At 39.0% G+C, this 144179-nt stretch overlaps 3 protein-coding genes and 1 long non-coding RNA gene across 5 annotated transcripts; 1 reads left to right on the top strand and 3 right to left on the bottom strand.

The window, feature by feature from the left end:
* Window positions 1-45490: 45490 nt before the first annotated feature.
* LOC135462015 (uncharacterized) lies at window positions 45491-48000 on the bottom strand. The gene is made up of 4 exons (XR_010443422.1): window positions 47503-48000; window positions 47145-47221; window positions 46583-46683; window positions 45491-45937 (listed from the first exon to the last, which is right to left on the bottom strand). It is a non-coding gene; the product is annotated as an uncharacterized LOC135462015 (long non-coding RNA).
* Window positions 48001-62166: 14166 nt separating this feature from the next.
* LOC135464471 (myeloid differentiation primary response protein MyD88-like) lies at window positions 62167-82343 on the top strand (the record flags this gene model as incomplete). The annotated part of the gene is given in 11 exon segments (XM_064741899.1): window positions 62167-62223; window positions 62225-62365; window positions 62367-62448; window positions 63439-63579; window positions 64535-64721; window positions 65678-65769; window positions 66426-69849; window positions 76836-77114; window positions 78176-78363; window positions 80702-80793; window positions 81018-82343. Coding segments are annotated over 7 exon segments (1062 nt in total), but the record flags the coding sequence as incomplete, so codon positions are not given.
* Window positions 82344-84194: 1851 nt separating this feature from the next.
* LOC135474322 (contactin-like) lies at window positions 84195-115550 on the bottom strand. Of its 2 annotated transcripts, none has more exons than XM_064754170.1 (25): window positions 115388-115550; window positions 105453-105557; window positions 104895-104989; window positions 104431-104516; window positions 102723-102877; window positions 102322-102429; window positions 101485-101814; window positions 101133-101228; window positions 100584-100817; window positions 100285-100390; window positions 99438-99622; window positions 98380-98652; window positions 97012-97305; window positions 96062-96225; window positions 94668-94794; window positions 93426-93590; window positions 91733-91873; window positions 91188-91282; window positions 90586-90672; window positions 89123-89270; window positions 88181-88302; window positions 87064-87271; window positions 86241-86356; window positions 85748-85922; window positions 84195-85530 (listed from the first exon to the last, which is right to left on the bottom strand). In XM_064754170.1, the coding sequence occupies exons 1-25, from the start codon at window positions 115452-115454 to the stop codon at window positions 85397-85399; spliced, it is 3816 nt and encodes a 1271-aa protein (XP_064610240.1). In that variant the 5' UTR covers window positions 115455-115550; the 3' UTR covers window positions 84195-85396. The 2 variants fall into 2 exon arrangements, with proteins under 2 accessions (XP_064610240.1, XP_064610241.1); XM_064754171.1 differs by lacking the exon at window positions 115388-115550 and adding an exon at window positions 106220-106277.
* Window positions 115551-120535: 4985 nt separating this feature from the next.
* LOC135464461 (flavin-containing monooxygenase 1-like) lies at window positions 120536-128409 on the bottom strand. Its single transcript, XM_064741889.1, has 7 exons — window positions 128295-128409; window positions 126820-127281; window positions 126284-126339; window positions 125306-125407; window positions 125004-125121; window positions 123292-123536; window positions 120536-120790 (listed from the first exon to the last, which is right to left on the bottom strand). The coding sequence occupies exons 1-7, from the start codon at window positions 128407-128409 to the stop codon at window positions 120536-120538; spliced, it is 1353 nt and encodes a 450-aa protein (XP_064597959.1).
* Window positions 128410-144179: the final 15770 nt, after the last annotated feature.

The following is a 144179-nucleotide window of genomic DNA, read 5'->3' as shown; positions in this document are numbered from 1 at the left end:
GAAATAATTTCGCCGATGCATGATGGATTGCTTTACCAAGATGATTGAACTGACCATAGTAATTGACCTGACCTGACCCACTGGACAGATATTCGCCAGACAAACGCTGGCTTGGAGAGACCCATCGGCATAACGGACAGAGACCCATCGGCATAAATAAGGGTATTTGACTTTCTTCAGTCAAATGTGTCGTCGTATTTTTCAAATCAAATCAAGATTAAGGTTTGCGAACCTGCAGATAATCTAGCTTCAAATGAATTTATTGGCACAATTACTGTTTGCTAACACGGGGAAAATCAATATCGTTTGATTAAACATTTAAATCAGTTGCAATCCTATTGCCCTGCTATCTCTTATACAATGAAATGGAGGTGAAACAAACATACTCATCACAAAGATGTGGCTTCACGGACAATATTTCTTGTGCAAATATGATTGCGTTATATCAGAGTAATCCGACCAACATGTAATAAAGTGAGGTTCCCATAACTGCCAGGGCAAATTCCATAACACTTGAAAAAGGGGTTCTATTTTGAACAATCCGTTTTCACGTCCACAAAGCAATATCTCGTACGAATGCCGGATATTAAAAGATGACAAACACCTGCTTGTTAATTAATTTCTAAAAATAGAAATCTTCAAATAGTGTCTTTGAACTGTTGGGTCGCCTCGTTGTTGATGACGCCGTTCTTTTCCGAAAAGAAACGCGAAAGAACTTCAGCTAATGGCCCCTTAACAGATGCTTATAAAAAGAAAAGAGGCATATGTAATGAAGACTTACTTCATATTGATAGAAAATGAGAACACAATAATGATTTTGTAATAAAAATGCCACTGACTTTACCAAATATACAAAATATACACAGTACCTCATGCAATATCATAAAATATAATGGCAAGGGCTTTCCGGTGAAACTGTAGTAGTCCATTTTATTCAGCGTCTACTCGCTAATTTTTGTAACCACTATGTTTTAAATACTCAAAATAGTTTTCAATACGTCATTAATGACCACACTAGACAAATGCTTTGTTTATAAACATTCCATACGCAATGTTTTACGCGCACTTTCTTTATTAAAACTTTATAGTTTTACATCAGGCTCTAGAACACGAATGCTACTTTTTATGACCCCTAGGTCCAACCAATGTTTTTATATTTCAGCATTACTAGTCATTTGAAGCTGTCTGGGTGTCAAAAGTATTATTCATACTATGACACTACAGGGTAAATCGAAAAACTGACTGCGTGGTATCCATCTAGACAGGCAAGGTTGAGTGTCAGTTAGATTGGAATTGTCCAAAGACATTGGCGGGCTTTCTTGAAAGTCATATGGCGGTTATTTTCAATATCATCAACGATACTTGTGTTGTTGAAGGGTAATTTATAACTTATCAGTTCTTACTAGGGATCTCTTCGTTAAATGACAGACGAATAAAAAAGTTGCTAAAATAATCTGATTTTCTATTGTGTTTTGCCAGTATACATTTTATTAGTAGAAAGCTATCATTAATTACCTTATCGTAGACTGTACTTTGCAAAATTAGGAAATAATTGTAAGACCATAATTGGACATTTTACGACGAAACCAGGATGCAGGACATCAGATTTCACTGACCGTACCAATCAGTCGTTTTTCGATTAAATCAGAGAATGGTACCAATATTCCTTGGACGCTTCATTGATTCATATCATTTCTTCCTAACATCTGAAGATCCTCCTTTCTGGCAATCATTGCCCTCCATGTAAATCTTGGTGTTAGAAAGGTTCCTGTCAAAATGTCAGTTGGAGAGAAAGATGGTTTCCTCTCGAACATAAGACATATTTGTCGATGATAGAGAGTATTCATCCGTTTGGCAGTCGGGCTCTCATCATCTGCTAGACTGTGACAACTACTGTCATTTCTCATTGCTCAATCACCGGCAACTGTTATTCTTGGACTACATTGCTAAACCACTTGACTTACCCTCGGTTTAGCCCCAGCCGGATTGGTTGCCCGTTATTTACTACCATCGCTCGAAGCGTGAGACTTTCAACATGGTCTATGTAACTCTGTGGTTCAGTCATTTACAATTCAAGTGGAACGTTCCAAGCTATAGGTTAAACGTGAAGGTTCCAACGGCAATGTGGAACCTTTTCAGCCTAACGTAATTCGAGTATAAGCGGTGTAGTCTACATAGCTTAATCATGCCTTTGCGCTGATGATTTACGAGCAAAGTGGTCAAGCACTACTCATGCACTGCCATTGGATACTAGTCAAGGCAGCTGGAGTTCTAGTAGATGTCGGCACTATGGTGATTTCCTCATCGCACTTGCCTGTTATGATGCTCAACTGATCAGTGCGTGTAGCATTCATCTTTTCACTGGCAGCTTTTACGTGTTATATGAAGGAGGTCAGTGTAGGAGTGAATAAGCCATCAAGGAGCAAATCAGTGATTTAGTTAATCACCAAATGTCAATGATCAGTAGGAAATGTTATATATACATATACATGTATATTTTTCAAGAGAAGCCTAACTGTGTGTGTTATTAAACAGTTGTTCTGATCACTGGCATTCTGGTTATAAAACGGGGAACTGATCGGTATTGTGGAAACAGCTTAAGTTAGACTAGGTTATCTAACATGTGAAAAACATCGGACGCATCTCGATAAAACACAGTCAACAGACAGCTGATTGAGGCGGGGAGAGCTTGCGTGATGGCCGAGACTTTACTCTATTCCCCGGACACGTCGGAAGTTTGTGTCAAGAACGTGCTCTTCCACAAGCCACTTTGTTGCAATTACATAAAAACACTTTGCACGCGGCAATAGAACTAATCTTTATGTAGACCTGTTTACGTAATTGCCTGGGATTAACTTGATCTTCTGGTTCGTGCCTCACAGTGTGCATCAAAGCATCACGGTGTGCATCCCCCCACAAAGCATCACAGTGTGCATCCACCACAAAGCATCACAGTTTGCACCCCCAACAAAACATCACAGTGTGCATCCGCCACAAAGGATCACAGTGTGCATCCGCCACAAAACATCACAGTGTGCATCCGCCACAAAGCATCACAGTGTGCATCCGCCACAAAGCATCACAGTGTGCATCCCCCACAAAGCATCACAGTGTGCATCCACCAAAAGTATCACAGTGTGCACCCCCCTACAAAGCATCACAGTGTGCATCCCCCACAAAGCATCAGTGTGCATCCGCCACTAAGCATCACAGTGTGCATCCGCCACAAAGCATCACAGTGTGCATCCGCCACTAAGCATCACAGTGTGCATCCCCCAAAAAAACACCACAGTGTGCACCCCCCACAAAGCATCACAGTGCGCAACCCCCACAAAAACACCACAGTGTGCACCCCCCACAAAGCATCACAGTGTGCACCCCCCACAAAGCATCACAGTGTGCATCCCCCACAAAGCATCACAGTGTGCATCCCCCACAAAGCATCACAGTGTGCATACCCCACAAAGCATCACAGTCTGCATCCCCCACAAAGCATCACAGTCTGCATCCCCTACAAAGCATCACAGTGTGCATCCCCCACAAAGCATCACAGAGTGCTTAATTGATGCAAAGAAACAAAACCTTAGTCCGCACTTTTTTAAAGAAAGAATCAAGATCTAGTTTCATATAATTTACTCAAAAATAGGCTCTATTTGAAAAACCGATTTGAATGATTGGTTTTCAACTCCGGCACAGTGAAGCTGAACCGTTCCCTGCAAATAACTATCAAGTCTTCCCACATGTTTTTCAGCTGTGTATTGAGCTCAATGTGAATGCCTTTTTGATTGAAGGGGTTCTTGAAAAAAACTTATGTAAGACCATATAACCGGTTCTACAAGCTTTGTCGCCAGTTGTTTTCACCAAACATGCAATGGCTTTAGTAGTCGTAAAAATGGTGCAAAAATGGGCATCAGTCATCACGATGTTGGCAATATCGTCTGGTTACACATCGCAGGGCTGTAGTCACGTAACTAACAAATTAACTCTAGCTTTACATCAGTATACGCCACCGAAAAACGGAGTAAATTCCATAAATCTTCTATTCATCGCACGACAAGTCGAATATCGCCAGCGATCTGGATGCGGTGAGAGTGGTCACAAGTGTTGATTCCCCCTTTTTTTTGTACATGCACATAAGTCAGCTGAGATCACAAATTATCTTAATGAGTCGCAAACGATCCTCATGAATTCATATGGTTACATGATTCTGGTCAGATAGTGCCTTTGAATGTTCACAATGGAATGTGTGCATTGGATAAATATGATGTAAGAGTCGAAGCGTAAGTTTAGGTTTGTCTGCGTTTAAGTCTTTGAAAATCGGCTCCACCATCGGGACGAATCGCAAAGGTCGTGGTGTGACTGTGATTTTAGACAACAGCCAGTACATTTAAAGTTTTTTGTTTATATGAAATGTGAGAAGATTAAGCAGGCTACTCGCTTCACTTGGTATACACTAGGAAATCAAAACTTTACGTTCCTGATGCAGCTGGTGTTGTGATAAACACCCTGTACCCTACACAAAGGCGATGTCAACATGAAAGCGCAACGCCATCAAGTACTTCACATTTATGTACATAAATGTGAATATAACGAGCCTCTGTAAGACATTTATGCATTGTGGCTGCAAGTTGACTTTTTGAACCTCTCTCAGAGTTTGATCGGGACGAACAAATATCGATAACAAAACAAGCCCGTGAGCGTAAAGAGCTGCATGATTAAATTTCCGGACATCAAAACAGTGGATAACAAAGGGTTATGTGTACATAAGTAATAATACTAAATATTATCGGTAATCAATTTTAAAGCTGTGCGTGTGTGTATAGTAACGTTTTACCAAGCTTCTTAGCTTAACTTCTCTGCTTTCAGTAAAAGTATTATCGTTATTACGGATTACACTTCCCTAAAGTAGCACAGATTCTGATTCTGGAAATTAGATGAGACTACACATAGTTTCGATCCAAGGACCTTGGAGTCCTGCAGCATATCGATAGCAATACATGTCAACCGTCTAGACCACTCTACAAACAGACCTTCTACAAATGTGAAGATGTCTAACTTCACGGCAAACCTGCGTTACCCTCTGACGATCAGAAGTGACACAGCACACTTAAAGGCCAATGGCACTTACAACTAGTTATGACAAACAACTTGGGAGCAAAAACTCTGTCGTAAATCTTGGATGGGCCGTACGCTGAGTCGCGAGGGATCTTGGCGAAACGAAATGAATTTGAAGACTTTGCCAGCTATGGAGAGGCTGGCACGGTTGTCATGGGCGACTTTCGTGCTGGTACAGAGCCTATCTACATGTGAACAGTTTCGATCTTTATAGCTCGGACTAAATTTAAACGGTCGGGCGATGTCGTGCGAGCTACGTACGAGCATCACAGATGATCTTTAATAATCGTATGCATCATATGATTCCATGCAGTCAAATGACTGTCGTGGATATAGGATTCCTGCAAGAGTCGATGGATTCGTTTAAGTGTGACTGCAAACAATTTCTTGAGATGCAGCCGCAAACGTCGTAGGTAGTTATATAGTTCTGGTGTAAGCAGGAGATTAACTGCACACCTCAGATTGGTCAAGTTGTCTAGACGGGTGACACGTATTGCATTTGGTACCTAACAGCCAATATTCAGTAGTAGACTTTTTACTGCACCCGAATAGTGTAATACTTAGTATATTTTGTCTTAATACCGGTGATACACGCATCGTAACTTATTAATTGCAAATTGAATTTAATTTCACTGAGAGTGAACAAAATACTTTTAAAAACTCTGGTCTGTGGTGGGCTGCTTTTCATATAGCTCCTTGTGCTGATGCCGTTTTCAGAAAAGTTACATTCTTTGATGTTTCCATTGTAGTTCTCAGTAAGTTTTGTATGCACGATACTATTGTTAACAGATGACTTTAGGTATTAAAAGAAACCACACCCTACCATGTGTCTGTATACATGTATTTATCGTATACCTATCGCCGTTACCCAGCTGGTACAGAGGCACCCTATATTTTTCCGGATCGGGTGGCTCGTATATGCATTTGAATGTTTACATTCAAAGCGCTCTCTACCGGGGAAAGCCCTGAAATAGCATCGGAATTTGGTGTGACGTAGCTACAACAACATTAAATTGCTCAGAAAACACATTTAATGTCCTTCTTTTTAGGACACAAAGAAACGACAAGCATGTTCCCTACAGCCGGGGGAAAATTGTGTAACTTTCAAGTCCAAAACTGCCCAAACTTTGATCGCGGCTGCCAAATTAACTTGTTCTATGCATCAAGCATGCTTGGTTAACACCGCAACATCGCGGAATTTTCACAGTGAAAATATGACTGACCTTCTCGGTGAAAATCCTTAACTCTGTCCCCTAAGCAGCCTAAACACAAGGTCGCGCAGATGTATATTCACAAGATTATCAGTCCCATCATGTCACTGATCTGATTTCGTTTTACTCAGGGTCAAATAAATTTGTCACTTGAATACGAAATTTAGGCCTGCCGTTTCCATGAACCTAGCATCTTTCGGTTTCCCATCTGCTGAATGTAAACAGTAAAAATAGCAAATATATTCGGCGCTCACACACTCATGACAGTCGTCATTAGTGTGATCATTAATTTTTACCGGTGCTCCATGATCAATGTTCACTGCTCGTTTTCACAATTTCCAGTAGAGTCACCGGATCTACAGCCACTGTTGTACAGCCAAACTTTCAGTCCAGTCATCATTACGTACTGTAGCCGTTCCTTTCAAACAAAGATGTCATTTTAAACCATACCGCACGTTGAAACTTTGCTGGCATAACCCACGTCTCTCACGTAATTCAGTTGGCGTCCTTTTGTGAGGTGGCGACCTTGCAATAGTCTAAGCTGTTAAATGTTCCCTGTATTGATTTATTTTAAATAGTTTACAACTGAAACTGATGAAATAGAAATTTCAGTAGAACATAAGACCTCACATTTGAGCTGAAGAAATTGTGCTCATTTAAAGATGAAATACATTTTGTCGGTGCAAGATCTAGTTGTAGCAGGTCGGTCTAATGTTTCATGAAAAACGATGTGCGTTTTGACCACTTATTAGCCAAAAATATAGGTATGTAATAAATAGACTATCATGCCTGTCACATCAGCCGAGCTGGAAGACAGGCCGACGTCAGTCGACTCTAGCTGATACATCATTGCGGATCACACACTGGTGTCATAATCTCTATATATAACTCATCTTCTTGTCTAGTCTACAACCCACATACAGAAATAAATTGAAATAATTGACTGAAATAAATTTCTACCTCTCTTGGCCTAGGTTATTTTGAAATACGCCACACTACTTATGATGCGAGCACGGTTAACGAGACATAAAAAATCTACACAGTTCTCAAATGGTGTACATGGACGATGCAAAAGAATTACTGCAAGGACCTGTATATAACCGATTTCACAAGATAAAAGGTGGCATCAAAGAGCTCTGTTAATGGTTACATAATCTGAAGCATAGACTGATCTCGTGATAGAGATAATTAAACTCGTCATTTCGAGTGAACTAATTCATTTGATGTCGTAAATATAGTAATCGTGACGTGTAATACTTTCTAGGGAGAACGGTTAGATAGGCACGACAACACGCACGACATCCAAACGCTTTCAGTGCAGATTTCTAAAAGCAATTATTGATAATATGAAATGAGAATGTATGACTTAGCAGTTTTATTTACTAATTTATTGATTTATTTGATCGTTTTTACGGGACAAGTTCAACGAGATTCTATTGGGTATCAGTTCTTTCTACACCCCTTGTTATAATTATATGACTCATTTTCAGTTAAATCAGTTTAATATAAGCGACCAATTAACTAATTTCTAAAACGGAAGTGACACATGCTGCAAGGACAACGTATTGAAAATGTCAGCATACATCTTAAAGGGTATTGATCTTGTATTTATAAAATATCATCTCGAAACAACTGGTCAAAATTACGTCAAAATTGGTTGTTTTGTTAACACCACCTTAAATTATGTTTAATTACAACATTGCTGACAGATGGATGGGTAAACCGGCCACCTTTGGTGAGTTCCTCACGAACTCACCCGACAAGTAATCTCCAACGATATAAGAGACCATAGTAGACTACTATGAAAGAAGGGAAATCAAGAAAATGCATTGTGTGGGAACGAGATAGAAAGATAAGCACCGTCACCACCCGGCCACTGCAAGGTACCAAGCAGTAGAAGGAAGATCATATATACCGCAAGAAATTGCCCCTTGTCAGAACGTCACAAAAGTTCTGGACATCAGCCAAGAGGCTGTCACTGTTGACTCTTCCCTGAGGTCAGATTCCTCTCCGCTGTTTACTGTGTTACAGGAATGGAAATAAGTGTCTAGACTGTTAATTTCACTTACTAAAAAGGACTCCCTTACTTTGTACAGATGTGACATGTTTGAGATGCAGGAAGATGGTGAGAAAGGGTGAATGACAACACTTAAACTATTTCGGACAATGCCATAAGGCCATGGCTTAAGGAATACTTGAAATCTGCCTGTATATGTGACTACTGGTATAACAGTCTTCTGCAAGCCACGGCAATAATGTTGCGTTCGTGTCAGACTTGCAGGGCCCAAGTCTTATTGAGTTAGCGTCTCAATTGAAACAGCAGACTCCGAAGTAGACACCGAGGATATGAGGGAGACGGATGTCCGAGTTAACACAGCTGGGATTTGGTAGTTCTACAGTATTGGTAGGATAGACCTCTGAGGCATCTGATCACTGAGAAAAAGGCAGCGTGGCACATGATATTTTGATTTTTTTATGAACACATGCACTTATCTTAAAGAATTCTTTTCACACGATTAAATGATAGTTACAGTTACATGATAGTGACATTAGTTGCCGTGCCATGCAAGTGTTATGGTTGCTATGAATCTTGTCCGCCGTTATTTAGTTTCCATTGAAACCAACAACTGTATTTTCCTGTGATTAGCGCCACGTGATCAATTTCTTTGGTTCTAATGGCTGCTGAACGCGAGCTGCTTCGAGAGTATGTATTTTTTTAACTCACGTGTCAACTAGATCACGTGTCTTGGAGAGTGGCTTGCTCTTGCTCGCTCCATATACCCTTCCACAATAGCTGTTTCATTCAGTCTCCCGGTCAAGTGTCGCTTTCGTCATTTATCCTAGGACTGGCTATACTGGCATTAACTTCGATTGCGTACATCGATTCAGGGGAGGTTTAATATCTACTGCAGCCGGAATCTTTGTAATATCCTTATTAAAGGAAAACACAGTGATTATTGATCACCCTTTTCTGTCAACTTCATTATTATAATAACACCGTTAACAACGTAAAGTTTTACATTGTCCAGTTAATACCGTGTCTTTAAAAGCTTTCCCCCTTTAGAGGAGGCGACATCTTATCAGGGATATAGCAGATGACGAACCAGACGCAATGTCTCGGAATTATCTACTAAGGCTCATTGGCCCCTGGAACTAATCGCTAATTTATATCGTCAAAGAACGAAAGCCTATTACCATGAACTACGTCTTAATGAGACAAGGACTGCAGTGGTTATTGTGCCAAAGGTTCCTCTTGTCCACCTTGCTCATCCGGGCACCATCGACAAACTGTGCACCGGCAGGACTTAGACACATCAATCACGTCACGCTCTGCTCAATTAAGTACTGGAACCGTTTAATGTAACTTCGCCACTATAGACGGACCATTAAGAACATTAACACATAATACTGATTTACATGGCTTTTATCATCATGTCTGGGGTGATTCTCATCTGAAATTCCTGTCAGACTGTCAGTTCATGACCACGGGTTATCCCCAGTCCAGCGTCAACAATAATCCTGTTTCATTCATAACATTAGCGTTTAGTTTCAGTTGACGTGAAACTTCCCTGTGTGTCTAGCCCTGTCGGAAGGAAACAGATCACCTGATACATTTATAAGTGAAATATTGCTTGTTTTTGTCACAAAATAAGATTTAAAACTCTGCGACCAAATGTTCAGAACATCAAGAATAAAACAGTAATTTGTCAGGATTGCAGTTATGGCTGTCGATCGGTGATAAGCATGTCCAAAGTTTTACTTACAAAGATATGTTTGAATCAAGGCGTAGAAAAATGTCATTAGAACGAACATAAGTCAACTGAAAATAAAAGCTGTCATCAGATTTACCTGAGGGTCGAATCGTGGCCGTGCGGTTAAGATGCTTGTCTTTTAACTGCTTTGGATAGGGCACATTCAAAATTCAGTCGCCGCCATTGTTCTTGGCACCTTGGTGACAATTAGCAGTCGACAGGTCGCAAGAACCGAGTGTTATATAGTCAAATGCCCTTTATCAGTTTAGGCAAACAATCGAATATAATTTTACATAAGAATGGTCTATAAGCAGAATACTGCTAATAACTTCTACAAGGACACTGGTTTACTATAACAAATCCATTTCCAGTCTATTTTCATGAACTGTACATTGTAATTACTTGTAATACCCAATTTCGTTCGTTAGGCCAAGGTTCTGTTTGTTCAGTTTACTTTTTAAAGATCATTTCACGTATAGCATTGTGGACACTGTTATGTGTGCTTGATGTATACCTCACATGTTTTGGGGCAAGTGCAGTGTGTATGCCGTGATGGTGAACGATAATTTCAAAAAAATTCATTGAGGACCACTTTGACACCACTATGAGTTTCGACGTCCGTATCCCAGTTAAGGCTGTTCAGTTTGCTTAACGAAGTTTAATTAAAGTTATTTTGACCATACAAAGATACAAACTATAGAATTTATATAGAAACAAAAATAACTGAGATACCTTGCACTTAATAGAATAGTTAAAACATGGTCAAATGGACAAACGGATTTAGGAAATGTTCCAAGACTTAATCAGCAATTATGATCCTTATACACGGCAGGAAAGCCTAAAACCATATTTGATCATATTGCTACAAGCATGTTTAATTATGTCTTGCAGACATGATGGCGGACACCGGACACCGGACAACATAAACATAGTATGTCACCTCCAGTATAAGTTGCTGGATACATAATAAATATCTCCCAAATGAGGTTCTATCTTTGAAGTACTTTGTAAAGAATTGGTTCCTTTGGGAGGAAATTTCATATGCACATTAATATTTAATTCTGGAACAAGCGTGCTTTAAAAAAAATGTTTAACCCTGTTGGAGATGTCTCACAAACTGGCATACAATCTAATGAACAACGTCACAACCTAGGTTTTGTGTTGAAAGGGCCAATACTCTGCAGACAATCCACATGTCGAATGAGGTGTTTGATATGCGCATCTACAGATAGTCCGCAAAGCATTTGGGAATTTCATTCAAGCTCAAATTCCCTCGCCAAAGGCACATAATTCTACACGTAATTCTTCTTGCGGAAGTTTATGAGGGCCCAAAAATATCTGATGAAAATCTACTCAAAAGCTGTTGCAGGAAAAACGAATTTTACATTTTATATTTTGGTAACAACTTTCTCCAAATCTTCTAAAGTCATTGCATTTGGATGACCTTAATAAAACATGCCCGCAGCCATGAAAGCGCCACTACATCAAGTGGTGCACAGCACTAATATAGCACGCTAGTGTAAGATACACATATGCGTTTTACGTGTTAGAAGTCGACACCTTACTCAGAGCTTTCATTCGGAGGTATCAGGTATATGTCTGAATAACATAAAAAGCATTTATGTGTAGAAAATTAGAGTATTAATTTGCGTTGGCAACAAAGTAGTGAGATTACCAAGGGTTATGTGTACATGAATACAAATGCTATATGTAGAAGCGTCGCGTAATTAATTCAGCGGCGGAACATGTTTATATAATCATGTCATCTCAAGCTTGTTTGCTAAACATTGAACGAATACTGCATATTCCATAGGTACAAAGATTGATTTCGCTTCTTCAATAGTTCGAGGGACGGGCTTGGGGTAGATGATAATAGCACTCTTTCTCGTTTTACGATTACGACTCATACACTTTTCACAACGTATGAATTGTAACGTATTGTTTAGTCTAGCTGGTGTTGCATTAATAAACGTCAACAGTTTCAAACTCCTCATTCAATAAGCAATTTTTGCCGGCGTATGCGCTCGTTTCATAGTAATGAGTTAATAACACCTTTACTAGTGAAACACCCTAGTTATTCAGATCACCCAAGCAGTATTATTACAAGCACATATAAATGTGTCGTGTGGTGTAGTAAGTAGAGGTTTTCTTGAAAAGATGCGCATTTGTAAAGGTCTTGGATTTAATTTTCGTAAAGCCAGTTATATTCTGTCTGCAACAGACACAGCCGGCGGACAATTAAACGTACACATTCCCTAGATTGTGTCTAAGAGAATTGCTTTTGCCTGCGATATGTGTCGAAACGGTTTTAAGGCTACATCTGAAGAGTGGTGTAAGTCCGTGCATAATCTTGAGCGATAGTGGCGGAGATTGGTCCTGTAATATATATAATTGAACTGTCACTTTGCGTTAAGTAATACGTTTGATGTGGTAAATCTATCGACCGTGACAATTGATATTTCCTAGGTTGAACGTCAACATTGACATCACAACGACGTGGTACGAGACAGGGACTTTGGAAGGCGACAACATAAAAACAGAGTGGAAGTTCCAAATAAAGTTTACTATGTTGCAGGTGTAAATGTTTTAAAATGGAAAATAAATTTAAATTACGCCAACACAGAAAGGCCTAAACATGCTTGGCTTTTTATATACATGTGTGTGTTTGCCATCAGAAATTTTTCCAAGCTTTCGCCTGTACTACAACGATTCCTCTATAGCTTCAGTTTGACAGATGTTCACGTATTCCAGGCATTTCAGGTTGAGGCTGTGACACATTTTTTGTAAAAGTCTTGGCTAATACTAAAACTTTCATTTTAAGGTATTTTGGCTGGCTGAGACAAGTTAATATACATTATTTCATTCATTCACGGTGTTTTGATTCATTTATTTATTTGACTGGTGCTTTACGCCGTACTCAAGAATGTTTCACATGTACGACGGCGGCCAGCATCATGGTGGGAGGAAACTGGACAGATCCCTGGGGAAACCCACGACCATCCGCTAGTTGCTGTCAGACCATCCCACATACGGCCGGACAGGAAGCAAGCATGAGCTGGACCTAAACTCACAGCGACCATATTGGTGAGAGGTTTCTGGGTCATTACGCTGCGTTAACGTGCTAATCAACTGAGCCACGGCGGCCACCTCAATGTTTTGACAATGGATTACTATATGTTACGTGATTCATGAAGCTCTCAAGATATATACTCTGCCCCAAAATTCGTAATCCTATTTAGTATCTTCCATCGATAAAGACTACTGTCGTTTTAAACATGAAACATTTGGTCTACCATCATATAAATATCATTTGTCGTTTATTAATTCCCAATAGCGAGCCTAAACTGGGTCAAACTGAGTAACACTCTCAAACACTCCAATGGTTGGTTTAACAATTTAATATATCAAAAAGGAAAAACAAACAACAAACGTTACAATAAATGGCGGCAGCTTACAGCCGCCAACAATCACCCGTTAGTCCTGGTCCGGCTAATCCAAATTACATCGGATTTTTCATTCCAAAGGTACTAACGATTTCTTCTAAATATAGCTGTGATGCATCGCCCGTAACTTCGTCAAAAGCACCTTATAGCTCTCCAAATATCACTGTCGTGTCACTGTCTATCTCTGTTCATTACTATCACTGACTCTCTCACCGACTCTCTACGCCTACAAATCTGCCGCCTTATATATTGTCATCGAATCTTCGAGAAAGAACAAAGAAAAAACATAAACAAAGTCATTTTCCAGAAACATCGGTCAATCGAAACTGATTGGCTAGAAATTTACAAGATGTTCTATTAGAACATATCTAATCGTTAGATTACCCGGCTGCGACTGGAATGAACACGTCACGTGACTAATCCGCGCTAGGAAATGTACAACTATAAACATACAATGTGTTATTACATGACACGTTTTATTCCATTGTTTTAATGTGACGTAAGTGAAGTAACCCCATTTAACAAGATTTAAACATGTTTATTTGCTTACTTATTTATTAATTTACTTATTTTATTGTTGTTTACTAACATATTTGATAAAAGTAGTTTTATGGGTAAACGAAGTGGAAGTATCCAGCGAAAAGCCACAATCCATTGGCGACATTCTGGCAAACTCTCCAACATCAGACATGTCATACTGGTTGTGTAAAGAGAACTTCATGCAAGGCTACACAAGAAACCAGTCGACCAGCACAACTAATAAATAAGACAAAGGAATCAACAAAATTCCTTGTCCTGTATGGAACTGAACCCTCTTCTCCTCAGACCCAACAACTCGTACACTGTATTTAATTATTGCGTAGCGCCGTACTCGAGATTTTTTACTTATATGATGAAATTCAGTTTTACAAATGAAAGAAACCCGATCCGAAAAAACCACCGACCAAGATAGGTTTAACTGAACACAACTAAATGGAAGGTCATAATTATAGCGCGTGCAAATAAATCCTTCTCTTCACATCGGCCAAGAAATTATCTCTTGTAATAATTATCTGCGCTCCTGTACTACACGTATTGCGTAATTTTATGCATTACAAGAATGGGAATTAATGCGTAAAATTTTAATTTCACTAACAAAAAGGGATTCGCTTACTGGGTGGGGCAGTCAACGTGTTTGGAAAGCCCAGAGGAGAGAAATAACTTGAAAGCTGAAATGGTTGCCACAATAGTAACATCTTAAGACAACGGCTCAAAGGAACCCTTGACATGTGTGACTCTAGGTATATCACGTCTTCTTTTTTGTAGCTTTCATGTTACAATGCATGCAGGGTCTTTTGTTAAGCCAGGTTTTCATTTGAAAATGAAGCCCGCAATTCAGCCCTTCTAAATATGAAGAGAGACACCTAAGCTGTGAACAACGCGATTGAGAGTATGACGGGCTATACATAGGCCCAGTAGTCCTATGCTGCAAATACATTCACCTTCTAAGGCCTCCGGCCTCCGTGGATAAGGTGATAATCGGATATTTGGAACACATTCGGTTTAGGTACAAAGACGACGATCAAGAGATTTACTGTAAAGTGACTTGACCACGTGGGAGTCATTTGACTTCAAACACTTACATTTTATGCAGATCTTTAGGTATTGGCCTTACTTAGTTCCCCTTGATACACACAACCCTCTCGATGCAGTCTCGCTGCAGTGTCAAACAGGACTAGGTCAATCTTATACTGATTGTAATGGCTGCTAAAAGCGTATCTCTTCCATGTGCTCACATAATGAGGATCTGCATGAAGAGTGGTTTAAATTGCTACTGATCACGCTCCATCTTCCTACAATGGCTGTTATGCATAGCGTCTTTGCTGAGTGTCAATTTCATCAACTTTCCCAGACATTGGCATTTAACACCTGTTGTAACTTCCATTGCTTATTTCAATACTCTTGAACCGAAGGGATTTTGAATATTTACTGCTGGCGTATTCCTTTTAAAAAATAACAAACTGATTGTCAGTTACAAGTTTATGCCAGCTTGTATTGCCATAAGAACGTCTTTACTGTTATGTATGACGTAATTCTCATCTGGACTTCCGACCAGGCTGTTCAGAATCTCACACAACTCAGAAACTAGGGATGTCACTGGGATAATTTCCGAACGACCAAGGGTTACATCCTAGGGGCACAATTACAGTCAGTCAATCTTAGAGTATGAGTGCTTTGGGTTTAACGTCGTACTTGACAATTTTTTAGTCATATGACGACGAAGTTTTGGTCTTATAGTATATAAATATAGCTTAAATTTATGTGCTGTTTTCCAGAAAAGCCCCAGAAATTACAAACGTCTGAAGGGAAATTTATTTGTTTAAGCTGGAGACAAATAACTCACCTAATGAATGTATAATTTAAATATAGCTTTTTATCACACAACATTTGCTACGTTCTGCCGCCACTGAAGTATCGTACGGAAGACACCAGCCATGACACCATAGTCACATTATATTGAAACCGAGCCCACTAGTCCTGTGTCCTTGCAATAGCTCCTAAGTTCTGAGCACCAAGCAAGGCAGCAACACGTACCAGTTTTAAAGTCTTTGGTATGACCCGATCGGGTTTTGATCCAAGGTCTCCTGAATTCGATGGGGACGCTCTCATCATCTGGCCACTGCAGTGGACTGGAACACGAAGTAAATAGTGGTCCAACAATGAAGATAGGCTGGCCCTCTAACGCCATCTGCCCATCCGGATAAAAAGGCGTCGGGAAAGACATTCGAACTTTACAAAAGTCTACTTTTTACTCATTTTCTTATGCAGTATAGCTTTTGCTCATGTTTTTAGCCTACGTAAACAGACGAAAATCAATCGATTTGCTGTAGTTTTGTGTGAAGATCCCCACCAGAAGTTTCAAGAGGCGTATTCTATTTTCTGTTGTAATTGTGATGCATCCATTTGTAGACACGACAGTGAAAATAACCTGGCTTCGGAAGAGCTTTTCAACATAAAAAAATCCTGGGGATTACACTTTTTATAGTGGTTACATTCGTGCTGTTCCTGTGCCCAACACCACTAAATCAGTCTTTTTATGGTAATGAATGCTGAATGGGGTCTCGCTTTAAAAACTTGTATATTTCGAACACATAAAATTACCGAATTGTCTGTCTTTGAGAGTGGCTTGCTTTTTGCCAGTCTACATCCTCACACAATTGCTGCGTTTTCAAGCCCCTTTGCAATGTTCGACTGCTTACATCCCCATGAAGGGAGACTTTAATGTCCAGTGTGAAGACACCATAACAACGTCAACACTATGTAGGAATATTTTGGACTGTTGTGCTAATATTTCATAGGCTAAGAGACTAGCAAGGGGCAACAACCACAACAAGAAACAAGCTCTCCATATACCTCCTGTCGGAATTATATTCTACCCTCATTGACAGCAGGAACTAATCGCTAATTTATATCGGCAAAGGACGAAAGCCTATTACCATGAACCACGTCTTAATGAGGTTCGTTGTGTACATCATGCTCATCCGGGCACCATCGAGAGATTGTGCCCCGACAGGAGTTAGACAGATCAATCACTTCACGCTCTGCTCAATTAAGTACTCGAACAGTTTAATGTAACCTTACTCACCACGGGCCCACAGCGAATAATTAAGACCAAACAGTGATATACAGGGCTTTTATGCAGGGCGTGTTTTTCATCCATAGTTCCGTTCAGAACCTGACACGAGCCAAGTCTTATGAAGGTGGCAGTCGGACAGTTTCCTAATGAGCAGGGGTTATCACCTGCGACGCTGACTGTGTGTGCTGTTTTCCACAAGTTACACACGCCGGTTACCCTTCGTTTCACGAGAGACTAGCAGCAATATTTATGCTGCGTGAAGCACACCATTTTATTCCAGTTTTATGCTGTATTCAAGAATATATTTTACTTATAAAATGGCGGCCACCATTACAGTGGGAGAAAGCCGGACAGAGCCGCGGAGAAATCCACTGCATCCGTCGGTTGCTGCAAGTCCTTCCCACGTAAGAGCTGGGATTATAGTATTCGCTGTCATTCGGTCAAAGCAATGTCTACTGTTCTGTTTACAAACGTGTTTATGAACAAATCATCAGTTACCTGGAAATAAAAGCTCCCACCAGGTGTCAAGACGGTCGGGTTGAGAACGGGCTGTTGTTAGCTTGGAAATACATGTATAGTCGAACTAACACAAGGCTTGTAAATATACACCCAGGCAGCATCTATAGGGGATACCGAATATTGGACAGCCAAATTTCGCATGTCAGTTATGCGATTGGAATAAGTAATAAACGATTTCAATCAACGTCAAAATTATTTATTTCCAAAACTAGCGCATCAAGGTTGTTCCATCAAACGCTTTAACTTCAAGTTGCTAAAGTTTTACAATGAATATAATTCTCTTGTAAGTAAATATGGACAGGTCGTCCAGAATTTCTGACACCCTGTTTAATGATTGCATCTAATTCCGCTTAACCCGGGGACTAGGGGAGGTGTATTCATCGTGTTTAATTAGATAGCTACACATGGACAGTTGCCATCAAAGTGCAACTTAGATACATATGTTATTATCTACAGCTTGTATACTAGCAGGGTACTCGAGTACCCTTGCACTTTTCTAACATCATTGCAAACTGCTTCTCTTTGCATGATTCCGTCTTAATTTAGCACTCTATATAATTTCTTAGTTCTTTGGTAGTTTGTGTTACACGTCATTTTGTTAATTGGCCTTGCGATTATTTACCTGGAACGTCCATCTTGGATAAGGGCTAGTAAACGAATGTCTGTTTTGACGCATAGATATATCTTATGTGATCCACCACAAAACGAGGCCAGTGCGCATGTCATACAGTTGGAAGGTAAGTATTCTCCAAAGAACTTCAGTTAACATCACCTATAATCCAAACTTTATTTACACGTGCTCTGTCAGATTAATCCGATGACTGAAAAGTATGTCTTTGAAACACATTTGTTTTGAGGCCTTTGAAACAGAGCTATACCTGGTCCGCTGGTGTTTTCGTTGCGTTTGAACACATATCAACAGTGTAAACGAAGACAGTTACAAAATAGCACTGGCATTGCATAACTGTTTTTGGGGTTTTCACCAACCATTACCGTCAGTGCCAAAAAGCAGATGTAAAATGTTCTCAAAACTATGTCAAGCACCAGTCAGACAATTAAATAAACCGCTTACACGTTAACATAGATACACAAGCAATACCTTCCCATGTGTTTGTCTGCGCAAGGCTTGAGAACGTAATCCACTCAGGCACAAACGTTAGTGGTGCATTACTTAGCTTAACGCAATACACGAGTAGTGTAAAATCAAAAGCCTCATTTTGATTCAATATTTCTGCCCTTTATTTTGCCATCATCAGAAGAAATAAAAGGACAAGGAAATTACTAAAGACTTTTTTCTGACGTATACGTTGTTTTTGCATTTGACCATGCCTTGTACACTCTCTGAAACCATCAATATATTGGCTGAAGTTCAAAAAGGCGATGTCAGCATCAAACGTCACACTATCAAATGGTGCACATTGCTCAGATCTCTATGATAATAACCTAATTACGATGCATTGATAAATCTGAATATAATGAGGCTGTGTGAGTTACGTATGGGGTTGAGTATTAGAAGTTGACACATCAAACCTCCCGTTAAGTTTTGATGAAAAAGTAATGAATATGGATAGCATAACAAGCATTTGTGTCGTGACATATGACAGCTGCAGCAATAATTCCGCATGGTTTCAAACTGCTAATTTCAAAAGATTATATTCATAAATATCACAGCTAATTGCTTCTACGGTCTAATTCACTTTATCGACCTGTACATGCCTACATAGTGATGTTATCTCAAGCGTGTTGGCTGAACACGCTTCTGTTTTTGGAGGAAAGGCCATTTGCTTACACAAATGCAAAGATTGACTTTCCTTCCTCAGCAGTATCTAGGGTCAAATAGTGTTTCTAGTCCAATTAATGACATGGTAACGAGGGTACTGTTACCAGATTCATCTAGACAGAAATGCACATTATTTGACCAGGTTTGAGCTCTTTTATACAACAGGAGTATGTTACATGAATGTATGGTGACTCCTAGTTGTACGGAAGGACTTTGGAGTTACATGTATTCTCTTGTACACGTAGTTGATGGGCTCTTTTCGAAGGAATGACTTCAAGCACGATACCTTTACCAGATGACCTAAGGTATAAAATCGGATGAAGTGCTGGAATTACATGCCTTTATGCACATTTCTAAAGGTTGGGCAGTGTCCTGCTGACAATGCCAATTTACTTCCCATATGATTACATACATAACAGAACCATCCTGTTGAGGTTAAAACCAATGAACTTCTGGGATGACTATAGGGAAAATAGAAATTTCCGTTCGCCCTGGTAGCGGGTATCCAATAACTTTGGCCTTGTTACTCACAAAAACTAGTTCTCAATGCAATTTAAGTTGCGGAGAAACAATTAGAATCGAGCCGGGGAATCTGTACCTTGACATATACTGAACGTTACGCGTGCTCACTCACAGAACTGTCCAGTGGACAGTGCGAAGTTGTGTCGGACTAGAAACAGGTTATGCTGTGCTACAAGCATGACTGACGTATCTACATGTCATATGATATGCACCACAGTTTACCGGAAGTCCAGATTACAGGGGACACAAGGCAACCTATAAAGAGCTCAATAAGCCCTTGCATAATCTAGAACGAATGTCCGCAGGCTGGTGTCGTGATAGAAATAATTGAACTGTCACCTTGAGTCAAGTAATTCATTTGAGGTAAGGAATTATTGACCGTAACGCCTGATACATTGGCACGAGTCCTATGAACTCGACATTCAGGTGCTTTTAGTGTTGATTTCTAAATTTATCTGGAATGGAAAGGCGTGCACCTGAGGAAACCTTATACAGGGATTTGGTAAGGTGAGGATATAAAAACTCTGAATAAATTTACACTATAAAGTTTAGAATATTAATAAATTATGGGGAGTTTTAAAAAATTCAAATATTAAACGCCTAACAACACTTACATGTGTCCAATACGGCCTTATTCCTCTGCACATAATGAACATAGCCTAACCGGGCCCTTATTCCTCTGCACATAATGAACGTAACCCACTCGAGCCCTTATCCCTCTGCACATAATGAAAGTAACCCAATCGGGCCCCTATTCCTCTGCACATATTGAACGTAGCGGAACCAGACCCTTATTCCTCTCCACATAATGAAAGTAACCCAATCAGGCCCTTATTCCCCTGCACATAATGAACGTCCACAATTGAACCCTTATTCCTCCGCACATAATACTCGCAGAGGAAAATGAATGCAGAGGAACAAAGGCCCAGCCCGGGGCACATAATGAACTTACCCAATCGGGCCCTTATTCCTCTGCACATAATGAACGTACCCAATCGGGCTGTTATTCTTCTACATATGATACTCACAGAGGAAAATGAATGCAGAGGAACCAGGGCCCAACCGGGACACATAATGAATATAGCCCAATCGGGCCCTTATTCCTATGTACATAATGAACGTACCCAATCGGACCGTTATTCCTCTGCACACAATGAACGTACCCAATCGGGCCCTTATTCCTCTGCACATAATGAACGTCCTCAATCGAGCCGATATTTCTCTGTACATGGGGCCTCCGTGACCGAAGTGGTTAGCACGCCAGCGTGTCGCATTGACCCAGGAGCCTCTCACCAGTGTGGTCGCTGTGAGTTCAAGTCCAGCTCAAGCTGGCTTCCTCTCCGGCCGTACATGGAACGGTCTACCATCAGCCTGCGGATGGTCGTGGGTCTCCCCCTGGCATTGCCCGGTTTCCTCCCACCATAATACTGGCCGCATCGTAAAGTGAAATATTCTTGAGTACGGGATAAAACATCAATCAAAATAAATGAATAAATAAATACAATCCTCTGTACATTATGAATGTAACCCAGTCGCCCTTATTACTGTGCACATAATGAATGTAACCCAATCGCCCTTATTACTGTGCACATGATGAATGTAACCCAGTCGCCCTTATTACTGTGCACATAATGAATGTAACCCAGTCGCCCTTATTACTGTGCACATTATGAATGTAACCCAGTCGCCCTTATTACTGTGCACATAATGAATGTAACCCAACCGGGCCCTTATTCCTCTGCGGATAATGAACTTAACCCAACCGGGCCCTTATTCCTCTGCATGTAATGAATACACCTCCACTCTCGGAAATTTTAGGCTGAAAATCCATTAAAACTTATAATGGGTGAATTCTTGTAAGAGCTTTTCAAGTAATGCCGGGCAATATCTAGCTTAGCAAGTCCTTGGATGGTCTTAGGCGATAGTGACTGAGGTTGGTTCCGTAATATATATTATTGAAATTTCATCTGGAATCAAGTAATTTATTTGATATAGTAAATGTATTCCTAGGCTGGACGTCATGACTGACATCGCAGGGAGCACTAAATACTCGACGTTAAAGCACCTGCTTGTAGATCTCCAAACCCAACTTGAGTGGAATGTTGTACATTTGTAGAACGTAACCTTCAAATATAGCTCAGTGCATATGATCTTTTCAGAATCTGTTATCCATACACCCATCAATTTAATTATTTATTTATTTATATCTTTCTTGCTTTTAATACTGCGACCAGCATTTTTGATTGAGTAACCCACGACCATCCGCAGATTACTGGAAAACCCATGACCTGGGTTTGAACTCATTGGCTAGAGGCGCCTGTGTCATTGTCCTGCGGTAGCATGCTGATTACTCGACGGCGATTACTTAGTCCTCTCATCAAGTCGAACGTGGCCTTATACATGCATGTAAGTGGAATATTATGTGTCAAATACATAAATGAAAATATTCTTTTCTAAAATGAAGGTCTTACATATAGATATGGCGTGAGCATACTCTGGATACAAGCCAAGGACCTGTCTTCGTTGATTCTTCCCTTAGCGCACAATGTATTACGCGGTTAACTGTATTACAGGTGGAAATATAAGTGTCTAGACTGTTATTCTTACTTACTACAATCGGGTCGGTAACTGTGTGAACTTTTGACAGCTAATATGGCATGGAATTACACATGCTTGCAAAGCTGATATATGAAGGAGGATAATTTAACACCAAACATGGCTAGAAATGATTATTGCAACGTCTTAAGACAACGGAACAAGAGAGCGCTTGACACGTCTCTAACTCTAATTACATGTCTAACACGTCTTCTTCTACCCATGACGATCACGTGATTCAAGTGGAAGTCAGGAGGATAGACAATGAGGATATGAAGGGGACACTGCTCCTTAAATTGGCAAGCAAGAGCCTGAAATAGTTAAGACGACAGACTACATGCATTTCTACACTACACGATAGCTAGCCCTCGAAAAAAGGCATCCCGCGATTTTTGGAAGATCTTTGGACCTTTTTGTAAAGCATATTGTTATTAGAAGGCTATTAAAAAGCAGTCAAAAAGAGAAACAGAGGGTGATATAGCCGTGGAGGTGGATATATTTCATGATATTTCATGATTTTTTGGACTCAATCTTTTTCCATTAGAATCTTCAACCGTACGTTCCCCAATCCTACACCATCAGGTCGATCGATCTGATGGCAACGGTGCTGTCGGCGGCAATAACGCGATCATTTGTCTCGATTCACTGGTTAGTGTTTAAGGTCATGCTCCAGAAACTTCCACGTATATGACGGCGATTACGTATATGGAGGAGGTGGGGTCGGGGTGGGGGGGACACAAAAGTAAAAAACCGACCTTCGCCTGCTACCTGACAAACTTCTTGACATAATGCCGCAGCCAAAACAGCGAGAATTGGGCCTGTATTTACCAAACATCTTAAGACTTAAGTCAGAAATTCAAATACAGCTACAGTTAAACTGCTTTGCACTTGTAGGCTGATACTTTACTGCAGACCAAGGTACGAACCACAATTTGAGTTTCTTCCTGCTCTGAGTTTGGCTTTATTAGAACTTGCATTTATGACTCAAGTTGCTTTATAAATACGGGCTCGGGATTAGAAAGCGCCACCTCATTGGTGAACGGCCTGATATTCGCAGCGAGCCAGCGGGTTAGTCATCTGAGCCAAATAAATGACCTTTTTTATCGACCATATTTAGTTACAATGAGTATAATCACTTGCCGTATAGGTTTAGTTATATTGAAAACAAACATCTATGGTAATTTAAACACAAGCACTCCAATATTCATTGCAACGAGACTGTTGTCAAACATAACACAGCCATTATTAATCAGCTTTATTACCATAACAACGTCATTGTAGAAAGAAAGGTTTGCTTTGTTGTGTTGATATTTTATCATTGCGAGCCTTTCCCCCTCAAGAAGAAGCAAGCCAGAGACGCTCTGTGTGTTGATATTTTATCATTGCGAGCCTTTCCTCCTCAAGAAGAAGCAAGCCAGAGACGCTCTGTGTGTTGATATTTTATCATTGCGAGCCTTTCCTCCTCAAGAAGAAGCAAGCCAGAGACGCTCTGTGTGTTGATATTTTATCATTGCGAGCCTTTCCTCCTCAAGAAGAAGCAAGCCAGAGACGCTCTGTGTGTTGATATTTTATCATTGCGAGCCTTTCCTCCTTAAGAACAAGCGAGCCAGAGACGCTCTGTGTGGTAATAAAAGATTGCATTTAAGACACAACTCAAAAAATATATCCACTGAGGCTCACTGGCTTTCAGAACTAATTGCTAATTTAAGTCAGCAAAAGTGGAAAGCGTATTACCGTGAACCACGTCATAATGAGACAAGAGCTGACGTAATTGTGCCAAGGTTCCTCCTGCCCACCATGTTCATCCGGTCACTGTCGAGAAATTGCACACTTGCAGTGGCTAGAAACCTACATCACGTCACACTCCGTGCGATTAAGTACTGAAATCGCTTAATTTAACCTCACTCACCGCAGACCCATTCTAAATACTTAACATGAAACGCTGATATTCAGGGCTTTTTAAAATCGCGTATGGCGTAATTCTTGTCTAGAATTATGGTCGCACTGTAGCACGTCCAGAAACCGACTTCCCTAGACATCCAGTGATGTCAGTCTCACAATTTGCTCACGAGCACTTGTCATCTTCTAGCGATAAGGACGCAATAATCTGCATGCTGGAAATATCTTTTGTTGTAACATAAAATTGTATTTTAAACACATTTTCTAGTGTGCCAAGAAAGTATATATGTCTTTCGCGGTGTTATGTAACATTTGTTTGTTCTAAGCAGCAACATTTTAAATGTCAGGCACTGACGACTCGTTGTCGAATGAATCTTACCGTCCAACAAAGGAAGTATCTCCACAGTTTATACATCTATTGTGTCAAATGAATTACATGACGCACCGTGACATTTCAACTAAATCTATATCCTGTCTTAGGCACTTTCGATTAAAATTCTACAAGATAAAAGTTCTATAACATGGAGAGTGAAACCAGGGCAGCAAAGACAGTGTTGGCAAATGGACACATGTAATCGGTGAAATCCTGCCTCTTGCCAAATTCCCTCTGTTTTGCTTTGCTTGGTATCAGTGTCTTTCAAAAAATAAATTCCTTAACAGCTTACGTGGACACCGTTGTTTGGAACTCCGTGTCAGACAAACATAGACAATTTATGGCGGGAGGAAAACCCACGAACCCACGAACAACCGCAGGCTGCTGACAGACCTTCCTACGTAAGAAAAGCAGCATGAGCTGCACTTGAACTCACAGTGACTGCATTAGTGAGAGGTTCCTGGGTCATTCCACCGCGTCGGTGTGCCACGGAGGCCTTAGCATGTAAAGACACAGTTAGTGAAACTTTTACTTATGATATTCTGATGGGGAAGGTGTCGTGCACTCAACTTATACGTGCACTCAATCAAATACAATTTACTGAATGGTCAAGCGGCACCACACGGCTTCATTTGTCAGCTAGCACACTGTGTTCAGTTATTCTCCTTCCTCTCCCTGCATTCCAAGCGTGCGTTATTCCGTGTTACTTTAGCTGCCAAATTTTTACAGGATAAGCGACCTTTGTCAACGTCTATACATTAATTTCACGAGGTATTAATATTCTACTCAAGAATATTTCACGGTAAGTTGCTAATATTTAAACATTCACAGACAGAATAAAACTCTAAATCAGGTAAATTGAAAATAGACCGTATTTCAGCGGTTACCTGTAACCTTTTACAACACATTCCTCACTGCTCTCGTTTAGTTTCTTTGCTGCAATGTGTTATAAATTCAGAATACAGAAGATGATAAAACCCTCTATGTAGAGATATTAGCCCGTTAAGTACACCTTGACACGCTGTCAAAATTTGATGACAAAAGTATTAGAGTCTAGAGTGAACTGAGTGAGACCAAAAAATTCGATGATGCAGCAGTTGATGGTATGTGTAAGTCAAGATTACATGGTTCCATAAAAGTGCCATAAACTGAACATGAACTAAATCTCTTAGAGAACACATCCCATCCAGGCTACACACTGGGTTATCTCTGTCGTGAAAATCTCTGCGTCACAGGTGCTGATTTTTTTATTTATTTGGTCTGAGCCAGAATGAGAGAAATAGGTCATATCACACATTCATTGTATATTTTTCACAAGAATAACCCTTGAAACTACGCTAAGTGTCAGAATCTTTATTCAAGCCATAAAACAGAGAACAACAGTAGGCTACATCGTTGTTTTAGTTCACACCGTCAACACATCTAAACAATATGCACTTTGAAAATTTTCTTGAATCAGCCCTTAGCAAAATTATTTCGCTAGGCCGGAAGTAAGTGGCATGAAAAAAAGAAGCTGTCACTGGATTACGAAATTTTGAAAGACCAATATCCGATGCAATTAAAATGCAGGCATCTTAACCGCACAGCCACGAGCCGTCCCACGCGGAAATGTGTTGACAGGTGACAGACATTCTGGTGGAGAATCAAGCCATTTGCGATGGTAAAAAGGGTTGTAAATCAGTGTTTGGTGTAATTCTCTTAATGGGTCCGTCGACAGTGGTGTGGTTACATTAAACTGTCCAGGTAGTTAATCACCTGGCGTGATTGATGTGTAACTCCTGCCGGTGCACATTTTCTCGATGGTGTCCGGATCAGCGTGATGTACACAATGAACCTTTGCTATATGGGATTGTAGGCATACGTTTACTTAGCCATGTAACTCAGTGCTAGAAAGCCAGGCAAAGCGGCAACAAACATTTCGAAACAGTTTATTCCACTGCTGGTTCACAGTAATAAACTGTTATCCAGCCCTTATCACTGAGTAATTAGGGGATAATATAATTCTGTCCAGGTTCTAATCGCGAAGGCAAACATAAACAATAATAATAATAACAAAAAGGTATAACTGGTGTCCCGTGTAGAAATAGAGACTTCTGATAATATGAAAGACACTAGTCATTTCAGAGAACATCGCTTAACTTCTCGACAAAGATCTTTTTGTAAGGTCCTCGCTCTTGAGGTTTTACAGAAAGCAAGTTTTATAGCTTGCAAGTTGCAAATGTGCCAGAAGCTTACGTGGGGTCCAAAAGCAGGTAAGAATATTTGATTTTATTGCGTATATACAAAAAGAGGTGCCCTCTAAAATCAGAGACGTTTCTGATCTATTGCTTCACTGGAATTAATTCAATATATTGCGTTTGTTATGAGGCTCCATAGGTTCCAGTCTCTTGTAATTGGGCCCAGTACTTAATCTGGATTCGTATCTTTTAGAGAGGTAAATCTTTTCAAGATAAAATATTAAAATAACAATGAAACACTTTGTCCAAACAGTGTTGAAGCTGTTATGCAAATAACGCTGATCGACAAGCTGTGTGTTTTTAAGATAGTCTCCTTTCAATGGGTATTAAAGTCTTCAACTGTATTGATGTAACCAGTCGATGGTACAGTAAGGGTTTAATGCCAAAATACCAAAGCCCAGGGTGGGAGACGATATTGACACTTTAGCAAAGAGGCTCACTGAAAAGGAAATTGTTGGATGATGTTGAGTGGGCAATAGCAAGCCACTCTCTAAGAGACAAAGCCCTGCTATTACACGAGGTACTGGAGGCAAATCGCATTCAGAAGCCATTGTGATCAAAGGCATGAAGCCGGTGGTGCATGAGACGGGAGCAGCAGGGTTGTTGGTTCTAATGGAAACAGAGTAAGGTCAACACTCTAAAGCTATAAAAAAGTGACAGCCTCTGGTTTTCTTTTAAAATCGGATGCTTCTTCTACGGCAAAGTCCCTATATAATATTGTGTTTACAAATGGCTGTCTTACAGTTATTGTATAAAACAGAGTGCGCCTGCTTAAACAAAGAACGAGTAACGTACATGTAATCACAGTAAATCGCTTGAAATTGTGTGTTTACCCAAAATACCCGCGTTTTCTCAGTCGCCAGATGACAAGAGTATTAGTCTCCGTGCAGCGCAGAACTTCTACATGTACATGCCACATTATTGTCCGGGGCAGAGGTAGTCATTTAGACATGTAACCAGAGGTACACACGTCGAGCGCGAGGCAATCCTATTCTATCTGTAATGAATTTACATGTACACGGAACAGTCTGAACACCAAGTTAATAAGACAAATATCTCAGCTGCACAGATTGACTGCATCTAACAAAATAACTTGGTCCGAAGGCAAGGTAAAGCCTGACACGAATAGCTAAAAGCTGGGCTATCCCGTCGGATACACATGTTCAATATTAAGCTCACGTGTCATTCCCCAAAAGATCTGTAGGTGTGTCTGTACCTCGCATTAGTTCCCTCTGGACACTTGTATGCGTGGGAAATCCCGTTCTGGCTATGACACCTTTATGTAACAATAAGCGATGCCTTGAATTAACTTTTGAGCTGTTTTGATTCCTCCCACTGTATTAACATACACGACTTTTTTCTGTATTAACATACACGAAGTTTATCCCAGGTAAATATTTTTATATTGATATATTGGTCCTCAAGTTTTGCCATAAACAACAATATAATACGCTATATGCACAACATTGCGCCATGATATTCTATCTGCATCAAAGTTAGTATCCCATTATAACCTTTGCCGTTGTCTTACAAGTAAAAAAGTACTGAATAAACCTATTAATACTAATCAAATAAATCAATAAACAGTTGAATGAAGTTACATACGCTAAGGAAATAAATCTAAAAATTTAATAAGGTTCAATAGGTTTATGTATATGTATTCATGTATACATGTTTATCGCCATATTCAACATACTGCTTAGGTGGCTGAAGTAAGAGCGTCCGCCCCGAAGCCGGGAGGCCAGAGGTCAAACCCAAATTGGGTCATACCAAAGACTTTAAAAAATGGCACTTGTTGCTGCCTTGCTTGACGTTCGACACTGAGAAGTTAGAGCTGGGAAAAAGGACTGGTTAGCCAGGTGTCAGTATAATGTGACTGGGTGGGATGTCACGTTTGGTGTCTTCGGCATTACACTTGGCGGCAGCTCTTTGGCGTCGTGAACTCGCCGTATCACAAGAAGACGCAGTATGTGCACTCACACCTAATCACTACTAGTCGCCTTATGAGTGAAAAATTGTGAAGTACGATGTAAAACCCCAAGCGTATATAAGCCTGCCATAAGCTATTTTCACACCACTCAGACATGTATGATGATATTCATCTGATTGTTGTTTAACGCTGCATTACAAATTTTTCAACTAGATGATCGCAGTGGATTTTATGGGTGAAGGAAACCGGTGCCTGGGTAAAACCAACAACCTTTAGAGAGTTACGGAGGAACCTTCCTACATCTGACGTACAGATATCCCCTGACTGGTGGAAGACAGATAATTGTCAGAGAACGTTACTCAAAGGGTCATGCCCAAGGTCATTTGGTCGGCCGCTATCCACAAGGCTCCGACGTTACGACAGCGGGAATCCACAAATTTCGAGTCCTGTTCAAGGATCGATTCTATACTTCGTCTGCCTTAAAGACTGAAACACAACCACGTAAACTACGCCCACTGCCATGAATCGTTCCCTTAAATACTTAAAGTAGTCACTAAGAATTTCATATATACCGCGTGTAGTTCAATCCTACCAGAGCTACACCAGAGATTTTTTGCAAAAATCGGTCAGTGCAAATCCGTTCGAATTTTTTTGGGATTATTTTAGAGAATAGCCCAAATCATTATCTTTCCTCGTGATACCGTTTAAAATCTGTTGTTCATAGAATTTATAAAGCGTTCTTGAGCCTTCCCTGAGCACAGATTCTATTCCGTTGTTTACTGTTATACCGGAATGGGAATGAGTGTCTAGACAGTTAATCTCACAAACTAAATGGCGTCGCTCACTGTGTGAAGTTTTAACGGCTAACATGGCACGGAATCACCCGTGTTTGGGAAGCAGGAAGATGAAGGGGAATAACTTACCATGTTAAGTTGTTAGAAATAATAGGAATGTCTTACGGTAACGATTCATTGGAACCCTTACCATATATGTATATGTAATTCTAGGGTACCTTCCTCTGCCACGACAATAGCGCGGCGCTAAGAAGTCCAAGTCGTAATATGTTGACTTTACAACTAAAGCACAGATCACAAGGAAGGCCTTGTTTATATGAGAATGATAGACGCCTGAAATTATAATGTGCGATTAAAGTATCTAGGACGACGGGCTATACAGTTGTATACTCTGCTGTAAATACACGTAGATTCGCTTAAGAAGGCATCTGATCTGCGGGTATAAGGTAGTTTTGGAAAGGGCATTCGGAGGATTTAATGTAGATGCATTTGTATTAACTAAACGGCCAACGTTCAAGTGATTTTATGAACGGATTAACTTCGCCAATTTGGCGAAGCTCACTCTAGTTGAAATGGCATTTGTAAACACAACAGTGAAATTGACAGAAGAGAAGTCAATCAGTGTTAAAACGTTCTGGCTTAAAGGACCTGGTACAGTAAGGCGGAGAATCGGTCCCAGAGAGGTACGGTAAGGCGGAGAATCGGCCCGAGAGAGGTACAATATGAAAGTGTACATTTCAAAATTCCAGCGCAATTCTGTAAATTTCCAACTTGTTCGAATCATCCATAAAAATTATATGGCCATAAAAGAGATGGTTGTTTAGGAATAACTCGCCCAAAATACACTCTCGATCAAAAACGCCAATTTCTCGTTCAAACAAGGCATTGTATCTTTAATTTACAGTCTGGAGATCAACGTTAACCAGAAAATGTCTGTACTGAAACTTTAATATGTGTATTTCTATGTGCTGCCAAAGTTTCGTTTTCGTTAACGTTTGTCTTCACATGTAAAAAATAAATTTTATAAGGGATTCATTTTGTCATATTTTAGCAAGTTTAAAATCCATATCTCTGCCTTAGTCCGCCAGTCATCCTTCATACTACAGTGAGCTAAAGAAGTCACTTCGGAAAACAGGTTGCACCTCGAGGAAGAGTTCAAATCTTTGTGGGTTTTGTTTTCTTTGGCAACATACCTTTTGCGTAAGTAAAGATAAACTGCCTTGGACTGAATAAGTGTTATCGTGAATGAAAGTGGATAAAGCCATTGTATTATGTAACGTGTGGCAACTATAGCGAAATCATACGGGAATCCTGGTTGAGAGCGCAAGTGGTCCTATAACTACCATTAACATCAACATTTTATGCTTAGCTGAAGTATAAGGCTGAACATTTGTTATGTATGTGTTTAATTGATAGGTGCATAAGTGCGCGCTCAAAAAGTTACATTTGTGGTGCAGTGGTTTTCCCCACTGTACAGTGTGTAATGCAAAAAAAGATATTTCAGCGTGACTGGAGCTGGATACCATTTTTGGATTTTATGACCTACACATTGTTTCAATACAGGCTTGCCATATAACGGGAAAAGAAAAGTCAAAAAGAACTGAAAAAATAAGTAGCTTTACCAGTGTGTCAGCAGCTCTCAATGACAGCTATAGTCAGTTCCGCTATTGACAATTACTTGCACTGAGGCCGATTTCCCGCCTTACAATAGCAGGTCCTTTGTTCATAGTTCCTAGATGTTTGGCCTTACATAGTTACCATTAGGGCCAACAATACTTTTGTTCTCGGTCCAAGAACAACCCCTTTGAGGTTAAGAGCCGCTGAATACGCATCACTTTCAGAGGATGTATTTTTTAAGCATGGATGGCTCATGTGTCTTGGAGAATGACTTGCTTTTGCTCAATCTACGTCCTTGCACAATGTCTATTTTGTCATGCCCGTTGACAAGTGTGCTCTTTATCACTTGCCCTAGGCTTTGCTATACTGACATTATAACCAGTTTTTGTATCTTGAACCTGGGACGAAAAGATTAGCTATATTAATCCCATCTTAAATTTGTTACATGGTCAATGTGAATTGACACCTTGATATCCACAGTGAAGGGACTCAGGAAATACATCACAGTGATTACAGATCACATGCTTATGTCAACATTATGAAAATACTTGTGTTAAAGCTGTAGGAAAAATCATGTATGGCTTTGTTAATCTATATGGAACTTTACTCCTTAACGCGCTTCTTTCCAAAGTATTTTACACACAAATCCAAGCGTCAGTTAGATGTATAACGACAAAAATATTGAAAAATAAAATAATAATTTTAATATTTTCCATAACAGTCTTAAGCATTTCCTAGTAATCACAGATATTGTACAAAAAATGTCAATCCTTTCCTCCGTAACTAAATAACTTTCATAATTTATCCAGAGATTTTTCATTATGGAAAATATTAATAATCTCTTGAAAGCCTACTTTTACTTGTGTATAATGATTTATTTATTTGATTGGTGTTTTACGCGGTACTCAAGAATATTTCGCTTATACGACGGCGGCCAGCATTATGGTGGGAGGAAACCGGGCAGAGCCCGGGGGAAATCCACGACCGCGGGCTGCTGACTGCCCTTCCCACGTACGGGTTGTGTATTATGTTTCTGAACTGTGACGATTCGCTGAAAATATAACAAGTACCGTAAGGTATATGCAACAAATACCATGTTTAGACAATAAACTCCTGGAATCTGAACTCTGTTTAATCTCTCGTGTTCGTGTGACACCTGAAACACATCCTTTGTGGACCTATTGGGCCTGTGGGTGTGATGAAGGTTATAAAGGAATAATACCGGTCGAACTGTCAGTTTTCATCACCCTGGGGTGTCAGGTAGAAAATTTCCTGATGATGACAGTTTATTACCTAGTGGCACGAACTCAGTCTGGTGTTGGCAGCCATAACGTAAATATTTAGTTTAAAATTACATGGCATTTTCCGTCGGAGTTTGTGTCACACGAAATTTATTTGGTCTTGCCTGAAAGGGAATAGTGTTGTAACCGCAATTGTATCAATAGGCCGTCGATTATGCTCGTAGTGGTATCCGTTTAGAATCTTGTGGGATACAATATACTGCAACGAGTCAATTCGCGTATAGTCGATGTCAGTTGTGAAATGTCCCATTTCTAACAAAGAGTTCAAAATCTTAAAAATGCTATAATCATAAGTAACTACTGTCAATTCCCCAATGGGTTTACATTGTTATATCGTGTTATTTTCATCTATCAGGACCTTAAAAATATTTCGTGAAAAGGTTTGTTCTAACCAAGCAGAGAAAACAAAATGTGAGACAAAGAGGGTGTGATGGAAGGCTTAGTACTGTACAATTGTGCGACCTTTTCCTGCAGATGACATCGCCCTGAACTAAACAAAGGGAGAAAAGTCTTTCGCCTACCTTCGATACACTAGAGGTAGTGAGTTATCTACCCTTGTTTAACACTTGTGTATATATGTTCTACATTGTGGAGCTTTACTATATACATACATGTATGATAAAGGTAGGTCGCCTCGATATAACTGCAATAATACCGCAGTTGGGAGGGGATTTATTTCTGCTTGGCTGGGACAGAGCATATAAATATGTCTTCTCTGTTTTAGCTTGTCTGTGCTTTAACTTTTTAAAAACTTGTCACGGAATTTCACAGAAAGGTCTTACGTGATTTGATTTTCCAACGAGTAAGTGTTCATCTGAAAATCTGTAAGCGTTCCGTGATGCATGTATATACACCAATTACAGCCCGTTCTGTCATACATGTATACACCAATCACAGTGCGTTCGGCGATGCAGGTATATACACTAATTACAGCCCGTTCCGTCATACATGTATACACCAATCATAGCCCTTTCGGCGATGCAGGTATATACACTAATTACAGCCCGTTCCGTCATACATGTATACACCAATCACAGCCCATTCGGCGATGCAGGTATATACACTAATTACAGCCCATTTCGTGATACATGTATATACACCAACCACAGCCCGTTCCGTGATGCATTTATATAGACCAATAATAGCTCGTTCCGCGATCTATGTATACACACCAATCACTGCCCGTTCCGTGATGCATGTATACACACCAATCACAGCCCGTTCAGTGATGCATGTAGAGACACCAATCACAGCCCGTTCCGTGATACATGTATATACACCAATCACAGCCCGTTCCATGATGCATGTATACACAACAACCACAGCCCCATCCTTGATGCATGCATATACACCAATCACAGCCCATTCTGTGATACATGTATATACACTAATCATAGTTTGCGCCGTGATGCATGTATACACACCAATCACAGCCCGTTCCGTGATACATGTATACACACCAACCACAGCCCGTTCCGTGATACATGTATACACACCAATCACAGCCCTTTCCGTGATATATGTATATACACCAATCACAGCCCGTTCCGTGATGCATGTATACACACCAATCACAGCCAGTTCCGTGATGCATGTGTATACACCAATCACAGCCCTTTCCGTGATATATGTATATACACCAATCACAGCCCGTTCCGTGATGCATGTATACACACCAATCACAGCCCTCTCTGTGATATATGTATATACACCAATCACAGCCGGTTCCGTGATGCATATGTTTACACCAATCACAGCCCGCTCCGTGATGCATGCATACACAACAACCACAGCTCCTTCCGCGAAGCATGTATATACACAAATCACAGCCCATTCTGTGATACATGTATATACATTAATCATAGCTCGTTCATTGATTCATATATACACACCAATAACAGCCGGTTCCGTGATATATGTATATACACTAATCATAGCTCGTTCCTTGATGCATGTATACACGCCATTAACAGCCGATTCCATGATACATGTATATACACCAACCACAACCCTCTCCGATACACAAGAATCTACATGTTTCAACGTTTCAACATTTGGTAGCCATATTAAATGTTTTCTAGTTCCAGAAAGAGACTAAAAATGGCTAGCAGGCACTTTAAAATACATTTTAAATGTTTTGCTTAACATGTGAACTACACATGTATCACGTTAGTTACAGATACATGTACAGAGTAAAGACACGTGGCAGTCAAGCATATCATGTTTATTTGACTTTTCGTTTCATTTTGCTTGAAACATGTATTACATGTTTCACGTTAAAGAATCAGAACGCTATTCTGGTATAAAACCAGTATGAAGTGATGTAACTCTCCTAACGTGACCTAGTGCTTGAAGAAATTAATATTCATGCAAATAGTTCTTTAATTAACAATGACTGGTAAATCGGGCATTCAGTTCAGGCCTTTAATTGCTACCATCACAGCTCTAATGCAGACTAAATATCTCATTACATAGACTGGGTCAGAACAAACAGGAAAAATAAAGTGCGTGAAACAAAACTCATGTTCGACAGCAGATTGAGAGGCAGTCTGAAAATGGAGATACAGTGGCCATTGAGCACTAACTTAACTATTTACAACAGAACTGCAACCATCAATCACGCTTCCGTTGCGGTCAGCTTAAAGCTTGTGGTGAACCTGACCTGCTCCGGTGTCTTGTTCGCCATTTTGATTGTAACAGGACTTATTCTATTTATCAGGTTAGTGAAGTTTCAATATCGGCAATCATTATTTTTCGTTGTCGAACAGTTAATACCCTTGAGTTCTAAACTTTTTTACATTCCGTCTGATTGCATGATTCGTCAGTTTGTTAAAATGTCTTTAATGGAAACAAATGCCGGTATTTCAACCACAGAGTATACATGCCTAACGCTTATTCTATATCAGGTACGTTCGTATACTACTCCATAGCGCACAATTTTGCCAGACTTCCTCTGAACGTAATGATAACAATATTGCCGTGTACATTCACCTTAATTGTATACAACTGCTATGACAGACTTCCTCTAGAGATACAGATAAGAGCGTTGTCGATTGCATATTCCATGTGTCATGCTCTAAATAACCTCAGTTAGTATAAAAACCGGGAAGAAAACAGTCCAACCGTGCACTTCATTTTTATGATTTCTTTTTTTCATTTTAAATCAATTCAAGGCTTGTACCAGGTAAAACACAATCGTATGTGCTAATGAGCATATACTTTGCTTTTTAAGCACATCATTTTAACCCCACCCCAATGTTAAAAAGAAATACACCACAGTGAATGCTCCGTGCTTTCCATCAGTTTTTTGAGTCGGACCTTAAAACACTACTTTTAATTAGCGCACTTTATGGGTCAAGTATTTGAATCTCGGGAAAAGGGGTCATTACATCGGATAATGTAACTCAGCATTTAACCTGAATGAAAACAAGTACGTCCACTCCTCTAAAAGGTTGCTTGGCCAGCCATTAACAAAGCAGCGCAGTATTTGCCCTGTTTTATGGCATGTTTTCAGCAAGGCGGTAATACTTACTAAGCTATTGTTTTATGAGCCCATGCCTGGACGTTATCGTTAGAATATAGAGTTGACCTAGGTGCTTGCCATAATGCTGGATAGGAATTCTCACCTTGGCACAAACATGTTCCAAATTTTTATAGTTAAAGGCTCCGTACACGTGTTTGTATTTACTTCATTTGGTCAAATTGGCGTTTAAGATCTGTCTCTGGACGTCAGGAATCTCAGAGGTTCCGGACGGAAACTGAGTACAAGCCCCTAAGTGAACTTCATCGGTTTAATATATATGAGCATGTGTCAACTATTGCCCCGTCATCACAGTCCAGGTTGTACTATATGCTGTTATCTTTGATATTGTCCATAGTACTAGGTAAACCACACAATCCTCTCCAATTCCAGATACAGGCAAAAAACCCGTAACACTTCTAATCGTGACAAACCGGATGGCTTGCCCGAAATAGAAGATGCACCCCGGGTGGATTCATTTCGAAACAAGCGACAAAGAGACCAGGAATTTCCTTACATCAACTACGGAATAAAATATTTCTTGGAATCTTCTTCTGATGATGCAGAGGAGATCAAGGAGGTGATTTACGATGTACCCAGAGCTCGTGGAAAGAAACGACCGTGCCCGTTTGATGAAGACTTCCAATGTGCCAGATGCAATGTGCGGAAGTTTCTGAGAGGTTCTTATGATTTGTCGTCGATCATGTCCGTCTTTGACTCCATGGATTTGAATGGAATTGCAATGCCCTGTGATGCGTCCTCTTGGAGCGAAACTTCACGACGAACCGAAAATGAAGATATCATAATGGACGTAAAATGTGACGAGAATTATGACACCTGTGATATCATTTTCCAGATGCCTCAGGTGTACGATGGCACATCTTTATCTTTTTCCACGTATCAATCTACGAAGTTTGAAATGGACCAATCACCTAACGTTGTTAAGTCTCCCGAAAAGACCCGTTTATTTTTCAGAGGTTACGCGACAAGAAGCCGGACTCGCAGATACATGTGTTCGTTGGAAAACATGAATAGAACGTGGTCGTTCCAATCTTTACTCCGCCAGTGGCATCAGTATTGTAGAGAAGCTATGGAACAGGTCAATCAGTGACTGACGCTTTACCATCGTGAAGACTTCTTCATTGTTTTAATATATTGGGGTATATTTTATACTTTCATACATGTACATGTAAATACATTTATATCCATATTGATCACTGTACACTGTTAAGGGAAAAGGGTCAAAACCACCAGAAAAACTAGGGTCAGATGTGACACTGATATTCAGGTATAGACATGACCAACTCCAAATATTAGGGTCACTTATCAAACCCTATAATTTAGGGTCACGCTAAAAATTAGGGTTGACCTACCCGATGAATCAGGGTGACATAATCCTAAAATCTAGCGTTACTCGGCACCATTAAATAGAGTGAGTGAACGAGTGAGTGCTCGGGGTTTAACGTCGCACTTAACAATTTTTCAGTCATATCACGACGAAGGAATCCTTAGAGTGCATGTAAAGTGCCGCCTTGTTTCAGGACGAATTTCCACCGCTCCTTTATCTAGTGCTGCTTCACTGAGACGCCTTACCGAAGGCAAGTAAGCTGCCCGCCTGAGCCATTATACTGATAAGGGTCAACCAGTCGTTGCACTATCCCCTTCATGCTGAACGCCAAGTGCTTTTTTTCTCCCCTTAGTCTTTGGTGTGTCATGGCACGCTCTTCCAACTGTGCTATCAGGATCTCTGATCTACTGATGTAAATTTTAGAGTCCAGTGGAAAAACTTGGCTGTGTTTGCAACACGAAACATGAGGGTCCCAAATATGCAGGGTCAGTGTTTCAACCCTAAAAATCTGTCTTGTTTAAAACAATGACCCTTGTCGTTAACGTCAAACAATTCGACCCTTATTTTCCGATCCTATATTTCAGGGTCAGTTTGCCTGCGACCCTGAAAAATTGGGTCGAGCTGACCCTAAAATTTTGATAGTGTAAATACCTCCTCCCACCATAATGCTGGTCGCTGTCGTATATAAATGAAATATTCGTGAGTACGGCGTAAAACACCAATCAAATAAATAAATAAATGAAAGCGAATAACGGTTTCCTCCCACTGTAATGTGGCTGCTGTCGTATAAATGAAATATTCTTGAGTACGGCGTAAAAAAAACAATCAAATAATATAAATAAATAAAGGATAACAAATAACTGCGCAGTACAGCACACATAACGTGACAAATGAAGCACTAGATTTACGCCAGCTCGCCGGTAAAATGTTAAGCAGTAACACTGTAGTTTTGCTGAAGCATCCAAAAGATGTACACGTTCAGTATTGAACCTGTATCAACCCATGCTGGTGTCATTCTTGGCACTGAGGGCGAACGCATTTTGTATGAAACCTCAGAATGTTATGTGTTCTGTCACCCGTATAATTCTGCTTGAGTCTCATTGAATTGCTTTTCATGCAGTGACTACCATAATCGCTTCTGTATATGTGTGATTCGGTTTCTACATAGCACTTCCTAATATTTCAGACAGTTAATTATGAGTAAAGTATTTTTGTATTGTTTTCTTGTCATATCGTAAGGAAAAGAATCAAATTATTTGTATCAAGATTCTACTGCATGTTTAACTACAAGTACATGTATATAAGCTCTTAAATACATCTGAATAGATGAACTTTTCTTTGTAAGTGGATTTGTTAATGCAACTTTACATTGATACATCTATGTAGATATAGAAGATCTTATCAATTAATGATGTAATCTTATGCGAATACCACCTAATGCTGCTAAGGAAATAAATGACGAGTTCACGGTATTTTACGCTCACTTATAGCATTTTTTTAAGTACAGTACGTAATTTAGCAAATCAAATTTAACTGCTTTCGCAGATCACATAGTAATAGCTTTCTGAATAACAAACCCTATATGAGACTTGTTCTTTGTATAGTAAAGAAAACAATGAACAGTGAAATAATTTTTAGAGTGAAATATGTTAGTATTCAAACATTGTGTACCTCAAGTATTGTGTGAATCTGAAAGAACATCTTGCTCTTAAAAGTACAGTGTGGACAACAAAATGCAAGTGACGTCTTTTTTTTCAACTATACTCTGCTCTGCAGACATATGTATATGACTGGTCACATTCAATGCTGGCAATCTTTACTCTGCTGCAAGTTTAAATTGTTAATTAATACTGCTGCGTAGGGCTTCTTTCAGTGCCTGTGTTCTCAATACAACATCCCCACCCATGCGAGACGACCCACACTCTGTCATTAACTGCAGGTTACGGTTTGCAGTCGTATACCCTAGGGCCTAGGTCTCGAATCATCTAAAGAAGTCTTCTATCAAACTGTTAAATAGAGCAGTTGCGCTATTCTGTCAGTGTAGAAGTGAAATGAACTTTATCATCAGACGGAATTAGGGTTTTAGTTCAGGCCGTGAGAACACATCCGCTCGTGGCAGTTTATCCAAAGTGTCGAGGATTTGAGGAGATTAAATATATCGTATCCAAATGTCCGGGCTCTAAGTTTCTTATAGTTAATTTGTCACTTAATAACCTGTTGTGACGATCTCTTGTTACATCACCTCATTTCTTCGTCTGTTTTCGTTTCCCACAAAGCTGTTTTTGGAAGCACTGGTGTTGAAGTTATAAATGTCCCTCAGAGACGATGGGAAATCAGTTTTCGTCAATCAGCAGAGGCAGTGGGCTAGGTCTGGAACTGGAGAACATTCAAGAGACTCTTAGGTCAATGAAGATCAATCCAGGCAATTCTAGTCTTCAGAAATACGGTTGCAGGAATCTTGCCAACTTGGCGTACAATGACGGCAACATAATTCTGATCTGTCAACATAACGGGATAGAGCTAATTCTTAGTGCTATGGAGAGACATAAGACGAAATCACGCGTTCTGGAACAGGCCTGTCGAATCATCGGCAAGCTTGCTGTGAACGAGAAATGTGCTCAGTTATTAAGGGAGCAAAGAGGACTCCAGGCTGTCATCACAGCCATGAGAAGTCATAAGGACGCCGGGGATTTGCAGAGTTACGGCTGCTTTGCTCTCGCGAATATGGCAGCTTCTGAGAAAAATCGAGAATCAATAGCCTTAGCCGGGGGAATTACCACATTATTCAAAACAATGGAGGCTCATATTGATCATTATGGGGTGCAAGAAGAGGGGTGTAGGGCTCTGGCGTACCTTTCAATGGAGGATAACAACGGAATAATTATTGCAGAAATGGGCGGAATAGAATGGGTGCTTCATGTGATGCGGATTTACACGGAGAATGCCAGGGTACAGGAGCAGGGATTCTGGGCACTGCAAGTACTCACATACAATCATAATAAAAGGATTAAAAACCTGACCTCAAATGATGAGGTATACCAGGAAGTGCCATGACATTTTAAATTTTTACCGTGCAGTCAGATTTTCACCATTTTTACGTATTATTCAATTTTGGATTTCAGTTTCTAAATGTGATTTCACATCATGACGACTCGACACAACACCCGTCCGAGTTTAGTAGATTTGATCATTTCTTTTCACCACAAGTTTGGAATTTAGTATTTATTTTAAATCAACATGTATATCTTGCCATTGTAACAGGTCGGTGGTGGTTTGGTATCAGTTAGACTATTTCTAAGGATAAGTTAATATTTTCAACCATTTTGAATTGGTTAAACATCCTTATTTCTAAATACGTAAATATTTGTCTTGTATAAAGTACATGTTCTTCTGTAACAAGACTTTGTCAGACTGAATACTATTATCATGATCTAGGCGAACACTTAACAGCTCCGGAATTTTATTCCTGCGCAGACCTAAATAGCATCTTAAGGTTGATTCAAGTTCTTTTCAGTCCTAAATCAACTCAATTATAATGTATCGCCTTTGTGCCAAAAAGATCTAAAAAATAGCCCACGGTATTTCTCACACTTATACGAATACTTTACAAATATTGTCCCAGATGATATATAAACATAGTATGATTAGCTACCTTTTCCTGCATGTGTTTTCCACATATTCTAAGGAATACTGGGATTAGGTTTCTTTGTTATATGTTAGGGTATTTGTGTTAATACCAAGTAGAGCTATCTTTCATTGGGGCTTGCATTGTAAATGTCACTTAATTGTCAATGTTCATGGTGTAGAGTTTCTTTCTCAAATGCTAAAACTCATGTAGGAAATACAAAAAAATTTATTCACGACAGTATAATGAAAAGTTAATTCACAGCGAAATTTTAATTTATTTTAATGCAAAAGATGCAATTTGCTGATGAAAGTTTTATGTAAATAATTAGTTAGCTTATCAATTGAAGTATACGTCCAGTGCTGGCTTATACAGATTCTGAAAATACAGAAAAAAAACATTATCTGCTTTAAATGTATGTTGTTTTCGGGGAATTCTTATTACATTTTTATCGTTATCTTTGTTGTTTATCATGTCTGTCGACGGACCAGCATGCCTGTGCAAAAACGTGAAGACAATTTGTTTCCTGTTGACGTATATAGTGGAAAACATTATTGTGTGTGGTTTATATGATTCTCATGTATACTGCCTTGGGCTTTATTTATTTATTGTCAAAATCATCGTAAAGAAACACAGAAATGTAATTTGAACTTCATTTGCTTTACCCGAGTGAGTTATCTGTGCTCCAGTGAAGAGATACACATCACGTCGTCCCCTCCAGGTAAATTACTTCTAATTAACATGATATTTCATATAGCGTATAAATGTCTACGTCAACTAAACACACGATGTGTGTGGAAACAGAGCACGTGTTTTCGTCGTGGGTACGTGTATGTTGTCCCAGGAAGATATATCAGAGCTGGATATAAATGTTGATAGAAAGGGAAGGAAAAGCAGTCATGCTGCCTGATTTAAAGGCATTCTAACAGTTATCGTGAACACTTCGAATTTCGATACCCTACAGTGCGCATGCACTGGGTGGGTTACATGCACTCAAGCGCAGTCCTCTATAATCTAAAAAAGAAAGTCCGATTTCGTAATCAAATATCGCATGACGCGATTTATAAAGAAATCAGATCAAGTATTTTGCTTATTTCAGAATAAAAAATACTCGATTCATTCACTTATATAGGCCTATATGAAGGCCACATTAAAACGAGTCCTTCGAGGAAGTATTTTTGAGACAATTTTGAAACCTTTGCACCATGCTGCACACTGGACCTATAGTACGGAGAATCGACAAAGTGCGATAAGAAAGGGCAAATTTCAAAATCCCATCATAGTTCTGTAAATTTCCAAATCAGAATTGTAAAACTGGCCAGAAAAGAGATGGTTTCTTTATTACCCGCCGAAACTGCACTTTTGATGAAAATCGTCATTTTTTAAATTTACTGTATGAAGATCGACTCTAACCAAAACAAATGCTTTTACTGACATAATCAGGTATATATTTCTCGGTGCATTTTTGGAGTTTCATTTTGAAAAAGGGTTTCATTTTGGTTAACGTTTGTCTTCATATGTAAAACATTAACTGTATAATGTGATCAGTTTTGTCTAATTTTGGCTAGTTTAAAATCTGTATTTCTGCAGACGTCTATAGGGCATACTTTGTTGTACAGACTAACGAAGTCACTGTGACGAACTGGTAGCACCCTGAAAAACTCGAATCTTAGAGGGTTTTTTTATTGTTGTTGTTGTTTTTTTATTTGGGGGGGGGGGGATATTTGTGTGTGTGTGTGTGTGTGTGTGTGTGTGTGTAGATATAGGCCAACCCCTATTAAATAAGTGTTATCCTGAATTAGAATCGGGAATTGTTAATACGTAACTATTTCGAAATCATACGTGAATCTTGCTTGACAGCGTCTATCATCTACTCATGCTATGTATACACTATGTAGCGGAATAAAAGGCTGAAAGTTACGTTCCTTATATATATATTTTTTTACTGGTGTTTAACGGTGGGCTCAAAAATTCTTTTTTAGAAAGGTACATTTGTGACACAGGGTCTCCACTCTAGAGCGTATAATAAAGAAAAAGATATTTTAGTGTCATTGGGGGACTGATGTAGCTACCATTTTTGGATTTTGTATGACCTATACATCGCTAACACGGATATAGATTTCCATCATTGCATGTTTAGGGTTTACAACTTGGTTGCTTGCAATATAACAGAAAAAGAGGAGAAAATCAGAACTGAAAAAGAAGTCGTTTAACGAAGGTGTCATCTGCTGCCAGCCACAACTATATTCACAGTTTCGCTCCTTGAGGTGCTTGGGTTTCTCGCCGATTCCCCGCCTTACCCGCCTCTCCACGCATAAGTACTAAGGGTAATATTGTTTGAAGAGGGGTTTTTTAGCCCCTAGTTATATATACATCACCGTGCCATAGACAGAGTTACTTAAAGTATACATTTGCTCTATAAATTATAGACAGCGGTGTATGTATGTATGTCATGGACATACACTGTGCTCAATGCGGTAAATGCTCGCTGTGTGTTGATGTAACTGACCAAACGGAAATTGCGCTGTCATTTCGTTGGCAGATCCTGCTGCATGAGTGTTACAGTTTGTCGTCTGTCACGTACACACTATCACACTGACTCTACTTCTGTAACATCCGTACACGACCATATATGTTATTAAAATGCTCCTTTGACCCACATATGCATTTCACATTCATGCAATTTAAAGGTCGATTAATTCGTTTACATGGCATTAAACCACTCAATTGACATGTAAATTATTGCCTGGTGGGAAGTTTGTTTTCAGCTCGATTGACATATCTTGCAATTATATTATTATATAGGCATTAAACTATATGTGGTGAGGAAGATATAAAAATGGCAAATGCTTTCGAATTCGTAGATATCAATAATTACTGATAAAATATACACATAATGTTGAATTGAAAAACTAAAAATTAATACACTGGCTTAAATAAAAATAAACCACATAGTGTTAGTCTGTTTCACAAGAACAAACACACGTAAATTACAGCTACCGACTAAGTGGAAACATCTTAAAGTTGTTTTCTTTTTTTTCTTTCTTTTTTTTACTTGAGTGTGTGTGTGTTTGCTGTGTGTTTCTTTTTGCCTGATCCAAAAAAAACAATTGGTTCTATTTTCGGAATTTTAATTAGTGAACCACACATGTATTCCATGTTAATGTCATGCGTGTGTATGCGGCATGGGCATTTTATAAAAACTCCTTACCCCTGTCTGCGAACAGTGCAGGAGTGGGTACGTCTACATCTACTCCTCCTCCCACCATAATACTGGCCTTCTACAAGTGAAATATTTCACTATATATGAAATATATTAATACCCATCAAATAAAATACATCTATTCTCCTCTATTATTACACCGATCTCATGAGCAACATTCTTATGCCCCACGCTCACGGTCAGGATACAGCATTTGTAAATGGTTGTAGTTAATGCCATGTGAAGAACACATCATTTAATACCCATGACACCGCAGGCCTATAAGAAATTTCAACAAATCCCATTCGGTGGACACTGGACACGAGTATTTATTTGACTGGACCCAAGAATATTTGGTTAATACGAAGGTGGCAAGCAGTTTATGGTGGGGGGAAACCAGACAGAGCCTGTGGGAAACTAATGACCTTCCCATGTACGGCCGAAGAGGAAGCATGACTGAGGCCTCAACTCACAGTGACTGTATTGATTAAAGGTTTCTGTGTTATACTCGCTAACCATCTTGGCCACGAAGGCTCCGGGGATAGGCGAATTAGCGTGTGACTTGGCCGATATAGTCTAAATATCAAGCTACAAGGGGTTCCCACCAACCTGTACATGTAACTCACTGGCTCCAGGCTGTGTGTACTTTCATTATGGCTGCCGTTAATCTATGTTTTTTGTAGCCAACCACATTATCGTCAGCTGGAGCGCCAGTCCAGTTTACAACGCGTGCGCTCGATACATGTACAAACACGTACATGCAACTACAATTGCAACCACTCATAATTCTAAGTTCACCCTGGTAGTCAGGTACGTGTACGTGTGTCTGTGTTAACGGGCGTTGTATCATACAGCTGACATGATGACGTCATTTAACAAGCATTTCTATAAAAATTACGAGCTATACACATTTCCTTTAAGTACTTATGGTCTGTGTAGTAGGAAAGCCTACTACATTTGAAACACTGTGATACATAGTTACAAAGACTGAACATGCTTACGTTTTTAAAAAATCTAATCAAAATTCGATACGACTATGTATTTTCAGAAAAGTTTTTTAATTAACCAAATACTTTGACATGTGTTACAACTCGAAAATAAAACGTTTATATTATTTATAAATTATTTATCTTTGTTAAAGGTAATACAATTTTTATCCATATTCCTTCAGTCCAGACATTACTGTTTCACATGAGTAGGCCTATAATGTGAAGTCTGAGGCAATGCATCCTGAACAATCCTGTACTACATACAACCTTGATGGAAACAGAGGCATCAATTATAACACTTAACGCAATGACTTGCAGTTTTACAACCCGGAAAATAAACAAAAACAGATGTTTCAGCCTATGCCAAGTGTTGAGGAATTAATGCATACCAGCTTTATAGAATTCAAATCTATAACATTTCCAATCATATAGGAAAGACTTATGAGCAATTTCTTGTTTTGAGTCTTAGTAAATTAAAGAACTTATTTTTCATCGTGTTTTCCCACGTGCATCTTGCATCTAATAGATCTTGTAAATATCAGAGGACGGCTGAAAACAGAATGCACGAAAATTTAATCACGATCAGTTATGCATGAAGAATGAATTTCAACTGACAGCACTCTTTCAGAGAAATATATCGTTATATAAATCTGACGCATCTAATGATATATACAACATATATAATTAAATAAACAGTATAAGAATAACATTGAGGTAACACTTGTTTTAACAGAAACAACATAGTCTACGGATAAGTCTTAGTCATTATTAGTCAATAAATCTAATGTATGAAAAATTACAGACAAGTTTAAATGCAGTCTTCAAAATGCACCCAAACTAGACTAATGTGCATGTATGTTAGGTGTCTGAGGTGTTTTCCATGTAGTAAACTATAGTTTTTTCCAACAGGACTTTTATGAAATAATCCATAACCATATCCATGCCTTGAATCTCTGGCTCCAACATGTCAGATGTCTCAGTAAATGTAAGATCTACGTGTTTTATAGTTCTGTTTCAACAGAACAAAAAAAATTCGTTTTTTCTTTTTCTTTTTTAATCCTAGAAATGGCAATATACGGTATCATGACCAAACTCAATGTTGAGTGGAGCACATACGCGTCGTCAGAATACCACTGAAATATATCTGCTTTTTAGTTTGGCTTTGGTATCGATCAGTCAAAAACCTGCGCTTACCACAAGCCTGCGAGCCTTCGTTAGTATTGCCACTCTCTATCCTTTCACTGGATTGCCTTCGCTGGTTGGCAGAGATTCTATCTGATAGAGGAGGCAGCCTTCTGAATTAAAAAAAAAAACGAGTGAATGAGTGAGTGAGTGATTGAGGTTTAACGTCTTACTTAACAATTTTTCAGTCATATCACGACGAAGGAATCCTTAGAGTGCATGTAATATGCTTCCTTGTTGCAGGACGGCTTTCCACCACTCTTTTGTCTAGTGCTGCTTCAATGAGACGACATACCGAAGGCAAGAAATACACCCCGCCCGAGCCAGTATACTGACACGGGTCAACCAGTCGTTGCACTTTCCCCTTCATGCTGAACGCCAAGCGATCAAGTTACAGCTTAATCTTTTACGGTCCTAGGTGTGACTCGACCCAGGATTGACAAATGATATGTGTTAAATGAACCTCAAATCACATAAACACTTTCAACATATCACTTCTTTTTGGCTTTAAAAAATATTATGCTTGATTTGGCCCTGTGAAGTAGAATTTTCTTTCCGACCTGGTCTTACCTACCCTAAGATTTCCAAGTCATATTTGTTGTCGGCGCCAAACCGGTACATGTTGCTGTCGCCAGTTTTAAACCATCTTACCTACAGGTAGAATATACAAGAACTATTAATTGCTGTACAAATAAAAAGGCACATTCATCTGGAGCTAAAGACGACAATATGTTGTAAATTCTCTACAAAATTTCCAACTGCGAGTAGAGAAATGGCTCATCGTTCTATGTTCAGCATTTCCTTTGTGTTTTCTCTTTCTGTGATTGCATCATGTCAAGTCTGGAAAATAAAAACAGAGCATATAGAGAATATAAAGTATATCATGAAAACAACTTTTAAAGTTCTGAAAAGGCTTTGTATATCAAGCTTACCCGAACCCACTGATCCCTGTGTACTTCATAGATCACGCCAACTTTACCGGCGCCACCATCTTGTTCCTCCCACTCCCAGTCACGGCCTGAAGGAAGAAGGAACACGGATATTAAGCAGTCTGATATCCGGCAATCATTTAGATATTCAATAGACCTATTCCGGCTTTATTGGTGATGTTACAGTGTTTGTACACCTCTCGTATCCTGCGTACAACTATACGCTCAATAGGCCAGCGGTAACAGTAAAATGTTGCGAGAACGCACACGTAATTATATATTAGGGATTTTTCGTTCAAACGAGACACTGTGTTTAATTTACAGTGTGAAAATCAACCTTAACCAGAAAAATATCTTTTATTAATGAAACTTTCATGTGTATATTTCTAAGTACCGTTCTGGTTAATGTTTTCCTTGATATGTAAAACATAACTTTATAATGTGATCAGATATTTTGGCAAGTTTGAAGTCCGTATTTCTGCCATAGTCACTTAGGCATCATAATAGTACAAGTGAACTTACGAAGAGAAAAGGTTGTACCTAAAAGAAGAGTTCAAATCTTTATACGCTTTTTATTTTTTGGAAACAGACTTTTGTGTGAGTAACTATATGGGCCGTCTTGCAGTAAATAGGTGTTATCATAAATTAGAATGAATAATTGTGAATCTGTGGCAGTACGTAACGTGTGGTAACCATAGTCAAATCATGCGTGAATCCTGGTTGAGATCACATGTGGTCCTCTAGCTATCATTAACATGTTATGCGTAGCGGATGTATAAGGCTGAAAGTGACATTTGTTATATATTTATTTAATTCATCGGTGCATAACTGCGTGCTCAAGAATTTTGCGCAATGTCACTTTTGTGATGCAGTGATTTTTTCCACTGTACAGTGTCTAATGCAAGAAAAAAAACATATTTGACTGGGGCAGGCTACCGTTTTTCGATTTTATGACCAATAAATCGTATCAATGCAAGTTTTCAGCTTTATAAGTCGCATACTTCCCATGTAACAGGAGAAGAGTAAAACAGAATTAGAAGTAGCCTTACGAGTGTGTCAGTCGCTGTCGCTCACGGCTATACTCAGTTTCGCTTCTTGAGGTGCCCAGTCCTTGCACTTGGGCCGAGTTCCCGCCTTACTATTCCAGGTTCTTTTCTTATATGAACGTTGTTCTGGGCTTAACTGTACATGTAACTGAGCAAATATTCTTGCGTGAAAACAGCTGTGGGTTTACATGTAATCTGAGATATAGAGATGCCAGATGTAATGGAGGACAGTTTTTACATGAATGCAGTTGTTGGCTTACTGGTAACTCACCAAAGTTTCTTATATGAACACCACCCGGTTTCCCCCCACCATAACGTTTGCCACCGTCGTGTAAGTGAAATATTCTTGAGTACGGCGTAAATCACCAATCAAACAAATAAATAAATACATGAACACCACTGTAGATTTACAGTTACGGGAAAGGAGAAAAGCAAAATCTTCTATGACAACACCATATATGAGCTACCACAAGAAGAACAAATCAGCATATGCTTGTGACGTTGTATGTATATGTAAGCCTACAACATTGTCAAACAACGGAATGATACATGTATCACACGTGTAAGCGCAAGCAAACGTCAAGCCAATTAAATCTCATTCTTCCGCACATCGGTAGTGACCTTTGACGAAGTCTTTTCATTTGATAATGTTTCGACAAATGAGTAAAGAAAGCCCAAAACCTGACTGACACTTCTTCTGCGCATCTGATTGGCTGATAAAGCCCAGCATCAGTTAGTTGTGCGCATGGGTAAACAGACAGTGGATGTGAATAACAGAGCTTAAGGAACACGGAAATAACTCTTAAGTCTACTTCACTTACATGGGGGTAGCGGGTGTGTGTTATGTGACAAGAATGCACTACATAAACTTCTCCCCCTGGATAATTACAAAGAATAAAACAGAAGTGATGGTGTCAGAAAAGATAAACCGTTCCTACATACAACAGCGGATATTATCTAATACAGGTAATGTAATAACCTGAGGCTAGTCGTGAGTTTCTCCCGGGATCTGCCCTGTTTCCTCCCACCATAATGCTGACTGCCGTTGTATAAGTGAAATATTCGCGAGTACGGCGTAAAACACCAGTCAAATAAATAAAAAATTAAATATATAACTCGGTTATATCACATTGGCGACAAAGAATGCTACAAGACACCGTAGATGCATTGTTAGGTAAATCTTTGTCATTATTCTTAGCTGTGACGAGTATTTGCATAGGTCGCTCTTTTTGTTTACCGGTCGGCCGGAGAGTTTTTATTCTCTACCATACCCTAATATGGTAAGGGATTGAATGCGAGAAGGCATTGACATTTTCTAGGATATCGCAGCTATTTTGAATCTGCTGTTGTTGTTAATATTAAAGACTATATATCGTTGCGCAATGTATGTATCGCACAACTATACGTGTATCAAACAATGATAATAACCCATAAAAATGTGCATGATAACATATGTCGATGTGCGAGTTTATATACGTTCGTCTAGAGAAAACTGTGTCCGTTAACCCACTGCCACGTTGGGATTTGAAAACCTTTCCAGAAAGCTGAATACACGAACTCTCCTGGAACCATTCCTGGAACCTACCCTGGAACCATGGTTAAAACGTTAGAGACGTACCTCGCCTAACTCTTACTCCGACTTGTATGGATTCTGATGGTTCTAAGCGCCTTGGTTCATCCACTACTCTCAAGTCATAGGATTTCTCGGCACCAAATCTGTAGTTGTTTCTCTGGCCATTGTCCCACTCTACTTTCACAACTCCTGGGAGCGACAGACAGGGTAAAACATATCTTAGATGTACACTCAAAACATTAATCTGTTTTATTTAAACGGATAGTCTGATGTCTGAGTGACGCTAGAATGTATTCTGTTATTTTAACATAATATACTCTCATATTCATCATAATATCCTGTTAGTTTAGTAGAATCTCTATGTTGAATTAACAGAATATGTGTGTTATATTTAACAATCTGCTGCAATAACAGCATACATTTTACCATCACTCAGACAACAGACATTCTGTTAAAATTAAGAGATTAATTTTTGCGTTTACAATTTGGCAAGCTTTTCCAAAACGTCCTGCTCGATATCTAGTATAGTGATACAAGTTTCTGTTTCACTTGAGTCGAAATTCAATACACTCTTATCGGGATGATTTTCGGGTCTTTTTTTTTTGGAATCTGAACTTTACCTGTTATCACTCATGATGAATGGGATAATATTTCCCCCTGTTTTACTTATTATGGACAAAGCTGTGAGGTTCGTTTTTGTCTTGCAATCCGTGATATACCCAAATTGCTTACACGTAATAAAGAAACGCTGTGCTTACCTGGTGGCTGTAGCTCTACGACAGTTCCCACTGTCTGATTGCCCTGATTACCCCATTTCCAGTCCTTTCCACGACGCACGCGTGATCCTACCGCCGGCAGACGGTCCACAGTGTCGACGTCTGCTGCCGCGTCAGTTAATGCCTCCAAACCCGTCATAGACAGAAGCATGCGCATTAACCCTTCCTGTCAATTACAGAAATGATGCAATTAAATGACAAAGTTGTCTCCAGACACAGCACAGAAAAGTTAATGTAAAAATGTCTTCACATTTGTTGTTAAACGCTGGATATGAATTAATATATCTGAATTGCACTTATAGCTCGGGGACCATGTGGATGTTGTTAGGTGTCCATGACGTTACAGACACCTTTTAAACCGTACGTTTTGTTATTGACACAATATTATCAGCGCTTTAGTAACGTATGCTAATCCATGATAATAAAATGACTATGCTGACCATAAATTCCTGCATGATTTAGACAAAGAGGCTTGCCACGTTCAGTCAGTTTATATCATTTGTGAACTCACAAGTTCTGAGTCCTCCACTGTCTCCCCCATCTGCTCCAAAAACTCCCTCAGAATCTCAAGGTTCCTCAGTCGGTATATATCATGAGAAAAATGGGCGGCAAAGCGAACTAACAGGACCTGTTGTCAGTGGATAAGAAACTAGGGTGTGAGAGTAGGGTAATAAGAGAGATTCTAGGTTGATACATTTAGATACGTGTTTAAAAAAAATTTTGTTCAAATGTAAAACACCTGTTTTTATAATTTATTTAAAATATAAACATTTATCCTGGTGTCTGTGTTCCATGTCAGGAAAGAATTATGACTTTGCACATGTGAGCATCGATAAGAGCAATTCCCTGACATTTCTACTATTAACCAATTAAATGGGTAATTATAGCTTAATAATTATAATTTAATAAAATATTTATTAAATTTATAGTAACGGGTGACGTAATGGTAAAATGTAAGTGTAATTACCTGACGTCTGAAAAATCCGCTCAGTTCATTTAGTTTTTCAACAACAACAAACATTCCATTTGTCAGTCTCGATATTATCTCTAACATTGCCTGCAGAATAAAACACACGTTTCAATTCACTATCAAGTCATGGTAATATTTATTTCTTTCTTTATTTATTTATTTGATTGTGGTTTAATGCCATATCTGTACTCATGAATATCCCATGATGTGTGTCAGCTATAAGGGGGGGGGGGGAGGAGGAGCAGGGGAATCAGAGTTTTCCGAAAGAAACCACCGAACAAACTTTTCAACGTGTGATGTACAGAGGTGCATGCACACCATGGAAGGCGGAGGTGGTCTTTAAAGGACGTTAGACACGAGCATCATCGACCACATATGGTGATTCATGTACTCAAGGATACATGAGCAGTGACAGAGGTCAAATTCACTCATTCCCTGCGCAATGATCGGTACTAAACCTGCACCTTTTTTGTCATAGTCGTAGAAAGACAAGTATCTCGACAACAAATTGCTCCCATGCAATCATGGTGGAAGTTAAAGTCAACATGAAGTCAGCCACTGAAGCTGAGATTATTCTCAGCTTCTCATTATGAGAATATTCTGAACATATTTTTAAAAACTCTTTACCGTTTATCAATAACCTAAATAGCAAACAATCGTCAGTACATAGCCACATGTAACTATCTAGAGTGACGTCACAAAACCTAGGAGCTCCCTCGTACCGTCGGTATTAAACAATGTGACAATGAGAGAGTACAAACAAGAACGCCTGATACCCATCCAAGGAGTATTAGCTCTGTTCCGTGTTCAAAGGGCCAATGTTGCTTTTAGTTTGGCCTTCGGTCAGGGCGATGTTCGTGGACACAAGCGTTGTATTATAGCGGCCCTGCTCGTCCTCGTCCTGCATGGTTGTCAGCATTTGGTCTAGCTGGCTGTATCGACTTCAGGGAATTTACTAAACTAAAAACTAAACTGAACTAAAACTAACCGTAACATCAACTTTCTCGCATCGATATTTGTCTATCCACTGTAAGAAACCACACTAACAACTGAGAGCCAGTAGGTTTTGTGACGTTACAGGTACTTATCACGTGACGCTTTCAGCGCTAGTGATTGGCCAAATTCATAAGGACTTCTACAACATGGCTACTCAAAGTGAATTGTCCGTCAGTGCCATATCCCCAATGCTGAACTTCATGTCCTCGGCTTTCAAAACATTTTAAGTTTTTTTTTCTGTGATAACTGTGTCCTATATCATTTTTCTATGGATATATGGTGGCAGACTTTATGTTAACTTTAACCTTTTGACACGACTATAATCACGGAATATGTCAGTTTCATCATGAATGCCTGCATACATTAAAATACCCCAGGACTGAGTCATGTTTAAACACCCTCATCCTACTGCGTTACCATGGCAATTTTGGTAAGCACACGTAGGTCTATTTTTCAAGTGGGTATAGCATATATTTATTGTTCTAACTACCATCGCCATTCACAATAAAGCCCACACCTTGGTGTTACGTCTAGTTCTTGCACCGACCTGCAAAACACCAAAATGATGACGTCATTGTTGAATATACCAAAAGTATTACACGGATTTACATTTTATATACATCTGCTTTCGCTGTCTGAGGACGAGATGCAAGGATTCATGCAAAGGTCATCTCTTTCTCTATAAAGACACAGGATATCAATATCACAAATCTAAACGGTCATAATAAAAAATTAACTGTAGAGTTAATAAGTAATATGAGACAACCATACAAGCATGTCGAACAGCCTTAAGCCCACATAAATGTACAATCAGATCAGAAGTACTGACCGGGTCACAAGCGCCGCACCCCACACAAGCTATGGGTATTGGGTGAGGAAGCCCCACTTCCTTCCAGCCCGGGCCAAAGGACGCGGCCGCAGCTAGCACCTTCTTTTTGGCCTGTCAACAAAGGTCACACTTGAATTTCAGAAATCCAGGAAAACCAAACTGCCCCGAAGAGATTTTGTTTCATAAATGGTGTCTAGGCATACAGGCCAAATATTAAGGATTAAAATATAGTGGACCTCATTTTATGTGCCCCAGGAGTATGACAATAAATGTATACATTTATTTACCGTAAACACTCTATCTGAATGTAAGTTAACGTCATATACATAAGAATATTTCACTTATATATGCTACAACGGAGACCACTTGTATGGGTATGAGCCTCCGTGGCTCAGTTGGTTAGCGCGCTAGCGCAGCGTATTGACCCAGGAGCCTCTCACCAGTGCGGTCGCTGTGAGTTCAAGCCCAGCCCATGCTGGCTTCCTCTCCGGCCGTACGTGGGAAGGTCTGCCAGCAATCTGAGGGCGGTCGTGGGTTTCCCCTGAGCTGTGCCCGGATTCCTCCCACCATAATGCTGGCCGCGGTCGTAAATGTGAAGTATTCTTGAGAATAGCGTAAGACACCAATCAAATAAAATACATAAATTGGAGTGCCCGGGATAAACCATTGACCTGTAGGGACCAACTTTCTCACATGCCTATACGGATAAGATATTAGATTAGGTGGGGAGAAGTACTACCCCCGTACTTCTCACCACCATAATGCTGGCCGCCGTGGTGACATATTTTTTCAGTACGCCGTAAAACACCAATCAAATAAATAAGATATAGATCTTTACTATCTAAGAGGAATGAATATGCCAGTATACAGGGTGCGCCACCCACCTCTTCTGTTTCATAGCCGTGTTCATCTGTGGGTTTCCCGTCCGTCATGAGGATGATTCGTGGTGTAAGTGGCCGGCCCATCACCCTAACAATACCACCTTAGAACAAGCAGGACGAGACTGAGAAATGGGTCACCTTGTTTATACATGTAGCTAATAACAACGACATAAAAACATGTCACAATTGCTAAGAGATGTAATAAATATCTTGGATTAAAATTTGTATATTCTAATTGAATGTCGCATTAAGTGAGCGGCACAGTTATCCAAATAGCGTCATGTCATTCTGGTGTTGCTTCAATCCATCATATATTTCAAGAATATGTGTAAATGTATTTCAAGAATACATGTAAAGAATTGTTTCTTACATTATGGCATTTCGATATGTTAAAATCTTACCATTCTGCAGAATCTCTTTCATTGCCCACATCAAACCATCAAACATGGGGGTTGTCCCTCCAGCTTCAATGGTTACTGAAAAATGAAAATAAATCTGTACTATCATTTCATGATGCTCATCTCCTAACTGGCTGTACCCGAATATAATGGCTGTGCATGTATATGTTTATTTCGCAATAAACTTGAATTCTGCTTTCATCATTTTAAACAAAGGAGGTAAGATCCTTTGCAAGAGAGAGAGTTGACGAATCTTCACCGTCCTATATACACAACTGTAAGTGTTCACGGAAGACAACAAGAACAATGTTGGGCCTACTTACGTGATGCCAGTCGAAGTCCTAAATAATTGTTTGTCAGAGCGTGGACAATGCGAGTATTTTTGCCAAACTCAACGATGGCCACATTTTCTGATAGTTTGTGTTGTTTGGAAGTCTCCTCCACACCTACAAATAGTCCGAGAAGAAGTGTATCCAAGATGGTGGACAATACATCAGAGACAATATGACAACTATGAAATTTATATGTGCTGAAGCGGAGAAAACAAATTATGGTCAACTGATACGGAATGATAGCCAACTTACCATCAAGAAAGACTTTGACAGCGTTTTTTAATTCCGTCATGCCTTTGCCCTGCATACTACCCGAGGAATCGAGACAAAGGATCGTATCAAGTGGCATCGTGGTTCGTTTCGAATTTAGCGAGACCAGAAACTGACATAAACAATACCTATCCTTAACGTAATTCCGTTTGGCGAAACCATTTACACAGAAATGGTCAGAAGCATAAATCGTCCTATAGGAATCTTCCCCTATTTAATATAGATACGTCTGTTTTGCCTTACAGAAGCATGTACTATACATTCACCCAAGTAATTATATGCCTGCCTGACATTTTCTTCGCGTCACAAAACAACATTAAGAATGTTTTGTTTCTAGAAGTATACCTGTTCACCTATCAACTGTCATATATTTAAATAATTGATTTCGTCGTTCGTGCTAAAATATTTATAGACAAAACGGTCATAGCACATGTGCCCTGTATAGGTTACACCAGCATAGGTTCCGTAAAGCTGCATATGCTGGTATAGGTAGCTCTGTGGTATATTGAGGTATTGTAAGCCTTTATGTATACGGATACGACAGCACAACCTATCGTGATCAAACTCGAAGAAATGTGTGTTTGCTGTTTCTTGTCCTAAGTACCAAAAATGCGTATGAACGTCACTTTAAATTAAATTTATTCTGCCTTTGCTATCTGAAATTTGACTCAATTTTATTAAGGAAACAGGAGCAGTAGCATAAGAATACGGTCCCTGTACAAGCAATGGAAGATAAACTAAACCTACATCACAAATTATTTGTGTCTGCACGAATAAACGTATATGGCAGCTGATATTCGTTGCACACATGCACACATCAGCACAATATGACTGCAAATTTGCGGCAGGGGCGCTAAATCACAAACATTCATTCACAAACACGCACAGAATAGGTTTGCTTGAACGGATGCACGTCGACACCTACACGTCACATGAAAACACCACATAAAATGATGATATCAGTTGTTTACATATCAAAAGTAATCCGCCAGCAAAACTCACTGGAATATTTGCCCTATTTTATAGCAGGTTTTCTTTTCGTTTTGCTTTCGTTGGCCCTTATCTAGAAACAGAAGCAGTGCTAGGGCCTACATGGTGAACGAAAAATGTAGCAATCAAACGATCATTTTAGGAGCTACAAAATTTATATGTGACGTCACTACGCTTCAACCTGTTCAGCATTGTTCCTTATATCCACCTAAAAAAAATGCAGTCATGAAGACCATATTTCGAATCAGCACTGAAGGAGGCCTACTTTATTGAAAGGTGTTCTCTTTTATGTCATGGTCTGTTCGTTAGCATAAATCTAGGGTTAGCCTTAGATAAGCAAACTGTTAAGTGTACTCCTAGAATGGTGCTACATATACATGTGTTAGGTCTACATGGTACGGTAATCTTCTCCTGCCAATCCGGGGTTTCTCCACCCATAAACGTCGTCCTACAACTTAAAAAGTCTTGAAAAGACTTTATACATCAATCCAAAAAGAAAAAATAAATAAATGAAAAAATTTACAAACAATAATAAACCAACTAAATCAAGCCCTCTTTAACCATGTGAATATATGTGCACCATTTTGTCATCAAATACCTGCACGTTAATTTGAATGTAGTTATGATATTGTGGACAGCGTTAAACAATGATCAAATAAACGCTGGTAATATTGTGGATGTGTACAGTATCCCGGTGTTTGGTTAATACAAGGGTAGATAACTGTGTAGGTTGGCTATATACAAGGGTAGATCACTCGGGGAAGACGCCACGCTTTTTACCACGTCACTAGTCGTCACTGACTACATGCAGACTGTCTCTGCTAACCCGGAACTAAAACAGGGTCCAGTCATCAAAACTTCCGTACGTTCAACTTTCCCTTTGACACCAAAGCATTGTGACTGCGTACTTACAAGAGTCACTATGTCGTGAAAGTGGTGATTCTACCTGCGTTTAGAAAACTGCTCACGGGTAAGATTATTGACTTAGATAACTTTCTAGAATCAGTCCATCGCTCGTTCTACCTTACCTACTCTCTTCGGACTGCTTTATGAGCACAGTAGGCCTAAATTAGTGAATGAAATAGGCCCTACTTCAAATAGTTCTACATCTGCTTAAACTTTCTCCCAGTAACGTACATAAACATAGATTTGGTCCTAAATTTCAAGGCTGACTTAGGACCAGATGCTGCTTTATGTCAGGTGTTTTGATCCCTGACGTGGTGATGCGCGGTGCTTTTGAGCGAGCACGGTGACACCCTACCAGGTTTCCTGAACTGAAATCTTTAGTTTTCTTAGTCATATGATTGTATCTGTGGAAGACAGCCTTTAAATCACTAGGATAGGTTTATCCCAGTCATGATAATCAACTAGCTTTCAAGTATGAAATGTAATTTAAATTATATTTAACGCCCAGCGGCGTTGTACACAGAAGACCTGTGGTTCACTTCATGATCAGGTCATTCGTGCAGGTTAGTTCTCAAAATTAGCAGTAAGTCGTAAGGTCTTCCAGCAGTCTGCACAGGGTTGTGGGTTTCCCAGGCTCTGCCCAGTGTCATATTTAGTGAAATATTCTTGAGTACGGCATAAAACTTCAATCAAATAAATAAATAAATCAAAATTAGCAACCCTGATACTGAAATTCCCTTGCTTAGTGTGGGTGATAGTCTTAAGTATTTATACCCAGATTATGGCATGCTGTGAATAGGATAGGTTTTGTGTCTGGTGTGTTCACCATAGCATTTCCTTGCCTTGGGTAGCACTTCAAATATGATGCCATTAGGACCAGGGTTACATCAAGGGAGGCACCATTTTGAATAAGAATTCATCGAAAATAATCTTGAAAATAACATCGAACTCTAGCAAGCAAACAATCATAGAGTTCTCTATGCATCAGTGTGTGATTTATATGGTGTTCCTGGTAACAGATTTATTGTCAAACCAAAGCAGGACTTGGTATTAATTTGACCTGGCAGTATTTAAGTTTAGTTCATTGTGAATATAGGATAATGAAAGGAAAACAATATCTACTACAAACTAATAACCAACAAGACCAATAACTAAGGAGAAAATGAAAACAAGTCAGTCAGTCAGAGTAAAAACTGTTGAAAACAGTCTAAGTAATTACATGTTTGGTACCTTTTCTTGTTTTGTTTTTTTTTTTTTTGTAACTGAATTGAATGAGCTTGATTCCTGTTGTGCACTTTGCGGACCATATTGAAAATCAATTAAATATTGATGTCAGTAAATTAATGTAAGAGTGAGTTTATTTTTGCCTATATTTTCACTTATGGAAGAAATCGTTGTGAAGTTTATGTAAACTTTTTAATATAATGCTCATTGTCCACTGTTTAAATGGATATAAAATGAGCTTGGGTAAAGTTAACTTATAGTCCGTGGGCCAGACATGATATTTATTCCACCTGAGGTGGCCAATCTAATTGGTACTAACATGTTTATAGGCTGCAATGGTAGCATTATCACACATTTTGATTAAATGAATAATCACCTTATAAAGAGTTTTACAAAAAAGCAAGGGAAACATTAATATATCCTGGACTCTCAGTTAATATTATTTATTAAGAACAGTTTTATTTAAAAGGGTGGTTTGGATTGTTTATGAAGCAAACAAAATTGAGCAACCCACATTTTGTCTGTATTTCGTGTACACTGTTAGCTGAATATTCAGTTGACCTGAACATTTACTTGTTCGGACTATATTTTGAACAATGACGCCACATAAGGTTTTGCCATTTGATAAATGCAGATTTCTAAACTGCTCTATTAAAATGCACAGACATACTTGTATAGAGCCATAAATGCATTAACTGAATGGACCCTGAAGCAAATTATTCTTTAATGGCTGTATCGTTTGTTGATGAAGACACTACTACGCAAATGGAGCAGTCAGGCATCATTCATTGTTTTGATGATGACTCTGAACCCTTGATATTGGGAGAAGATTAGCTTCGTGGAACATTCTATGCTGTGTGGTGGACATCAGGCAACAGGATTTGAACATGGACAAATTTTAAAAAATGTTACATAGGTTCTAGTTCAGTAGCATTTTCAAAAAAACTTGACAAAGATTTGACTGTATAATCCAAAAGTGCTTGTGATTAACCTGTAACCATCACCTGTAAAAGATTTTCTATGGATACACCAACATACTTCCAGAGCATTCCACCAAGACGACGTTTGATAGAACTCAAGATATTCACTCTTAGGAGATGAAATTGTGTGAGCACACTATCCAGGCAGTAAAGCAGACAATGTGTCTCAAGGATTATTATGCAGATACAGTTGCTCTCTAATGGCCGAAAACAAACAAACTTAGAACAGCAATTCATAAAGTTGTTGAAACAGTATTTGCCCTACAGAGTCTTCCTCCAGAAATAGCAGCGTCAAGCCATATTCATTCATTCACATTCATTCCTCCAGAAGTAGTGCAGGTGAGGAACTGAAACAGACTGTAGGAGTTAATGAAAATGTACAATTACAAACCATTCTTATTAAGAATGTTCTTCTAAAGCAAAACGTGCTTGTGCTTGACAGGTTGAACATCAAAGTCAAAACGTCTACAAACAATCATGCTTCAGAGTGAGTTGGATGAATCACTTCACATTGTTTTTCAGATGAGAACCGAAATCTCCTCTAACTAGACATCTAGATAAAGATCCATGGTACTCATTGAAGGATAAATAAGAGTGTAAAAGTCCCTATGAAAGCATCAATTTGAGCCTTGGCCTATGAGCTGCTATAGTGCTGTCATTGGCACCAAAATTAACAGGTTGAGCACCCCCCCCACTCACTTCCCCCCCCTTCACCCCCCCACCCCCACCCCCACCCCCCACCCACACACACCTCCTCCTTTAAATAGAATTCCAACAGTTGACTGTATTTTGTCATTACATTGGAAACAGAAATGTGAAAGTAAATAAAGGTAGTTTTGGATAAAGATTGGTGTGGACTTCCACCGATACATACTTTTTTTATTTTCACTTTAAATCATAGGATTTAAAACAGAAATAGTGTGATGACATCATTAAGCATGCACTCTGTTAAGGTGGTAGGACTAAAATACAGTATGTGAGTACTTTATTCTGAGATAGTAGGATGTCAGGCTGGCTTTGTCCATTAAGCCCCAAACCCTTCTATTTGAAAACTATTAAAATTCCTGAATAACACATACTTGTACTACATGTACTTCTGTATTCAGAGATCCAGTGGAAAAACTAGGGAGTTCTCCTTCTCCATGGCCAAATTTTTGGTTATCTTTGAAGTGTAGATTGCGCACTATTGATTCTTTAACAAAAGCATTTGATTTTTATTATTTGTTTTCTGTACTGATGGTTTCATTGCTTTATTATGATAAGCCTTGGAGCTTATTGTCAGTAAATGTGTTGTTCAGTAGTAAACAATACAGCAGTCTGTCATCCTGTACAAAGAGGCTGATAAGCTATCATATATCGTATATCAAGTTAGTTATAGTTTGCCCCATACCTCAATTCACATCCTACAATACAGAGCAAGTTTAACCATCAATCTTATAGCATGTTAAGGTTATTAAAGTCTAAACAGAATTTATTTTCTTCATATAACATAATTTCTTAAAGTATATATGAGGAATAAATACGTTCATGATTGAAAACCAGCAGTAAATTAACAAAGTATAATCGTTTAAAAAATAAGTATGTTACTGAGGCAAGTGTGATGGGTAATTTGTGTACAGGGTAATCACATGTACCATTTAGCAAATGCTGTAGTACATGTACTATAAGCTTGTACATATGTACATAACAAAGCACAGGTACTTTACACTGTACCTTAGCTCATGCGTAGTTCATATTGTTTCCCAACAAAGTATGTGGTTATTTTGTAAGGAGTTATAATGTGGATGTTAGGTGGAATTTAGTGTCCCAGTACCAGACAAAAAAGAAGTTGTGAACTGCTCCAACTTCCTTAAAATCATTATGTATCCAGTGTATACTGGTAGGTCAAGTGTGAAGTCATGAGCTCTTAAGGCCCATAGTGAATTCAGAATCTGTACTTCTGAAAACTTAGATTTCTTAATAACGTATAATGTCTGACAGCTGAATAGCCTGGTACCCTGATAGCCTGATAAGCTCAAGTGTTATTTGTTCAGATATATTTCACAAAACAGTGTTTATAGAACTTTGGTATATATAGTTTTATGCAATTTTGACCTCACCACTGGGAGTTCATGTAGGTACATATGCATGTATTATAAGCTTCCCTTTTGTGCACCGCATCTTATCTGCACAAAACAAATGTGTAGCAGGAAGTCGTATGCTGGCTGATTTATCACCGGTTTGCTGCTATCCAGTCCTCTTAATCATGATTGTCCTTTTTACTGGATCTCAAACTTAAGGTACATTGGCATATTGACTTGAAATGAAGAATTAATGCTCTTTTTACATTTGAAAGAGTGGATAAACGGTCATTGTATAGCTTTTCTGTGTCTTTCAGCATTTGGAGGTACTTTTGGTGTGACAGACTTTCATGATGGCTGCAGCTCATCTCCCTATATCATCTAAACCCATGCCTTCCTGACTTCTTCCTGCTATGATCATATTTCTGTGACTGTACTCAGGAACAGAGCTAGAAGAACTTTGTCCATGTTCCTCAATCTCAAATCTCAGGTGCCTACTGAAAGTTTATTATATGCCAGACTTCACCGGGTTCGCAGAACTAATCGGTTATGAGTATTTGGAGACATGCAATTTTGAGAGAAGTGCTGATCCTATGGGAACGCTTTTGGATGACTGGGGTAGCGGGACTCGTCCTAAATGCCACTGTGGGCAAACTGTGCAAAATCCTACAGGAGTTGGGCAGAGTAGATGTGCTGACCTCAGTTTTGCCTGTTATAGGTAAGCCAAACAGTATTGGTCTCCCAGAATCTTCCATGCCACCATGGCATGCTTACAGAACTTCACCTCCTGGATTCTGAAATCTGTGTTTTGTAATTTTTCTGTGCTGTGTAGAGAGTGGAGGTGGTGGAGGTAGTATTTGGGTGGAGTGTTTTGTGGATCAAACAGTGTACAAACTTTAACCATTTTGTTTATAACCATGTATTTTTGTTGTTTTCAGGATAAGCAAATATTCATACTGTAAAGGATTTTTCTAACAAGACCTTACTGCATTTTCTTTTGGCTTCATCTTCTTGCATTCATAATTTGTATTGTTATAAAGTGTGCATTAAGCCAAGAACTTTCACTTTCATTTTAAAATAAAATAAAGGATTTTTGTCTGTGACCTCCCATATTTGCCTGCGATGAGACTTAACACACTCTCATTATCTGTAGCTACTCTTACCAGATATACAAATATAGGCTATGTTTTGCAAGCTGGCTCCCAACATAATGTCCATGGTCAAATATTCTTGAATACGGTGTAAAGCACTGATCAGATTTTACTGATTTACTTATTTGATTGGTGTTTTACGCCATACACAAGAATATTTCACTTATGTGACGGCGGCCAGAGTTATGATGGGAGGAAATCTGGCACACAGATGAAGTATATGAGTTTTGCAAGTTGCCAGCTGTTAATTCTGCTTTAGTTAGAATTTTTTATATATATAACAATTTCTAATAAGTTTGTCACACTTTTTGGTGAAATAGACTGTATATGTATTCTTTTTATTACACAGCCTATTTTTAGAGTACCACTTGTAAAGTAAAGCATATTCAAAGTCAATACATGCATGTATGTGCAAGGTGGAGATGTAATACTGATATAAATGAACTCAGTACTACTGGAAATTGTTAATGATAGAATTGTGTATGCATGTGTTTTAAAGAAACAGCAAAAAAATTGTGAAATATTTTGTAATATGGGATTTTCTGATAAAATTGTAGAAAATGACATCCACGTATGGGAGGAGAATCAGAAACAGCTTAAGAGTTATCAGATTGTCCAGGATGAGACTGTGTCCCAGAGCTCCAGGTCTGACACCGATCACAATGTTGATCAGTTCAAGTACATGACAAATGGCGATGGTAAGTATGTTGTATCTATATATCTATATATAAATGTATAAAGCAATGTATAACGGTTCATTTTGACAATGTTAGATTCATTGATATGGATCTGTATTAGGGTGCTACTTGACAATGGGGATGATACATATGTACTTCTATGCAGCATCAGACAAAATGCTTCGCTTGTCATTGGACAATAATGGTCACGTGGGGTACCGATATATTCTCGAATCCTTCAGATGACGTCAAATATGTCTGCTGAGTAGGTTATCTCCCTTTGTTAGTATCCATCAATGGTCACATAGCTTAAGCGATTCACCTATACATTTGTCTTCTGCACTGAATTGATGGATCTTTGCAGGATAAATTCTTTACATGGTTACTCAGTGATAGGATATGGTGACGCCTCACCCAGTATGAGGATTATTGACACCCCATATTTGTGTATCCTCTCACTGAGTAACCATGTAACTAACTAATAGCATGAGGGTGCTAATTGACCATGGGGAGCACCGGCATCTTGGGAGTATCTCTCCAATGAGATATGTGGCCTGTTGCTCATGTACATACGCTAAATATAGTGCTATTGTCTTAGTTATACTAACTCTTCAAATCCTTGAATGCTTTGGTCAGAGCAACTGCCTTCAAGTCATTCATGAATGGTACTTATTGGTGCCTCACTTGATGCTCAACACTGAGAGATTAATGCAAGGAAACAGGACTGGTTAGCTGTGTGTCAGTATAATGTGACTGGGTACGGTGTCATGTCTGGTGTCTTCGGCTTGATATGTCAGTGGCGGCAGCATGAACTCGTCCTGCCACAAGAAGTCACAGTTTATGTACACGCACCTAATGATTCATCGTCGTCATATGACTGAAAGATATGATGTTAAACCCCAAGCATACATACAGATTCTTCAAATCCTTTACTAAATAGATATAGATTTTGTGTATCATTTTTTTTCCTTTCCAGTGGCTCACGGGGCACCACAGTACTACGACGCATTTGTCTGTCATTCCATTGATGACATCGCATTTGTAAAAGAGATGATTTCACACCTTGAGTCCAGCAAGCACAATCTTAAATTGTGTGTACCTGAGCGTGACATGCTGGCCGGAGGGTCGTACCACACTATCTCAGCCAGGTTGATTGAGGAGAGGTAAGGGCTTGATATTTTTGTACAACACTGAAGCCAAGTCAAACATTCACAACTGGTGGATCAAACATTCCACAGTTCAACTGCAGCACACACAGCACTATATGCACACATGTGGGAGACTGCGGGCAAAACTGCCCAAGTGTAATCATAATGCCCTTTATCTGATGGGCCAGGTGGCAGGTTCAGTCAAATCATGGAATGCTGGTGCAGTGAAAGGGCTTCTCTTCTTCATCATCTTCAACATGTTCATTTTCCTTATTTTATGGCAGCTTCCAGTTCACTGTAGAAATTTTGCCCCTCTTTTTGGGGGAAGCATAATACCAATGAGTGGACATTCGATATATTTAGAAAGCTTTGATGTCTTCTAGCAAATAAGTGATGTTGTTTTAGAAAATAATGGGGTTGAAGTGTAAGCGTAAAAATGGCACTGTGATCTGAAAGCTGATTGGCTGACTGTTAAGATTTGAATGAGCAATATTCCTCATTTCACCAAAATTCTTCATAATTTCCTTTCCCTCTCTTGAAGAGTTTCACAATTGAAGTCTCTTGAGGCTCCTCTTGTAGTATTAGACAGCGTGTGAGTACCCATAGACTGGGTCACAATGTAGTAGAAATGGTGTTAATGTGGCGTACAACCAAAAAACTTCTGTTTTATTTCTTTGTTCAAACTATCCAACTATATTAATAAGGACACAATTATGTTGGCATTTTGTGACGACTGTTTTCAAACTTTGTAAACAAAAGTTAATACCAGTAATGTGTTAATTCACTTTAATTTTGTGATTTTACCCTTAAATCTGCCCAAACTGTATGAAGTGGTTGACCTGAGTTGTTATCAAAGCTCTTATCAAGTATAACTCTGACATTAATGACACAGTTGACTGCAGTACTTTCTCTAAATATGCTGTACATACCTTAATAGTGAATATATGAGCTACATGTACCTCTAATTACAGGTGTAAAAAGATGGTTGCCATTGTGTCTCCAAACTTCCTCAAAAGTCCTCAGTGTGATTTTCAGATCAAATTTGCCCATGCAGTGTCTCCAGGTACAGTCATTAGAATTGGTTTACTATTGATAGGTGTCTTTTACGTACAGTGGCATTTATTTAAAGTAGATTTTACTTTGATTGCGTATACTAGCTTAACACTTGATTAATTTCATGTGGTTGCCTCCGTGGCCAAGGGTGTTAGCACGGCAGCACAGTGCAATGACCCAGGAGCTTCCCACCAATGCAGTCATTGTGATTTCATGCTGGCTTCCTCTGCGGCCTTACGTGGACAGCTCCGTCAGCAACCCATGGGTTTCCCTCACGCTCTGCCCAGTTTGCCCCCAACATAATGCAGGCCACTGGGGCATAAGGGAAATATTCTTGAGTATGGTGTAGAACACTGATCAAATAAATAAATAAATTAATCCAATGTGCTGCTGTGCAGACTTATTGTCCATGATGATGTTTTATGTTCAAACCTAGAAGGTTTAGTAGGCATTCTACAAGATGTGATGTCTTTCCTGGGTTCTGCACATGAAGTTGACTGTTTGGTACCTGGCTTGTAAGGCCTTGGGGATGGCATAAACCATTCAATCCACAAAACTAAGTTTGGTGAAGGGGATATTTATGTATGCTGTAAATAGGCAGCTATCATTTCAAACCTTACCATGTGCAACAGGTCATCTGTACTGTTATTTGGTTGACGTTTTCAGGATCGAGAAGTAAGAAGGTGATTCCTGTGCTGAAGGAGTTGTGTCAACTCCCATCTATCCTCAGACACATCACGATTTGTGACTTCACCAAGGGAGATCTGAAGGAATGGTTTTGGGATAGACTTGCGAGAGCCATCCAAATGCCTGTAGATACATCACCTGCCACAGATGCTCTGGACAGACAGCGTCTGAGCCAAGTTCATTTTAAAATTGAATCCTCTCCATCTTCTAGTAACATATGGCCTAAAAATGAAAGTGAAACCAGCAGCTCTTCAAATAACAGTCATTCATCTACTCGCTCATCCAATAACTCAGCTAGTCATTCATCCACTCGGTCAGCCATCCATTCCAGTCGCTGTTAAGAAGTAGTGACCTGGTCCCTGTTTGTTCATCAAATAATTAAAATCTTCCTGAGTTGTCTTTGGTGAATCAGGGTTAACTGATAGTTTCACAATGTCCACCGATTTTTTGTATAAAGAGCTGAGTTTACATTTATTCATTTTAAGGTTTTCTAAAGACTTCTTTTTAAACTGTTAGCAGTTATGGAAAGGTGTATTTGAAAGGTGTTAAGCAAAACACTACACTGTTGCTTTATTTTTCACCAGTGTCAACACTGTAGTGGTCTATGGAATTTTTCAGACTTAATTCATAGATCTAATTATATTTTATCACGAAACTTAAGCATAATTTGTACCTAGCCTCTGGCATCAGTATATCAGAATATTTTGTACTCATCATAATATGTATGTATTTTCTCAAGCATGACTACATTCTGATTTATGTTCTGAACATAAATGAATTGATGGTTATTTATAAAAATTAGTTACATTTTATTATGGTTATTTCAGTTATTGTGTGAAGTGGAAACTGTTAACGGAGCATTGTCTTTAGGAATTCTTAAATCTCAGCTTATCAGTTCTCATTTATGCGAAAAACACTTTAACCGTCTCAATTTGTAATAGGAGTATTAGCATAGCAGATGATAGATAAGGTGTCAGGTGTGGTATTTGTGTATCCTGGTAGCTAGTACATAGAATACTATGATCATTCAACAGAATATCTTAATGTATATTTTAAATTTAATCTTTCACCTTTTTTTGTACTGTAAGTTTCAATAGAAACTCTGTTTACAGAGTACTACATTTTCTTTCTTCAAGAATACACATTTTACACATTGAAACAAAATACATGTACGCATATATTTTGGACCTCTAGTTTGTTAAGGATCGAAAAAATTATTTGTTATGTTTTTTGTCTTTGAGGTTGTTTTTCCTGAATTATATGCATGTATGTTTAGTTTGTTATGTCTGAAGGTCCAGTTATAGTCTTTTGCTGTATTTGTAAAGAGTGTTACTTGCAGTGTCGCACATGGAAAGGTCTGACAGCAACCTGCGGATGCTCATGGGTTTCCCCCGGCCTATGCCCGGTTTCCTCCCACCATAATGCTGGTCGCTGCCATATAAGTGAAATATTCTTGAGTACTGTGTAAAACACCAATCAAGTAAATAAATAAACACTTGCAATGTCTCTTTGAGTACCATCCACCTTTCGAAAGCAGGAATAGGTATTTATCGGGGAACCTCTTATCACTTGGTTTTTTAATTGGTGTCTGAATAATATCAGTCAACACCTGAAACAGCGCGAAACTGATGAGTAAACCATGAAGTTCTTCATAGACATGCCACTGAAAGAAGTTAAAGAGACTATACCAGAGACTTTTGACAAAAATTGATCAGCTCAATTCCTTTGGAATTTGTGTGATTAATTTAGAATAGCACACACAATCACCTTTAAAGAAAAAAATCATGTGAAAGAGCCTGAAAACATATTTGCAAATATTTTCTTTAATATTTTTTGTTTTTTTTTTTATTACTGGAGAAAAGGGTATTTGAAAATACTATTGTATGGAGGGTATTTGGGACTACCTTTTGGTATATATCACCTTTGCATTATAATTTTTCTGAATTAATATGGGATGGATGTCTTGTAAATTTACCTGAACGTCCAAACATATGCATTTAATCTTATTGGTGATAATATTTATGGATATGTTAGGGTATAAGTATGATCAAAGTCCAGATTGAAGGCATTTGTGAGCTCAAAAGACCAAATTCTAGAGCAAATAGATTTATTAAGCATGTTCTACATCCTCATATCATTATTACACAAAGACACTATGTGCTAAGAGGTGGCCCCAAATACCCACCATACAAAAATTATTTGCTGGTATCTTCTTCTGTATAAAAAAAAATCCAACAAACTACTGAAGACCACATTTACAACTAATTTTTCACACTCTTTCCTCAAAACTTTATGTAATCAGTGTTTAATCTTAATCTTTATCCGCCTCGTTTGTGCACCTGTAGCCGTTCAAAATAGTTAATAAAGTTCATAGCGTTTATAATCACTTTTTCAAACTTAAGTCATTTTACCACTGTAAATAGTGCAGGTATGAGCCTGATATTTTCTGAATGGCAGTAATTTGAGCTAAGTAAATAGAGAAAATTTGATTATGGAATATATATAGTGCACACAAAATCTTAGGTATAACCTCTTCAAATGTTGCCACACTTTGCTCTGTTTCCCCGTGAGACAAAGACAAAATTTCTATCTGTCGTTATATGTGTTTTACTGAGGGTTGTTGTATCCCCCTACATGTAGAATTGTTCTCTTCATATTAATATAGATTATGCTGCTCCGGGTACATTTGTTAAGATTTATACCTATTTTCATAATTCCATGGATTTTACGACACTTGCATGACAAGGGACAAAATGGTACATGTATACATAACGATACTAAGCATGTGAATACCATAGGTTATGGTATCATAGGTGTGATGGCGTTTCACTCCCTGCGGCTGGCTGTCGCACGTTTTACTGTGAAAGAACGCTCATAGTAGACTGCGTAATTTTGTGATGATGTCATTCTGCAGTATGTCTATCACTCCTGCGAAAATTTTATTCAAAATGAATTATTATATTTCGGGTTTAACCGGAGATTAAAATTTAAATCTTACTGAATCTTTGATATTGATAGTTTGGAGGCCCTGTTAGCTAGGTGGATAAAATAATTGGTTGATTTCGCACATTGCACGCAGGGAAGAAATACAATTGGTTTGCGTGCTGCTGTAATGTGACTGTATGACGTGTAAGTGTCGATTCTGTGCACGGGGAGTCCCTTTGTCACAGGCGGGGTTCACGGGAGCCGCCATGCCGTCAACTTGTAGGTCATAGCTCTCCCAAATAATGCTATATGAGCCCGCGCTTTTCACTGAACACCTAGGGCCTGGGTTTAGCCTCGTGACCTCGTTAAATACAGGAAGTAAGTTAGTCATAAAAATTCCCGATTCCGAGCTTTCATTCTGAGATAGAAGAAAGAAGTTGTGACTGATTTTATGTCATGAACTTGGTTTTATCCATAGGTAAGTTTGTATTTTTGAAAACTTTCGATACTAGGCATACTACTTATGTACAACGCATCTCGAAATTTTGTCAAAAATATTGGAAAGATTTTGTATTTCATGTTCTTGTTTTAGTATATGTCATTGTGTACTGTAATTGTAGAATATGTTCCTATTTTTTCCGCATCAGACCATTGAACTATTTCAACAAATTGTAACGGCTTGTCGATCGTTTGAAGAGTTTTGCTCATTGACATGAACATGTCTTCTGGTAAGGAGTCATTGATACCGCAGGCGGTATCTTCAATGTGCCTATCATCATATGAGTAGCTATTTTGAAAAGTAGTGTTACCATGTTACTTGTTCACTGAAAAGAACGATATGTTAAATTTAACAGAGGGCCTGTTGTCTGAGTGGTAAAAGAATGTATTCTGCTATTACAGCAGATTATTTTGTTATATATAACATACATTTATCAACATAAAGATGTTAGTAAACTAACAGAATTTTATGTTGAATATGACAGAATTGTGTTATGATAACAGAATACATTCTAGCATCACTGAGACAATAGACTTTCTTTTAAAATGAATAGATTAACTTTTTGAGTGTATAGTTGCACAGAACATGTGGGTTTAGTCACATTATTGCACAGTATTGAGTTCTGCATTTATGTGTCTGAGGATTAAGTTTTTATCTGTGTCCCCTTGTTGAGTTTATCCTACCATAATTGTTAGTGGATATTATATAAGGTTGTCTGTGAGAGAGGTAAAATACATATGCAAATTTTTCAAAAACGACTTTTTTCTGAATCATTTATTCTTTTCCTTGTTGGTCGAAGAAGATAGAGACAATCACGGTCGCCATATGCACAGCTCACCAAACGCATTTTACGTGTTTTGAGGACTATCGCGTTCAAGCTTCCGAGAAACTTTTACATATTTTCAAAAATACTTCTCGTCCATTTTCCCAGTATTTTAAACCACTCAAATTAAATACACAAGCGTCTTGTTGTCTACTGAATCGCAGCCGTAGTGAACTAGAGGGTATCAGTGACGTCCCATCAAGATTTTTTTGCTTGAATTACATATAGCTTATTTTAAGGTCCACTAGATAAATTTATTCATAAATCAACATATACATGTATATGTAGTTTTTGTGTGTTAAGTGGCAAAAACCTGATGTGACGTCACTATTGTCAGAAAAGGCCACTAGAATTCAAACTTTCAAATGCGTGTTACAAGGCTGAAAAAAAATTTAATGGCCTGTGTTATATACTTCAGGTTAGTGTTTTCGTTGCTTTTAAATGGATACAGAATCGATTCTGATTGGCTGGTGTGACAGATGGGCAAATTAAGGCTATGCCCTAGCCTTAGCTGAAGCTTAGGTGTGGTAGATTTATTCAAGCGTGACCAAGGCTTGATGATTTAACCGGAGAAACCCAATCTCTACTCTCAGCCAATCAGTGTCGGTTGTGTGTCCCTGTAACAGTTACCGTCTGAGGTTGAGGTATTCAAGCTATAATCCTGAGGCCGTCTTTTGTCACAGATGTTGTAATCAAAGACGGACCAGACTGGGTATTCCTGGAGCTTGGACACCGAAACCAAAGACGGTTCCGGAATTACACAGTGGTTTAATTGTTTGCTGAGAGTCGTTCGGTTCTTGAAATCTATAATATTATACATATAAGAGATAGAGATAATAGGTGGGACGAAGAGCTTTGTGAAAGACGCACTGTCAAGTGTATCAAAGGCTTTATTTGTTGATCTGTTGCTACACAACACGAGATGATATCACAAAAAATGTTGAAAGAGCATTTCATCATGAACTCGTGTGCTTGAAGATCTGGACACTTTGTTCGTGGAAGACAGGTGGTCTTTATTGAGGCTTAGACTGCGGAAATGGCAAATCGATCAAAGGGCGTCGACGGCTTATTGCCACCAAGACCCCACAGCCATTGAATGCGGTGTTGTCTGTAGTGAATTAAGGTGGGTTGGGAGTGATAGATGTCATGGTAATATATACAGGTCACGAGGGGAACATAAAAGTAGCACACTCTGCTAACGCGGATGTATGAGGTCTGTTTGCCCCCTCCACGTGTTAATTACCAGAAAAGGATGTTTATAATATACTGCACTCAGTACAGCTCATTATACAAGCGTGCATATATATATATAGTCACACCTGTGAAAATCGACCTTGCTCGGGACTAATAAAAATGTCGGTTTTGACATTCGGCCGGTTTATCAGGGGTCGCGTATATAGGCCTACATGCATTGTGGCCGGTTTATCGGGGGTCGCGTGTATAGACCTACATGCATTGTGTTTACAAAAAATGAGAAAGCAAGTCTAAGTTATGTATATGACTTTATTTAACGTGCAGGTATTTCAACCACAAATATGAATAGACAGTCCATTTAATTCACTTTTCATAGCGATCAATAGTTCAAGTTTTTGGATTTAACGGGGAAAAACGACCAAGGTTGACTGATTAGCAGTCTGTATGTACCTCTACATATATTGTATATCAGTGGTTAATGGAACACTGACGCTGTTGACTGACATACGACCTATAAAATATTTTTAAAGCCGAATTTGCCATCATTGTGCTGACCGCGATCGTGTAAGTGAAATATTCTTGAGTATGGCCTAAAACATTAATCAAATAAATACATAAATAAACAAATATAAAGCCATATTTGTAAAATTTTGAATCCGACATGTGTCCTGATCGCATTGGTGTCGGAAGCTGACCGCTAGATAGGACAGGCCTATACTTAGCTGTCATCGTGAAACATGCATGGACTGGCCAAACCGATGTGTTGGTTATTCAGGTCAAACTACGAATTGAGCGAATTTATTATATACCAGGCAAGGGGGTGGAATTTACTCGACGGTGTCCCCTGTCGAAAATTCTGCACATTTATTCTTAAGGACGGTGTTAATCATTAATCCAAAAACTAATCAAATAAAACCCATAGATTATACGTGCTGAGATACTTTTTCGCGTTTCCATTTAATTGTCATTTTATGTTGAAATGTAAGCATACTGAGTGAGCAAGTTGTATGATGGGCAGCGTCGCGGTGGAACTAAATAGTTGGAGCATAACGCGTGTACAATTGTATGCAGAATTTTTTAGTTACATTTTGCAATCGTGTAATGTCATGATATCAGTGTTTCGTTACGTGATAAGAAATAATACCAGTCGCAAAGGATAGCTTCCTGTCAGCAAATGTTATTTGATGGTCCAGTCCAGGAAGATGCTGTTATGCATATACACGTATTTCAGTGAATTTTTTTTTTCAATGGAGGCAAGGAAAATAAGTCTAGAGGCCGGGTATTGCACAGTAGTTGATATGTATCTAGTAGTTTAATGATGCTTTTGTGGGAAATGATTGCAGATTGCAGATTTTTATAGACGGCCCACTTGTGAGAAGTGCTATGAAGATTACATTTTGCATTAGCTTGTTGACATATCTTATTTCTTTTTGAATTTTTTTTATCTAATCAATGAAATGATGTATGTTGACAAAAGAGCAACCTCAGAAATACACTATACTGTATCATACAACTCTGTTAGTATATATTTTTTATTAAGATATAAGTTCACATCATTCAGTATGCCTGTTTGTAAGATTTGATTTATTTATTTATTTGATTGGTGTTTTAAGTCATACTTAAGAATATTTCACTTATATAACAGCGGCCAGCATTATGGTGGACTAGAACTCAAAGCGATCGCATTGGTGACAGACTCCTGGGTCAATGCGCCGCGCTGGAATACTGACCATCTCAACCACGGAGTCCGCGTCAGTGTAAGAAAGTGTGACGTTAACTGTCAGTAGTCACAACTTCTACACACTATATACCAGGTTTTAATTACCGTTGGTAAGAAACCTGTGGTGACTGTTGAATGTAATCCAGTGTGCATACAGAAATGTACAATATATACATATATAAACATCTACAATAGGAAACAGATACAATAGGAAAACGTGTGCCATCGAAAAGGTGCTGTATATAGTGAATCAATGATTACACTCTTGACCGTCCAAATTTAACAACCCAAGGCTCTGTCAAGAGACTCCCTGTTTGTTTTCTGAGGGGAATGAAAAGCGACGTGATCTGTATTGTAAAATGTACGCCCCGCACCGCAAAGTACCTTAGCATACGAGTATAAATTTTCATTGATCGAACGTAAAGTTCAAATAACTTACATGTATATGTTTACACAGGCAGGGTGTTGACTGTCGAATCTCACATTTTCAACGATATGAAAACGCCAGCAATACCTGGCGTCATGATACCCCACAGCTGAATCATAAATGGTTCCCTTACTTAAAATTCGATCCCTATGGACCAATTTCGTGATATTTGGCGGACATTAACCTTCCCGCTTCGTTTATAGTCTATTACTTTTGTTGCATGTATCCAGCTGTCTGTAAAAGCAGTCATACTCGCTACCAAAATTGCTTTGCCACTGGTTTTTGAATAATTAAGATGTCACCCAAGACACTGGGTTCTTGCCGTCGAAACTGTTTATGCAGTCTAACATTATGAATTAGAAAAAGTGTTATAATTTTATTTTGTTTGTAAGGATATGAATTTTCAACATATTGATATGCAGAGTTTGGGTTGTTACCTGACACTGACTGAAAGCAAATTTTGAAGCGGGCATGACTGATTTTACAAACAGCTGAAAAAGGCGACTTGCTGAAAGAAATAGACTATAGTCAGAGTAACCTTTCAACAACGCCATGTTTCGGCTGACGATGAGGTAGTTTCCATCAATTAGTCATTCTGCATTATATTATTTTAGCCATGAGTTTTGTGAGCTTTTAGAGCAGAGGATGGTCGTGGCTTTCCTCCCCGTGGCTGACCGCCGTCGTATAAGTGAAATATTCTTGAGCACGGCGTAAAACGCCACTCAATTACATAAATAAATGTACATGTACAATTAATATAATGACCTTGGTTTTAAATATTAAGAGTAGACCTGATATATGACAGTGAGGTCATCGTCAATCAATGCCTTAGGTCACCGGGCCAGTCGGCAGACCGTGTCCAGAGACTCGTGGCCCACGGAATTAGGGCCTATCGACAATTCAGAGGGCAGTTGTTGACAGCCGAACATCGTCGCCAGAGGTTGCGATGGGCTCGAATTGTACGCCGTTGGCAGCGACGTGATTAGCAAAGTGTTGTTTTCACGGATGAAAGTCGCTCCTGTCTGTTCTAAGCCGATGGCAGACAGCGAGTTTATCGTCGAAGAGGCGAATGAACGGCTACATCATGCGTCCAGGAGGTGGTACCGTTTGGTGGCGGCAGCGTGATTGTGTGGGGTGAGGAACGGACCCCGTTTGTCATCATATACGGGAATCTAATAGCTCAACATTATGTGGATGAAATTCTACGTCCTGTTGTTGTCCTGTCATTCCTTCAACAGCAGGCACGTGGTGTCCTGTACCAGCATGACAACGCCAGAGCCCATACAGCTCGCCAACTACGCCAACGTAGCCTACACGTTCTCCAGGTATGTTCTCCAGGTATGAGCACCTTTGGGATATCATGGGTCGTCGAGTTAGACAACAACCACACCCTGCAGTCAACCGACAAGAACTGGCGTTCGCTCTCCAAGACGAATGGCAACGAATCCCACGTCATCTCATCAGACTACTGACTTTTTCTATGCATGCATTGAAGCAAGGGGTGGCCACACGTAATATTGATTGGTTTTGTCATTGATTGATTTTAAAAGTAATCAACTTTTTGTATACTCTGCCCATTGTTAAAATGGTTTGAGGGCTGCTTTGTCCGTTCTTACTCAAGACTTTCAATATCTAGAGCTATTGGCCTTTTCAACATATTAAACTTCACTCATCCTGTTCTTTGCTTTGGCAAAATAAAATGATTTGAACTCTTTGTAAAGTTTCTTTTGGCCGTCAGTTTTAGATGATGCACATACAGTAAATGAGCAGTTCAGGGGAAGTGACTCTAAATCCATTGTTTACACCCCTAGATTTATTCCCCTTGCCAACCCGACACAAAAACAGGCATGTCATTTCCGACAATTTTTCTCTTTTATTTTGAGCATTCTCGAACAGTTACATTTGTGTAGCTACCCAAGTTGATAGAAGGGAAGCTTCATTTTAGTGTTAGGTCATGTGTGGTGAATGTAAAGCCGTAAATAATGGGATATGTGTGTTTCACTTCAGTCCGTGTCCATAAATATTGTATAAGTAGTAATTTTAATAGACACCACGGATGACGTCATCGCTCCCGCAAACTATGTCCTTAAGCTGAGATTCCTTACATGCGGTAGCGGTATACGGTACGCGGTAAGCGGTACGCGGCAAAAAATCGAAATAGTTAAAATAAGTTGCAATGATTCCATAGGTATGGTCGCGGATCCGTTTTTTCATGCGGAAACTTATACGGCAAAATCAATCGCACCATGTAGCGATCGGTGCGGTATGCGTTTTCAAAACCGGACAGGGTATCCCAAGAAATGACGTCACTGGTGGGGTGTTTCCCCGACACGTGGTCGGAACTTGTTTAAATTGTTCTCTGGTTAGACGAAAGTACCGTTGGAATTTTTCTCCATACAGCTGCAATTCCGAGACCAAGTTATGGAAAGCTCCCTACTGAGCTCTTTGCCGCAAAATACTGTGGACCCACCATCGGTGTTTTCTCTTTTTACGCTTCTTTAGTTGAAAGAACTTATATGACATTGCTATTATGGCAAGGTCTGAATCTTGCTCTAAAGCCACACGTCGTGAAATGGAGGAATGCGACATGTTTGCTCTGATAAAAACGCACCATGAAAGAAAGAAAACGCACAGGTTACCGCATAAATGGAATCAGAGAAAGCGCATACCGCATGCCGTATCCGCGTACCGCGTGCCGTATACCGCAAACCGCATACCGCGTATATGGAATCTCAGCTTTAGCCGTTGCTGTATTTGCTGATGCTATGGACTAAGGAAACGCCCTGTTTGTCTATTTACAGATCATTTCAGCCTTTTAGTTCCTCCTTACAACACACAGCCCCAGCCCGGAAGAGGGCAACACGTCCAGGAAGATTTCCGCTTGGAAAGATGGTATTACAGATATTACAATGTTTCTATAATTAAACTGTTGTAGAAATTACACACGTACAAAAAATCGGGATCCGTCGACAAAATGGCATCTAGTCCTCCGCTTATACAAGATGGCACTATCTCACAGAGCACGTGGAGCGACACCGATCACCATGCCAACGAGTTTGAATACATGACAATAGATGATGGTAGGTATTGTTTTTCAAGCGTTTCGTGATCACACTCCTTCCGGTGCATGAGCCACTCACAAAGTCTGCTTTACATTGATGCATATATAGCAAATTTTGTGCAGAAATCTTGAACAACGCCAACGTCACAGTGGTCACAGTGATGAGACAGGATACGGGGTCAGAAAACACAAAGCTCAACACTCAAACAATATTACTTGATACAAAATGCATTCTCGTTATTAAAGGCAACCACACCATGATTCTATAACCCACATCTGAATTTTGTTTACTAATGAATGCTGATTGCAGGTCCGCGCGAGAATAACAGTGGTAAGATAAAGCTTGAGTGGGTCGCATAGGCTCAAAGGCTCAGTCTTGTCTGGTGGTGGCAGTGTTGTAAAGCGAGTGAAGAGAGTGGCAGCCGCGCATGCCCTTACCATCTAAATTATTTGCCATAGACTTTACTTAGCACGCAATTATCTGGGCTATTTATTTGATTTTTACGCCATAGGCTTTCTCATGAGTATTTCACTTTTTTGACGGCGGCCAGCATTATTATAGAAGGAAATTAAACCGACAATCATCCTCAGATTACTCGCTAGATTCAACGGTGGTTCTAAGCGTTATTTTTCACACAGGAAATTGTTTTTCACGAGGAAATTGTGTTTTTACATGGAAAATCATTTTTTTTCGAGAAAATTACTTTTTTTTACGAAGAAATTATTTGTCGGCCAGGGAATTACTTTTTCACCTGAAGAATATTTCCACCGCGGCGAAAGTGATATCCACCGCGGTATTTTTCATGTGAGAAAATAATTTCCTCGCAAAAAAACGATTTCTTCATAAAAGTGATTCTCTGTGTATAAAACGGACTACTATTGTGAAATAGAACTTTCTTCGCTAAAATGTAAAGGGATTAACTAACGTTACTGATAAAACAGCTTGATAAGCCGCCTTTCTGGCAAGTATTTGTACAAAACTGCCAGAATTCAAATGTTATTGCATGGCACTAATAAGCCACCGTAAGATTCACATTTACATATAGATGTCGCTAATTTCTGTCTCTTTTTCTGATTTAGTAGAAACAGGTCAGCCGCAGTACTACCATGCAATTCTCGTCCACTCAGTTGATGATATATCCGTGGCGCTAAATTTTGGAGAAAGAACTGAAGTCAGAAGATCCAGTTTAAAAATTTGCATACCCGACAGAGACATGTTTGCCCGGAGCTTCGACTCACTCCACAACAGCTGCGCTGATAGCAAAAAGGTAAAAAGATATGCAGTCACAAATACTCGTTTGTAAAGGCTGTACATGAACAGTTATCCCCACGTAAGTTCATACTGCCGACAGCCAGACGCAAGGTGCCTGAGGTTCCGACGTTTTTTTTATTTATTTATTTATTATTGATTTATTTATTGATACACGCTACATCAGTGGTGATGATCAACTTCCGAGGTAGTGACGTTTTATAGGCAGATGATCATATAACGGCATCCACAAGAATTCGCATACTAATGGTACATGTACAATGTCCTTATTTCATGTGTGTTGAGTATGGAGGCCTATGTTGTACGTTCTGGGCATATCAACCACATATTTACCACTGTATGCGGTGTGATATTTTCTATTCACATCGACCACATTATACTGTGTGTTGAGTATTTCTCACTGTATACGGGTATGATACGTTCTATGTACACGTGTGTATATTCACTTTATGATACCGTGCGTTGAGTATTTGTCATTTTTATACGGTATGATGTGTTCTCTGTACATGTGTATGTGTATATCGACCACATGGTACGGTGTGTCGAACATTTGTTAATGCAAACGGTATGATATGTTCTATTCATAGCGACTACAAGATACTGTGTTTTGGGTATTTCTCACTGCATACGATATATGTTCTGTGCACATATGTGTATATCGATCGCAAGATATTGTGTGTTGAGTATTTGTCACTGCATACGGTATGATATGTTCTATTCATATCAACCACAAGATACTGTGTTTTGTGTATTTCTCACTGCATATGATATGATATGTTTTATGTACATGTGTGCATATCGATCACATGATACTGTGTGTTGAGTATTTGTCACTGTATACGATATAATATGTTCAATTCCAAGCGACCACAAGATGCTGTGTTTTGAGTATTTGTCACCGCATCCGGTATGATATGTTCTATGTATATGTGTGTATATCGATCACAAGTTACGGTGTGTTGAGTATTTTTCACTGCATACGATATGATATCTTCTATGTACATATGTGTATATCGATCACATGATACTGTGTGTTGAGTATTTGTCACTGTATACGATATAATATGTTCTATTCCAAGCGACCACAAGATACTGTTTTGAGTATTTGTCACTGCATACGGTATGATATGTTCTGTGTACATGTGTGTATATCGATCACAAGATACTGTGTTTTGTGTATTTCTCACTGCATACGATATGATATCTTCTATGTACATATGTGTATATCGATCACATGATACTGTGTGTTGAGTATTTGTCACTGTATACGATATAATATGTTCTATTCCAAGCGACCACAAGATACTGTTTTGAGTATTTGTCACCGCATCCGGTATGATATGTTCTATGTATATGTGTGTATATCGATCACAAGTTACTGTGTGTTGAGTATTTGTCACTGCATACGATATGATATCTTCTATGTACATATGTGTATATTGATCACATGATACTGTGTGTTGAGTATTTGTCACTGTATACGATATAATATGTTCTATTCCAAGCGACCACAAGATACTGTTTTGAGTATTTGTCACTGCATACGGTATGATATGTTCTGTGTACATGTGTGTATATCGATCACAAGTTACTGTGTGTTGAGTATTTGTCACTGCATACGATATGATATCTTCTATGTACATATGTGTATATCGATCACATGATACTGTGTGTTGAGTATTTGTCACTGTATACGATATAATATGTTCTATTCCAAGCGACCACAAGATACTGTTTTGAGTATTTGTCACTGCATACGGTATGATATGTTCTGTGTACATGTGTGTATATCGATCACAAGTTACTGTGTGTTGAGTATTTGTCACTGCATACGATATGATATCTTCTATGTACATATGTGTATATTGATCACATGATACTGTGTGTTGAGTATTTGTCACTACATACGGTATGATATGTTCTAATCATAGCGACCACAAGATACTGTGATTTGAGTATTTCTCACTGCATACGATTTGATATGTTCTGTGTACAAGTGTGTATATCAATCACATGATACTGTGTTGAGTATTTGTCACTGCATACGGTATGATATGTTCTATGTACATGTGTGTATATTGATCACATGATACTGTGTGTATTTGTCATTGCATACGATATGATATGTTCTATTCATAGCGACCACAAGATACTGTGTTTTGAGTATTTCTCATTGTATACGATATTATATGTTCTATGCATATTGACTTGAAGATAACTAACTTTGGTGTTTAGATAACTAAGATAACTAACGTTGGTGTTTAGATAACTAAGGTAACTAACGTTGGTGTTTAGATAACTAAGATAACTAACGTTGGTGTTTACTTATTCTTCAGGTGTAAGACGTGCATTGTTGTTTTATCAAAGAATTTCCTCAGAAGTCCCGGCTGTGAATTCCAACTGAAATTTGCTCATGCTTTATCTCCAGGTACAGTAGAAGTTTTCCTATTTACATGTACACTACTGCATGTAACAAGAGTCCTAGAGATACGATTATGTGTGACTTAATAAAAAAGCTTAAACCATAAAAAAACAGCGGAGATGACAGCAGAGCGTGCCTAATGAATGTCATCAGAAATCGCGAGTGTTCAGGCGAGACTTACACTCTGTGTTATTTGTGGCACAGTTAACTTGTTCCATTTGTCCCTTCAGCCTACAACAAGAAGAAGATTATCCCCGTGATCACGGAGACCCTGCCCCAGGGCTTTCCACCCGAGCTCTACCCCGTCAGCCCCATAAACCTCACGAGAACCGATCTGTACGAGTGGTCTTGGAGTAGATTATGCGTGGCTATCAGATGTCCCATCCCACGGCTGAACCCTGATACAAAGCTACAAGAAGAACTCAGTGGGGTCTAATTTTAAAAGGAAACATCCTAGAACCATACAATATTGTGTTGTGTCTTCTCACCCCAGCAATAGTCTCCACATTATACTCTTGTCGATGATACCAGTTCAATGTTCCATTTTTTGATACACTAGTAGGCCCTTTATACATGAAAGTACGGCAAAATTACAGTAATCAGGGCTTAGGAAAATACATCAATGGTTTGCACTAGATCCCCTCTCATTCAACACTAAGGAGACTAAATGTATGATAATTTTGCCACAAAATAAAAAATAAGCTAGCAAGTTCCTTACTTAAAAATATGTTGTGACGAGATTGAAAAGACAAATAGCACATTATAGAATGCGAACATGTTTTAAACAATGCATGGTGTAAATTGGACTAATACAATATCATTCTTCATCTGTGTACATGTAATTAATAAAGCAAACTTCTTACTCTCTTATATTTTAATCCATATATAAAAAGGGGAAACTTAATTACCATGGGGAAATAATGTCATATACGTGTATATCTATGTATATACCTATTAGGAATGTTATAAAAAATGTATCATTTCTTACCATTGCCTTATCGCACACTTACTACACATTTCCCTTATTTAGACTAAAACATGGAATTCTCCCAGTTCTATACTGGGTTGAACAGTTTTTCAAACTGACCATCGTACATCGTTACCTGTTTCTCCCAAATTATGCCATTAATTCAACACGACTTCTGTATATGACAATACCCACAAATATGACATCAGCAGAAATAATGTACATGGCAACAGATCTTATTATATAAGACAAATGAACCGCGACGAGTACACATGTAGTTCTGTAGACGGACGGTCTTGTTCATGTCGTCAGTTGTCAAACTACCAACAATGTTTCGGAGTATTTCGAAAAATCGAGTGTATGTCTATCAAAAGTTAGTGGTAAATTCATTTTGTTGTCCTCGGATTAATCTTAAATCCTTCATGATTTCCTTTTTAAGCGCTTTCATGACAAGAATCACTCTTGTTAATTTTTCGCTGAATCATTGTTTGTTGTTCCTAAAGTCTTTGAGTTTTATTCTCCTGCAAAATTTTGTATATTTTATTTATATTTGGATTAAGAAAAATTAATAAAAAGGTAAAAAAATGAACACGCGTTTGGTGTGCTGTAAAACCATCCGCTCATTGTGGGTATGTTTATTTTTTTTTTCGGATCCTTTGCGGATAATTTCTCCTCCTTGTGCAGATCATACCAGAGCATGCTTTTCCTCTTTATTCAAGGAGCCGATAAATTGTGGATGGCCGTGGGTTTTGCCCGGTCTTTGCTCTGTTTCCTCCCACTATAATGCTGGCCGACGACGTATCAGTGAAATACTGTTGAGTACGACGTAAAACATCAATCGATTGAATAAATAAATTCAAGGATCTCATAAAGGCGGGCAGTACAAACCCTTTTATACGATACGTATAAAATTTTTTTTTACTTTCAGAGCATCACGTGTGATAACTGTACTGTAGTAATTCAAATCTGGGTACATATATTTGTTTAATATGGCGAGGAAATAGCAAAATATAGAGTAAAAAGCCGCTCCTGTCCAATTTACATGTACACAAACATAGGATAGCTCCCAATAGGTCATAAATGCATGTACCATTACCCTCCCCCCCCCGGCCACCCGTGTTGGCCAAATGGTTTTATTTCATGGAAAAGAAACCTTCCGTTGATCCCATGTTACTAGAAATACAATCTCGAAACGACGCAAAATAGGTACGTACAGTCTATTTCTTTTCGAAAGTCGCCTATTTTCAGCAGTCTGTAAAATCAGTCATACTGGCTACCAAAATTGCCTTTCGTAAACGATAACTCCACGCAGTAAACACAGTCTACATTACTGTCTCAGCGAATAGACTATATTGTTTTTTCATATAATGAAATTTCCGACAATCGGACTTTAAAATCATGCCGACGTGAGATCATATATTAGAAGATATAAAATGAAATTCATGTAGGAGAGTCACATTATACTGTGCAAGAATATGGTCTTGCAACACATCGATGTGTAGAGCTTGTGTTGTTACGTGTCACTCACGAAAGGCAACTTTGGCTGAATATAGGCGACTGGTTAAAAGAAATAGACTATAAAAGAATCCGACAGTTATGGAATTTTTCTCATGATGTCTTATGTCACTGAACACGTTCTTAGCTGTCAATCACTATGACAGTTTCTAGCAGCTATGGTATTTCAGGCAACTATTGAGTATTATGATCTTTAGCTTCGAACAAGAGTTTGCAAACACATGCTCTGCCCACTTGTCATTTCGTTCAGCCGCAAAATCATCGGGTTGAACGGACTGATATCGCAAAAACATATCCACATCATCACCAGCCAAAAGTAAACGAATTAAAGAGGCTGGTAACAGAAAAACACACCCACATTATCAACAGCCGAAAAAAATCAACGGATGAATTTAATTAGACATACGTCATAGAGAGACACGAGAGCAGCGACGAGAGTGATAGCTGTCAAATGGTCACACGTAACCGGCGAAATACGTTCTCTTTTCAGTTTACCTCAGTCATTGTCTCATTCTAACTGTTCATTTAAATGTATAAATAGTAGCAATTTACTCCTAGCACCATGGCTTAAGCAAAATTATTCTAGAAACTCACATTATCGCCAGTGAAAAACAGCGAGTTGAAACGGTTGACAACACACACAAAAAAAGACATCGCCACACCAATCTGTTAATTTTTTAGCTAGTGATAATTTTTTTTGTCCTCGCCAGCCAAAAGGCAACGGGATTGCCAACTGAGTCAACTGAGACATCGGTGCTCTCTCCAAGGCTTCGAACCTCTGCACGAGGATAGTAAGGCGTGGCTTGTAAGTCAACGATCACACACCTATACACCGGCTGAAAATAATGCAGGCGAGAGGTGGACAATGAATCCCAAACACCTGTCATTGGCGTAACAGATCAAAAACGTTAGAAACACCATGGTATATAATATTAAAATAGGTTTATTTATTGTATTCATTATGAAATATTATATGCATAAATATAACGATGTAAGCATACTAAGTTAGCCTAAAACGAAGAAGAAATGCTCATACATGCACTATTAAAAGCATGATGAAAAAGTGATCACCGAATCGAAAATAAAAAAGTCAAACAAATCGAGCGTTGAATGAGGGCTCAAAAAAACAAAAAAAAATGATGTTCAGGTGAGATGTGAGACACCGGTGACAAAGAAATATACACGACAAGATTAAAATGACAGTGGATATACATATACAACTTCACGTTAAATGTGATTGAGCCGCACTTGTTCACCGCGAATGTAAATGACACATTTTAAGGCACATGTCTCTACTCAAGCTTGAATTTCAATGATTACCATGTACTTGATCGCCGTCCCTTTCGTGCTACTAACAAAGAGGTGTTCCACGGGGCTGTGCATTGATGAGACGCAAATCCGCTACTGATGGTTCTGTCGTTTTAATGAGGTAAAATTACAACGCAAATTTTGGTAAAAGGCCAACAATGTATTTAATAGTAATTGTTTTATGGCTGCTTGCAAATATAAAAATGGGCAATGGGTACTTAACTGTATAGCGAGAACGATCAGCGATATGGCAGTTTTTAAATACGGAGTTTCGGTTTCAAGGTTTGACCAGCTCTTCTAGCAGAAGTTTACAATTAGATTTCCCATGATTCAGTTCACAATTTCCACCCATGAGGTTGGTATATTTCTCCACCAGGTGGCGTAAGCTTCTGCGGATGACGTAACATGTGTACTGTGCCGTGGAGACTAGCTATAGGGAACTTGCATTCTTCTAGGTAATGGGCTTCTGGTTTTAGTAATGAAACTGTCTATGTAGGCCTACTATTGCATGGCAACCAGTCCAAACTGTTGTCCAGATTTCTTTTTTTCAAGTAACATACCTCACGAACCTTGTAGTAACGTCCACTACAGGCGTTGCTGTACTTGTGGAGTACTTTGAATATTTGGATCTGCGTTATCAAGTAAGAATATTCTGTGGCATCACTAAAACGTTTGTCAAAATAATGTAAATCAAGGGGGATAACTCTGAGAGGATTATGTAACACAGGATTTTGCTTTAGGTAACCGGGTAAGATTTTAGCCATGTGATAAATGATGCATGACCATTAGGATAAATGACAAACACCACAGATTGTTTTATCATCTGTCATGAAATATGTGCTTAAGAACATAAACGCACAGCAAGCTGAAGACAGTCAACCACATGTTCGCTTTCCACATCGTTCCAGCAGCCAGAAGTTCAGTCACTGTGGAGTCCAAGACTACCTGCCCGCCTGGAACAGATAAGATAACGTAACTACATACGCAGTGTCCTTGTAACACATGTGATTGTATAGGGCCAAATATGCCAAAGAAAAATGCCAAATAACAAAACAAAAAAAAAGCTGTCATGCTTTGCATGATGGTGACATTTCGGCCATGCTGTTAGCTATTTTACATCATTATACCGAGGCATTTTTGGAAAATCTAGTTTCGCAGCGTCTAACTTACCTAGTGTGAATAATGTGGTAGGACTTTGCTTGCCAAATCCCCCGGCACTATAACCCAGGGCACGCATCTCGTACATTTTGTTCTTCTCTAACCCGCTGATATAGCCAGATGTCTCCATTTCTAAGTCCACGTCAATAGCAGACTCGATGGTGTTTCCATAGACCCAATAACGTAACTGTGGACAAAAAATGACACTTTATGCACCTGTATGCTGCTATAAATAATAATAAAGTAATACAATTAAGAACTTCAATGAAAAAAGTGTAACAAATAATATGTGAAAATCTTTAAATCACGAAAAAGTTGCCGTACCTTTTTTGGGAGAGCAAAATTCTTAATTTATTAATAGTCTCTCGATAACACTAATACTGATGCTATCTGGATACTCCCTTTAACAGGTTAAATTCTTCTCACAGTTTTGATTTAAGACCCAAACTGACTCTAAACAGTATTCTCTAGACAAAATCTCCCTGAGGATGTGTATAATACCTACCATATATCCCCGCAACGGTTCCTCGTCAATGGATGTTGTTATTCCCCGAAATGTTACATAAACTGTGTCAGAGCTGTGGGAGTACACATGCACCTCCATGGGGTACCTCAAAGGGGCTACAAGTAATATTCATACATTAGACATAAAAGAATAAATAATTGTTGTGTATGCCATTGCTATAAATGATATCAAATGAAAGTATGCTCTTTGCTGACCACCAACATGTACAGGTAGGAGCTGTCTTTTGACTTGTCGATTGTTTCGATTACTACACATGTAGGAGCAGAAAGTTTACTCTGATGAGCTGTCCTCTTCATATAACGGCAAATTCAGCGATTCCAAAGGGATGACAGTAAACAAACGGCGATTTAACATGCCAATACGTCGTCACATGACATTATCACCGGAACTTTAGGACCCTTAGGAAATAATTCTTTGCTTTACCTTCATCTCACATGTATGACAAGCTAACGAAGTTGTCCGTATTATTTCTGACTTATTTTGTCAATACATACATTATATTTAAAACAATAAAGCACGGAAATCATGGTTTGTGTCTGTCTACTGTGGAGCTGCATCAAACAAAACATTTAACTATTTCAGGCCACTAAATCGTGGAAAAGCGATGATAGAATTCACTTTCTTACTATATAAAAGTGTTCCAAATACATTTCCTTTCATGCTTTCAGAAAAAAAAGGAACTAAGAGAAATTTTGCATGTTTCCAATTCGTATGTCTAGGTGATAGTTTGCTGTGTATTTACATGCACGGCGAATAAGCTAAATGAATGTGTAAAATTAGTTTGTATTGTACACTGGCTTACCGAGTCCATCTGTCTCGTCGAACTCATCCTCACTGATCGGCCCTAACCCGGCACTATTGAACACCTGAATGGTAAACATGTAGTAGGTACCGGGCTCTAGACCTATAACCGTGGTTTCTCCCACCTGTCCATAGACAGGCTTGTACTGCATAATGATCTCCGAATCTTCGTCCATGTCATTTAGAGAAGGTTCTATCCAGTAATTGATCTACAAATATAGTAAGCGATACCTCAATTATATACAAGCAAAGTATATACTAGTATCATGATGCGCAGGTCATTTGAAGTCATACGGAGAAGTATCTTTACAACAGTTAAAGCTTAGCCTAAAATCATTCGAATTACTGTGGAAACGTAACTTTACAACAAGTAAATCTAAGGCTAAGATCATTAGAATTACAATATCTTTACAACAGGTAAATCTTCGACTAATAGGATCATTTGAGTTATCAAAGAAAGATACATGTATCGTTACAACATGTAAATCTTGGCCTGTTGAGATCACTTTAATTATCAGACAAACGTACATGTATCTTTACAACATGTAAAGCTTGGCCTATCAAGATCATTTGAATTATCAGACCATCGTACATGTATCTCTACAACATGCAACTCTTAGGCTACAATCATTCGAATTACTGTGGAATCGTAACTTTACAACGAGTAAATCTTAGGCTACAACTGCTTGGATTATCAGAAAAAGCATATTTTTACAGCAGGTAAATGCTATGCTAAGACCAAATGAACTAATCTTTACATGTAAATGGTATCTAAGACCAAACGAATTGATCTTTACATTTACATCTTTAAATGGTAGGCTAAGATCATTTAAATGACTACGGAAACGTTAATTTTACCACAAGCTTAGTCGCGGTAAGAGTTTTAACGCTAGACTGACTTTAATCGGGCAAATTCCTGGTTCAACAAAATTCATTTTATTGTCATAGCGTGCCTACTGAAAATTGAATCCCCAGTGTATACACTGGGAAGTTCAGTCGTGGAGGAACCGGTAATGTCTTATCTAGGATCAGCATGAAGTGCTCAACTCCAATAGATCTCATACATTTTACCAGATAGGCAACACATGCCTGCATGAAAATGAACGCATACACCGTACCCAGTATCCGAGCACTTTGCCCTTGATGCTCTCCCTTGTCTCTTCTAGGGGATCCCAGCTGACGTCCATGGCCGTACCGTTGACGGACGAGAGATCGAATCCGGCTAACATACCCACGGGGACTGGAAGAAAAAAAAATGCCTGGGACACAGCGCAAAACAATATGCGTCACCAATGAAGTTGGAAACATTCAAACCTGGAAGTAGCTTCTCATCAATAGTTAGCCGCTAACTTGCCATTGCTGGTTACTGACGACACTCTCTGTTCCTCCATCCGTGAAACTGGCTCTCATGGGATTATTTCTAGAAAAATTCTTGACTATGGCATTAAAAAGCAAATAAATAAATATATTGTGAGGCATTATTTATTTATCTGTTTCCTGTTGTTTAACTTTGGTGTATACTTTATAGTATCAAACCAAAATATACGGCGTCGTCAAAATTATTAAAAACAACTGAAAAGCACACTCAAAAAAAGCACAATGGCCCGTCATTTTAAAAAATGACATAAACCGCTTGGAAAATATTTTTACAATTAAATTCATTTAATAAAGCCAATTTTGTTCGAAGTGACGTTGGTGTGGAGATCTCTGTTCAAGTGCAAGACAATGTCTCATTAATTCTTCAATAAACAAGATCTTTGTCAATGTCCCATCGAGTTCTAATCGAACGTAAATGGTACGCTTCAAAAGTGTTTCTGAGAAAGATACCGAGTTGTTCATGAGCGCACCCACACTGTACGTCTAATCCTGTACATCTCAGTCGAGGAATGCGTATATATTTATATAGAGCACAGGGCAACAAGTACTGAACAATTTGACAGTTGTTATGTTTGGGATATGCTGAGTAACATTTGATTGGGATATTAACATTTGCTTTGCCATACATGGAGTCTTGTCATGTTGTACACTACAAATTAGCTGTATACGAAAATTGAACTTACTGCCTTCCGCGGAGAATATTATTTCAACAGACGAATTTGGTCCAGATCCGTACTCGTTTCTGGCCTGAACTTTTAGTTCATACTCCAGGTAAAAATTGTCCAGTCCTACATGAGTAACGTACTTGCCCACATTACCAAACACCGTGGCCTGCAAGACAAAAAAAAAAAACGTCGTCACTTGGAATGAGGTGATGAAGGTCATTTCTTTATTGGATAGATGGATCATTGAGCTTCATGCGTTAAGTTCTCTGTTAGGTCACTAATGGTAAATCACAATTTGTAATGATGCCGGAAGGGTAGAAATTAAGTATTTGTCTCCCCTTTGGCCTATTAGTAAACACGTAATTAGATGAAAAAGACCCGATACGGTAAGGCGGAAACTCGGCCTCATAGAGGTACGATAAGAAAGTGCAAATTTCATAAAAGAGATGGATGTTTAGTACTAACTCGCTAAAAATACACAATCGATCAAAAACGCCAATTTTTCGTTCAAACGAGGGACTGTCTTTAATTTACAGTATGAAGATCAACGTTAACCAGACAGATATATTTACTGAAAGTTTCATGTGTGTATTTCTACGTACTGTCAAAGTTTCGTATTGGTTAACCTTTGTCTTCATGTCTAAAAAATAAACTTTATAATGTGATCAGTTTTGTCATATTTTGGCAAGTTTAAAATCCGTATTTCATGCAGTACACTAATAGGCATCTTTCATAGTACAGTGAGCTAACAAATTTTTTCTTCAGCAACATACTTTTTGCGTGAGTAACGATATATCTTGAATTAAATAAGTTTTATCATGAGTTAGAGTGGATAATTATTAAGCCATAGTATTACGTAACGTATCAGATGAATATCCCACCAACTATAGCGAAATCATAAGTGAATCCTGGTTGAGAGCACATGCGGTCCTCTAGATATTATTAACATTAACATGGTATGCATAGCGGAAGTATAAGGCTGAAAGTTACATTTGTTATATATTTATTTAATTGACTGCTTGCTCAAGAATTTTCACAAAGTTACATTTATGGTGCAGTGGTTTTTCCCATTGTAGTGCAATTATTTTTTCTACAGTGCCTAATGCAAAGATATTCCAGTGTGACCGGAGCAGGCTTGCGTTTTTCGATTTTATGACAAACACATTGCTTGAATGCATGCTTACCATATAGCAGGAAAATAAAAGTAAAAAACAGAACCGAAAAAAAAAGAAATAGCCTTCTGAGTGTGTCAGCAGCTGTCAATCAGAGCTATGGTCTGCTTAACTTCTTGAGGCGCACAGTCTCTTGCCCTAGGGCCGATTCCATACCAGGTTCTTTAACCTTCAGACATTGGAGTCCAAGCCTATGCATCCGTCTGGTATTGCCTGTACTCCATAAACGATATAAGCGCTTGTATATGCCTTACGACCTTAAGACTGCATAAATTAAATTATAAGAGTGTATTGTTGATATGTATTCACCTTGTCCCAGGTCAGGCTGGGTCCAGGTCGACGCCAGTACACAACATACCCGATCTCAGCACCGTGAGCGTCTATAGGGGGCAACGGCTGAAAGCAACAAGATATTGTCTTCAGGGTGCATGTATACTATTTATTTTTTTTATTATTATTACTTTTTGATTGTTGCTCAACGCCATACTCAAGAACATATGCATATATTACCCCATTTGCGTACACAGAAGGTACATCTAAACTTACCACTGGCATGCATATGCTTATCTCAACATGCCATGAATACATGAACATATACAACGGATGTTTTTTGTGCAAGCAGCAACAGCAGTGAATATAAGATATTGTAAATAAAATCATATTTTCTGAGCACACACAGAAATGATTAGGGTTTATGATGTGATGTGTATTGGCTGGATCATATCTCTCTAAGGTATATATTATTCTCAATAACGTAGTACATTAACTCACATGAAAAGCAGTGCACGATATGTATGCAGCCTTTTCAGTTTGCGTGTACTAGGTGCATGATGTACTCTTCACACTGAATTACTTTAGTCAATCGGTACCAGAGTGCAGTCAGGGGGGACCTCAGTTTTCATATTACATACCTCCCAAGTCATGGTCAGAAGACCCACGGAGCCTCCGCCTCCTCCCACCATCTGTGGGGCAACATTAGGGGGAGCCCCTGGGGTATAATATTCATCTGAGGAAACACAAACGACAATACACTGGGTGATCCGTCATACGAATCATAGACTATAACATCACAATGAGCATATTTAAGACCAATCAAATCAGGGGAAAACGAGGCAATGAGGTAAATACATGTCTTTCTTTCAGTACAACTGTATATGTCGATAAAATATTTTACACTTGGCATATTCAAGATAATAATTAAATAGCACAGATGATTCAAATAGTCATAGCTGTACAGGTGAAGAAGATCTAGCAGAGGATATGTCAATTAAGATACAATTTCAATTTAACGCATTCGTCCATTAATGGTGAACTCCAAATTTAGTACCAATATATATGGGTCATTTTGCCGAGTACAAGTGTACCAGGTTAGGTCCTGACTTACATTTAATGCTACAATGTTCAGCACTATGTGAAAAGTTTGGCTACGTAGCTAGCGTAATGTAGGCTGACTTACCTGAAGGTTGGCTAGGGGCGCTGATACCTATGTTATTTACAGCTAACACACGGAATGAATAGCCAACGTTAGGCTTCAAGCCATAGACAACAAATGAGCTTTTATCATCGTTCTCGTTCAGCGTCTCTCCAAAAGAGATATCTGTAAAACACCAAATGTACAAAATGCATCCAGGCCAATACTCAGTGCATAATTTGAGCAGATATTTGAGTAGGTCTTGTTAGATACACATTTGATACCCAAATACGAATAGTATCTTATTCAAGACCGACCTTTGATACTAATATACAGTGTTAAAATTATTGTTCAGCATTTTCTCTCTGCAGTCGGTACCGTGAGAGATACAGTCACAGTAATTCTCTGTATAAATTGGCGAGCTTCTTTCTGTTGGGTTTAAGATGCTCTGAAACACATGAAGTAGAAATAGTGTGTATAGTATAAGAAGAAGGAGTGTGTAAAGTATCAGAAGGAGTGTGTAAAGTATCAGAAGGAGTGTGTCAAGTATAAGAAGGAGTGTGTCAAGTATAAGAAGAAGGCGTGTGTACAGTATAAGGAGGAGTGTGTAGGCCTACAGTATAAGAAGGAGGAGTATGTATAGTATAAGCAAAACCTATATACTAATTTGACTTGGATTTTACTGCTACCTCAGAATATTTCACTTACCCTACTAAAATACATCCTTTTTCAGATTACAGGATTTTAACCCGGTAACTAATTAGGAAGACACACCGATCGTGTGTATTAAAACCATTAATTGGTATCAGGCTACACAAAGGCATGTATATACATTAAGGAGATCTACTGTCTACTGGTATAGACGTGTCGCCATGTTATATGACTGAAATATTGCTGAAGAGGCGTTAAAGCCAGAATCCTTCATTCATTAAATAAGGTTCGCATGTATACATATAACTTACGTGATGTTCTTATGCAATTACGAATAAGAGAATAAACTGAAACTTTCATTTCCTCCAGATTCATTCTTTCTATCCACAAATCTGTGGGTAAGATCGATATGATCGCTAGCCATCAGCAGATCATTAGCAGACATGACAGATAATGATATCTATTTTATGTCAACTGACATGTGGATATCGGTGGTCACACAGTCTTTTATCTGGGTATATTTTTTTCTGGGTGCAGTATTTTAATAAACCATGTTTCCTTGCACCTGTGATCTATATATGGACATTTTGTGCATGTATATTACAAACAGATAAGGTTTCATGCATACCAAGAACGTTTATCCACAGGTAATTGTTAAAATAATTAATCTATCAACTATTAATCTATCAATGTGTGTTCTGAAATGTCATGTCATTTGTACTAGTACTCCAATTCTATACGTTCTGAATTCAAATCTTATCGTTTTTAAGAATTTTAAAAAAGGTTTGCATTTGTTTTCTTCTTTTACACAGAATGCATGTTTTAGAACTAGCTTATCAGTGGCGAGGTATATGTATTTATTCTCAGGTTTGTGAGAAGAGGAAGTCTAAGTAAACCATCGCCCTTCGGCAAGTAACTCACAAACCTCCTGACATAATTACAGTCTTAGCCGAATAAACGATGGCATAACACAAGTACAGTGTTTGTAAAATATTGTAACTAAATGGATCACGTTAGCGTGTATGCCTAGGTATCCCTCAGTCCGAGCTCGCACCATATAGTGAAGTATTCATAAAGTCGCACTCACCTTTGGCTACCAGCTGCCAGCTTGTATTGTACTTGGTCAGCGCCTCTATTATAAATGCAGTGATGGGTAAGTCATTGTCACCGGTCACTGTCCACTTGACCCTCATGGAATAACTGGTGATAGACAGCCTATCTACGTACACACCGGCCATTTCAGGCGGGGGTCCTACAAACCAGAATGAAGCATATTGGTATGAAAGCAAGATCCATAAATTATGCATATTGGAGACACACACTTTAAGCCTCTATTTTGTTAATTCAAACATGAACAATTACAGAGTTTTTAATCTTGAAGGCGGAAAAGTCACTTTGTGAAGTTTGTATAAAAAACCCACAAGCATGATAACATGACCTCCAACCGGCAACGTTGAAGGTTTTGAAGTTATGGGATCGTGTGTTTCTAACTCAGGCGGTTTCGTACATTCTCAGGAGTAGAGCATGTTTAAAAAGCCTAACCCGTCTCAAACTGTTTCGCGTCCAAACTGTCTTAAAACGCTTGATATCCTTTCTAATCAGTCTACAATAAGATCTCATCTGAATGATTTGTCAAGATCTGAACTCCACAATATTCCATACTAAATAAATCCCATACCATTCCACACTTAGATGTTGCTGGGGATAAACTTTTAGATAGGTTTTGCACTGTTCATTGCTATGAGCAACATCGCATCTCTATCATCCCAGGCATATTAAAGAGTAGTTTCACAATGTATAAACTACATGACTTACAATGTGGATATTTTCATACTATAGCCATCCTACTGAGAAACAATGCCACATCATAATATTAATATTTCACGTCCATTTAGACAGTCATAGTCATGAATGTTTGTTGCAAACAATTCCAGCTACTGCATTATTCGTGTCAGTTTTTTTTCCTTTTTCCGCTCACAAGTTATGTAAGCACACAGTCTATAAACACTGTAACCTTAACAAATGTATCTCCATCAGCCATGTCTGTCAGGGACACATAAGTATGTATTGTACATGTTTACAAACATCTATGTGAAACTTTTAACAACCGCTTTTCTGTGGAGAAAAGAACAGGAGGTGCATGTCACTCTGTCACTTCACATATAAAAATAATATATGCATTCAAAGTGCTTTTAACTTAAGAATAACAATGGCCTTACTTCAGCAATGGTTTTGTTTGTCGACTACATAATTTTAAAGTCCACGTTACAAATTCTTCTCAACCTGACTAACGGTATGTATGGTGCGTGAGTCATAACCACAGCGTTACCTTCCACGGTGAGGAAAGCTCGAGCAGTAGCCTTGTCTAAAGGAGTCTGCGCCAAACATTCGTATTCGCCCATGTGAATCAGCTGGGCATTTCGAATGTATATGCCTCCGGGGTTTTCAGCATTTCCCTTGAAAGTCGAAAATAAAAAAGTACGCGCTTCAGCAGATCATTTGAATAATGCATAATGTTTTAAAAGAGTATTATGTATAATTGTATTAGTATATTAGTGAGTTTAATGAAAACTAAAGCTAAGATGACTATTAAATTGCAAACAATTCTAGTGGTTATAGATAACAAACCGTACAGTGAAAATACTTATAGGAATTTTTATAAAATATGGCATTTGTTTAAAATGTCTTGCTTTAATGGGAACCTTAAAAGGATGTTTTTTTACGTTGGCCATGCCTTAGACACTCAGGTCCTAATAAAGTTGTTGCAGATTTAGAGCTAGATTTTGCTCGATCAAGATACTTTTCAGGTACCAGTATCTTCCGAGCAGTAGTACCTGGCAATCCTCGTAAAGACAAGTAAACGTGAGTGCAGCCTCTAATACCAGTCCAATGAATAAACTGACTAGAAAATGTGTAAATGACAAACACTAAGCCAGGCCTTGTTTTCCATAACACAATCAATAGCCAAGTTTGCTTAATCATTAATCCTATGCGCACAATGATGAGAAATTTGACTCGGGTGGTCAAAAATGGCAAGTATGTGAGCGAAAATTGGTCATCGTATAACCCAGTCACAATGCTGTACACGCTTTTCAAGGTTATAATTTTAGAAAAGCACACAGTGGATAATGAATGGATTGTCAATGCTTTGCAAGGCTTTTCATTACTTAATCCCGACTGGGCTTCATGGCATGACGTCACGGTGGCCGTGGAGATGGACAGAGGGTCCAACTTTAGTGTGTGTTTATTTTTAATGGAGTGAGTGAGTGAGTGAGTGCTTGGGGTTTAACGTCGTACTCAACAATTTTTCAGTCATATGACGACGAAGGAATCCTTAGGATGCATGTACGTGTAATGTGCCTCCTTATTGCAGGACGGATTTTCACCGCTCTTTTATTTAGTGCTGCTTCACTGAGACGACTTACCGAAGGCAAGTAAGCCGCCCCGCCCGAGCCATTATACTGATACGGGTCAACCAGTCGTTGCGCTATCCCCTTCATGCTGAACGCCAAGCGAGGAAGTTACAACTTCCTCTTTTAAAGTCTTAGGTGTGACTCGATCAAGGATTGATCTTGGATCTACCGGTCCCGTATTTTTAATGGAACAAGTTAACATAATATGCAGTTTACAGATTAACATGGCATAGATATTGTCTCTCGGAAACATTTAGTGTGAAAATAAAGTCGTTGGGGATCTCCTTTAAGACTACATGTTAATACTTACAGCACCAAAATAGGGGTTGTTTTTCAAATCAATTCGTCTGCCATTGAAGAACCACATGTAGACCAAATCCAGGTCTCTGCTATGTGACGCCTGGCAATAGAGGAAGGCCGTGCTGTTCACTACTGTAGATGTGGAATCAGGCGATCGAAAAATCCGGGTACCCTCTGAAACAGATTAATTAATAGAGATGCAAAGATGCATATATCAGTGCTAAAAGACTTACAGCTGATAACATTGTACATAAGCAGTGCATTGCAAAGTTAAACAATTATAAATGAGTAGTTACACTAACTTACATTTCAAACATTGTCCTAAACCAGCCATTACACGAAAATGTGAACATGTATAAATGTTGATGTCATATTTTCTTGTAAACAACTTGTAAGACAACCTGGACCAGTTGTGCGAAAGTGTATTAGCTAATACTGGTATTAGGTCATATTTTATATTTAAAATTTAGCCAAATTCAGCAGACAATGTAGTTCTCCAAAGTCCATGTAAAACAGCAACAGTTTTAGTTCATATTTAATAAACTGCTACACGATTTTTAGGCTAAGTACAAAATTGAAGACATGAGAAATTCTCAAGACCCATACAGATTAAAGTGCCTTCTAAGTATTGAGAAAAGATCCAGCAAAATGTCACCTGATATCAGATGAAGACATTGGCTTAAAATTAAATCTGGTATTAAGTTTTAAACCAGTCTTGAACAACCGGGCCCGGTACTTTATTTGAACCAATGAATCAAGTTAGCTGCTGAAGCATTTTGGAACAGTATATGATGACATGGTGAAATGAACTTCGTGCTTCATAGAAGATGGAATTTAACAGCTTCTCTGGGAACACATCATGATATTTCCACTTGGAAAAAGTTAATACTACATGTATCCTGATGTCAAGCACAGTTAACGTGGTTTCATGTTTCCAACGCCATTGTCCTCAACACTCACCGGCTACTCTTAGCTGGCTGAAACTAGAAGCCGACCCTTCTGTATTTGTCGCAGTACAGGTGTATCTCCCCGCATCCCCGGGCTGAACGCCTGTAATTAGCAAATCTCCACTAATATCCAACCTTACACGTCCTGTCTCAGAGCCAGCTATCAGTCCCAACTCGCCCCCATTCTTAGCCCATTTAAAGTCCGGGTAAGGTGAAGCCTCTGGGCGACAGCGGATGGTAACATTGCCATTTATGGCAGCTTCGGTATTTGCCTGTAACGGATTTCTCCTGAAGGAAGGTTTGAAAGCTGAAATCAAGCCAACAATCCAATTCAATCCTGGTCAGATGAATATGAGTTCGTGATTTTACTTTATTCAATGAATTTTATGTTTAAGGACCTGCTCAAGCATTTCCCATTTATATGACCGTGGCCGTATATGGGTGGAGGGAACCGAAGTGCTAGGAGTAAACCACCGACATTCGGCAGGTGCGTGGCAAACCTCTTGACAAGGCCGAAGCGGGAGCCATCACAACGGAATTCAACCTCAAGGGCCTGAAAGTTGCAATGAGCCAGCCTTTTAAACGTCTGCACCAACGAGGGTCCGTTTTACCGAGGATGAAGTGTTTATTGAGGTAAGAATCATTAATAGTGTCATGAGAGATTCTTAAGACCAATACAGATCAAACTGTTTTCTAAGTATTGATAAAAGATCCAGCAAAATGTCACCTGCTATCAGAGAGTTAAATTATCAATTGTCACGAAAATACATTTTTGTCTATAATTGGTTATGAATTTAAAGCGATCAAAACTTCAAACATGCTGTGTTCTTAGCTTAACAACTTCTTATGTATTTTACTAAATGGTGAGATCATCAGACTAATGACATTATAAGCCACAGCTCCACGCCAGTATGTCTTAAATACAAGAGTTTAAAATTGATAATATTGACATTTTCTTTATTGGCAGTGAGCACGAGGATTTAGCCTGACTATTGTCAGCAAAACTGAGTGATAGGTCATGTTGTAGTGTCTTTGACATTGTGATTTATTTCATTTGATTTACTTATTTGACTGGTGTTTTAAGCTGTACTCAAGAATATCTTACTTAGACGACGGCGGCCAGCATTATCGTGGGAGGAATCTGGACAGAGTCCAGGGGAAACCCACGACCATCCGCAGGATGTTGCCAGGCCTTTCCATGTACGGACTTGAACTCACACCGACCACAATAGTGGAAAGCCCGTGGGACTACGTGGAGAATTCAATGTGAAGGGGCCAAAATAAAGCTGTTAGCAATGTAAACTTCAAGCAAACAACTAAACATATCGCATATTGCGTTTCATCAAATGGAAACAGACCAATTTGCCACTGTATGACTTACTCATGACTCGAAGCTGTCCGCTACTATATACCGTTCCGTAAATGTTCGAAGCGGAACACTGGTACATTCCACTGTGCTGTAGGGGGTCCAATGCTTTAATCACCAGGACGTTTCTGTTCACCTCCAGTTGACCAGGTATAGACTGTATCTTCTCCCCGTTCTTGTACCATGTGTACGCTGGTTCCGGGACCGCCTTAGCCTCACACCGCCACGTCAGTTGGCTACCCTTATCAGCGTGCTGGTTACCGAGAGGTAGTGTAAAGTAAGGAACCGCTAAAGGTAAACACGAAGGATTGGTCAGTGAGTGAATTGATCAAAAAAGGGCGGTAGATCTATTTTTAAAGAGGCTATACCGAAACTTTTTTTAAAAATCCATATTCGCTAATCAGGGCAAATTTTCTGTCTTTATAACTCAAATGACAAGTAATTGTCAAACTCGTACCTGAGCTAATTACAGTGTTAAAATGACTATAAGGTTTCAAAAAGTTATTATGTGATCCTCTTTATAAATTATACAATTGTTACTGCTCACTTAAACGGTAATAAACATGGATTTGTGGGGCTTTAGGGTTATGGATTAATCAAGACTGAAAACCCACCGTTTCGTAATCACCATTACTGTAACCGGTAACATTTTCAGAAGTTTGGTATATAACCCTACAGAGTAAAACCACAGCAGCGAAAAAAGACCGGATAAGTGATATTTGACAAATGATGTACATAGCCAGTAAATACTGGGCTTTCCTTATTTCCCTCCAGTTAGAGTTTTGGTTTTCCACTTTTCATGTAAACTAAATGCTTAGATATTAGGAACTTTTACGCCCCCTTCCACCATGGTTAAGCAGAAATAGCAATTTGTTAAACGTCACTGGTTTGGAATTACTGACTTTCTATGTAGTCACCACATTCAAATAACAATAACATGAAAACAAGTTACATTTCTATTCTTTGTTTATATTCAGGCTACGGCTTAATCAGCTAATGAATGGAACAACCAGTTATATGCACATCTGGAAAGGATTTGCCATGGTATTATTATAACCCAAGAGCACACCTACCGACAATTTTGAGATCGACCGCCTGGTCGTCCGTGGCTGATTGTCTCCTGGACACGTGACAGTTATATTGCCCTGAGTCCTCGAGCTGGGCATCTGGGATGATAAGAACCCTATTGTGATCTTCTAGCTGGGCTTTGGAGGGGAGGTAGCCGTCAATACGGCTCCACGAGTAGAACAGGGGATCGCTGTCAACAAGAACAGCAATATGGATAATCAAGGTGTCGGAACTCTTATACTAGCTGTCAACCATAATGGACTTTCCGGGTCTATTAGCGCCAGGCCAAGTCAAAAAATACCTTCAACGCACCATCACAGGACTGAGAAAGTACATAAAATAAGAAAAGAAGTCAACAGTATTCAGTAATGTTGGAAAGACGTAAGCATTGTATTAAAGGTAAATGAATTCAATCAGTATCCAAAATCCTGTACCATGCTAGTTTAGTAGTTATCGTTAATATGTACATATATCTCATTTGCTCTTTGATTGCCACTGATTGCAACTGATCTTGTTCAACAAGATGAATATAAGGCTAATAGGACCGGGCAAAGAGGGGTTAAATTGTGACGCAAACGCTAGAGCTCCCAACACCTTCCAACTCCTAAAATACACCCCTGATCTGATAATAACCATCGCTCCATTAAAGTTTTACACCGGAGCTATCCATAATTTAAATCGTGTTTTTTTGGGAGAAGGGTAATTCTGAAAACAACAAAACGATTCGCTTTCATATCATATATTTCTATTTTGTCCAAACTACCTATATACCGTATCACAATAAGTGCTATACGCCACCCGAGGCCAATAACAATTTACACTAATTGATAGAAATGAATCAATAGCACTTACGTGCCGTATGCAAAACACTCCAGCCTCACACGCTGTCCTCGAAGCGGGGATTTGGGGAAGACCGCTACAAAGTCGTCCTGGATCTGTGGACCCCATTCTAAAGGTGCTGGAACATAACAACATCAGACTGAATATTATAGATGTGTTATGGTAAAACACAGACTATTGATTAACGACAAAGCAAACAGCGGCAATCAGATCAGTAGCGAACTGAATAATGTAGAATGTAATATATGCCAGCCGCATTAGTTATCATACCTGTAATCCTTACAAAAACGTGTTTAAAGCTAAGAACTTACGGCTGGCGGTAACCTCGAGAGGGATGGGTAAGCTGGTACCACTAGGTGCGGCCTGTTGCCGTATCTCCGTGTTTTCGGTAGTTCGCAGCTGCACCACACAGTAATAGTTTCCCTGGTCTACCCGGGTCGCCTCAGAGAAGTACAGCTTTCCGTTATAGGAGATGAACAAGTACTTTTGTAGCGATGGCCGAAGAAAGTTCCGGGCACTGTCTTTGTACCATTGATACACAAGCCCTGAAAGTATAATGGCCGACAGTTTTCAACAACAAGAAAATGGGGGTAGAAGAAACATTTACTTTTTCAATTTTCTTGAAATTAATGAAAATGTTCATTGGGAATGCTGGAGTCCTTACTTTTCTGTTTATGTGTTCTTAGCACGTTATAGGGTTGTCCAAACAAATACATATATGCACGGGATGTATTCATAACACAGCAACTATGGCCAATACATCTTTGGCCTTATTAGGAGTATAAAATGTCTGAACACAAAAAATGCCTAACAGAGCGTTGTTTTCGAGGAAGTGGATGGTGTTTCTTTTGAAAACTTACCAGGTTTACTTTCTGGAGAGCCACATTCTATGGCAGCGCCCTGGAAAGCTAGCACTCTCACAGCATCTCTTTGTACATTAATAAACTGGCGTAAATCTGCAAATGGATACGTGACAGTCGACATCAAAATAAGAATTGTGATCCTCATTGTTGTTAGGATGATAATGTTTTACAAAAGCACAAAACACAATTTAACTTCGTAGGAAATTTAAATAAACAGTATATCACTGGAATTAAAGGATTATATATATTTACGATACTGTGAAAAGATGGTCTGCGGGAAAAAAAGCTTTCTGGATCAGAGGAAGAAATGTTTCATTATAAATATGGTGAACTTTTATTTCTTACGCACATCCAAATGACAACTGCACGGGACTGGAGAGTACTGTTCCAAACTTGTTCTCAGCCACACACTGGTATTCCCCTGCCTCTGTTTCTTCCTTGGGAAATGCTATGTTGAAGCGTCCATTTGTGACGGCGTACCTGCCGGTATTTGTGGGGATTGGTGTATACTGTGATCCGGTCAGTTTCCGCCAAGTGTACACCGGCTGAGGATTGCCAGTGGCCACACACTCTACATAGGTACGATCGGGAGATCCTATAATAATTTTGTCTTTTGGTTCTTCTATAAAATGTGGACCTTTTTCTAGCTGATTGATATCCTCGACGTCTGTCCCAAAAACTGTGTGAAGAAAACCAAAACTTTTACACCCGTTTTCAATTTTATGTGTAATTATAGGAAAAGCCGGATTTACCCCGTATTTAAAACATTGTGTTGATTTACTTTGTGTTTACAAAAAGACGACAATGGGTTCCACCATTGTTCTGTCTCAAAATGCATGGGAAATACGTTACCACTCTCACCACAAAACGTAATCGAAAAGACAGGACTGAATAATAGACTACAGAGTGCAGGTCGGAATTACTTCACGCTAAAAAAAAGTTCAATATTTAATGTTCAATAACAGTTTCATTACTAAGGAACAATGCAAACATTAGGCTTATGGAACAATGGGCAGTTCGTAAGGGCTGGAGATACTTGCCGACCCGCGAATTTAATGACATGGAATTTATGCTTCTCTCATTCAAACAGTGACAATTAACAATGTCAACAGATCTGAGCGGAATACCATGTAGACATAAAGTATTTCTTAAATATGGCATCAATAGAACTCAACCTTATACTCACAGAAATTTCGCCTAGACTGAAATATACGATGAGATTCGGATCTTGCGATTTCGCATATGTAAGGGAATTCATTTGCTGGTTTGGCTCTGCCCCAACCGTACACTACACCTGGAAGTTATATGAGATCCACCATGAAAAGTCATGTAGCGCCACGTCAATTCCGTGAAATATCATTACTTACAACGATCACATTTTCGGGAAACTAACATTATAATTTCAGTTGATTGTTTGTTGACGTAATGATGTAAAATCTTTGGTCAGATTTTTAGTCTTGCAAATACGTAAGTGGTAATTCGTGTATACATTATTGTATAAATTCTACATCGTAGAATTTAGATTGCAAAATTATATATCCATACGCATTATTCGTGTGCAATAAATTGAATATAAGCAAACTTTACCATTAAACTTGTAAACGACGGCGCGTCCCTTGCCCTCCAGCTCACTTTGGCTGATCCATGGCATGGCCAACTTATCGACGGCCTTTCCCGTACCGGACCACCAGAAGTCACCAGGGTTCAGGGAGTCCTCTTCCCCACTCGTGTACCAGTTATTCCTGAAAAACAACATTAAAATTTTTTCAGGAACCTGTAATTGAAATTTTTCAAGTATAGTGAAAAGGCTGTTGTATTCATAGCGAAGCCACTGACCTTCACCAAAAATCCCCCAAATATTCTGAGGTAAAACCAACGAGAGATGCATTGGATCCGGATTGTAACACCTGGTTATTAATGTCTTGAGCGAAGAACGCCATGCACACCTGAGCCAGTTTAGGATGTCACAACTGTATAATGCATTGTATCTACCTTATGAGTATGAAATTCATTATGACGTTTCATCTAATTAGACACAGAAAACCAATAACCCACAACTGAAAAACAAAACCGACCAGAAAGTATCAGCATTGCGATGGCGTCAATTTTTCATTTGCATTGTAAATATTCATACAATGTATCGAGGTTTGATATTCAGAGATACTTTGTGATCTTACTCTGTCAACCTCTATATGCCTCTTAGAACTCATTCTAGATGTCGTCTTAGTGTGCACATCATTCCTTTCCTTTTCTTTGAAACGAAATAATGACAAAAATTAATGAGCTGATGTCTGACTAACTGTGCCATGGTTTAGAGATTTTGTTTATGGATCTTGTAATCGCGGAAAATGCTGCGCATGTACAAGAAAAGTAAAATAAAGTAACAGTAGAAAAGTAAGCAGAGCAAAATAACCTGATGCCCGACAAGAATAACTAGACCTCGCTTTGAAGAGGTTGCTATGAGCGTTATTCAATCTCTTGTTCCACAGAGAGAAAAGATAATGCAAAACAAAGAAAAGACGGGTCAAACTTTCATCAAAAGTAATTACTTTTTGAACTTTAAACATTCACAGAGCCCCTAATTTCAGCCCATGTCGCTTCAACATGCTTTAGCGATGGCTATGTGCCAGCTTGAAAATTATCGCCTGCTGAAGAATAAACATACAGAAGACTAGTTCTAACACATGTCATCCCCTAGCCCAGTGAAAGGAATGCACCGAGAAAGAAGCACTCTACATTCCGGAATAGTGTGGTTATATAATATGATATGCATGAAGTCGTGTTTTATGGGACCCATAAAACACATAGAATTTATTTAAAATGTGCTCTTTTCCCATTATTTAATAAAACAAAACTACTGCTCATTTTCAGCTAATGATATCATCAGGAGTAATTAATAGTATAATAATCCATGTTACAAAGGAATATTACCTGTTACACAAGAGTTCTCCTTTATGGCTTCTAAATATTAGTGTTATCAGTGTTATCAGTCATAATAACACTAATGTGTATAATATAACTGTGTCCCTGATTTAACTGTTACGGGCCTCCAAGTGTTGGCGACAATGTGCATATATGTTATAACCAATAGTTTGAGTACACGCACATCTATCATTGCTAAATAACGATAAGAATTAGGAGCACAATTTGGAATTGCGTGCAATTCTGTTATAGTACATTGTTCCGGGCAATAGACATTAGTTTTCATAGCTTCATTACGGTAACAAAATATGTTATGTACAGGTATATTATCTATAAACAGCTAAGTTATAACCTCAATCTGTATGTAACTTACTTGCGTGTGTCCGTTCGCGTTAGCCACTGGGATATGAAGCCGTGCTCCCCCGGGAAATCCACACTCACCAGGGCAGACGAGTGCATCTGGACAGAAAAAGTGGTATGAGAATAGAGAGTAATTTTTAACAGTGCCATTTTCACACAAAAACACCAGAATGCGGGTTTCATTTGAATATAATATGCCAACGACTTGGCAAGGCCAGTGATTTAGCCAAAGAGTTAAGTAATAATCAGATAAATAAAATAGAAATAAATGCATAACATAAACTTTAAGAAAGAATAAATAATTTAGCTTAACTGCTTTATAAAGTAAAGTAAGAGCACCATTGTTCTTCCACACTTTCAAAATTAGTCACGTTGGATAATCTTATACTGAGTGTTAGAAGAGCACAAAGAAAAAAAAACATGTGCACGAATGACAGTTAGGGCTGACAGACATGTCACAGTCATCGTTAAACTTACCTGACAAGCTGTTTTTGCCTCATCAAAGCTTTTGACAGGATGGAAAACAAAACGGTAACAGCTCTGCCCAAACGATTCCCAGTCAAGTGGGCATTCTAGAAAACAAAAAGTAATACCCAATCGCATTCATTTTTCCTCCCACCACAATGCTAGCCTCTGTTGTATGTAAAATATTCCTGAGTGCGGCATACACTCAAATCATATAAGTAAATAATTAACATTTATTCAAATTGATTGATTCATCTATATCACTGGTGTTAAATGCCTCAGGTTTTTTTTCGTTGGAATTATTCACTTTTATAACGGGGTCAGGTTTGCGGATGGTGAATACTGTCAATAGTTACCTGACACACACCCTGACTTAAGGTTAAGGCATCAATGGACCAGTGAGAGCTGGATTCCAGGCTCTGAGCTATCTAAACAGATGAATCAGAAGAGAGTAAAATATCCTCGGGGTCTTAACACCATTATTTTGTTGACCCAGAATGGCGATTCAGTTAAGTTAAACGTAATGAATGTATTTTGTCTAGATTGTTAAAATTCTAAACAGAATATTACCTTGTGAGGCCACGATGTTTCCGTGGATAATACAGAGTAGGCATATCCAAGCAATCCGGCCTACCTGACATAGAGCCCTGCCACCGCCAGGTTTGGCCATCATTCCTGACAAGAAAACAAAATATTTTCTTCTTAACGCCCTGTACCATTTCATAGCATATGCAGAAGGAATTGGAGGAGTTCAGTCTCCTAGCCAGCGTTCACAGGACGCGATTTGTTGAAGACATTCTAAAATAGTGTTTGCCCTTTTTCAATTCGACTAAAATTGAATCGGGCGATTTGTTACGACAACTCGCTCCGTTTCGGTTTCGTTGTTTGCATTCATCTTTGCCAGGCGTATGACAGTAATGCCAAAGACCCACGAGCCTTAAGTGAGCTAGAACTACAAATTAATAGCCTTTCTCCTATCGACAACTCCTTGACTTTAAGCCGTATATTTTCTAACCATCGAGAGCTGAATTTGAACTTGCTCCGGCATTAATTGTACATTCAGATGAACGCTTTAGAGATACATCGGGCCACTAAGGTTCCAGCTCTAGATGTGGATACGACCCACAAAAAACTACCATCAATTTCGACAGGTGTTCTGTCGAACTATTTGCAGAGGCTTGTGAGGCCATGACCAGCGCTCTAAGGGACTAGAATTTTCAACAGTCAAGCAAAGAGGAGTTATGTCTAAAGAAGTTCGGAATATTAAATACATATCTATCATGTGTAAATAGGAAATCAGTTATTCCTTTCTCACAGTCAACTGCTTCCGCGCTCACCATGTTGAATGAGAATGAATACTTCATGGAAGTAGCTGTTATATAAGCCAGACAATGTGGTAAAAGGCCTTGTGAAGTTCAAATCAAGCGGAGAAAGCGATCCCTACCGATCTATAAGGAAATGACGACATATAATTACATCATATAACACTACACCTCTGTTTCTCAAATCCTTCATTCTGACTCTAGCTATACCTCTATGCGTAATTCTGTTGTTTATTTGCACATCGCATAGCTGGAGTAGATCATGTAATCTTGAAGTTCACTGACCGGTGGTTGACAAATATTTCGATTCGCTCATTTAGGGATAACCTTTCTCTCCAGTTTTCTCTTAAAAGAACTTGCGTTACTTGTCACGTCGTCTGCCTCGTCTGGCGTTTTATATTACATGACGTTTATTCAGTTACACTTAACATGTACTCATCCTCCCCTTAAATGTTTTAGGCCAGGTTTGTGGCATTTTGGGGTATATATAGATATACTCAGGCTAGTGCATGATGCTGATGCATTCTGTAATAAGAGACATGTCTCAAATTAATGTCCCACATAACAACAGTGGTACTCAAGTTCAGCCAAGTGAACAACATGTGAGCGTGACAGGTGTAAAGAAATGAGGATATCACGTGTACTAAAGTGGGTTCCGAATTGCATCTAGTGTGCGTCAGGCATTGTAGGACGGGTATGCCGCTTCGATCACTGTGAATCACCCAGTCTCGAGTGCTCCAATTTTGTAATTATATACGAATATTCTGGATGGGGTCATTGCGCTGTAGTGTCAGGCTGAACATTCATCTCATAGGGCTGCAGTGCATATGTTTGAGCTAGAGCTCTTTGAACTTACCTTTTCTGCTACCTATACATACAATACTTTTTATGATTACTTAATATTTCTAAGGTAGAAAGCTAGATGGGACAGCATCTCAGTCGTTTGGAACATCTTAGCAAAACGTACAGGATTCCTTTTGAAATTTCCTTTTACCAACCTCTGATATATTTTTGATCCCTTATATATGTATACCTTGGTGTGTGTGAGTTACTTTGTGAAGTAGATAATTAATGTTATAAATTGTTATCTTTTATTTTCATCTGATGTTAGGAACTAATGACAAACCAGATGTATATGAATATTAAGTCAATGACTATATTAAGTCAATTACTATATTAGGTCAATGACTATATTAAGTCAATTACTATATTAGGTCAATGACTGTATACGATACCATTTTAAAAATTATCACAGATTTAAATTTTAAACACGTCAAGTACATTGCTTCTTTGTCGATTAACAAATAATTCACTCTAGTTATCTATAGCCAGTAATCCATAGTGAAGTGACTGCATCCTGCAATCCAAGGATTTTTCCCTTCATTTAATTTACTTGTAAACCTATACCATAAGGTGTTAATCGGTACCATAAGGTGTTTATCGCCTTACGTAATGCAATAATACTGAAAAAATGTACATGTAGATCTAACATGGTTAAGTGTATCGTATCGCCAGGAGCCTTTTGACGGTAATAACATATCTGACTGTAAGTCTGTGTGAACTAAGTAATCCAATATACCTGTTATATTTCTAAAATGTACAAAGGGACACAATACCTGACCCAGCTCTAAATTGGGTTCACCAGAAGGGCAGCTAGTTCTGGGCCAATGAAATCGACGGACCGTTTGATCGACCGGGACTTACCTCCGAGAGTTTCTTACGTACATGTATACCAAGGACGGTAGTTTCTTCTGAGCTCTTATCAGTTTCCCAAGTCGATCTTAAACCTAACCTATTAAGTAAAATATTTTAATTGGGCCTAAATATAAAGTGAAATAAACAACAAGTAAATTGCCACCTTAAGAAAAGCATTGATGATTAAACGACGTGTATTTCCAAACGAATATATATATATATATATATATATATATATATATATATATATATATATATATATATATATATATATATTCATTCACAACTTTGTGTGTGTGAAGTGGGGGGAGTAGCTTTACATATCATTTTTCAAATCAAGTTTGCTACATATTCAAAGACGTCCAAGGTGGTACATTATATGGTCTAAGTGCACAGTCATGTCGCTATGTACATATCCTACTGATTTTATATGTATGGGGTATAAAGAACAGCCTCTGTGTCATTCAGGTGATGAATGAGTCTAGACTTTTACCCGGTTACCGTGACAGACATCTTTGCTGTTACGCCTCAATACAATCGTTGGTTATTCATTGGGTAAAATACACGAGAGACCAGATGTATAGCGTGTGTTTTTTCTGTTTGACCCACGGAAGATCGCACTCTTTCTTGAGAGAGAATAACGATTCTCTGAACACACCCCAGGGCATACTCCTTCCAGCGCGTATGCCGCTACACTCGCTTTACACCATTGCCATAGATAATTAATGTTATTATGTCAGAAAACTCTTTTATTTTCATCTGATATTACACAAACTTGACCTTTGTAGCCTTCGAGACGCAGGTAGGCTTACTTAGGCTTAATCTTACCCCGGGTGTCCTCTCGTGGAATTATTGAATAAACATTCGGAAATAAGAGGTTGCAGATGTCTAAAATGTACTGGTAGCAAAGGATGACACAAAGTTTCGAGTTCACCTTCTGTCCCATTACGGTGATCGCCGTGATCACAGACACCTCGGCGTTGTTCTGTACAAAATTTGCCAGTGGTGGCACTGATGCCAAACGAACGTAAGGAGCGATACACGCGCTCTAATGAGTATGCTGTCAGCAATTAAGATAGAAACAAGATGGCTACCTCTAGCCATAGCAATAGCTAGTGCATGGAATACACTGAGAACATCGGTTATGCAATGAAAACGGATTTGGGCATAATAAGGCGATTAATAACAACATGAAAATCAAAACTGATTCCCGTTCTTCGTCATCGAAGCGACCGGACATTGACCCAGACGCACTATTTATAGTCTATTATATCAAATAGGAGTTTAATAGATTATGCAACATACAGGCTCGGTCGGCTTTAAACTGGTTGTTTAATACATACGGCTTTGTTGGCGTGATTTGCTCATATTTACTTAATAAAAGACAGTATTTTAATATGATAGGGGTGTTTAAAGTTTTTCTCCTAACTTAAGCTACACTGATTTACAACATTGTGAAGCATGTGGAGCTCTATGAGACTATTTATACATGCAAATGAGAATATCACACGTATGATATGAGTGGACCTCAAATGTTCAGTAATACATGTATCTGATTATTAAACTCATAGAGGCTGAAGATAGAAATGCTTAACCCACTTGTATCAATCTTTTCATAATATGCAATTACCCGTAACACTGCAAGCTGGCTAGAATTAGTAAAATAACACATGTGAATATTTAATAATGAAGATATATAGCCTACAGTTTTTCTCCATGTAGAGGTAAAGTCTACATGTATGTTGATAGCCTCAGACAACGTGACATAAATAAATACCCCCCTGCAGCCATGCATTCGTGTAAAACGTAATTTTACAATACAACAAAACCAGTATAATGAAAACACATTTCTTTAAAAGGTTTAGTAAATTTACTGCAATTCAGCATAATTACCGCACTTCTTTTTCTCTTTTGTTTGTGATAAATTGTCGCTGTCTTAAAAAATATACAGATAATATATACATATGTTTTATCTAAAACAGCATCGTGGCCACGTGCACACTGAATTTGGGAAATTGTATAAATCAGCTGTATAAAGTTTTCATTTATATCACTGATCAAAAACATTTCTCTGCATGACGCCGGCAGCGTTTATGAACGGGGTAAATCGAGTAGAGCCCAATTCTGTAGATGAAAGTAAACTTTCATCTGTGGGTAATAAGAGGTATTCCAACATTAAAAGATGCGTCAGGTGAGAGGACAATCTTGATGTGACGTTTGAGCACCCAAAAACCGGCGACATGGTTCAAATAACAAAAATCTAAAGCCTGCTGCATATATCAGCTTTCTTTCAAAACAACCATTAAATATTATTTTTCGATTACATTGTTACATATTATAACGTAGAATTAATCAGGCAACCGTGGCTTGCTTCAGAATTCCATTATGTTAATGTTAACCAGGCTGTGTAAATGGCTGTGAAACAGTGCTTTTTCTTTATACAGGCCTAATGACCCTTATCTTATTTTACGGAATATTTCCTTTTACAGTCAAATATAAGTGTGGACCAATACATACTGCTATGACAGTAACTCAACGTAAGTACATTGTTATCACGTAAAAGGCGTCTCGCTCTTTTGTGTTTAACAAAACATAGCTTTGGAGAGAATACGACCGTCTTTCTGGTCGAAAATGGATCCTTATGATGGACAAATTAATAAAGGTACATAACGCATTTAAATGTATTACAGATGCACAAATTAATAAAGGTGCATATGCATTTAACTGTACTACAGATGGACAAATTAATAAAGGTACATAATGCATTTAACTGTACTACAGATGGACAAATTAATAAAGGTACATAATGCATTTAACTGTACTACAGATGGACAAATTAATAAAGGTACATAATGCATTTAACTGTACTACAGATGGACAAATCAGTAACGGTACATAACGCATTTAACTATACTACAGATGGACAAATTAATAAAGGTACATAATGCATTTAACTGTACTACAGATGGGCCAATTAATAAAGGTACATAATGCGTTTAACTGCACGACAGCGAATCGCCTAAAACAGTGAACTTCTATTCCGCTCGCCTGAAACACGCAAACTCTTCATCTCAACGCTACAAAAATAGCCTAATCTGTCAAGGAAACCTTGACAAACAGCCCTGATGCTAAAATAGATCATGATGAACACTTAATCTGGGCTTAATTTCACTTAGACACCTGGAGAGACAGAGTATAACTGGTGACGCAGAGAGGTTAAAGGTCATCCGAAGAGCCTATATATGTTAATAGAGCCTACACGTACATCTTCACATAATGTCTCCATATACCTGATGAAAATAAGTTGCTAAAATTGGACAAATTTAGTTCGCAACAGTTTAGAACCACCACCCCCCCCCCCCCGCCCCCCCAAGATTATTGCATTGTAGGTTTTGTCTACTTGAAAAAAAAAATTTCGAATAGTTTACACGTTACACTTCACATAGCCCCAAGCTTTGATGTGAGACATGTTGAATGAAGGATATTGGATTTCTAAGGCCTCATTTGATTCATGTGCTGTTTGGTTTGATTGTTTGTTGGGGTTTTATACGATTAAAGATTTCGTGGGTTTTATCAAGAAGATTCCAGTACAAAGATTAAATTTTATTTTTGCTTAGCTGGAAGTTTAAGATGAAACAGCAATGGTCTTCCGACACATCGAAGTTCAGTTTTGGAATATGAATAATAAAGTATGGCTTAAAGCCACTTCAGCAATATTGCTGCCATAGCGTGGTTACAGAAATCGTATTATATGCTCTTGCACTGGGATCGAAGCGAGAAAGTAAGATACACTTCAGCCATATCGTGTCTTAGCTGTCTTACACTGAACGCCAGAAAGTTGGATACACAAAATGTCAGTCTTTAAGCAGCAGATGTGACCCGATTGGCGTCAGCCAAAATGTTTTGTTTTGCTATATAGCACAGTTTGTTTACGTATTACTAACATGTGCCAGTATTCTAGAAATCCTGCAGTCTGGTTTCGTCTAGTCCAGCATAACTGACTATTCCGGCTCCCACCAAAGAGGCGGTGGGGTTTATAGCAAGCAAAACGTAATATCTATCCATAATATTAAGACTGAATTTCAAATAGAAAAATATTACACTGGTGTATGAAGCAAGACAACAGATACAGAAAGTATGACAGAAATATTACCTACAGAATCCAGATCTACTGATTAAAGTGCAAGTCACGATCCCACGCAACACTAGACAAGATGACATGAACTTAACAACAATAGAACTCACCGACAGGTTGATGTACTCAGACGAACAACCTTTTCTGAACACACTCAACATTGTCTTTCTCGGCCACTTCAGATCTCAGATGCTGTCTAAGACTTTAGTCATACTTAATCTTAACTTGTAGTATATCCTGAGGTTGAGCTAAAAGGCTAATTTTCCGTTTGGTCATGAAAGTCTAACATGACTGAGATTCAAAACAAAAATTCCTCAGAAAAGACACAATTTTAGCGAGGTAAATTAAAGGCTACGTGAAAATGTACTCTAAAACGAAGAATATGGTTTAAAGAAAAATGAAAGAAAGATATGCCAAAACAATGAGAAAAAATCACTGAAAAAAAGTCAATACTTGAACATACTTAACACGCAGGACCCGCTTAGCGCCCCGAATTCGGGCTCTTCCCCCAATAAAGTTGTTGACGTCACCACAGCAGGCTACTTACTTCTCGGAATTTTGGGGGCTTGGAGAAAACATGAGCTGTCTTTTCACTTCCATATGTTAGGCGACATTCCAAAGTTCACGTTAAGAAATAAAAACTGAGCGTTTCGTGTACCCTTTAAAGCTTATGTAATTCCATATGTTTGCATGGGCACTTATTTCCTGTGTTATACAGATACTTGCATTTATATCACAACATTGGTATGTCCTAATAACATACCGGTCAGTGTAGGTTTGAACACGGCTTGCGTACGACTACATCCTACAAATAATATCTACAACTTAAATGGACTGCATAAAACCAGGATTCCGCTCTAGGAATCAACATCCCCGAAGCTTTGTACTTTTGCATCGTTTGCCTAATTCTGATTAGCAATGGTGCTAATCTTAATGTAAATTTGTTATTATGTGACCATTCACATACATGAACGCTAATAATAAAAGCCTAACTGAAATAAACTGACGAGACAACGGATTTCAACAGTTTTGTGTGACAATTTGTCAACTTTCGCACTGTCGTCGCTACTGTGGTTTTACTCTCTATGGCGTAGTCTTAAATTTAGAAAGCTGGCATTAGGAGAATGTTATCTGCCGTGGTTACATAATAAAGCAAACACTTAAGAGTTTCAATAAATGCCTTATGTTAAAACTTACTACTTAAGCAAAAATACTTTCAAGCTTCATGTTATTTGCAAGGGATATGAATATGAATGTCCACATGTTTTGACATGTACGTAACATGTTCCTTAGTTACTGGTAACACATATCCTATGTAAAGACCTCGGTGGACATTCTTATTCATATTCCTTGAAAATAACATGAAGTTTGAAACTGCCGTTGGAATATAACAGAATGTAGAAAGTTAAGAAGGCGTTTTATTATTTTTTTTTCCTACGTAAATTCTCCTCACCAGGGGATCTTTCTCTATTTCTCAAATATATATATATACTATAAATATAAAGGTATAGTGCTGTACTACTGTCATCCGGATAATTTAACATTCTTTCCAATGTCTTTGATATTTAGATTGCCATAAAAGCAAAGTTTACATTAAAACTTTTTGTATTAGCTTACATAATTACACATATAACACTACATGTTTATCCCTTGCTATCCCTCATATGTCAGACGTCTGTGAATAACATACCGGTAACTGACTTTCACTATATATGAGCAAACAACTAGCAACAAACTAGCAACAATGTAATATCGGTATCTTAGTCATAGTTCTTTCGATGTCCTGCTTAACAAAAGCACTTGTTAGTCATAAAAGCAGTGCACATTGTTGAACGGAGCAAGTATACTTAAAAAATGCAATTCCAGGCTACTTGTCATTTGCACTCACTCTGTCTCTTGGGTTAATTATCATACTGTCGAGACATCTGATTATTCGGTTTTAACGGACATGTGAACAGTGCACCATGTACTAACGTGTGATCGTGTCTACTCAGACCGAAGTATATATCTGATAAGCTAACATTGTTACTGCTGTCAATCAGACAATTAATATGAATATTCATTACAGCCACGTAATTTAGGCACGAACAGTCAGACATACTGATTAGCGTAAAACCTGTGTAAGACGATGGTATTCGCTCAGGCTAAGAGCAAGCGCACTTTTACTGTGTAACAAAAGGTTAGAGTCATAAAGATTTGCTTTAATTGTTACAAACCAAGTCACCTGTTGTTCTTGGTTCTTGTTTACTCCGAAGAGAAATGTCAAAGTTGTGGTAGGAGCGACACCATTGTGTAACACACGTTTGTCAAGAAATACCCCTTTTCAAGGAGTGAAGCTCAAACGTTCGGATTTGCATTAGATACCGTACATGTGCTGACCACATACATGCACAAACAAATACACACTGTAGGACAGCGAAGGCTGGGAAAGGTTGATTTCAGCTTCAGGTGTACAAATTTTAAACAACCTTAACAAATGTGAAATTCGTGATATACTGAGAGGTAGTCGTTGAGGTACTCTGCACACATATATTTCAAAACAATTCAACTGTCTGGGAGTTTCAATGCCATTTTAAATTGGGACAAAAAGGCATTGTTCGAGCAAGTTGCCACGATACGGTAAAAACCCAACATGCGATGTACATAAGCTGTCACGGCGTTATACAGACAAGGTACACTACGTGAAAGTTGCACAGTGTCTCTCCGTATTCACATTGCAAAGTGATACGAGGATCAGATATCATTATAGCACACTTAATCGTAGTGTTTCAAACGCGGCAATAAATGGTAAACGCCCAACCTTGGTTGTTACAGTCACTACCACGTGCATTTATGCCATGCAATCATGGACTAGCATTAACACTCATTACTCAACTCACTCAATCTTCTGTACACACCTGTAAATTCCCCGAGAACAATATGGCGCTAATAGCCATTCATTTTGCCAGACAGAACTCGTCAGGACCGCATCCTCTCAAAGCGTCTCCAGACAATGTCTTCTTACGTCGAGGTTATTTTGGGCCGAACTAAATGATTGTTTCTAATCCGAGACATTTCACCAGCTTGAAATGTTGTCATTTAGCAGGTTTTTCCCCTTAAAAACTATAGGAGTGATTTAAATATAAATTTCACTGTCACTTGTTACAATAAGGCTATGGAAAAAAGACTTGCAATAGGACATGGTATAGACAATGTAGCTGTGATACGTTAACATTACACACGAAATATGAAAAATAAAAAGCAAGTGTTTCCTTTTCACAGTGGAGAGAAAAACATAGTATGATGAGGACATAACATATTTGTAGCATAAAAAATATATTCCTTCTTAACTACAAAAAGTATATTGAGCTCACCATAATTTAGATCTTGCGTGGTACGTATATTCCAGCACCGAGGACGTAGGTATGGTTCCCATGTCATGGCGCGCAGGGACTGGGCTGAGCCCTGCACGGCTGGGTGCAGCTATCGTCCTTAAAATCACAGGGACTGACCTTTACTAGGCCAAGGTCAGGTTATAGAATTTCGAATTCCGTTCGAATTTCCTCTCGCGTTCTAGTTCAGTAAGCTTCCCTAGTCTGTGACCAGGCCTATTGGTATCCATGTAAGTAAAGGACGCGCTTGATCTGTTAGATAATCCCAGATGCAGTGCGTGTGTGTAATAGATAGCACAAGGGTTAACCGGCTTGAAGACGGGAGGAGTCGCCGGGCTATTTCCAGGTGTTCCGTTCAGCTGAGTGCTACAAGACGGTGTTCCTCTCCAGCATGCTGGCAGTTACATAACGTTCACATGTTAATCCTATAAGCAAACACATGCAGAAAACGGTATTTCATAGGTTGCTTAAATTGTCACATAAAGAGCTCCAGTAGTTGAGGTCACAGCTCAGAGGCATTCTAAATAGCGATCGATATACCCGTTCGGACAACAGTGGATGAAGTTGCCGAAGAAGTTCAACAGAGAAAGTTTGCATAGAAGCTTAAACTTGCCGAAGCCTACACTGACCCGATAAATCTCAAATAGGAACTGTGCTGAGTCGTATATGTATCGCAAGGAATGGACACGTTTTTCACATTGCTCAGCATTGGCCACTGAAGATGATAATGATTGACAATATATATTACTTCATAAAAACTTGCAAAATTGAAACACCTCTGTATTACATTGCGGCGGCACTAACCTGTAAGGCTTCTCAACATCAATACGTGTGAATAGGCAAAGTTTCCAGATCTGTTGTGTGAAATGTCTTGGATCACGGCGCATCGCACTCAGTACAGCCTATTTAAACATGTCTGGAATTTTGATGTAGAATAGTCTATTGTTTAAATAAAATCAGCACATAGCTTTGAGGTAAAATACTGTCTGGAGACACCTTCGTCTCACAATGGGTAGACCTATTGCTGGCATGGGGGCGTGAACAAATAACACAGCAGTTGGTGTTAAACTCATTGCATAATGCAGTTGTTACAAGGTCGCGCTATGCATCACGGGATATGATGTGGAGTAACAGCTTAGCTCTTGTGACACCTGTCAAAATGTCTAGTGTTATACACAACGATACATCTAAAGATGGCAAAATTGTTAAAAAAATGAGCTGGAATGGTAGCGAAAGAAAAGAAATTTCTTCAACCAGTGTGCATTGAACTACCTTAACATTGCAGATATACGGGCTAGGTTGGGCGGAATTATGCACTATGCCAGCGTGAAGGCATCAAATCCAACTGTCCATGCTAAAGCTATGCACAGGCTCCCGTGCGTCGACAGTTCACTGTTTATTTTAAATGAAATAGAAAATCAATCCCACGTGATCGCTCCCTTTGTTTGGCGGGGCTAAGAAGCGTTATTTGCCTTTCTTTACTTCCACTTCTCTGCATTTTTTCGAGCCTTGACCTCTCCTCACCAACGTTTAGTTAACACCTATTCCAATTTGATATACAATGCATGACGCGTTCAGGAAATGACGTCATCACTCAGTTATGCATGACTATGGGCTAGATGACACTGGTGTTCTTATAGCTAAAAGGCAGTTTCGAAATTCAGTCAATCGTAGTTTCCCGCGAACCTTATTTTTGCTCGTTTTGAAACGTCAGAAACGTACATGTATAATCCCGGATAAGTATAATAATGCTACTTAAAACCTTACCCCAGGGAGTCACTCATGTATTCCCCATAATAACTAAACCCCCACCCCCCGCCAGCCCCGCTCCCCTAGTCACTTTATCCCTTGCCTTGACCTTTTCTATCGTTCCCTTTCTCTCCCATTCATGGCGGGTGAGGCTTTCAACGTTAAAAGCCCGTGTACACATCACAATGTGAATGGACGGCCCAAGAATTAATCTCCATCTAAGTATTATGCTGACCCAGTCATTGGCTGACACTGCCTGTGTCTCTAGATACCCACACCAACCCTGCTAAGAGTGCGCATGGAACAGATGATGGATGGGGTCGCGACAAGGCCCGAACACCTGTTGTACACCTAACCTGATAATACAGACGGTTTGAAACGTCTGTCGAGAATCCGGCACAATATTCATACAATGGAAACATTTATATTTTCAATGTTTTCAAGACGAATTCGATCATACGTCTGTTTTGTAATTAAGCGTCATAGTAAACGCCAAGCTATTTTTGTTATATAGCCTTTTCATACAAACTGCGAGAGGCCTAGAGGAACGTTTTAACCGATGTCCTCAACCATTAAACCCTCCAACAAGGGTAAAAGCTAAAACAATCCAGCAACAGTATAAAACCTATATGAAACCAGGGAGCTCTTTTAGCCGCAAGATGAAACTAACATCATATTTATATGCATATCTAAGAAAACATGACTTATACAAAGCATTAATTTTTAACATTCAACAGATCAAAAATATAAAATTGCACAAAAGAATTCCTATATTACATGGATGCAATGATGCTGAATGATTGGATGCAGTGTGCGATAAGCAAGCCTAGGCTAAAGTTGGATTGTATGGCCAAATATTACTTCAGTTATAGTCTGATAAAAATATACCTTATGCAACGTGCGTGTAGCTAAAGTAATCCTGCATAATCAAGCCACGTGAGATAAACCTAGGGTTCATCTAAACTTAGAAATGTATTATTTGGCCTAATATCATTACCATCATTATCAGTATTCTTCCCTGGCCAAGATGTCAGTACAGACAGAGTTTGTGATACTGTTAAATTTTAACTGCATCATATGTACTGTAGTGATTATTGCATGTATAAAACGAACAATCTCGTATGTTGAGGAAATCGGGTTAAATATACAAAATGAAAGGTTTATAAGAGGGCGGGCCATGGCTATGTGGTGCAGGAACTTGCTCGCCCTATGTCGATTTAATCCCAGCATTAGGAATTTGTACATTTCCGCCAATCTTACTGTTATTGAGACTTTGGTTTCACTGTGCGGTCGACGACGCCCTTGCTGCATGTGTACCGTATGGCGTTCGCAGAAGACAACTTGCCTTTAAACAATATGATGTACGTACCTGTTTCTGTACGCCACACGAGGGAAAGTCCTTTTGTAGCTTATCACCAGTCACCTCTTTTCCCTCTGCCCACAATGTAAGTGAAAGACACTTCAGTTTGGCGTTAACAGTCCGGAGAAGCCTCAACAACAGTTGTTTTTATAATCTTGATAGTGTCTTGATGTTTGTAAATACTCATTTTAATAGGGCGTTTGCCTAAGTAATGCCTTTTTACAATCTACTGATCGGGATATTTTTATCTCTAGATTAGGTCCTCAGACCAGGATTTAACTTGGGTCAGGTGTGTTTTTTATTGTTACCATGAGTTATGTTTTGTATAGAGCATTTATCGGGCTCCTTCTGGGTTTTACCTATAAATAAATAAATAACAATTCTATTCGGACATCCAACGATCTCGTCGAGACAGTTCTGATGTGTTTGGTTACAGCAACCTGGAACTAATTTAACAGGTATGTTGCACAGGCCCCAGCAAAACCAACCATTTTTGTGGTCTACGTTTCATCAAAGAAAAATGAGATGCTAGTACTGTGTCCCTTTATCTTTTTATATTTATTTACTTTTTTACTCTTCGGATGCTGGAAAGCGAAACGATTTGGCAGAACGAATCCGAATCAAACAGCTTTGTTAGGGGTTGTGATATTAACCATGTTAGAGTAGTCTCCCTTCTACTGCTGTTCACACATGCGTCAGGAATTGAGTGATCGACACGGGGAAGTTAAACGCTCTCTCAGGCTAGTTAACTACACCCATGTGAAAGAAGATCGAATTCGAACTGAGAATATAATTAAACAGAACTGTAACTTATTTATTTTCAGAAAATTCTTGACAATCCAACAGCATAAATTTTAATATTTTGACAAATGTTTGGTAATTTAGGGAAAATAATTTCCAGAAATAGTTTAGGACGTGTAGCCCTTGATCGACCAATTGCTATAGAATGACCGGCTGCGGTTAAAGTTCACATTAGCAGGATTTCCGCTGTATTGCGGCGATATTGTTAATAAATAACAAATTAAAGTCACCATTCTTGCAAACTCAGTAACAATTTCATTCTACGGTGTGTTAGACAGAGTGTAACCCTTCTGGTTCTACACCACCTTTCAGTCTTTATATGCACACCTGTTGACATAAGAGAAAGTCTTTGGTATCCAATGTTCTGCATAACATGAGGAAAAAAAGCAGAAGATACTAGCTGTAAGAGTAACGTGATATGTGTAGCACGAAGCAATAATAATACAAGTATTTTCTATTTTAGCTGTGATTGACCCGTCTGGTTAAACCTTTTTTCTTTCCTGTCGAGTTTTCTGTCCATACTTCTTTACATTGCATAATTGGTTATTAGACATAATGTGTTTGTTCTACTTTTAGCCTAACAATTTTCGTCCTATCTCATTTACATCTCTTTCTTTCCCTCTGAGTTGTTTCTCTATGTCTAGATATCATATAAACACAATGTGCTTTGTTCTACTTTTAGCCTAACGATTTTCGTCCTATCTCATTTACACCTCTTTCTTTCCCTCTGAGTTGTTTCTCTATGTCTAGATATGATGTAAACACAATGTACTTTGTTCTACTTTTAGCCTAACAATTTTCGTCCTCATTTACACCTCTTTCTTCCCCTCTGAGTTGTTTCTCTATGTCTAGATATGATGTAAACACAATGTGCTTTGTTCTACTTTTAGCCTAACGATTTTCGTCCTAACTCATTTACACCTCTTTCTTTCCCTCTGAGTTGTTTCTCTATGTCTAGATATGATGTAAACACAATGTGCTTTGTTCTACTTTTAGCCTGACGATTTTCGTCCTATCCCTTTTACGCCTGTTTCTTTCCATTTGATTTTGTTTCTCTAAGCCTAAAATCATGTAAACTCAATGTATTTTGTCTCACTTTTACCCTCACTGTTTTCGTTCCATCTCATTGCAATTGTTTCTTTCCACGAGAGGTTGCTGTCCATACAACATTACATTGCATGCAATAAAGTAAACACGGTGTTTTTGTTTGATTGTTAGCATCACGGTTTTCGTCCACTTTCACTGCGTCTCTTGGCTGCTTTCATCTGGTCAGCACGAGCGTTTGCCAAAGCTTTGTCCAAGGCTGATCTAGCACCGCTCCAGGAATGCTCGCCATATAGCCGGTAAAGCATGGGGAATGACGGACCCAAGTACCACCTGATGATATCCGACGGACACGTTAAGAGCATGGAGAAAAAAGAGGGCTTCAGATTTAATTCCTCAACTAGCTCATCCTGGTATGGCAAACTGTCAACCTGAAACAGATTTACTATTTAGTGGATACATTATACAACTGTACGTCTTTTCTCTCAGTTCATACGATGTGGGAAATATTTAGCTCAACTATCTTTTCTGCACACCAAGGTTGTATTTTACACATTTTGTTTTCATGAAATGCAGTAAAATTGTACGGTATAAATACGAAACGGAGCCTATGGTGCTTTCTATCAGGTCGGTGATCGTCATTTGAGAAAGAAAGTTACTCATTCTTTGTATCCTTATGATTATTCGTATCACATATGTGGGTGATGAGCCGTCTAGTGGGCTCGCTTGGCTTGATCAAAATCTCTCAGTAACTTCGCCTTTCGCAGATGCTTGTGGGTGATGAGCCGTCTAGTGGGCTCGCTTGGCTTGATCAAAATCTCTCAGTAACTTCGCCTTTCGCAGATGCTTGGGCCTTGTGTGTCATGGACAACAGTCGTGAGTAACATATTACCGAAGCAGTGGTCTTAACTGTGAACAATTACTAAACTCCGTCGTCTTCTTCGACACAAGTTTACCTTGTCTACACAGATTTCAATTATCGATAACGACAGCAGATGTCCACATGCTATACCACGTCCACATAAATTATCGAGTGCAAACTGGTTTTGGGACAGAGCTACAAACTGACAGAAAACGGTTTGAAAAACATTAAAATAAAAATAAAATGAACTTGTTAATTTAATCGCACTAAAAACCATACACCTCATTTTCAATTATAACGACATCTAAATTCGATGGAGTAGGAGGAGTGAGAAGATGGTACACTTAGCACAGGTTAGCATATCATCCTTAATAGCTATATAGGGCAATAGTCATCGTCAACCAGAAAGTTGTATATTCTCTTTCAACACTACAATGTTCATTCTCAACAAGACAATGGTACGACGTTAAACCCCAAGCACTCACTCACTCAACAAGACAATGTCCACTTTCAACATACCATTTTTCATTCTCAACAAGACAATGTCCACTTTCAACATACCATTTTTCATTCTCAACAAGACAATGTCCACTTTCAACATACCATTATTCATTCTCAACAAGATAACGTCCACTTTCAACAAACCATTTTACATTCTCTACAAGGAAATGTCCGTTTTCAGCATATCATTTCTCATTCTCAACAATGTTCTCTCCATCAAGCCAGTGTTCACCATCACCTAGCGAATTTTCACCTGAAGAAATCAATATCAAGAAGATATTTTCCACTGACAACATATTATTGTTCGCTCCCAACAAACGAATGTTCACCTCAGCAAGACAATGTTTCACCCTCAACTAACCCACTTTTGCCTGACCTGCCAAGGGACCGTAAAACTTGATATAATTCATTTCTTTGGCCTCATCCTACACTTGTATGTAATTTAAAAGTCAGTCGGTCATATAGCGACGGTTGGTTTCAATGCCGACATATGGGAGGTGCTGCCTCACGGGAATGCTATGCCGAGGACGTCAGACACAAACGAAACACCACCAAGTCACAGTATATTGACACAAGAGACCTGCACTTCACTGGCCTCTTCCTTATGATTGAGTGCTTAGTGATGGAAAAATGGTACCAAGGTTGTCTATTTAAAACTCCTAATTAAATACGAGCAGGCTCGGCCCTGTGATATACACCTCTCTATCTATGGTGGCGGTTTGCAATTCAACACACTACATATAAGGAAAAGCACCCGATATGGTTATGCTTAAAGGTCAAGAAAGCTATTTGAGTTTTTCCGTTACAAAAAAAAAATAAATATAGGATCTGAAAATAATGAGGTTGATTGGTGAGGAAAGATGATTGATTGTCAACACATACAATCCATCATCCAGATATTTTAGCGCTCGACTACTGCTATTTGTCTGAATTTCCTTTGACTTCTCATAAATTTTTCCGAGCACGCTTCACTAACTGTACCACGTATCCGAGAATTTACGAGAAGACTAACCTATAAATCACCTTGCAAATATCTATTTCCTCTGGGTTTTATTTTTAGACATGGACAGAAACATAAAAGCCATTGAATCAGACTTGGCTTTTTCTCTATCAGTATTACGCCATAAGTGGCTTCTTCCCGATTCCATTGCACAGTTTGGGAATGTTGTTCCTCATCTCTGATGAGCACAAAACCGTTCCCTCCAGAGGTATGATATCAGACGCTACTGGACCATGCTAATCCCTCTCCCACCACCATAGGCACGTTTTACATTGCAGCTCATTACATCTCACTTATAACAAATTCTCCCAGACTTGTGTTTTTCCGTGACCTTTACGGTAATAAGGTTGTTAGACTCTTAGAGGTGTATTTCCTGTAAAGCTGATGTTTTGAGAAATTACCGCACAGACGTTGAGAAAAAATGGATGAGATCGTGCTTTACGTGTAATTATACCAATAGACTTGGAGGTGTTTCGCCCCTTACATAAAAAGAGAAGTGGTGAAGTTTATATTGATTGATGACAATCCGGAAGCCCGGGCAGAAGAAGAAGTTATACAACACAACTTACCGACACTTTAAGATAGCCGTAGCGCTCCGTAAGGACGCATTTTCGTTGAGTGATCTCTTTTCTCATGACGTTGGTGGGGGGTAAGCTGAGACGGCCAGACAAAACTCCAGCCACCCAACGGGCCTGGAGCTCGTACACCGGAATGACCGGGCCCCGGACACTGCTGGAACCAACCACGGCCAGCGTGGGGTGGGGGAGATCCACAGGCCACACCAGCCGGTAGAGGTTCAGGTGGGCCCAGTCAGCTGGTCAGCAAGATAAGAAGAGAAATATCACACCACGGCAGCAAAACCTAACAGTACGTTAACACTTTAGTCACTGCAATGGTATGATACGTACAAGGGTTGAATGATACATTGGTCGACAACCACTTTTTTTGTTTTGTTTTAGTACATGTGTATTTTTGTCCCTCCCTGCTTGCAAGGCCTTAGTGGCAATAAGCTGTCGAAGACGCACGTGGAGCACTCTGACCTTCATGAAAGACCACGTGTATATTATGCATTGCACCAACACGTGTATATTGTGCAATGCACCAATATTTATCTTCCACTTACTTAATACGCCGTATTCAAGAATATTTCACTTATACGATTAGGACCAGTATTATAATGGGAAGGTATCGGACAGAAATCCGTAGAATGGTCGCTGTTGCACGAATAGGTGTGTATATGTGTAATATCATTCAAGACGTACAGCATGGAGAGTAAAACCAGAGCAGGGACGACAGTGTGATAGCTGCCAAACGGTCACGCGTGGGCAAGTCAGTAAGTAACGTGACACATTTTCGTGGTTTACACCGCGCACTCTGGTTTTGTCCACCCTTAAAATGACCGTCATCATAGAAGTTAAAAAATTGGGAGCTAAGCAACAATAATATAAATATACATTAATAAATAAAATTATTTGATTGGTGTTTAAAGCGTACTCAAGAATCTTTCACGTTTCTGAATGCTGTTAGATTTGTGGGTGGAAAGAATCGGAGTGCTCCTGCGCCATTTCATTGGTAAAGGTACTGATAGCTTCAGTGTACCAGCGTTTTAACCGTCAAGATACAAAAGACCATAACTCTCATCAAGTATTGAACTGGTATACTGATGTATGTCCAATAGACACAAACAGCAAATTTCACTTGTTTCTCCCGATGAAAGATTTCAAATATTGAATGGTCTCCACGGTCAAAGGAGTCTTACACAACGCGGTGTTGGATAACTCTTCAGAAAAGACCATCAATTCATGACTAAATGAAACCAACCCACTCCAGGCACTTCTTATGAAACCAACCCACTCCAGGCACTTCTTAGGGTCGGATACCTGTAACTTATGTCTGCAAGGCTACCGCAATTTTACTTTGAATGATTGTAAGGATGAATTCTAAGTGAAAGTGGCCTACTCGATCTAGGAGTAATTTTTTGTAAGCTACACCTTTATATCACAGAGCATATCATATTACGTTAAATGATTGGTTGTTGAATATTTTTTGAGTACATCGTGCATGCTTACGTCATGTTTAACAACATTTGTTCAGAACTTGTTGGAGTGCTCTAAAAGTGCCGAGCCGCAAGAATATCTTGATGACAATAATACATCTAAAATTCAGGAGTAAGTTTAATGGATGTAATGTGTGACTACAGTGGTATAGTTACGAGTTATTCCCCAGAGTTCCCGCTAGACTCTTCCATTTTCCAAGATTATGAGATGAGAGGACTACTCACCAGGAAGAATGGAACTAGGCAGAAACTCCCACTGAAGTTTGTATCCAGTGGCGTATATAACCATATCTATTCCATCCATCTGGCTCCCATCGCAGAAAGTCGCATGTCTGTCACGCAACTGGGATACGTAAGGTTTTATGGAAACTTTGCACTCTTTAATCTTGTCCGCCAACACGTCGTTCACAAGAAAAGAGGAGTAAAATGGGCCTCTGTTGTTTGGAGCGGCAATGCCGTGCGATAAGTGGTCTATGAGTTTATTGCATCTCCATTTGGCCACCCAATTTAGAACGGAGACGGGTAACCAATGGAGAACACGTCTGAGAGCGTAGTCCAGCGGGAGGCGGGCGTCGTCCTGGCCCTAGCCGTCGGGTAATCCATGTCCCTCTCCCCGTGCTCAGCACCACCTACAACAAACAAAAGATAGCATTATAGAGACATGTATTGACAACATATATTTTCCATAGGTAATCCACCGAACTAACAATAAAACTAAATCTTGTGAGCCTCTTAAGGAAATCAGCTGTTGTAATAAATCTACATGCTCAGCGATATCTTGTAGAGGTGTAACACTTCAAATATGTCTAGGCGTATGACAGTAGATTTCAAACTATAAATACAATTCTATTTCTGTCCAATTATTTTCCTGAATATATTGAACAAACCCCAACTTCAATGAGTGCACGAGAACAATTTGTATTAGCATTATCAGATGACTTCAACATACTGAAACTGCTAAAGCCGGATAAATATTTAATATTGTTCGGTAGCGCAATTGTAAACGTAAAACAAATGCACTATCTTTAATTCCAGGAAACACTCTCAAAGGAGTTTATTTGTAGTCGGTATTCTTGGAAGGCATAACATAGGAACTGGGGAAAGAAGGCGTCCCACGCTTAAATGTATGGTAAAGTAAGAATAAATGGTATTGTCGCCAAAGCTTTTTCCTCAAGGTACTTAGTTCTTTCCACACATGGTCTCGGCACTCACTCACTTTCCAAACCTCTAAGAATCTAATCTATGGGCGTTATCTGCTCATCAACCCCAATTTATAGAGAGATACGCTTGAAATGTGTGAACAATACACAGGTGCTGTGAACGACCATATCGCCCTCAGCATAGCTGTATTAGTTGCCGAAGGGAAAAAAATAAACAATTGCCGGTAATGAAGGTCTGATCCGCAATGCATCTTCTGCACAGATCAAACATATGTTAATGGTAATTTTCTCTGCCACAGGGCGGGAAAGATAGGCACAGTCATTCATCAATTCTCACTAACATACCGATCTGGCCACCTTTGAAGCTTCCACAGCGATATCCCCCGCGGTGTTGGCGTTTCCTGGAAACCACAACGTTAAAGGTTAACACGAGTTAAAAAAAAAACCACAACATATATTTCAATAAAATAAGAATTTCACTCTGTTAAGGATGTTCAAGTCCCACTCCAACTGGGCCGGGGAAGCGCGACTTTAGGTCGTGTGGTTAGTGAGGTATATCTTTTTGAGATGCAATGCTCTTTCCAGGGCTCTCTTAGATTTTCTTTACACATACACCTGACCGCTCTCATAAATGATACACCATATTCTTTAATAGAGCGCAACTATAATCATTTTTCCAGCATTGCAATCTATGTGAGGAAATGTGTCTTAAATGAAGGCTTTATAAGAACTGACAGTAGCACGCATTTTGTTTTCTCATGTGTAAGACGTCAACGAAGTCAGCAAAGTTTTTCGTGAAGATGTTTTCGCATAGGCCTGCAATTCTTGCTGCAGAGATTTCACACGCTTCAATGCACCGACCTACAAATAATTAAACTCACCGATGATTAATACATTTTTATGGTGAACACATCTTGGATTTCTGTACTTGATAGCATGAAGCTGCTCCCCCATGAAGTTAGTCATTCCTGGAATGTTTGGGTAAACAGGTGCCCGTTGACGTCCGTTACAAATAATTACGCCATCAAATTCGTCTGTTTTCCGCTCGTCTGTGGTTTGGTTTCTGACAGTGACGTACCAAGATCCAACGTCATCATACCTGGAACTACGTCGAACTTCTTCTACCAAATGTTGTAGTTTTATAAATTGTCGGAGGTTAAATTTCTCCACATAACTTTCGAGGTACTGCCTGACTTGTTCATGGCGAAGGTATTGTGGGGCGTCTTCAGGAAATGGGTGGTCACTAAAAGCTGTCATCGACTTGCTGGTGTTTGTCAGTAGACTGTCGTATACAACAGCACCCTGTCCCGGTACCACATCGTTAGTGTAGCGCCACAAGCCTCCTAAAAATGGATGCAACAAATAGTTGAGATATTAGGCTGTCGTGGAGTGCAAAACGCTACATGGAGAGTACAAGTAAACATAAAGGGGTGACGGCAGTATGACAACTGGTCAGTTTTCTTTTATGTATAACCGGTGAAATCAGGGTTCATTCTATTCCATATATTTTTTAAAATTAATTTATTTATTCATTTGAATGGTGTTTTACGCCGTACTCAAGGATATTTCACTTATGGGACGGCGGAAAGGAAAAGGCGTGAGGAAACCTTCGAGGGAACTCCCCAGTCATCCGCAAATTGCTGGAAGCCTGCAGGAAAGGAAGTCAGCATGAGCTGGGCTTAAACTCACAGCGACCGCATTGGTGGGAATGCTCTTGGGTCACTGTGCCGCGCTGGTGTGTTAATCCCCTCGGCTACTGAGTCTCCCGTTTTCCGAATTAAAACTGAGTCATCATCTAGTTTGATATATATGGTGCGCTGTAAAGACATTAGTGCTGCAATTAGATAACATATTGCCAAATCATACCCAGTGCAAACGGATTGATTCTAAATTTCGAAAATATGTTTTGCAGATCAAAAGATTTTGCATATATGTCTTATGCATATATTTAGCATATATTTTTCTACAGCTTGGACTGCACTGTCCCCTTTTTCTATGCTCACTCCACATGTGTTTGCCCAATTTTTTTTTTCTAAAAATATCTGAGCTTTATGGTTTTGTGTAAGTTGTGTATGCATGATCTCGATCGCCCCAAAAGACGCAGACAATTCCACAATTTACTGGTACAGATACATAGTACTGCATGCATGTATCATTTATCTCAGACCAGTCGTTGAGGGAAGGGAGGTAACTGTGACAGAAATCAGGTATCTATAACCGGGTCACGCGCTACTTACGTAAGAAAATCGTGACTGGGCAGTGTGTGTCGATCAGCGAAGCAGTGAGACTCGGCTTTACTTGCCATATCTTGTCATGAGTTTTTCTGCTGGTGTTGTATTTGCCTGATTATACATACCAACATAATCGAACTGTTCGAAGCACACTGGCTGCAGTCCTTCCTCGAGACAGGCTTTGATAGCGGCTATACCGCTCACACCAGCACCGACAACAGCCACCGTTCGGCCCGACATGATAGGCCTGCAGCTTGTCCAACAAAGTGAACTCACGACTTGACCCCGTTCTGCTGCGTCGTCCTGGACCACGCCTGATTAATTTCTCGCAAAATCACCCAGTCACCTGAGAGGCTTACTTGTACTATATGTTATATGTACATGATGGGAAAGGGCAAAGGTACATGGCGGCGGAGGGCCATGTCTTGAATGAATCAAAATGTCCGTGATATCTCAAACAAGGCAAACATTGATTTCCCAGAGTAAACATATATCATGTTGGTTTGATCAGTTCAATAGGAAAAAAGGGGCAATTTCCAACGCCTCTTTCCGAGATTATTTCCGCTATATTCTCGAGCATATGACTGGACATTTGTAAGTAATATCATTAACACCTCAGAGATGTTTCATGGGTTTTTCATAAAATTCGATATTGATCAGTCTTCTTCGTTTTTTAATCCATTTATTGCGACTTGACAAAATTAACAGCGCTGCTCTTTGATAAAAAGTATATTCTAGAATATGAATATTCGTTATTCCACATCCAAATTATTAATAAATGTATTAATAAATGTGGCAGCCTCAAGATCTTCTCTCAAATTATTCAGTATAATGAATAGTGATTGTCTGGATAATGACGACAAATAATGACCGTGTTTGATCTAATCAGTGGGGCGCTCAGCGTCAGATGAGGCTAAGAAACTATTTATGGAACCTTGTTAACACAGTATTTTTTCCACTTTACATGGATGGGAATTTAATCAAGTTTTTCAAATTACGATCATGGATGTTCATCCCAACATTTGAAATATTACGATATTCACCAAGCAAACTTCTTGCCAAAGCATTTCGATAAGAGTCCATGTAATCCGAGTTTGTTGTAACACAGAGACGTTAATGACTCGACTTCCTTAAGCATACGAAGAGCCAAGTTTACGGTCTGGCATCTGGGACATAAATTGTTACCTCCCCTGTTAAAAAAAAAAAAAGCGTAAACTGTCCAATGCTGTTTATATCTCTACTAATTCTCCTGTAATGACTGGGACATCTCCATTCAGATGCCATTTTGCAAGCGGATATGAGAGCCAGAATCATTATAATACTTTTGTACCATTATGACAGGAAAGTTCGAAGTTAGAGAATTTCTTCCGCATACACATTCAAATATGCTGCGTTCCGTGCTTTTGTTGATGTACATGTACGACAGTCTTATTTTTGCTGAAATGGCCAATTCAAGTTAGATAAATGGGTCTAAGTGTAGATCTTACAAGGTCATAAGCGATTCCTCATAACTTTCATCTGTAAATAACTACTCTGTGCGTGAAAATGAAGCTCTTGTGATATATTAAGGCACCTTTACCAACAGCCTTTGACGAAACAACTTGAGCAGTGGTGGTGGTGAAGGGGGCCCGAGGGGATAATCAGGTCAGGTGTATGGGCTTGATTGAAGTTCAAAGATATGTAAGCCCTACCCTCAAACCTAAACGTCGGTTAGCGCGCTAGCGCAGCGTAATGACCCAGGAGTCTCTCACCAATGCGGTCGCTGTGAGTTCAAGTCCAGCTCATGCCGGCTTCCTCTCCGGCCGTAAGTGGGAAGGTCTGCCAGCAACCTGCGGATGGTCGTGGGTTTCCCCCGGGCTCTGCCCGGTTTCCACCCACCATAATGCTGGCCGCCGTCGTATAAGTGAAATATTCTTGAGTACACCGTAAAACACCAATCAAAAAAAAAAAAAAATCAAACCTAAACGTTTATCTGTAGGGGATGGTGCTCTGCCATAAATTCGTCGATTTAACAGAATGGTATAAGTCATCAATCAAAGACGGTGGAAGTAAGCATGTTAAATCTACCCAACGAGTAGAAGGATAACGTGCATGCCCCGGTCTGTGGATAATGGATTTGTGACTTAGCAGGGCGGAATAAGACGTATATCGATATAAATATCAGTATGTGAATCGTTTGCAACGAGAGCGAATACTTTGTGAGCGGCTGGGTCAGCGAGAAGCCTAATAAAGAGTGGAGAACACTATGGTATTCGCTGTTGAATAATACCGTTGGATAACAACCTTTCGCCATCACCCAGAGATATTTTTCTTGCAGTTTTTAACCACCCTGAAAAACTATTTTCCCCACAAATGTCAGGTTTTGTCATCTGAGTTAACGGTTCAGGAAACTTTTACATTTGAGTTAAAACTAAACTGAAGCAAGAAAGACAATATTTACGGGTCATCTGGCTAACAGTTTATCGGCGGTGTCATGCTCGTGCAGGTCCATTAAGCTGAAAACTATACCTAGGAGACCTGCCTTCCGGACTAATCCAGTCTTGGAGAGCCGATTAGGATGTGAGCAGCAGGGATGTTTCTCCCTCGTCGCTATCCTCCGAAGGCAACTTCCAGCAAAATACGTCAAATTGGCTTCATTTTGTATTGCCTTTTATCGCTGCCATGGGAGAAATAGTCCCGGCATCTAATATGCAAGGTAATTCTGGGGTCATTTTTGTGACCAAAGGTTGAGTTTTGTACCGACTAAACTCACACTTCCCTTATTACGGGAGTTATTTGTACAAGTCGGGTTGGGGAAAGCTGGTTGTATAAATGCTGAGTATGGCACAGCCCAATATACACCAGTACCATGCACGTAGTTTCTACTGGTACTGAAGTTGTCTTTTGTTTTTCACAGAACATTTCAAATATTCAGATGATTGACTCTTTACCGCTTATAAAATAACACATTGGAATGCGCTTCATTTTACTATTTGAGACATACATTTTTCCACGGATATATATAAGACCCTAAGTCTACGTTATGAAGTTGGCTTATAATATATGATTACTGCATAGGACGTAAAACCAGACCTGCAACAACAGTGTGATAGTAACTGGTCACACGTAACGGGTGAAACCGGGTCATTTGTCTGTTTACCTCATTTGAGGTTTTATTTGTTCGTATAAATTGTTGAGTAGTACAAACGCCTTTCCATATACTTAATATTCAAGTTAATTAATGTACACCAACGGCGTTCCTTAACAACATTTCATGTAGTTAATATACACTAACAACGTTCGGTACAGTTGGTATCCTCTGACAACGCTCTGTATAGTTAATATACACTAACAACGTTCTGTACAGTTGGTGTACTCTGACAACGCTCTGTATAGTTAATATACACTAACAACGTTCCGTAGTGTTGATTTACACTAACAACGTTCTGTATAGTTCATATACACCAGCAACGTCCTGTATACCTCATATACACCAACAACGTCCTGTATACCTCATAAACACTAACAACGTTCTGTACGGTAGATATACACTAACAATGTTCTGTACAGTCCATATACATCAAAAATATTGGGTATAGCCATCCAAAAGTTTTGTTTTCAGGCGAACAAATGGATAGTTTCTTAGGCAAAACATATCAGGTGCTCACTTTCCTTATGAATTTATAAAACTTTTGCTAAGCGTGAAATTGTGATATATACTAAATTGCGTAGTTCGATGCCTGCTGTGCCTTTTTCAGAAGAGATTGCTGTATACTGCAGAAAGAAGTTTTTAATGAATCAAGTTTCTTTAAGCTAAACGTACCAAATCTACAAAAGTCACCAGGTATGTCCGTCCAGTTTCAAATTCTTACGTCTGTCAGTCGAACTGGGATGTGCTAAACAATTCAAACGCACTTTATTCATTGATTGCAGGGTTTCAGAAAATGTATAGATCTTTCATAGAGTGTAATCCGAAGCTGTACTTCGGAAAGATTTGACACAGAACAGATATTAAATTTGTCAAAGGTCGTTGGCTTTGCCCAAAGCACAGTTTCTTTCACATATGATAATAAATGCCATCTTTAAAATATCTTGGATATGGCTGTAGAAAACACTTAACTAAAATAATTATTAAATTTATAAATTATTTAATAAACACACACTCAGAACAATAACCGAACACCAGACGTTTGGTAAATGTGTGTGAAAACAAATGTATTTCGTACCTCAAGCCGCCTAACTCGGGGTTTACCAAATGTTGACTACTGATCACATTTACATGGAAAGCAAGGAGAGCGCAATGATCTCTGTGAAGGTCCGTACAGCCTGTGAATAACTGCAGGGCAAAAATTTACCCATCACGTGGTTGGGATTTGCATTTGTCTGGAGACAGAGGAGAAAGAATAGGAAACCGCTAATCGTCATGTGAAATCCACTTCCGCCCACATATCAACCTCTTAAGTCTTCCTGTGGGCGTAAGAGACAGATACATGAGAGGCTGTAACTTCAGCTTCTTCATCAATCTCTATGATTCCCTTCATCTGTAACATGACTAGTTCGATAAACTAACCATACAAAGATCACAACGAAATCAGTGAACAATTTATTTATTAAACCTCGCGGGGAAGGTCATTAAATGAAAACAGCTTTAATTGAGATACATGTATTATTTGACCTTTACTCTCGGTGGCAGCGTCAGATTTCGTTCAAGGCTAGACAGCAGAGAAATATATAACAGTTAACGGCCATGCATCCTGCATTTTGAGCATATTCATTGTCTTTATGCTTAATTTTTGTGGCCGATAGAAATTGCCATTACCTCCAAATATTATGAACAGTGAAATGATTTATCAAATAGAAGCATTTAAGGGGTTGGTCTAATTTAGTACTGAGATACGAATGACATTAGAGACCATCTACGTCAGAGATGACCTTGAAGTGAAGTCCAGCAGAGATACCGACGCTGTGACCAGAATATTCTGAATGTCTAAAATCAAACCCATTTCTACAGGCAGATTTTTCTGTATGTCGAGTATTTTTATCATTAACACTTCAAGAAAAAGAACTAATTTATTATCTATACGATGCTGAGATTTATAACTTTTTATTGCATTTCACTAGGCCATGGAGGCAGATGTTAATCTTGACAAAGCGAAGTCAAGTGACAACTATACAGTGGCGCCTAATTGTTTTCGGCTTGTTAATTTCATCTGACTGATAAACTTGTTTTGACTGGGAAAACAGCTGAAGAGGGATACGGAGTGGCTTTAGGTTTTACTAAAAACGGAAATATCGTACACGACTAGATGAATCCCTACCGTAACTCAGACTTCAAAAAAGAGTTCTTTTTTTCGAATCGTTACCGTAGTCTGTCAACGGCTTGTAATGGGCATCAGCTAAGATGGACAGGACTTGCAGTAGATATCAAATGTATTGGACATTAAATATAGTGGAAATTAAAAAATCCATTCATTATTTGAGAGGACAAAACTGCAGCTGACGTTAGGCCGTACTGGTAAACATCGCGAAGCTCAACAGACACCAAATGGAGTTGACATTATCTGCATGACATGGACGTCACATTTCACGGACACTACTTTTCATTTGACACCGAGATCAACAGCGGAGACTCTAGCGGCCACCATCTTCGTGTACGTGACAGATTTAAGCTCACATGAAACACTGCCAATGTACAGCCCGTAGTGTTCAAAGACAGCACCAAAACAACCGGCGACTACGTATTACGTCTGTGACACCTGACTGATCTACTGATTATTCATTTACCAAATATCCAAGATATATACAGATACTTTCATTGTTTACTGTAATTTGTATGACTGTAGTTATAATATAGTTATAATAGTTCAGTTAAAAAGGCACCAATAACGGAGAAAAGTTTGTCAAAAATAAGATAGAGGAAGGCACTAAGGAAACGACCCCCAACAGCATTAGTACCAACAGTTAAGAGCAGCGGTTTTACAGGCCATCGTAGTTCACAGAAATGATTGGTAACTGAAGTCATTAGCGTGGGACCTAACCAGGGTTGGACAGCTCGTAAAACAGGCGATTGTTGTAACTGGTATTATCTGTCCCCCAAGTGCAACCTTTATCTCAACGTAACGTACCTAACGCATTAGGAACACCATATCTCTAGTTAACAACTTCATTCACTTATAACGAACAGCGCACTAGATTTATGAAGAACATCAATCGAATAATAAACAGTCTTAACAGGAGTTTTGGCCTGCAAAATGCATTTTGGTATACGTATTCATATGCAGAGATTATTCTCCTTGAAATTTGTATATACTGAACACACAGTAACAAATGTAAATTTTTAATGATCACATATTAATTTACCAGAGTACATCGGCCTGATTACCTACTGCTGTATGGTTTTTATGGTAGAAGTTTTGGCGAATTTTGTTCACTTTGTTACCTGATTCTATAAAAGAGGAATCTGAGAGCTACACTCAGATAATTTGGACATTTCGATTCTACTGGTTCTCATTTTTACTCTAAAATGTCCAGACATATTCATCCGCTAATTATTTCTAGATCAGCCTTATGTAACATTAAAATAGTTTGAATTACACACTCACAATCGTCGACATCTCCAATCTGTTGGGGACATTTGGATTGCAGATGAAAAAGACTTGGAATATTCATAACACTTGGAGATAGCATTAATAGTAACAAATTCCGTGATATCTATATTCGGGCCCTATCTTAGGATCCACATACAAACATGGGAATACAGATTTATTCTGTGTAAAGGATGAGCTTTATAGGGAAAACTTAAGACACAATTTTGTGGCTAATACAGACCAGTATTTGTCAATGGACTCCAGAATATATATCTTCAAAGATGGGTTAGGGAAAAGGAAATCTTGTCATATCTAAACAACTGCGTCACGGCGACAGCACGCTAAGATGAAGGCATGACGCTTTAATATGTTGACAATATCAGTTGTGTAAAATTTTCTGTCTGTTCCATAGTTTAGTATCAACTGAGCGAGATTAATTAGCATTGGATCAGGTATACCTTTACAGACATACAAAGAGCAGGTGTCTGCCATCTTTCTACATAACTATATATAATATCTGTAAATTATATAAACTATAACTCAGAAGTTTGAATAACCTGTTGGGTTTAGGTCTTATTATGATCACTTAGCAGCTTTGTTTGGTAACCCAATAGAGAGGATTTTTGCCAAGCTACACCGGTGAAAGTGTTAAAATCTTTGAACGGCGCTGGATTAATATTGCTTCTGATTCCCAAAGGGATCACAAACTCGTCAATGAGAAACTGTTTCTTAGTACTTATAACGGACAATTGTCAAGTACCACGACCTATATATGGCAGACCCGTTCTCCAGTACTAGATAATGCTGTCATTGGATACGGGTGCAGTAAATAATTTACCTGTTGGGTAAGATGGTATATCGGTGAATTTTCTGACTTAAGTGACTATCTGCTTATTTTGTATTTTGTTTCTTTGTATAAACATATCTGTCTATAGAATTTTTAGTCTCTACGTTTATTTATTTGATTGGTGTTTTATGCTGTAATCAAGGATATTTCACGTGTACGTCGGCTGCCAGCGTTATGGTGGGGAAAAAAACCGGGCAGAGCCAAAGGAAATCCACGATCGTCCGCTTGTTTGCTTGAAGACCTTCCTACATAAAGCCGGAGAGGAAGCCAGCAAGGGCTTTAGCCACCAGCATAGATGAGCGGCCATTTCAGATCATCAGACAATTGACACGTGAATGACGTCAAACAGTTATTTTGGGTCCTCATCTCCGGTTTTCTACAGTTGTACTTTTTGTTACCTTTATTATTCCAGAGTACTCAAATATCCATTTATATTAAATGTTTATTTTGCGTCTGGGTTGCTCGTCAGTTAGTAGAAGTAGGCAGACTTCTCTTCTGAATTGGCTAAACATACAAGCAGACCAAGAACAAACATGGATTTAGGTGAAATTTGTAATGTTTGAATAGGCCTAATACTTGAGTTTTAAAACATGTTCCAAATAAACGTTTCTCGTTTTTGTCTTTTGACTGTTGTTTAACGCCATACGTCAGACGTTGCCTCTTACGCGATGATAAACCACGGATTTTGGTTAACCTGATTTAAGCGATTACATGTACACCAAAGAATAACATCAACAGTTAACGGCTACCAATTCCCCCTAGAAGCAGTCATGAGAGTTTCTGTTAGTTTCTGTATCAACATGAGCCTGAGTAACAGGTGAAAACCAGATCTTTGTAGCAATATACCAACTGACCAGTATAACAGATACAAACTTACCTGTGGACCTAGATACGTACGTACAAACGTAGATACAAACTTACCTGCGCAATGTGCACCGTTAGATGCAATCTTACTCGTACAGAATGGACACAGATTGGCCAGTAGAGGGATACAAATTCACATCTACCTCCAGAATGCTCTCGTTTCTGTGCAGCTCAGTCGGCGTGTTTACACATTCACATAATTACATCTTACATAAAAGGTGGCTTAGTCACACCATCGATCAGGCATTTTTCTGAAGTCATCGGTCGGTGGTTTTAAGGCTTACTTAGACCTGTTTCTAGTATGTCTTTCTAAAATAACACCATTGGTTGTTATTTACGTGTATCTTGACAAACCATCAAAGCCAGCAATCTGTACTACCTAAACCGTCGTGACAGTCATGTTTATATCCTTATTCAGGGTCCAAGTCACTGGCCAGAAGGGTGATTTGTTGCAGTGAGGTCAAATGCCTTAATACGCGAATCAATCTTCTCATATTACAAGGTCACTATTTCTTTACACTTAGAATTGAGAATTCGTATTCTAGTATTCTCAAGAGCCAGTGCGGTCTTACTTACAGATAAAGTGTCTTATCAAAAGAGACTATTAGAAAATGCCTTATCGTATGAGAGATCGGCATCATCCATAATGTAGTGCCAAATGATATTATTCTTGTCAAAATACCGGTTTCTTTGGTATTGACGCGATTATAACTCGAATACTAGCGAGCGAAGTTCGTAAGGTGAGAACAGTAATTAAATTGCAACAAAATATTGTGCGTCTTTTTAAGAATTCTCTGGAGAAAATTGACATCTTTAGCAGTACTGATGCAAAAATTTATTGTGGAAATTGGAGGGAGGGGAGGGGGCGGGTGACAAAGGATACTCTCACCAATGCAGTCGATGTGAGTTCAAGTCCAGCTTATTCTGGCTTCCTGTCCGGTCGCACATGGGAAAGTCTGCCATCTAGCTGTGGATGATCATGGGTTTTCCCCGGGCTCTGCCCGATTTCCTCCCACCATAATACTTGCCTACGTCGAATAAGTGAATTACTAACGGGGTAAAACACCAATCAAATAAATAAATAAATATTATGGAAATTCAGATCTCAATTACAGTTAAGGTGTACGTATAGATAGGAATCCTATTTGATCATCAGCGTCATACATGTATGTATAGTGTGTTCAATTAAAGACTTTTGAAAACGAAGCTAGAAAACCAAGTCGTAACAAGGATTCACTTTAATTCACGCGAAACTAGCCGATATCGTCTAAGTGAAAAAATCTTTAACTTGACGCTAAACAAGAATCAAATCAATAAGTAAATGTTGGTATCAAGATTATACTGGTCATACTAACATGTGACATTTCGGATAGGCCAGTACTATAGCCGATATGTGTATAGCGCTGCCTCACTGTAGCCAGAGACCTAAGACATCAGCTATGACAATCCCGTACTCAATGTTTATGTAGACAACGAGATTAACATTTGACATGGCCGCCGTAAGCACGGTATAAATAATAAACATACGTGTATCCCTGCCTCTCTCCTAACACGGATGGACCGTACAAGAGGTGCGGGAATGCAAGACGTCTGTGGTACGATTCGCTTACTTTAAGTCATAACTGGTGCCCTGAATACCGATTTATCTACATATTAACTTCGAACTGGGATCAAAGAAGCTTCAGTTGGGAGAAATTCACCAGAAACCAGAGCAAGCCTAGACCAGTGTGTTAATTGTACATCTCCAGTGCTAATGAATTGCCTGATACGAAAATGCCAATTAAACAGAGTGCTCATTACCGCATTTAACGAGCTCCTAACTGATGTTAATCACAGCACGGGATGCGTGTCTTTTATAGGAGGTTCGACTTGCGGCTGACTACTTCCGTTAGGACATCATGTGACCATTAAGAATGGGCAGGGACCCTCCACGGATAAGTGTCTGTGGTACACATGGCTTAGCGTCTATCGGTGGAGTGGAGGAATGCAAACATTATCACACAGCATTGGCTTATTCAGAACTAAGCAATTCATAAACATGTTTACCTGTGGAATTTCTGTACAAAATTATGAAGGGAAAATTGAGACAAATTCATACAATTACGTTTTCATGTACTTCCAATGCAACATGTTTGTTTTGTTTGTCAGAAAGTGAAACGGCCAGATCTAAATTGTTCTTTTCTGAATGTACAACAGATATTATTTCAATATCTCCGATCATTTCGTGCTTTTATATGATATAAACATATGATCGGAACTCACTTGTATATGGAAAGCTAGGAAAATGTTAATTAAAACGGCATAATCTCTCCTCCAACTCCTGTCTCCAGTTGTGGACTAAGCACTCTTTCCTTTACCTCTGTAAACATTTTATTGCAAATCTGTAATATATTTGGGTAAAGGATTGTAAGATTTAACAGATAATCCAAATTTTTGAAGTACCATTGCTTTAAAATTATCCATTAAACTCTTTGCAGGTAGAGCTTGGGACTGTAATTTCGAAGCAGTGACGAGCTTGCAATACCGTATCTGCAGAAGTCAAAAGCATGTGTACCATCTGAGCAAAAGTAAAACTCATACATCTGTCTGTGTGACTGAACACATTTTCATCACGCCACTTTTGTGATATACTTTATCATTCTTCAATATTTGGCCCAGTTTAGAATTTTGGAGAATAGAAAGTTTAAGATGATTGAGGAATGTGACCCATTTGTCTTACTGGGAGTCGTAGGCACGTCATGGGGGTACTGGTAATCGTGGGCACATCATGGTACTACTGGGCATTGTGGGCACGTTATGTTGCTACTTGGAGTCGTATGCAGGTCATGGTGCTACTGGAAATCGTGAGCACGTCATGATGCTAGTGGGAGTCGTGGGCACGTCATGGTGCTAGTGAGATTTGTGGGCACGTCATGGTGCTAGTGAGATTCGTGGGCACGTCATGGTGCTAGTGGGAGTCGTGGGCACGTCATGGTGCTATTGGGATTCGTGGGCACGTTATGGTCCTCGTGGGAGTCGTAGGTACGTCATGGTGTTACGGGGTGTCATGGGCACGCCATTGCTACTGGGAATCATGAACACGTCATGGTGCTATTGGGAGTCGTGAGCATGTCATCGTGCTGTTGCTGTGGACACGACATGGTGCTGTACTGAATCCATAAATACACATGTTTATGAAGCTGTATATGGACAGCTCCACACTGTATCATGCAGCGTGGATTCTATCTCAGTAGTGCTTGTATGGTGTCCTGCCGCCAGTGAGGCTGTTGGACGACTCTCTGTCTGAAACCATGATAGGGTAATACGAGGTTAAGTACTGGGTCGTGATAAGGGTTAACAGCTGCCATGAAGTGTTTTAATATGGAACTTTCTTGTCACCTATTTTTACAGAATATAAACCATTAACCTTTGGTGAACCATCACTCAAAGATTATTGCCATGTGTAACGTGGAAGTATTTTTATTTATGTGATTGGGGTTTTACTTATTTCAGTTTTACGACGACCACCGTTATGGTGGGAGGAAACCGAGCAGAGCTCGGGGTAAACCCACGAACATCCGCTGGTTGCTGACAGACCTTCCCACGTACGGCCGGAGAGTAAGCCAGCACTACCTGGACTTGAACTCACTCCGATCACGCTAACCAACTGAACCACGGAGGCCCCTGTAACATGTAAGTGAAGTAAGTGATACGCTTGTCAACGTTCTTATCACTGACCGCTGGGTGCTCATGTTAATATAGGGTAAGAAAACGGACACTGTCACCAGTCTATTTTGACGTGAGCTCGATTGGTGATTTGAGACAAAAACGGTGGCAACATGAAAGTCAACCATCTGCTGTGACACATGGGAGTAACTGGTTGCATGGTAAATAAGACACCACAGCAACAATCGAATTTCGTATCTCTGATGATACTGGCGCATATAAGTGTGATATTTATCGGTTCCCAAGATTTAAATTTGATTCTGTTCAAACAATAACGCCATTAGACATGCACCTTCAGAAAAACAAACACATGCTGGGGCAAATAAATGTAACAAACCAGGATGTGGTGAATGTGGCCGAATTTAATCCCAATCATAAGTAACAAGTATATATATATATATTGCATTCTGTGTGTAAGTCTGTTGTCTGGTTGTGTTGTCGTGTTGTTGTGTTGTTGTGTTTTGCTAGAATCTTAAAGTAACAATCTACATATAAGCGTCAAGTCCGACATTCCTATACCATTCGTAGTCCCTGCGCCTACATATCAGGCTCTTAAGTCTTCTTGTGGGCGTGACTCTCGGATAGGTGAGAAGCTGCAGAATCATCGACTTAGTCTCCATATTTCCCTTTATCTGTAACATGGCCAGGTCCTAAAACTAAGTGGTTTGGTGATGTACAATAACCACGACGAATCCAGTAAACAGTTTGTTACAACTTGCATGGAATACATTGCATTGGAAATAGCTTTAATTTTAATATATATTAAAACAAATATCACCAAATCCCAAATCCCTGGTTAAGCGTCTTCGAACTAATCAGATAATCTTTAATCTCAGGTAAGTGCTTGGAACCATAGAGACAAAAAACGGTTAATGTGACTTTAGGTTTAACTTTCGTAATGTTTCCTTCCAATATTATTCCTGAAATAAATCACACAGTCAAACAACCTCATATCTTAACCTAATTAAAAATATCTTAAGGTTTGAGCTATATTTTAATACTGAGATCCAAGTGACATTAGAGACAATATACTTCAGAGATAACCTTGAAGTCCAGCAGAGATACAATGAATTGAGGCTGTAACCAAAATGTTCCGCCTGTATGAAATCAAACTCATTTTCCACAGCAGGAACATGGATTGCCCTTAAAAAATGAAAAATTGTGTATTTATACGTTTGTAAGACTTGTTGCCGTTCATGGCATTTCACGAGGCAAAAAAAAAAGACAAAAAACAAAAAAAGCAGTCAGTGGCTCGTCAGGTGACTGCTATACTGTGACGCCTAATTATTTCGTCTTGTTAATTTTCATCCGATGAAATAAGCTTCTTTAGGGTGAGAAGACACATGGAGAGGGACATAGAGTGGTCGCTGTTTTCACTAAACACGAACATACTGTATACTACAAGATGGCTCTCTTTCAACAATGTTTAAAAAAAGGAGTTCTTTTTTTCCCAGTCCGAATTTTACATAAAACTGTCAAGGACTTCAATGGACATCAGCTGAGGTAGACCTGGCCTGTAGTGGATGCCAAATGTAAGGAATATTAAAGGTGCCGGCAGTGGAGATCAAGTATTTTGGTCAATATCTGTAGCGGACATTAACCGCACCTGACATTACGCCTAAGTATAACAAAACCCGTTAGATAGTTGATTTTATAAAATATAGTTGATATTACCTAATTGTACGTCACTTTTGACGGACACTGGTTAGACACTGGCTGTAGTGAATTACAGCCGGCATCAAAGACACCACTAAACAGTCAGCTACTACGTATTCCGCCTGTGACAGTGGTTAACTTCACAGCATGCCACAGGAACCACTGTCAAGGTAATAACGGACCGAAGCTTGTAAGAATAAATTTACATATCACCGACAATTTTCACAGTAGCCACCAATGGAACGCCTTCCAACTGCTAATCAACTGCGGTCTCACCAACAAGTAAGACGCTCAGTTTTACAGCACATCAAAACTGACGGTAACTGAAACGATTGGTAGTGGACATACACCGGATCGGCTATTATCTAGAACAGATGATACATATGATTGTTGTGTTCTCTGACCGGAACTGCTAACTGTTTGTTGTCCGTGGAATTTGTCTGCGTTATATAGGACTATAAAAAAGGAATCCGAGAACAACGCCGACGACCAACTTGACATTTCGGTTCCATATGTTATCATGTTTGGTAAAGTGTGCAGAGATATTCACCCTCAATGAAAATCGTCTGTGTTTGCTGAATCGTCACTGTGGACCTGTCCATTGTATTGGAGACGTTTGTATTGGGGGTGAAGAGAATATGGAATGTACATAATATTTGCCCGAACATTTCCAATAACAAAATTCCATGGCATCTTTAAGTGGAGAGCTTTCTAAGAGACCCCTGTACAAAGATTAGGATACAGATTATCCTATGTGTACGCGATAGACTGTACAAGGCAAACATGATACAATTTTGTGCCTCGTATACACTTGTATTTCCATATGAATCCTACAACATTTATCTAACCCAGGGGATGAGTTTGTCCAATGGAAAATTTATCATTTTCTACACAACTTTCACTTGACAACCATATCGGTTGCATAAACTTTACTGTCTGTATCCAGTAGCTTATCATCAACTGAGCGATATAACTAAGCATGGAATCAAGTAAACCTTTGTACACGTGCGAAGAGCAGCTGTCTTTCAGATTTCTACGTAACTTTTGACGCTCAGCTCCTAGGCTATGTATAGACTATAAGTCGGAAGGTTTAATGATGTTTCGCTCTGCTTAATAACATTTCTATCTTCTTCCGATCAGTTAAGAGCTTAGTTGTTAATCAAGCGCCACATGTGAAATTGTCGAAAGATTTGAGCGGCGATGGATTTATATTTCTTCTGATTCTCAAAGGGATCATACAAAAACTGTTTCTGATCTGTTTACTTATACCCAAGAATTGACACGTACCACGGCCTATATGGTAGGGAGCTGGTAACTTAAGCTGTTTTTAGTTCCCTAATCAAACAATGATGTAGAGAGTGTATTCTGAGATTTCTGAGATTTCCCTCAAGATATTTGTTGGATGAGATCAGTCCAGAGCGTCATACCCAGATGTAGATGTCGAACGTGATTACACTCCCAAACGATCATTTTTATAAAACATTCCATCTTAAACAGGAAATCCGTTCGCCAATACTGGATAATGCTGTCAGGGAACACGCACTTGGTATGTAATTCACCTGGTGGGAAAGATCGTAAATTGGTGATTTATGTGAATCAAGTGTTAGACTATCTGCATATTTTATATAAACATGTCTGACGATAGAATGTTTATTCCCTATGCAGAATTAGAGTCAAACTGTGGTTATAATCGTGATGATTTATCCCTTCAGATGATAAACCTTTGGACTCTGATACAGACAAGATTCAAAATTTAAAGGCCATTAACTACTGATGAACCAGTCGTTAATCATTTATTGCCTCTGATTCGTTAGAGCAAAGGAAAGCGAAATATGAGGTAAGGTTCAACATACAGACAACTGAAAACTAGACGTAAAAATGTTTTCATTTATTTATTTTTAGTCTTTTTAAGAGTGTTGAAAGGCATTCAAATATTTGAATACTATCGTGGGTTTTATCAGCCATACTGACCTTGTTTAGGAACTGTGACGTCCCCTTTTTTTCTGATGTTCACCAGAAGGAAGGAATTTTGGGAAACATTATTTTAATAACGTTTTCCTCATAGGTAAAAGCAATTATTCCAACATTCAGTGTCGTGATTAGAGCGGGATAAACCCTCTCTGACGTATATGGGTTCCTAACCTCTGATAGTATGTTTCATAAAGCCCAGCTCAGAAATCAAATGGTTTTGAGCTCCTTTAACTCTTTTCCAAAAAATCTAAAAAATTAATGTAAATTTGTGCATAGTTTGAAGAGGCCTATTTAGTGACACCTGCTTCAATTTTTAGAGGTATTTTCCTAGAATAATTCTATTTGGCCACATACGCGTGTGAAAGGCATTGAATATTCCCCTTATATGATTAAAAGAGATG

The sequence above is a fragment of the Liolophura sinensis genome, chromosome 1, assembly GCF_032854445.1.
Source record: "Liolophura sinensis isolate JHLJ2023 chromosome 1, CUHK_Ljap_v2, whole genome shotgun sequence".
In the NCBI taxonomy this organism is placed as follows: Eukaryota; Metazoa; Mollusca; class Polyplacophora; order Chitonida; family Chitonidae; genus Liolophura; species Liolophura sinensis.
The sequence above is the reverse complement of the archived record's forward strand: the minus strand, read 5'-3'. Positions and strand labels throughout refer to the sequence as shown.

Coding starts and splice junctions, on each gene's coding strand:
- LOC135474322 (XM_064754170.1), bottom strand. CDS start 115,454: ATGACATGGGAACCATACCTACGTCCTCGGTGCTGGAATATACGTACC. Junction 104,990..105,452: donor AAACATCGTGGCCTCACAAG/GTAATATTCTGT, acceptor TTTGTTTTCTAG/AATGCCCACTTGACTGGGAA. Junction 102,878..104,430: donor ACGCGAACGGACACACGCAA/GTAAGTTACATA, acceptor GTTGTTTTTCAG/GAATAACTGGTACACGAGTG.
- LOC135464461 (XM_064741889.1), bottom strand. CDS start 128,409: ATGTCGGGCCGAACGGTGGCTGTTGTCGGTGCTGGTGTGAGCGGTATA. Junction 125,408..126,283: donor CTTCAAAGGTGGCCAGATCG/GTATGTTAGTGA, acceptor TGTTTGTTGTAG/GTGGTGCTGAGCACGGGGAG. Junction 123,537..125,003: donor GCCTAGTTCCATTCTTCCTG/GTGAGTAGTCCT, acceptor CTTGCTGACCAG/CTGACTGGGCCCACCTGAAC.